We start from the raw sequence: 144,179 nt of genomic DNA on the forward strand, positions 1-144,179 counted from the left end.
CTGAGAAAGATTCTAAGAACAATTTGAAAACTAGTCAAATTATTGACCAAAAGATAACAAAAATGATCTCTCTCCTAGTTTCCAGTATTATTTCCCTCTGAAACCCCTTGAACCAGGCATCCAGAGTCAGTGTTGTTCTCAGCACTACTTTCTACTTTTTAAGCTCCAACCAGCATGGCTCACAAGCCTTACTTATAGCATTCAAGAGGTTTTCTATTCGAAAGTCACAGTTTTCAATATTTCTCCAAAAAACAGCAGATCTGTATCAGTCACAGCAATACTCCACTCCTGACACCAACTTCCGTCTTTGCTATTTTTCTGTTGTTGTGATAAGATTCCATTGCCAAAGGTACTTATAAAACACATAATTCATTTAAGACTAAGAATTTCACAGTGGGAATCCATGATCATCATTGCGGGACCTATTGTGGGAGGCAAACAGGCATGTCATGGGAGCAGTGCTGAAAACTTACATCTTAATAAATAAGGATGAGACTGAGAGACATAACAGGGAGCAGAATGGGCATCTGAAACGTCATAACCACCCCAAATGACACATCTCCAATGATAGTAGACATGCTAATCCTTTCCAAACAGTTCCACCAGTTGGGACCAGGTGAACTTGTTGACTTGGTGAGCCATCCTAGTTGGAGCCTGGAAAACAGTAAATAGTACCGAGAACAATACAGACTATGGAGGCCTAGTTCAAGAGGTTTCAGTTATGTGTACCTGTGTTGACTATTTCATTTAAACTACCATATTATATAAATATAATCAGTTAAGTCTGTTTTAGTTGTTTGTTGTATATGTTTTCAAGGGTGACTGCTCTTCATTGGACCATAAGTAAAGTGGCTAATAACTGGGAGAAGCTAATTTTACTTCTCCCAGAAGTCAATAGTTGCTGGTAGTTCTTTGATTAGGATCTGAAACAAACAAAAATTTCCCTTTCCATGTTATAGTGATATTGCCACAGTTTAAGTTTTGTTTATACAGTCATTTCTAGGAAAAACTACTTCATACAATTTTTTTTAATTGTCAGGAATGATTTCCCTTCTGTTGATAAAACCTTAAGTCCAATTAGACAGCTTCTGCTTGACATGAACTTGTCAAAGAAATCTTGAACAGAAAGAATACCGGAGGAATTGCTATGCCAGATGTCAAGATACATTATATAGAGCTAAACTAATAATAGTGTTAAAAACCATGTGCCTGTTCTGGTACAAAAACAGACATTTTGATCAATGAAATAAAATAAAGTACCCAAAATAGGTATTCATAAAAATATTCATCTGATTTGTGACAAAAAACACAAAATAACATATGATGTAGAAATTGCAACATCTTGAATAGGTGGTGCTAGGAAAATTGGACGTCCTCATGCAAAAGAATGAAATTAGACACACTGTCTATAACATGATATGAACTTAATGGTTGAAGGTTACCTATCTATGCACAGTATGATCTCTATGTATCTAAAGAACCTGGTTAGTCTAACTATAAGTATGAAAACATAGATGACTACTGATCTATAATTTTTAATACCTATATAATTTAAAAACTAAGACTTCATATTAGAATATTATACAATAAACAACTGTGCAAATGAGTACAATGGCCTTAAAATGTAAACAATGTATAAGTATCTTGATCAGAGGTAAAAATGTACATTGCAATATGATAAATATATATCAATATATAAAAATGTTTTAAACAGTGGTAAAAGCATGTATGCATACAATATTCAATAATTTAACTTTCTATCAATATAGAATATCTACCAATATAATTGCCTATAAAAATAACTCACATATGTTCATTCTATTACTCACTATTATTAGTGTAAGCTCATACTAATCTATTATCCCATCCAATTATTCTTTTTTTTTTCAAAAAGACTCCCGAGCCTATAAAATTTCCCCCCAATACCCAACCCTATACCAATTATAATCAATCCCTAAATGATGTCCCTAACCCCAAGGACAAATTTTGTTGGGAGAGGAAATTTTGTCTTTTAGAATTACTTCTAGCTATCCTGGGGGTGGTGTTCATTCTATGACATCCTATGAAAGTAAAATGATAATTAAGTTCCAAGATTAATGTCTGGCATAATTGCAAATAGTCTCTGAGTATTTGGTAGGACTTTTCTGAGCTTCTTATTTAGAGGACTTTCTAGAACATTGTAAAAAAGTACACCATTTTTGCTAACCAAGTTGGAACCATCTTGAACAGCTGGTACCCAAAACAAGTCTTGTAGTAGTACCATCAGCATCATGATGTCATATCAACCAGGTGGAGTTGTTGTAGGACCCCATAATCTTCCTGGAAACTTCAAAGATTACTGCAGAAAAATTAATTGTTCATTGTAGAAAACTTAAACATTATTTATATAGACATATACAGACATATGAAAGGTACAACAGAGACAAAAATAGATATGAAGAAAAGTAATTTTTTTCTAAATTCTTTTTCCTTTTGTCCCATATCATATGGTTCTTGCTTGACATGAGACAGAAACTCTGAATTTTTTTACCAACATACTTGGATTTAGAGAACAGAGTCATTGTTCAACTACAAAAACAGCTCTATACATACACACACACACACACACACACAATGTATGTTCAAAAGTATGTGTATTAGTTACCTGACATTAAAACTTGTGACCCCTTTTATTGATGATCCTTAGTGCATAGTTATTTTTTCCATCTGTCAGCATTCAGAACATCCAGAGTCTCTTTAATTTTTCAAACTGAGTATTTTCCTGAAATGACAAGAACAGAACCCTTCCAGAACCCTTATGAGGTTTCCTTACCATCTGTATTGTTGTCACCATTGTGGGTGAGCTGTCATTTCACTTTTTCAAAAGGTTTTTCTTTTTCAAACCAAATCTTTATTAATTTTGATGGTATCCATAATTTTTCTTCTCCTGTAGCAACAAGAGCAAAACCCCTTCCCCAATGCAGCACATTTCCTGGCTTCCATTGTGAGGTCAGCACATCCTTGAAATAAACTGGCTGATTTAATTCATAAGACTTTTCTATTGTCCAATATCTCTCTGCTGCTGTTGTCCCTTTCTCATTAGCATTAAGAAAATTCAAGATTAATAAAGCATTATGTAATCTATTTCTGGGGGCATTTTCCATGCCTTTCTATTTGTTTAACATATCTTTTTAGTTGGATTTTATCATTTTTTTGACTTACTGTGTTTACTTTTATTTTGTTCTTGAGGTCTTGGAGCAGTGATTCTCATGACCCTTTTATAGGGGTCACCTGAGACCATAAGAAAATACCGATATTTATAATACAATTCACAGCAGTAGCAAAATTAAAGTTATAAAGTAGCTACGAAAATAATATCATTGGGGGTCATCACAACATGAGGAACTGTATTAAACTGTCACAGCATTAGGAAGGTTGAGATCCACTGTTTTAGAGGAATAGCTATGTCTTAGAATTTCTTTTTTTTATCATTTTTTTTATTAAAGATTTCCATCTCCTCCCCCTCCCCTCCCCTCCCTTCCACCCATACCCCCACTCCACCCCTCAAACGGGAGACCACCAAGTCCAGTTGGAATGGGACTGATGGAACAGGGGACCAAACCGGACTCTCTGAATGTGGCTGATGGTGGAGGAGGACTGAGAAACCAAGGACAACAGCAATGAACATGAACTCTACAGCATGGACGGGCTCACTGTGAACCTTGTCAGTTTGGTTGCTCACATTCCTGGACTTAGGGGTATCTGGGAGGACCTTGGACTTAACATAGTGAAGGGAACCCTGATGGCTCTTTGTCTCGATTTTATCATTTTATAACTGCTTGACTTGTAGGATTGTATGGTATACCTGTAATTTGCTTACTCTTATAATAAACAAAAAACTATTTTACTAGAAATATATGCTGGACCATCATCTGTATTTGTGCAGGTATATCCATGATGGCCATAATTTCTAATAAGTGTGTGACTACTAAATCAATCTTTTTCTTAGCTTAAAGAAGTTGCCCATTTAAAACCTGAATAAGTGTCAGTGGTGTAGTGTATATATTTTATTTTTCAAATTTTTGCAAAAGTGGAACATATCCACTTTCCAGATTCAATTCCTTTGAGTAACCTTTGGGTTAGTCCCTGCAGGTATTTTGTTATCGAAAGAGCAAGTAGGACATCTCTTTAGCTTATTGCCATGTAATAGAAAACTCTTTCTTTAAGCCTTTGCTATTAACATAATGCTTTTTATGAAATTCTGAGGCCTGCAACATGCTTCCAATCAATAATTGATCAATTTCTGCATCAATTTGTGCTAGAGGACCTGGCAGACTTATATGGGAATTATTTCTTTTGTATAATATTGTGAATATTACATTTCATACTCTATTTTAAATGGGTCAAGAGAAATAAACAATTTAATAATTAAAATTTATCAATACATGATGATAAAAAGCACTAAATCAAGTGCTTTTGTCCTCTGTCTCCTATTAAGAAAGCATTATGCTTAGAGCAGTGCCATTGACATGCAAAGACCCGTTACTGGGACCCTCTGATGACTATGCTATTTCATTTAATTTATCTCATTTGATTATCAGTATAGTTACTACATAATTTATTAATTAATAAACTTAGAAATAACAAAAATAATAGATTTCAATGTCTACAATTTTAATTTATCCAATTATATATAAAAAGTGGGATAGAAAGCTGAGAACCAGCTTATTACACTACAGAGACGAGTAAGAGGTGAGTGACCAGCCAGCAACCCAGCGGGACACCCTACTCTCTAGTTCCTCTCTATTGTGACAAAACCCTGGGCCTCTCTTCTAACTGTCTCACCTTCTCTAACAAGCTAGCAGGAGAGGTTCCTGCAGGTAGGTTGCCACATTACCCCCCCCCCCAATCTACCATGATCTACAAGCTACTAATTCCATCCTGTGCCTAAACTCACCTATCCTCCTGCAACATCAGTGGAACCATGCAACACAGCTTGCTACTACACTGAGAGTACCAGAATGTGAGTGACCAGTCACATAGCAGGACACCAAACTCTTCAGACACTCCACAGTAGGGCAAAACCCTGAAACTTTCCCCCACCTGACTCAGTTTTTATAGCCAGTCAGCAGGAGAGTTTCCAGCTGAGAGAACCAAGAGAGAGGAACAAGAGAGGAACTCTAAAGTATAAGCTGTAACTGTACAGAATGGACCAAGAGAGAGAACCAGGAGAGAAAAACAAGAGAGCATGCTAAGAGAGACCTAAGTGGCTCCCTGAGACACAGACATTGACAGTACAGAACAGACCAAGAACAATTCCCATAGACTCAACCAGACACTGCAAGGATTGAACCAAGATGAAAAGACACTACCAACATCAAATAGACTGGATCAAAAAAATCTTCCCTTGCAATATAATAATCAAAACACAAAACACACAGGATAAAGAAAGAATATTAAGTGCTGCAAAACATAAAAAGACAGACCTATCAAAATTACACCTGATATATCAATGGAAACCATGAAAGCGAGAAGGTCCAGGTAGATGTGCTGAAACATTAAGAGACCAGGGATGCAAGCCCAGACTACTAAATGCAGCAAAGCATTAAGTCACCGTTGATGGAGAAAACAAGATATTTCATGACAAAAACAGATTTAAACACTTCGTACCCACAAATCCAGCCCTGAAGAAAGTACTATAAGGAAAACCCTAACCAAAGAATGCTAATTTCACCCACAAAAACACAGGCAACACACCAGAAAAACCCAAAGAAGGGAAACACAAACACTACCACCAAAAAATAACAGGAATTAACAACCACTGATCATTACTATCTCTTAATATCAATGGACTCAATTCACCTATATAAAGTCACAGGCTAAGAGAATGGATACAAAAAGAAGGATCCAGCCTTCTTCTGTATACAAAAAAAAAAAATACTTTTCAACCTCAGAAACAGGTATTACCTCAGAGAAAGAAATTGGGAAAAACTTTTCCACTCAAATGGACCTAAGAAAATAGCTATCCTAATACCTCGAAAAATAGATTTCAAATTAAAAGCAATTACATGAGATGGAAAAAGACAATTTATACCAACAACAGAAACAATCCATCATGATGAAGCCTCAATTATGAACATTTATGACCCGGATATGAGCATCCACCTATGTAAAAGAAACATTACTAAAGCTTAAATAACACATCAAATCCCACACACTCTACACTCATAGAATGTAGACACCTCAACACTCTACTCTCTCCAATGGGCAGGTCAACTAGATAGAAACTTAACAAAGGAATAAGAGAACTAACAGATTTTGTGACTCAAATGGACTTAACAGATTTTGTAGAACAATCCACCCAAACACAAAATAATATACATTCTTCTCAGCAACTCATGAAACCATCTCTAAATTGACCACACATTTAGAAACAAAGCAAGCCCCCAACAGATACATAAAAAAATTGAAATAGCCCCCTGTATCTTACCAGATCACCATGGTTGATAGTTAGAATTTTGTAACAACACTCTCTCAGAAAGCCTACATATTCATGGAAATTGTACAGTGAAATAGTGAACCACCCCTGTGTAAGGAAGAAATAAAGAAATATTATTAAAGACTTCCTAAAATTCAATGAAGAATAAGGCACAACTTATGTAAATCTATGGGATACTATGTGTTCAGTGCTAAAAGAAAAGTTTATAGCACTAAGTACCCACATAAAGAAAGCTCATACTAGTGACTTAACTGCACAGCTGAAAACTCTAGAACAAAAAGAAGCAGACATACCAAGGTAGAGTAAATGTCAGGAAATAATCAAATTGAGGATTAAAATTAATAAAATAGAAACAAAGAAAACAATACAAAGTATCAATAAGACAAAGATCTGGTTCTTTGAGAAAAACAACAAGCAAATAATCCCTTATCCAAACTAATCAAAAGAGAGAACATCCAAATTGACAAAGTTAGAAATGAGAAGAGGGACATAACATCAGAACCGGAGGAATTCTAGACAATTATCAGGTTATACTAAAAATTTGTACTCCACAAAATTGGAAAATGTAAGAGAAATGGACTATTTTATGAATAGATACCATATACTAAAATTAATCCCAGGGCTGGTTGGTTTTAGTACAGAATTCTACCAGAAATTCCAATAAGGGCTAATCTCTATACTCCTTAATTTTTCCACATGATAGAAACAGAAGGAGCATTGCCAAAGTCTTTTGATGAGGCTACAGTTACCCTGATACCAAAACAAAACAAATACTCAACCAAGAAAGAGTATTACAGAACAATCTTAATGTGGGTTTTCCCTCTGTATGCTGTGATTACCATTAATAAATAAAGAAACTGTCTTGGCCTGTAGATAGGGAAGAACTTATGTTTAAGGGCAAAACTAAATGGTATGCTGCCAGAAAGAAGAGCAGAGTCAAGAAGAAGCCATGTAGCTCAGCCAAAGACAGATGCCCAACCTTTAGCTTGTATGCCATAGACAAGTGGCAATCTACAGATTATAGAAGTGAGTTAAATTAATATGTAAGAATTAGTCAATAATAAGCTGGAGCTAATGGGCCAAGCAGTGATTTAATTAATACAGTTTCTGTGTGATTATTTCAGGGCTGAGTAGCTGGGAACCAACAAGTGGCCTTTCATAGAACACAATCTTACTCATGAACATGAACACAAAAATGCTCAACAAAATACAGGCAAACTGAATGCAAAAACAGAGCAAAAATATATCTACCATGATCAAGTCGGCTTCATCCTAGAGATGCAGGGATGGTTCAACATACAAAAATCTATCAATGATATCCACCATATAAAAAACTGAAATAAAAAAATACGATCATCTCATTGGATGCTGAAAAAAGCATTAGACAAATTTCAAGACTCCTTCATAATAAAGCTCTTGGAGCATTCAGGGATACAAGGAACATATCTAAACATAATAAAAGCAATATACAACAGTCTGACAGACTACATCAAATTAAATGGAGAGGAACTCAAAGAGATTTCACTAAATCAAGAAGAAGACATGGCTGTCCACTCTATATCTATTCAGCATAATTCTTGAAGTTCTGGCTTTAGCAATAAGGCAACAATAGGAAATTAATGGAAAGGAAGAAGTCAAACTTTTATTATTTGCATGTGATATGATAGTATATATAAGTAACCCCCAAAACACTACTAAGGAACTCCTACAGAAGATAAATACCTTCAGTAATATGGCGGGATATAAGATTAACTCACAAAAATCAGTAGCTGCCCGAAATACAAATGACAAAGAATCTGAGAAAGAAATCAAAGAAATATTGCCTTTCACAATAGCCAAAATTAACATAAAATATCTTGGGGTAACACTAACCAAAGAAGTGAAAGGTTTGTTCAACATGAACATTAAGTCTTTGATGAAAGTAATTGAAGAAGACATCAGAAAAAGATATTTGTTCAACTATGTTCATAGCAGCATTATTTGTAATAGCTAGAACCTAGAAACAACCTAGATGCCCCTCAACTGAAGAATGAATAAAAAAAAGTGTGACATATTTACACATTAGAGTACTACGTAGCTAGAAACAAATGACAAGTTATATTCTGGATGCAAATTGATAGAAATAGTATATACCATCTTGCGTGAGGTAACACAGACTCAAAAAGATGAATAGGGTATGTATTCACTCATAAGTGGATACTAGCTATAAACAAAGGATATTGAGCCTATTGTTCATGATCCTGAAGAAGGTAAGTAATAAGGTGAACCCTAAGAAAAATATATGTAGATCCATCTGGAAAGTCAAGATAGACAAGATCACCTCTCAAAATTGGGAACATGGGGTAGGGGAGAAGAGTGGTTAGAAGTGGTAGGGAAAGGGAGACAAAGAGGGGCAAGAAAAACTTGAGGGAATGGGATAGTCAAGATGAAGTAAAGAGATGAGAGCAAGAAAAAAGATATCTTGATTGTGGGAGCTATTATGAGATTAGCGAGAACATGGCTGTAGAGAAATTTCCAGGAATTCACAAGAATGACCCCAGCTAAGAACTTAAATAATAGAAGAGAGTTTGTCCAAACTGGCCTTGTCTTGTAGTCAGACTGATATCACCATATTACCTTCATCCAGCAACTGATGGAAACAGAGGCTTGGAACACTGGACTGAACTCCCAAAGTCCAATTAAAGAGTGGGAAAAATGAGAATATGAGCAAATAGGTCAAGACCATGATGGATACAACCACTGGAACAGTATACCTGAGCTAATGAGAGTTCACCAACACCAGCTGGACTGGGAAGAAACAAGCATAGGACCAAGCTAGTTCCTCTGAATGCGATTGACAGTTGCATGGCTGGGGCTACTGGCAGTGACACCAGGCTTTTTCCCTCCTGTTTGTACTGATGTTTTGGGAATCTATTTTCTTAGGATGAATACCTTGCTCAGCCTAGATAAAGTAGGGAGGGCCTTGGACATTCACCAAAGCAATGTGCCTTACCCTTTCTGAGGAGTAGATGGGCATGGGGTAGGTAAGTGGAAGGAATGGGAGGGAGAATGGGTAGGAGGGAGAACTTGGATTGGTTTGTATAATAAAAAAGATAGGTTGTTTTCTTTGTTTGAAATAATAAAATAAATAAATTTTTAAAAAGTTCATGTTGTTGAGTATATTTTGGGACATGTCATTTGTGTTAAGCCAGTCTGTTTTTGTGAGACATGGTCACAGGTATTTAGCTCAGATGAAAGTTTCTTTTACTCTAAAAAAAAAAAGTGTTTTTAGTAGTTTTTGTTCACTGATGACACAATGATATCGCCAACTCTGTCTTACTGTACACTGTGGAAGTCTTTTTTTTTTTTTTTTACCATTTCTGTACTTTTTGTCATCTATCACTCCCTATCACAAAACTTTGAAGAATTTATGGAATGTGTCTTGTAGAATATGCTCATAAATAAGATTCTAGGTAGATATTTTGGAAGCAATTCTATACTGGCACTGTCTGCAGTATTTTCTCTCCCATCAGTTTGTCTATCATCTGCAAGTCTCTATTACGAGACTTGAGAACACAGCATGTAGAAGCAGTAGATTAAATACATCGATTACTTCTGATGTATTTAAAAGGAAGAAAGCTTGTATGTTGTTAGGGACATATTACTATGTTTTCCATAAAAAAATCACTTAAGATTAAAACATCTATTTGTACAACTATAGGAAGTATGATAATTTTGGTGGTTGAAAAATAGTGATTTTTATGTTACCTTTTCCTTTAGATTTATTATGAAGTTTTTTTTGCAAATTACATGCAGTTTCTATTTGTTTTTATAAACTTCTTAGAAAACTGAATGTATGGTTATCACATAACTTGAGAGTGCTACTCCTAAATATTTCCTCAAGATCAAGGAAAACTTGTTCATCCAAAAAGTTATTTATAAATAGTTAGTACAGCTTTCTTTATTATGATTAACCATATCAGTAAGCTCAGTATAAAAACAAATTAGTAGTAAATTCTTATGTATATTTTCTATCAAGATAACTCATCATATAAACTGAATATTAATATTCAAAGCAGAAAAGATTAATCTCAAAAAATTATTTTCACTGAAACATGTCTCAGTATATAGCGACCTAGCAGACACTAACAGTAAATTCAAAGCACAGTAATAAGAATGTAAGGAAAATGATTTAGGAATACAAGAGCAGCCTATTCTACCTGTAATCCAATCAGCCTATTCAGAAAGAGAAAGTAAGCAGAGAGAGAGAAAGAGAGAGAGAGAGAGAGAGAGAGAGAGAGAGAGAGAGAGAGAGAGAGAGAGAGAGAGAGAGAGAGAGAAAGAATCAGAGATATCAGGCAATGGTGGCACAGTCTTTAAATCACAGCACTTGAGAGGCAGAGGCAGATGGATCTCTGTTAGTTTGAGGCTAGTCTGGTCTACAGAGCAAGATTTAGGACAAGCTCCAAAGCTGCAGAGAAACCCTGTTTTAAAATCTGCTCCCCCGACAATAAAAGCATCACAGAGATCACATAAAATAAGTGTAAGTGCATGCAGAATAGGTTCATTTTCATAATTTTCATGAGATTCCAGAACTTCAAAACATGGGAACAAATCAGTAGGTACCTTTGACAATTTTGATAACAGGAAGGTGATTCATATAAACTGTGGTGATGGTGTTATGATTTTAGGAGCAAAAGTGTATACTAAACTTACCTACTGTTATATTTTAATATTCACACTTTTGTTGCACTAAAATATACCTGCGAAGGAGAATAAAATCTTGTACTGGGGATGTTGTAATTTTACAGTAGGAAAACACCTTTCATTAACAGGATTAAGAAATATACTTTGTCATATAGAAGGCATCATTTGTCTCTGTTATAAAATAACATGTCATATAATTACCAGTAAAAAGATGATCAAATGGCTGAGAAACAAACAAAAAAAAAATGTTCAGCATCCATCAGAAAACCGCAAATCAAAAACTACTCTGAGATCTTAATCCTGTCAGAATGACCAAGATCAATAAAACAAATGACAGCTCATGCTTGTAAAGATTTGGAATTAGGGGAACACTCATTAAATTCTAGTAGGAGAGAAAACTTGTACAGCTACTATGAAAATCAGTATGGCAGTCCTCAGGAAGATGGGAATATATCTACCTCAAGAATTATTTGTACCACTCATGGATACATACCCAAAAGATGCTTCCTCCTACCTCAGAGGCACTTGCTCAATCATGTTTGCTGATGTTCTACTCACAATTGCCAGAAATTTGAAACTACCTAGATGTCCCTTAACCAAAAAAAAAAAAAAAAAAACTGAATAAAGAAAATGTGGTACATTTACACAATGGATTATTACTCTGCCATTTAAAAATAACATCATGAAATTTTTATGTACATGGAGGAAACTAGAAAAAATTCATTTTAGGGGAAGAAACAGACACAGAATAACAAATATGATATGTATTTATTTATATGTAGAAATTGGCTGTTAAATTAAGGATTACTAAGCAAAAATTCATAAAAATAGAGGTTAGGTACAGAATGAGGAACTAGGGGATACAGGTAGATTTCATTTTGAAAGGGGAATAGAATAGGTATAAGCTAATGGAAGGAACTAAAATAAAAGGATCAATTGGGGTAAAAGAGGAAATAGAAAAGAGTGAGTGAATACAATATGATAAGACAGCTAAAATTAAGGTCTATTTGAGAAGTAATATGGAAAACTAATAGAGTAGTAACTTCGTGTGTGTGTGTGTGTGTGTGTGTGTGTGTGTGTGTGTGTGTGTTGTGTACAGATATGAATGCTAAATTCACTGGCTAACTGGGGAGACAAAGCCAAAGCAGACTGCGTTTTATTACCAAATAAAGTTTCTAGTCCTGGGATTAGATGACATTAAGCAGAAAGTAAGAGACCTTGCAGCCTGAATGGGATGCCTACTTCAACTCCCTTTCCTCACTGTTTAGTGATCACATGACAGAGAATGCAGAAAGAGTGTAAGAGCCAGAAGGAATAAAGAAGACTGAGAAAACAGGGACCTCTAAATTAGTATGATCAAAGCTCACATGAACTCACAGTGACTGAAGCAGCATATACAGAGAATGAAGGGCAAGCATAGGTTGGCATCAAGATCTCTGTGTATATATTTGTGATTTTCAGTTTAATGTTTTATGAGATTTCTGACCCTATGGGTCTTCCACTATTCTCTTATGATCCCTGAGCCTGATGTATGGGAGTTGTTTATAGATTATTCATTGGTAATGGAAACCATAACTCTGTATTTTGATTGGTTGTGGTTTACTGAAATGATCTCCATATGTTGTAATGAAAAGTTTTCAGTGTGTGGGTAGAGGATTAGTTATTAAGGAATGTGAAAACAAGAGTGACCTGAACAAGGACTACAACAAGAAGCATGAAAAAATGCATGGGGGAAACCCCAAATGGCTTTAACACTACACAAGTCTGATTTCTTTTTTTTTTTTTTTTTTTTTTTTTTTTTTTTTTTTTTTTTTTTTTTTTTTTTTTTTTTTTTGGTTTTTCGAGACAGGGTTTCCCTGTAGTTTCTAGAGCCTGTCCTGGATCTAGCTCTTGTAGACCAGGCAGGTCTCGAACTCAGAGATCCGCCTGCCTCTGCCTCCCGAGTGCTGGGATTAAAGGCGTGCGCCACCTCCGCCCGGCACAAGTCTGATTTCTTAATGGACTTCTTTGTTAAATGTTTTTTTAAGTAATTTTAAGACTTTTATTAGAATTTAAAATGTAATAGCAAGTGTCTCTGGGGTTTGAGAACTATACTTTTCACTGTAAAGAAATGATATAAAGTAAATAACCTGTGTGTCTAATAAAATTATATCATGTTAAATTTGACCTGTGTCTATCAATGTGTTTCTCACTGAATGGTTACAGCATCATTAGTTAATCAATAATCTCAACTGAAAAAGTCAAATACAAGTACTAAGAAAAGAAAATGCAATAATCTTCCTCAGCAAAGAGCATAAAAGCACACCAATTGGTTATCCAATACCAATTGATCAGTACTGAAAAAAATTCAGACAAATAAGATTATACAAATTGAGCAGGTTGTACTTATGTGTTAGGAGTGTGTGCATGTTTGTGTGTGTGTGTGTGTGTGTGTGTGTGTGTGTGTGTGTGTGTATGGCCAGTGACAAGTAGTGACAAAAGAAGCCATAAATTTGATAAAAATAAGAGATATATAGGTGCATTTGAGAGAAGAAAAGGAGGAAATTGTTTAGTTTTACTACAATCTCAAAAAAAGGAAAAGAAAGGAAATTATTTTATTGAAGTGTTCAGAAATTTTCCTGCAGGTGTTTTTGGCCTTAGAGTAAACTAAGTAGGAAACCTAAGAGACATACTCATATGTACTAATTTACGCATTTTGAAAACATAAATGCCAGAGAAATATCTAAGTTTTACACATCTCACAAGGCATTATTTTTAGGTAATTATTTCATGTTTCAAGTTTAGTCCCTTTAATTTCTTTCTAAAAAAATAATCACATACCATTATGTAAATATTAAATTAAATATGTTTAAAGATATATGTATTTATTTTATGTATATGAGTGTTCTATCTACATGAATGCCTTTATGCCAGAATAGAGCATCAGATTGCACTATAAATGGTTGTGAGCTACCATATGATTGCTAGAAATTGAACTCAGGACCTATGGAAGAGCAAGCAGTGTTCTTGACCAGCGAGTCATCCCTTTGGCCTCTTAAAATAGCTTACCTAACTTTATATAATACAAATCCCTTCATCAGGTCTTAGAAGTCTTAACATTTACCTAACCTAGATCCTTATTTCCTGAAGATATATTAGGTTTATTATTTTCTTCATAGTTAACTTTAAACATGTTTTTATCAAAATCTAGGATTATGTGTTTAATGGAATTGTTTTATGCTGAATTAATTAGATGCAGTCAAATATTCTCATTAACTAAAGGATAATTACTGACAAATCATACATTTTATATGGGTTGTAAGAATATAAGAGGAAATACAATAAATTTGTACTTGTAAAGTTAGTAACAATAAAAAAATCAAACAACATACACATTTTAATAGAAAAATAATTACATAATTAACACATGTACAGTGTTGGTTTAAGAATGAAACCCATCAGTAAAATTTTCCTTATAACAATGACTCCCCCAAAGTTTAATTAAATATTAGTAGTGGACCAGAAACCTATTGATAGTAATTATCACATAACTACATATATTGACTATGTTCTATATGTAAGAACAGCAGTTGTTCACCTTTCACAATCAATAGGCAGGACAAACTTTTGAGTTGAAGGAATATCCTTGGCACATGGTGTTAAAGTAATGTTAGTAGAAAATGACCTCACAAAAGTAGCAAGACAAAGTTATTCAGGGTGTTCCCAGCTAATTTTATACAGGCATCATGTTATTCTTGCCATTTGTTAGCATTTATCTTGACACAAGCACCTCTTTCTTCATAATTTTATTTGTTCATGAGTGTATATTACTAGTAAGTGATAAAATAGACTACTTACATATATTGATTCTATATTTTTTATTATTTTCTTTATCTGTGGACTACATGGTACAATGCATTTCAAAATGCCATTAAATTTCAACATTTTTTTCATTTATTGATACACTTCTTCAACTAAATCTATATAATTCCTGGTTCGTTTGTTCTTTCAAAGTGCTTTTAACATGCATAGGTGTACACACAAAACATGTTTTGAGAAAGCATAGGACTCAATGGCCCTTTTTGTCATAAATGATAAATTTTTGTTTGCTTTAATATATTATGCCTTTTGGGAATTAAGTTTTAAAATTTATGACTTAGATAAAGTTTGATAAATAGCCTAAAGCTTTATCCATGTGCTTTATGAATATAAGCTAATAATGTACTTATTTCTTTCTCTCTTTATTTGCATATACTTAAAGTATCATTAAACTCTAATTCACAGTCCACTTCATAGGTAAATTATAATGGTAGGAGCTGGAGATGTGCATCAGGGGTTGATCACTAGCCTAGCATGTGCTAGGCACCACAGTCTGTATCCAAGGGTGTCACATTTGTAATAAAAAAATATATGTAAAGGTCTTTGACTGTGTAGCCACTTAGGCTTTGTTTGATGATTTCAATTGCTTTCTGTTATCTTAACAAAATGCTGCAGAGTGTACAAAGGGCAAAGAACAGAGATTTATTTCTTTAAATTCTAAAACAGTAGGGTATATAACTCAGGATACTTGTCTGGAAAAATCCTTCTAAATGCATCATAAAATGGTTTGAAACTATTATCTGGACAAAAGCATATATATATATATATATATATATATATATATATATATATATATCCATGTCAAAAAGTTCAAGGAACAAAAAGGTGGAGGAAGAGGGAGAATTGAGGAAAAAGATAATGAATGCACAAGGGGGGATTACGTTATGCTTAGACCTAATAACAATGAGCACAGTAGGATATGACATTAATCCACACATGACACGACATCATTATGATGTTATTACCTCTTTTAAACATGCTATGTCTGATGCAAACTTAAGTACAAAATTTTGCAAGATATTCTGTAGTTATAAATTACCAGACACTACTAATAATGTTTTCTGTTATTGCAGCATTTTATGGTTTACAGAGTAACTTTTCATGCATTCCTTCATTGATGCTTTTCAGAAAATCCTTTAAAGAAATAAAACTGCATTTTGGGAGTGTGGTATTCAGTTTATACTGCATTTAATTATATATAATAAGAATGTGTAGTGATTTCTTTTCTATTTTACTCTTTCAAATCTCAGATAATCTGATGAAATTTAAACAGTATCACTATAGTGGAACTAATCCTCTTGCAAACAAAGAGAGTCTGATGAAAGATCTTTGTCAGTGTGGTTCCTTTCTTGTTGTCATAGTTACTTAGGGATTTAGTGAAAGGCAAATTCAACAACATGGTTTGCCTTTGATGATATATTGAGATAATCCAAAATATAATCTCAAAAAATTTATGAGTAAGTAAATCCCAACTCTTATCTACTAAATGTGGCCCATTTTAAGTATCCAAGCATAAAAACAACTACCTTCAAGCTGTTAAGCTTTGAATAAGATAGTTGCTGATCTAACGAAGTTAAAATTGCTGTGCCTTAAATCTTGAGACGTGAATTAAATTGAACCTGTATTTGTTTCATCATTGGTAAAAAAAAAAATGAGAGTATCAGGGAAATTATATTCTTAATGATGACTATGCTATAAAACATTTTAGTGTTTATTTTTCTCATAAGTAACATATTAGAACATTATAATTTTAAAACATATGAACCTCATTTGTTAGTCCACAAAAACTCATTTTAAAGGCAGGCTCAGGACATAATTGATGTTTCCCATGAAAATTTCTGTATTTTTCATGTAAGTTTGAAAGTGAAAGAATAGACTCTATGAGCTATATTTACCAGACTGTTAAGGGTTATGCAATGGTACCATAATGGTATGGAGGTTTTTCAGATAACAAATGACTATCTGATTAGACTCCACGCTGTAGGGTGAGGCATATCATAATTCTTAACCTGAACCTATGGCCCGAGAAGCCATAGTTGAGGAGAGAACTTACTACTATCATTTTGATGAACTTACACAATATTCAACTACCTTCTAAATATTTATCCTATAGCCCAAGATCAGTGCTGCTTACAACCTTGCCAAGGGAAGCTGATTTTTCCACTGGATGGCAATTAATGCAAAGACAACCTGGATCCAGTGCTGTCTCTCTGCTCACCTAAGAGGCAAGAAACCTTGACTCTGATCCTGAAGAAGTTTAACCACTCTGTTTGATGGGTCCAGCAACACTTCTTACAAAGATGTTTAATTAGGGCCTGAAAGAGATCTCTCTTTTTTTGTTTTGTTTTGCTTTGTTTCAAGACAGGGTTTTTCTGAAGTTTGGAGCCTGTCTTAGAACTAGCTCTTGTAGACCAGACTGGCCTCAAATTCACAGAGATCCACCTGCCTCTGCCTCCCAATTGTTGGGATTAAAGGCATGCACAACCAGTGCTCAGGTAATAATCAATATTCTTATAAAACAAACTTCCAATTTTGAAATAGGTCATTCCTGTTTCCAAAATAAAAAAAAAAAGTGAGAGCTCCAACTGAATGTGCGGTTGCTGGTAGTGGTTACTTCCACCGCCACAACAGAAGAGTCTCCTTCCAAACAACATGATTAGCCGAATGTCAGTACCAATACCCTGAAGGCAAGGTATCCCACATTATAGTCAAGCCTTGCCTCTCTACCAACTCATCCAGAACATGGGTTATGCATTGGACTGATCTAGTTCTTTTATCATTAAAATCTATTTTTGAACCTGTGTTTGTCATGCATATCCTATAGAAAGAGAGACATTCTCTACTTTATCTGTCTTAGTATAAGTTGTCTATTTAACTTAAACAATATTGTCATCCATTGGAGAATACATGTTTAATCTCAATAGGTGAAAAAAAATGCCCAACTTAAATATGTGAAGTGGATATTTGAACAAATACAGGATATGATTACAGTGAGGGGTCATATCCTGCATTGGCTCAGAAACATTACTTTTTAATGTCCACAGTAGTAATATCACTGTGTCCTTGATGGTCTGGTGTGGGAGATTTTTCTATATTCTGTCAATCCTGTATTAAATAAATGCTGATTGGTCAGGCAGGAAGTATAGGCAGGAAAACCAGACAGGAAGTAGAAATGATGCAATGAGAACAGGAGAAATCTGGGAAGGAAGAAGTTGATTCCTTCCACTCCTGCCCAGACCACCTAAGCAGCAGGATGTGATCTACACCACTGAAAAAGATACTGAGCCACATGGCTAACATAGATAAGAACAATGGGTTAATATAAGCTATAAGAGCTAATATGTAGCCTGACCTAATGGGCCAATCAGCTTTATAATTTACATAGTCCTCTGTGTGATTTTCTTTGGGGCTTGCTGGCTGTGAGGTACCAGGTGGGACAGAAACCCCAACAAACAGGACCCTCCATGTTACTATGGTCACTTACCACAATTGTTCACATAGAACCACAAGGAGGTTAACAATACCTGTACTCTTAAATCCCTGTACAGAATATGATGCATGGAAGGAACCAAAGCAGAGATTAAACTGGGCAGAGAAGCCTTTACTACATGGTGCTTTCTGCACAGCAGAAAAAAGGAATACCACTGTCAAGTGTACCGCACAGCAGAAACAGGGAGCAAAGCTAGTTAGGGCATGAGGCTCACCCACATTAAGATAACCTGTGCTCCCTCTTTTGCTAATGTGAGTGACAATCATTTCTAGGTTATAGTCAGTTATATCTCCAAGTTATAGCCAGAAATATGTTTTTCAAATTTTCTAAGTAGTTCCAAATTAAGTCAACTTTACTACCATGATTAAGATTCATAATACAAATATTGAGTGAGAAACTTAAACTGAAACATTATTTAGTTAACTCCAGATTTAATTTGGTATCATATGAACATAATTAAAGATAAGCTTATTGCCACTGGGTATTCCTGCATTATTAGTTTGTTTTGTTGGAAGTGGGGTCTCATACGTTTCATAATGCCATCAAACATACTATATAACTAAGATTGATTTTTAACTCCTAATCCTCCTGATTTCACCTTCTAAGTACTAAAATTACAGGATTGTGCCACTTCTCTAATCTGTGTGCTTGCATTTTGTTTCTAGAATGCATCCTTCTCCTTCCCCCTCTGGTTCCCTTCCCTTTTGTGCCCTCCTTTATTTCCCTAAGGTTCTGTGCCTGCTAAACGAGTAGGCAAGTGTTTCAGTATTAAGTTACACCACGAACCATGTCTGTTTTCTGCAGTTTGTTCTTTAACTGGCCTTAATGGTGTTTATGATAAGCAGAATTATCCTTCTGTAACAGTTCTCCTACATTAGCACACAAGAACATCCATTCAACTCTGGCTCTGCAGAAAATCCTCTCCTCGCCCAATGGTAAATTTTGATTTCTGAGCTTGAGAACAAATGCTCACCTGGTCAACTTTGGATATCTGTGTAAAATATAGTTTTTTGAGCCAAGGGAATGTCTTTTCTTGCTTATGTTTTTTTTCCAATGGGTTCAATAATTTTCACAAGTTGGTGTAAAAACTATATCTTTCTGAAAATATGAAAATCACTTATGTGAAACAATATTCTATAATTTGGTTTTAATAAATAACTTTGAATATCTATTCTAATAGTTTTAAAGATTATACTATGTATGTATGAATGACAGTAAGATTTTTCTTTTGTCTCAAGACAATTATCTCATGTTAACTGAAAAAATTACCTAAAGTATCATGGTAGTATTCTTATAATAAATATTTTTTTACAATAACAAAGTATCACAAGTATATCTGTAGTTACCACACATTTTGCTCATAGAAATCTGAAATTACTCAGCTTTCTAAGAGCCTATAATCATTAAGAGCACTATTTAGATCTTGATTTTAATGTAGGCATTTATTGTTTCAAATGCAACATGGATACTGCTCCTTTACCTTCTTCATTGTTAACCCTGTAGATCAGGAGTGATTTGCACTATTGTCTCCGTGATAAACATATTTTACAGCTTAATTTAAGTAAGATGAAGGAAAAGAATTTCTCAATGGAAAACAATGAAGTTTGGCACTTGACATGCTCTCCTTCATTCTGATCATTGGTAGAGCATTCTGAGTGACATGGTTTTGTCTTCATGTTAATGATATAGAGATGTTTAAAGGCTGCTTTTCAGAACTTTTATCTTTAAATCCAGAAACCTGTTATGACTTGGTGCCTGAGGTTAGATTGCTTTGGGTTTATATCTAATAGGAGTATGCTATTCTATGACATCAAGCTAAAATATCAAAATCTCAGTTTGAATGGGTCAGAGCTACTACACAGTGATAAGATCATATGACAAGAATCATCATGGCCATTTGAAATCGTTAGAGAGTGAAAGATGAAGACAAGCCAGATATAAAGTTGAAATCTCGAATAATTGCTTGTTTGAGATGATACTGAAGCCATAAGGAAAGGAATTTGAAGAGTTGGATAATACTGAAACATGGTGAGTAGCAAGTTTGCTGTGTAAAGACTGCAAAAATCATTTGACTAGCCATCTGCACAGCACACATTGCTTTCTTACTTCACAGATACTTCTTTGTCCAACTCTACCTTTACACCATCTCTTACATTCTGCTTATTTTTAATTTTTCTGGATGTTCAATCAAACTAATAAAAATAGTCTGTAACATAAGTTTCCTGCTTACTTACATTCTATAAGCATTTTTTTACATTATCCAATTAAGCTTTTCCTCTGTATAAATTTTATCATAATGAAATAGGCTTTGGTTATATTATCAGTATTTTTTTCCCCAGTGGCTAAAGTTTTCTTGTTTGTTGTTCCTTTAAATCCTGGTATGAATTTAGCTCAATAGAATAAATTCACCATTCTGGAATTAAAAAAAGAATAGAATTCAGTGTGTGTGTGTGTGTGTGTGTGTGTGTGTGTCTGTGTGTGTGTGTGTGTTTGTCAGATAAACTTGTCTGGTATTGGATTTCATGGTCTAAGTTGATGAGGATGACTGGTCAGGTCTCTTCCCCAAAAGGGCATCAGATCCCATTACAGATGGTTGTGAGCCACCATATGGTTGCTAGGAATTGAACTCAGGGCCTTTGGAAGAGCAGGCACTGCTCTTTACCACTGAGCCATTTTTCCAGGCCATGTGTAGATTATTATTCAATAGAAAATGCTGTCTAGGTTGTGATTATATTTAGTCACCCTATGACCAAGATGTCCATTTTTAATTGTGGCCACCTCTATCACCCAATTCAGTAATCCTTCTCTCCCTCTGTCATTCCCAACCAATATGGTCTTTTGCTCAGGGGAAAGAAAGCTAATTTCTTTGTAATCTTTTTTTTTTTTTTTTACATAGACCATAAATGCTGTTTTGAATTTAATTGATTGCTCACAAAGCTTAATAACTCTTAGGGAAAAAAGCACTCTAAAAATAAATTTTCTTTCCATATCCTCCCCTCCCCCCCCCCCCAAAAAAAATAGTAGCTTTGTTTCTGGGATAACTCTTTTAATTTCTCTGCTAAGGTATGGTTATCCTTTGGCCTTTAATTATCCTAGGAAGTTTACCTCCATTGTAGCTACTGGGAATTTGAGATAGAATTGACCTGTTATGTTCTCAAATTTCCTTAGTTCCCAATTTATTGTTCTTTTTCTGGAAATTCTTTTTCTCATTATCTTAAGATTATTGCCCTATACTTGGAAAGAATGGTGTTCTAAAATCTCACTTGTAAACACCCAGACTTATTTAAGCAAATAATAATCAAAGAATAAATATTCTATCTGAGAGAAAAAAATCTTGTATTGTGTTTGTAGTAAAGAGAAAAAAAAGTGGTCAATTAATGTTATGTATACTTCTTATTCTCACAGGAAATAATGCAGACTGACAGCCTCTGAGGTATACACCTGAGGTTACCTCAGGATGAAGTGACCTTTATCTCTTAGAAACGTGACTGTAGTTACTGAATCCTACTGCTTTTCTTCTGTGCCTCACCTCTTTCATCCACATGGCACAGATCCTAAACCTCGTCAGCAATGCATCCGTGAATCAGGAGACTGGAAGCTACTCAAATGAAAGGGGAAAGTGAGAAACAGCTGAGGCAGCAGTGTCAGTTATTAGTGGTTTATGATAGACTTCATTGGGTGTTTCTGCTCCTTATGCAGAATGATTCATAATTCACAAGGAACCATTCTTGCTTACTAGTTGCACAAAATAAAATCTAAAAAATGCACTCAGGAACTTAGAACAAAGGTCCTGTAAAGTGGTTGTAAAATAGACAAGGGTCATAGCCTTCAGCAAATTATTTTAAACAAAATGGCTTAGCTAGACAGAATGTGCAGCAACTGATTTCAAGAATGTGTTGATTAAATTTCAATTAAAATTTTTATGCTAAAGGCAGAAAAAATAGAAAAGCTAGACAAAACCTGAAAATTAGCTAAAAATAGGGTTTTTCTAAAATATAAAATATCTATAGTGCTAAAAATATATTAGACCTTTTATTTCATTCTCAATTGTTTGAAAATAATTGTATAATACAGTAGTATAATTTAGAACTTTTCTGTGGCTATTATTTTTTTTTATCCAAGAAGTTCTGTTTAATGATTAAAAGCATCAGAAACTATTTCCAAAATGTACTAAGTGGTGCCTTAAAAACATGTAGCCTTAGAAAACATGGAAGTTCTGCTTAATTAATAACTTAAGTAGAATCTTGTACTTGGTCATGGACTCTCTCCGATACTCAAATTTAAGTAAACATTTTTGATATGGTCTACCAATTAAATTAAAATGAAATTCAATTAAATTACAATTAGGAACATAAAGATTCCAATTTACACAATGTGAGGTGCATTTTAATCTTCTTTTTGTGGCAGACATGCCTGTTCAGAATATTAAGCTCTAGTATCTTCCTAATGGAATTTTCACCCTCACTTGCTGTGCACATGCTGAGTCAGTCAATATTTCGAATAAATTGTATTTCTGTGAAGCAACCTGGAAGTGATAATTGATGTCATTATCAACAAAGGGAAGAAATCAATCTAAGTGAATCTCACCATTCTCTTTTTTCTTTACTTAATAGAGTTATGATATTCAGATGTGCTTCACAAAGCATTTAAGTATGTAAGCTGCTGTCTTTATGACAGAAAATGAAAATTAAAAACATGTTTGTAGTTATGAGGATTTTTGCATGCTTAAGGGTATATTTCACATTAAGAAGAATTTACAAAAAAGAAAAATACAGAGATCAAATTAAAAACAAAATAGCTGTAAGACTCAAAAGTGTTTCATGATGAGAAATTAAGCTCAAGCATAAGTACTCATTGAATCATACCCACATACCACTAATAGTGAATCATGTGAACTGATATATGATCTGACTACACACAAATAATTGAAATCATGCTTGTATCAAAATTCAATGTTTTAACTATTCTATGGTTTTATATAACATTATGCAGATTATATTACAGGGAAAAAAAAGATTGCATATTATTAGTGGGTTTCATTATTTGAGCCTCCAAATTCCCATCTTGAGAATAATGGTAGGCTGACTGTAGCTGTTATTATCTTAGTTGTTGAGATGTGCGTGAGCCAGGTTATCATTTCTGGAGAGTCTGATATCAGGAGCTATGAATGAGAACAGAAGTAGCTATCCACTCAGAGTGTCATCAAGCAGACAAGCATCCAAGACTTCAGAACCTGGGAATCATCCAGCATGATACTCACCAAAAACTAGGAACCACAAGAAGGAGTCTAGTAACATGTAGGAAAGGAACATAAATAATAGCACTAAGGCAAATTTTTGTCAAAAAAAGACATAAAAATCTTTATGTAGATGTAGAATAGTCCTTTGCTTCTTGATAAATTACTTTATTTTCAAAGAGTTTTGAAATCTCCCTGATGTGTTACCCATTGTTATTTCCTGGACATCCTCTAGTTGAGCAGGCCTGAAACAGTGAAGACCATGAATGTTATAACCACAACAACTTGAAATGACACCTTTGACCATTTCTAATTATGGGGCTGTGGTTAACTTCTCTGTGCCTCAATTCAGTCATTAGAAACAGCATATTATAAGGCATAAAGGCTTATGTGTAGAGACTTAATAAAATTATGCCAGAGTGAGCAAGCGTAGAATAAGCTCTGCAAGAATGAATTTATTCAGAGGAGTAAAATTTAAAAAAATATAATTACATACATGATTTTATCACTATAAATTAATGTCCCTAACACTGAAGAATTTATTGTTAATTTTATGTTACACAATATATTCTATGCATTCTTAGAATAAACAAAATACAATGTAAAGCGGTGAAAGAAGAAGGTAAAAATGATCAATAAACTTTCCCATAAAAAAGTTTGCAAGTGCATTTTCGGAGGTGACTAGAATGAGGAACTAGAAATGACTCCATTTATTTCTTAGCTCTATTTTGTGAAGCAGGGTTTGTAAATGATATTCTGGAATACTGAAAGTAAGTTTGTGAGTAAGGGAGGGCTTTATGCACATTTAGTCCTACTACTACACTAGAGTATGAGGGTGGCAGGGTAGCCCAGGAGGTGTGAGATGTCCTCGAGGCCAGAGAAACCAAGAACTGGGTTTTATTATGCCAGGATGTGAGGAACAACATTAGTAATGAGATTTCCATGCACTTACTATAGCTTATGTACTGCTGAATCGTCTATTCAAAGCACCACTACTTTATGGTGTTTTAATTATTACATGTGGGATAAGGTACTTTCTGTTCAGATTTACTGCCTGGCTTTACTCTGATAAGCCATTGGCCCAAACAGCATTATTCATTAAACAATAATAACAACACAAATACAGAAGGACATGCCATATCATCTCCCATTTTCTGTCTAAATAGAAAGAAAGGTTTTAACTTTAACATAGTAAAATTATGTAAACAAAACAGTTATTAAACAAAAATTAGTCAAAATATTTCGACACTTCAAAGACCCCAGAAGGATATAATATTACCTAAGTAAACCGAAAGTTCATTGTAAGCAACTTCTAAAACTCCGGAATTGATAGAAATATCTTGCTGTTGGGATAGTCAACCAAAGTTTTTCTGTAATGTTGGGGTATTCATCTTCAGCATACCGGTCCATAGTATCTGGCAGACTTTTTCATGCAACAGGGAATTTGAAGATATTTTTTGACTTGTAATGGCAAGGTTCATTAGTTGCTTTCTTCTATGTCCTAAAAATGTCTGGTAGTTTCTTCTGTGAAGCAGGAACCCTGAAGGACCATCCATGTTTTGGAAAGTTCAGCAGTCTCTTTTTTTGTGAGTCCTGACTATTCAGTTCATATAGCATGCCATAAAGCAGTTTAGGCAAGAGCAATTTCTTGCACAAATGGCTAACCTTGTCACATTGAGGGCAAATTTCATACCAAGTTTCTTCAATGCCCATAATCCTCTCTGGAGTAGTTGGTGCTGCCAGAAGCAACATGTCTCACTGTCGAGAAAAATCTAAGTTCTTAAAACATGTTATTGCTAAATTCTGTAAATATTTGAAAGATTTGAAGAATATTTATCCATATAAATATAACTCTGAGCATTTAAAGAACTTAACTAATATGAGTACAGTTTGACACTTGTAGATTACTATTTATTAATCTGTATTTCTTAATTATACATTACATTTTCAATGAACTGCACAAACACAATACCTTAGACAAGAGCAGAAATACATATACACAGTGTAACAAAATCAAGCTTAAATTTATATTAATAGAGCAAGATCCACACAAATACAAAGTAGTCATCTCTATATAATATTTCCATTTCTTTTAAAGAAATTGACTGTGACCATTAATCACTTGTAATCAACGCATTTTAAATGAAAACAAATAATTATAAACAAAATTTTTGGGAATTTGAATGCAGTTTGCTCCAAACTGTTTCCTGATGTCTTTTGCGCAAAGTATTTCTGGGGTTCACAGAGGACTTTTGGATTGTTCTTGGTCTATCAAACCACATTAGTGAGAAAGAAATCCACAAGTTCTCTGCCTCTATATAAACAAAAGCAGAACCACTTTTCCAAAGCAATGTATCCTTATGTCCAAATTTTGAAGTCAAGATATCTACCTTTAAAATGTATATGCTTTGCAGCCCCCAGAATCAAATATTTCTCTGTAGTCAAAACATTCAAAGAAAACACAATATTATACATAATTCAGATGTTCTATGTAATTTCCATCTTTATGTGGCTTATTTTTCTAACTCCTTTAATCTATGACTGTCTGTACTCTGTTTCTTTAAATTCTGTTTAATTTTTTAAAACTCATTACTTTCTTTTATAACTGTCTATTTCTTTTTCCTCTCTCTCAAGCCTACATACATTAATCCAACACTGTGACCAATTTAGAGATTTTTTACATCTGAATTTGTCATTATTGCATATCTGTAGTAATTTTCTGCTGAGGAGCACTTTTAAAATGGTAAGCAGCTTGGTCTCAGGGGCATTGGGTGTTGGCTCCTCCTCTCTCAGGCTTTCAATATGACATAAGTAGTTCACCACCAGCTCTGGGACTGCCAGGTGGGAGTCGTCCTCACCATCTCAATTCTGGGTAGCATCATGCATCATATAAAATCTTTTTTAACAGAGTAAAAGCTAAATCTGCCATACAGTACACTATGAAGCCTGGAAATATCTCTGTGTATGGAGATGGGAATTCACCATGCTTTTCTGCCTGTGCACTCCTAGCAGACCTGGTCCTGCTGTGTGCTCAGGCAGGGAATCCTGAGCCATAGGCATGGTCTCAGTTTCTTTTCTCCATACCCCAAGTGGGCACACAAGCATGCAGACCCAAAGTGGGTGGTGTGCATCAGCCCCAAACATACATTGGAGAACATTCTCTATGTGGGGACTATTTGTTTCCCAGCTGCCCAGACCCAAAATAAGCTATATTAATTATAATACTGTTTGGTCAATAGCTTAAGCTTATTTCTAGCTACCTCTAACATTAAATTAACCCATTTCTATTATGCTATATTTTACTAGAAGTCTCATGGTTTACTGAGAAGATTCCAGGAATGTCTCTGTCCTTGGGCAGCTACATGGAGCCCTTTTGACCCTGTCCACTCTTTCTCTATATCTCTGTTTGTATTTATTGCCTGGATTTACTCTGCTAAACCCAAACTACTTTATTCATTAACCAATAAAAGCAACATATATACAGAAGGACTTCTCACATCAGTGGAAATTTAAATTTAGTTATTTAACACCTTAAATAGTACTCAGATTATTCCTAGCATTAAATATAAGAATTGAGCCAAAACAAATGCCTAGCAATGAAGAACACTTGCTGCTGCTCTTTCACAGGTCACAGACAGCAGATGACAATTCCAGTTCTAGATGATTAGATGCTCCATTCTGGCCTTTGGGGTCAAAAACCACCCAAAGTGTGGATATAAAAATATGCAGACAGTCACACATATGCACAGAAGTGAACAATTTGAAATAAATAATCTTAAATTTCCTAGTGGAATTCTCAATCTGTATGTCATGATCCCTTTGGTAAACCTTTGTCTTCAAATATACTTGCTTACAACGTAAAACTAGCAAAATTATAATTATAAAGTAACAGTAAAAATAATTTTTATTGAGAATCACCACAGCATGAGCAATTTTATTAAAGGGTCACAACATTAGAAGTGCTGAGAACTACTGGCCTCATGCCAGACAAAGTACAAACATTTATATTCCTCACATTAAGGAGGTGAAGGCAGGTGAATCAGAAAATCAAGGTCCTCGTCAGTAAGTCTTCATCTACATATTAAGTCTGACCTCAGCTTAGCCTACTTTAGAACCTGTCTCAAAATAAATAAATAAATAAATAAATAAATAAATGAAATGTGTTTGTTTTAATGTCATTTTAATTTTTTAAAATTGTAATATAATTATGTAATTTCCCCTTTTCTTTCCTTCTTAGATGCCTTGCATGCAGCCTACATGTTCTCTCCTGAATCCACTTCCTATTTTAACGTTATGTATAAATATACACATGTATTTAGAAATATACATAAATATACACATGTATACATACATATAGAAATATATATATGTATATGTATATATATATATATATATATATAAACACATAAATAAATTTGCTTAGTCCGTATAATGTTGTATGATTGTACATTATCTCACGGCTGACTACTTGGTATTGGGCAACCAATTGGTGAATTCATCGCTGGAAACAACATTTCTCCCAACCTCTTCATTCTCCAGTCACCTCTAGTCCTGTTTACTAGGGTTGATGTTGTGCAGTGTTTTCCCCTTTGATTGTTTGTATACTCATTGGTGTCTTCACTCCTAGTGTCATCATGAGCCAGAGTGATGTCGTCTCTAGCACAATGATTCTCAACCTATAACAACCTTTAACAGATCACCGGAAAACACCGATATTTACATTACAATTTCATAACTGTAGCAAAATTTCAGTCATGAAAGTAATAATGATAATAATTTTATAGTTGGGGGTCAATACAACACGAGAAACTGTAGTAGTAAAAGGGTAACATCATTAGGATGGTAGAGAACCACTGATATAAACCATACTTGTCTAAAACTCACAGAAATGACTGAAACAACTTCATTATGAAAATATTCATCTTTTAAATTCCTATATTTGCATATTTTGTAAGTTATTACTTATTTGGTGCTAACTTTATTATTCTAATTAAAAAGCAAATACTCAAAAACAGTGTACTTTCTCATGATTGTCAAGCAAATAATGAAACCCACTACATATTCATTCCCTTCTTTTTTATCTTTTTGTTGCCTAGGGGCTATCCCCAAAATATCAGTCTCTGGCCTTATTCTAATCAACTTATTGGTAACTGCCATCCATCACTAAGACTGAGTAGAACTCTCCCTATAAATTTTCTAACATAAAATTGCTTATGGAAAATAATAACATGAAATCATTTCTCAGACACACAAATTTACATGGTTAATATAGACTAGATTTTTTACACTTAGGTATGAGGAGAGAAGTCAATTTTTACTGTATTAAGCAATAAACTCAAACATTTTAAGTAGAATACAATAGCTACTTTTTAGATGCTGTCATCATTTGGCCCAGGTATGCACTGTAGTTGTTTTGTAGGATAGCCAAAGGTCTACCTTCTTTTTTCTTCATTCTGGAACTCAGTGGTTGAACATAGGATATTACTATAGCTCTACAGAATAACTATTACTAAGGGAAGAAAATAAAATGCATTTTGTTCAGAGATGAATTTGTCATTTCTTCCATATTTAAGATTAAGTCTATTGCTTGTGAAAATGAACAATGGACTAGTTATTTAAAGGCTTCATTCTAATGTCTTTGTATCTTACTACAAGGAAAACAATATTTTCTATAAAGTGGAGGTTGCTACCTTTTTTTAGTCATTGGTAGATTCAGACAACTATAATTGTGAAATTCTAGCTTAATAAACCCATCATGACAGGGGTGACGGCCTGTTTCATCCTGTTCACAAGTCCTTTTCTGTGGAACTTGAAAGATGAGGCATCTAGCAGTTCTTTCACAATGGAGACACTATAGAACTTTGAAGGTGAGTGAAAGCCTCAGGAAAATTTCACTCAGGTCTCTTGTGACAAGAAGGTGGCCTGTTATTTTCTCTACACACTTGTCAGGAGCTATGCCATTTTCCTTACATGTTAATTTACCAATAGCACTGAGTCTCTTTCATGAAGATAGTTTCTATCGAAAAAATAAATTTTTATGAAAATGTCTAAATTAGAAGCAGACAGCAGACTGTTTTGATGTTCCTTGTAGGAACTTTAAAATTATTTCTAGTTATTTGTGTACAATGGATTCTTCAGTGTTTTTAAAAAAACTGACATGTTTCTAGGATGTTTTAGATTATTTATCATAGAAAATATGTTTTTGGTTGGCTTAAGGTTGTAAGCTAAATCTGATTTCAAATGAGGAAACAATGCACCTTGTTTCCAGCAAGATAATATTCCATGTTGGGTTTATTTTACTTTTTAATGGAAATAAATTTAATTTTCTAATTCAAAATTTGGAGAAAGAATACCTGTAAGAAAATAAATAGAAGAAAAGACCTGAATCTACGAATAAAATATAAAAATTCACTAGACTCCTGTCACATGATAATAATCATGAAACTTTTGTTACAGTGTGTTTTTTTTTTTATTTTATTAACAGATGAATGTTGTAGGAATTCCTACTGCCAATAGCACTTGGGCCTGTCCTCTTATACTATTTATGCCAATGTAAAGCACATGTACGCCCTCTATTATGGCTGCAGGATTCAGTTGCTGTTCCCTGTTGCAGCAGAAGATTATGATCTGTGAGTCTAACCTTAAATAAATAACCTTCTATTATACTCAATTCTGAGCTAGTGTGGATTTCTCTTAAGCATCCTTCTTCTTCAGATGAAAAAGTAGCTCCTATCAAATTTTTGCTATCCATCTTCCAGGACATGCACACACAATGAAAGTTTTGTAAAGCTCCCTGTCAAGTGGCTCCATCAACACAGACATCCTTGACTGGGTGCTCATTCCTCTTGTGAGTTGCTTTTCTCTATCTGTAATAGTTTGTTTCATTAATTGTTCTGACAAAACACCTGACAGATGGAACCTAAGGTAAGAAGGATAAATTTGGACTAATCATTTAAGATCAACCTCTCATGACAGGAAAGGCCTGCTGGCAAGAGTTGCTACATGGTAACAGTAGAATGAAACAAAAAATGCTTTATTAGAACCAGGAGCTCAGTGTACCTTCAATGGCAATCCCTAGTGACATACTTCTAACACTCAAGCCCCACTTCTTAAAAGCTCTCATGTTAAAATTAGGTCTTCCAGCTGGGACATAAGTATCAACACATGAGTCAATGGGAAACACTTGAAATGTACACAATGATGTCACCATACTCTAAATAAGCCATCCCTGTATCCTTAGTGGTTTGCACAGTCTCAGCATTTGCTTTTTAGTTCCATCAATCTCAACTCTACCAACCCTGCAGTTTCTGCTATTTTCCTTGACTTGAATTTGAAGAGCAGAGACATTAGTGTATTATAAATCACAACTTTGGCAGGAAATCTTGTGAGAATGTATTGATCAAAGTAAAAGAAATAATGATTTTATAATGCTTATCCCAACAGTTGAACAAATAAATACATTTGTTCACATTCTCAAGTTTTCACCAGTGGAGGTTTAATCTTTATTATCCCCAAATTATTTCCAACTGTTACTTCAATTCTGTTATTTGCAATGCTTTGGAAATTATCTTAGTTTGAAATTATTATTAAATTTGTTCTCAAGTAAATATTGAATGTGCATAGTACTATATATATGCATATGAGCCCATGTCCTTCTCTTTTATGAATATTCAAATGTCCTTAAAAGTTCGTTTATTCTAAAAACCATTTTAGTTTTTATTTTTTTAATTTTTATTTTTTGGCTTTTTGAAACAAGGACTTTATTTTTTAGATTATAATAGCATCATTTTCTTTGTTACTTTTCATTTCCAAGTCCTCCTATATGCCATTCCTTGTTCTCTTTCAAATTCATTTCTTCCTTTTTCATTAACAGTTGTTATATGCATATATGTATACAATATGTATGCATAACACCACACACACACAGACACACACACACACACACACACACATATCTCAAACTGCACCATCTGTATACCTATATGTATTCTGAGATGACCATTTAGTATTAGATAATCAACCGGTGTTCTCTTCCCTGGGAAGACTATTTCCCTTGTCATCTGAGACCACAGAACAAATGTGAAGTTGACTCAAAAGCTTTATGACATACATATGACATTCTGACTATAAAGTTAATTTTTCCTTAGAATCAGAGCCAAATCTAGTTTAATATTTAAAATCTATTTTTAAAACTTCTGGAACTTTGCACACTTAATTTATAATAAACATTTAAATTGTGTAATTGTCATATAATTTTATTGTGTCTAGTTTCTCATGCTGTAGTCATCATAGTATAATGATTCTGCACACCAGCTGCCCAAGGCTGAACTTGAACATAGGTGTTTTGTAAGATCTCCTATGTGCTCTGGCATCACAACCCTTCTTTTCTCCATGTTTCACTTGTAATTTCATAGAATGTGTTTTTTGACACTTTGTTTACTTCATCTGTGGTTTAAAACCAATTTATTTAGGTGAAATAAACATACAAATCATGTGCACTTTTAACTTCACCTGGGTCCACGTGTAAACATCTAAAGAGGTAATTGTGAGACACAAGGAATCAACAAGTATGGACTATTTCCTTGAAACCTGTACAAACAAAATAATTGAAACTTAACAAATGCTATTTTCCTCTCTGTTTTTTTCACGGTAGATTATTGTTTCAAGGTATAATAAAATGATAATAACTTTTGAGGAGTCCAAGTCTCTATGGAAAAGTTAGATGTGGAGGTCCAGTCCCATACTCCCACTGGTTGGTGGATGGACTTATGAACTCTTGCACTGAGAAAGATCTATGCTGGTCTCTAAGAATGGGGGAACCATAGAAAGGAATCCTGGGCCTCCAAAAATGGGAAAGGCTGGATAGTGGTTCTCAATGCCCTGCTGTAGTGACCCACAGAAGTGGGTCCACTCCACCTTGGCTGACTGTCTGACAGCTTAAGTCGACCATAGATATTTCAAAGTTATTGAAATGAAGTCTGACTTAATAAATGGCTACAAATAAGATTTTCTGTACTACTGTGGTTGCTTAGAATTTTTGGATGTTAAGATGTCCCATAGAAGTGGCTCTTGACCAAAGATGGGAGAATTCAAGACTATTCCTGTTCCATTTTTTAATATGGTTTATTTTTTTTATATTTAAAAATTTCCATCTCCTCCCCTCTTCCGCCCCCTTCCCTCCCCTCCCCTCCACCTATATCCCCCCCCCCCCAGGCCAAGGAGCCATCGGAGTTCCCTACTCTATGTTAAGACCAAGGTCCTCCCAACTCCCACCGGACTGAGCTCCCAAGGTCCTGATGAGGAGCAGAAGGAGGGAGATCATGAGAAAGAAAGTCAGGACCGTGAGGGGTGCGTTCACCCATGGAGACGGTGGGACAGAACTAACGGGAGATCACCAACTCCAGTTAGAATGGGACTGATGGAACATGTGACCAAACGGGACTCTCTGAATTTGGCTGACGGTGGAGGCTGACTGAGAAGCCAAGGACAATGGCGCTGGGCTTTGATTCTTCTGCATGGATGGGCTCTGTGGGAGCCTTCTCAGCTTGGTTGATCACCTTCCATTTTTAAGACAAAATGACTCATGGAGTGGCTGCCTAGAGGATACGTGGTCCAAGGTGTTGTCACTGAATGTCCTGCTTAAAATATCAGAATACTGTCAGCTGACGGTGGAGGAGGACTGAGAAACCAAGGACAACAGCAATGAACGTGAACTCTACAGCATGGACGGGCTCACTGTGAGCCTTGTCAGTTTGGTTGCTCACCTTCCTGGACTTAGGGCGAGCTGGGAGGACCTTGGACTTAACATAGTGAAAGGAACCCTGATGGCTCTTTGTCTTGGAGAGGGGTGGAGTGGGGGTATGGGTGGAAGGGAGGGGAGGGAACGGGGAGGAGGAGGGAAGGAGATGGAAATCTTTAATAAAAAAATGAGGAAAAAAATATCAGAATACTTAATTTAGCAAATAGTGGCTTGATGCCTCAAGTATTGAATCAATTAGTTGTTCTGTTTGTACTTTGTGTCATGTTAAAGCAGTCTTTTGCTTTCTTCCCCCTGCCCCTTTATGAATTGGGGTTTATAAGCATATGGAAAATAAATGAGGGTGCCTTCAGTATTCACTATTCACTGGATAGCCCTCCCAGTTCTATCCTATGTGTCCATATGTATTTCATATCTCTGCTCCTCTAAGCTCTACATTTCTAATTCACATGCCCCTAACCTCTATCGTGAGAAACTCATGGGTTCTGGACACAGACACCCTTCTTAAATGTAGACTTCCTAAAGGAGTATCAGCTTATTAACATTACATACCCAAAATATGTAAATATATATTTTTGCCTGTTTCAGTGGGTTATTTTGGTCATACAGACAGACTGATTTTTGAGGACAGGAATATCCCTTAGTTTCTTAATGTTTGGTTTCTGTGACACTGATATCTCATTAATATAAAGAAGGGGTGGCTTATCTAGAAACAAAGTGTATCTAGTTTAAGGAGAAAGCCAGGAACACTATTACCCAGAATTTACTAATGTTATTTAATTGTATGTTGCACCATATATGAATATATTTTATAATATTACATATATCTGAATTTATATGGGAATATATTACATTTATATATGCATTCGTATATATATATATATATATGTATATATATATATATGAAATATGCAATAAATTAACTAAACCTTTTGACATATTTATAATTATACAGACACATTTTAGTACTTTTGGACATTTAATATATTTTATGAATATTTCTAAGTTATACATTGATATTCTTCTGAATAATATGCAGAGCTACTTTCCAACATTGTTTCTCTCTAAGGCTTTGCCATGATCTCCACTTTCAAAACTAAGACTTTAATACATATTTCACACAGTATTCTGCTGACCTTATCAACTTCATTGACAGAGTGATATTGATTTTCATTTGGGCTTTTTTTTGAGTTTTTATTATTTGTAATGATGAGATATCATATTCATTATCTGGAGTTATTAAGGACATTAACTGAGGTTTACAGTTACTATCACAGAAAAATGAAATACACAGAAAATTAATATATTTTATTCTTAGTGCATAGTATGATTTGAGGAAAGCATTCGAGCAGCAGATTTTTTTTCATTTGCAGGGTATTGTTTTATATTTAAAGTAAAATTAAACTAAAGGAGACATAATGGATAAATCAGATCTACTTTTACTATTGTGATTTCCAGATATCTAAGATGAGGTGTTTTCATTCCTTCCTTTATCTACCCTGTCTACAAGGGAGACGAAATATAAAGAACCCTATCACCTGCATCAGAAATGTCTATACATGTGAAAAGATAATCTTTTGTATAAAAAAAAAGGCCATTTTAGGTGTCAGCTCCACTGTTGTTTAGGGTCTTAGGTGGGGTTATCCTTGTGGACTCCAGGGAATTTCCCTAGTGACATATTTCTTGCATTGTTTTATTTTTTCTGTTCTTTACTAAATAATTTACAAAGAATCTTACTAGGATTTTTAAAAATTGATATTACCTATTTTACTATACATTTGTTCATAATATTACATCAAATAACTTGACCTCAAATAGAGACATCCTCCTTTAATTATTCAACTTTTTAACTTGTATTATTTTTGTTACAGTTTTATTGATACTCTTCAAGACCAAATTTCAGTCTAATTACTTAGGTTGATTTTCAGTGATATAAATTCTGTCAACTAACTATTTATTATTAGTCTGTAGAGACTGTATGATTTCTAAAAGTGCCTCATTCTTGACTCTGTAAATCAAACCATTTTAAGGATATAAATAAGTCCCAATATTACACAAATAAATGTATCATAAAAAAAACACAAAAAAACTTGCAAAATAGCATCCATAGTAAAATAAAATTTTATTAAATTCCTGGGTGGTGATATTGTCTGCAATTATATAACTTTCAAATGTATTGATTTATTTATTAATCAAGTGAACTTATCTCTGTTATTAATATTCAGTAATTTACTGTAGATGTAATAATCTTTTTGGGGGCAGCAGGTGTCACCATTGTTGGTGCACGTAAGTGCCATTGGCAAGGCAGGTTCCAGTATCTGAATCATATGATACTTAATTGTTAAGAAATTTAGTTAACTAATTAAAAGCAGCATATTCATATATGGAGAAGGATTGAGTTGGCCAGAATATCAAGAAACCAAAAGCTTACAGGCAGTAGCAAGCCATGAATGCAAACCAGAAAAGTCTGTGCTTCCAGACAGTAGGCTGATATCTAAGTCAACATGTGGCTGGAAGAGTAGAGGGTGGGAAGCATATTCAGGCAGGTGGGCCAAGGCCATGGGAAGCATGCATGCGTGAACCTTCTGGGCTGGTCCTGGTAGGTGTGGACCCGGCATCGACATTAGGCATCAGATGTTGGCGATTACAATAAAGCAGCACTGCACTAATGCAGAATAGAGTAAAATAAAGGTTTCTTTATTTAGGGGTAGACACACAGATTAACAGTCTTTGTACGAGCAGGGAACAGAAACTGAATTCAGCAGCCAAGAAAGTGTGCATGCTTCTATATCTGTTTATTTGGTAACCAAGGCCACACCAAATGTGGCTCAGCATCTCAAAGGCCATTGGCTGAAGGAATTCCCCCAACACACATAATTGCAGCATGTTAAGTTTCCAGATTGGCGACAGCTTTTCTGTACTAGAAAGGAGAAAGACAGACAGGTTTAGGAAGTACAAATCTGCTTATCTGGGATGCTCCATCCTTTCATCCTTCTCAGGGACACTCACAATGCAGCTTGCTCCTGCATCTTGATGACAAGATTCAAGGGAAAAACTGTTCTTCAGCAGAAAGTATAAGGGAATGGGAGGAGACCATATGGAAGAAAAGGTGAAAGTTCTCTTTCAAAGGGACCAAAATGACAACAGATATCAGCTAGGATTATAAGGGGACCTTAGGATTTCTTTCACTTTCCAGAATTATTGATATACATTGGCTTACATTCATTGTTTTAAGAACGCTTGACCCATATGTTTTGGGCTTTTGCTGTGTCAGGAAGGCAATTCTCCCTGGTCATTAGTAACTCTTAGCCACATGCAGCATTCCTCTTCAAAGTGTGGATAATTCAGAATTACAAGACTTGATGAGATCTGTTACTGTCACATTCCTTCTTCCAGCAGTCAATAATTTAGGTTAAAACAACTTTAATTCAGCATTATGCACATATGAACATGTGAAAACATAAATGTTAGCCTTTGTTCAGGAGTTTTGCTAATTCATGTGTAAATTTCAATAAGACTTCTCCACTCCCAATTTTATTTAATAAATTATTTCCATTCAAGTTTCTATTTAAAAGACAGCTAACAGGTAATAGGGAGGCAGAAAAATTTATATTGAACACACAGAGATTATACTTCAATTGTAATTGCCATCATTTTGCTGCAATAGAAAGAAAACACTGTAGATAAAACCCAGTACATTAATTAGGGTTGTCTAGAGACACAGAAATTACGGATCTCTCTCTCTCTCTCTCTCTCTCTCTTTCTCTCTCTCTCTCTCTCTCTCTCTCTCTCTTCATAGATAGGAAGAAAAAAGAAAGGTAGATGATAGATAGATAGATAGATAGATAGATAGATAGATAGATAGATAGATAGATGATAGATAGATAGACGGATAGATGCATTTATTGGAATAAATTACAGGCCACAGTCCAGCTAATTCAACAATGGCTGGTTACAAAGAGTCCAAAAATCTAGTAGTTTCTCTGTCCCAAAAAACTTGATGTCTCAGCTGGTCTTCTGTGTATGTTGGAATCCTAAAGAAGCTGGCTCTCATGCCAATGAATAAATGGATGTGTTTGCAAGGTGAGAAGAAGAGGGCAAAGAAAGTGTCCTTCTTCCCTGTCCTCATATTGACTTTCAACAGAATGTATTGCCCAAATTAAAAGTGTGTTTTTCTGGTCAAGACCGTGAGCAAAGACCTGTACTTTTCAGACTTAACATCCCTATCAAAGGCATGTGTCTTCTCACCTCAAAGGGCTTGACTAGAAGCAGATTTATCCACTTCAAACCAAACAAAAAAATCTCTCACAGGTAAGCCCTATAATTCTGGGTGTAGTATGTTACAGATATTTTAAAGTTGATAACCAAAATTTTCTGTATTTTTCTTACATTTAGGCACATCATTGAGCTGCACTGTGAAAAGATTTTGACTGTAGTGAAGAAGGCAATAGCAATGATAAGATGGGATGCCACAATGACCTGACTTTATAAGGGGCTTTTCAATCTCTCTCTTTCACCTCTGATGTTGGAATGGAATGCATGAAAAAGTTAAACAATTTAGAGTAATAAGCAGAAAAGAAGGACCAGACATAGGTCAGGAGTGCTTACATCTCCAAAAGCAATATAAGGGAGATGAGAAATTTTTAAGAAGAAAAACCATTCTTTTTTCAAGATAGCTCTGAGAAGATGAAAGACACAGTCCTCAAATTACAGCCTTAGAAACTGGTAGGTCCAATGGTCTTTTGTTGGTGAAGGTGTAAAATGCTAGAAAAGTTACAGGCTAAGCAATGCCATCATTATCTAGAGTATGTGCTTATGGTGTCCACACACATTTAGTGGAGTATTTAAATTGAGTGTAAACTACTGGGATTTTAGGTAAGTTCTTATGACCATTCTACATGTTAAATCACACAGCAATTTATGTGTTTTGCTGTAATAAACTTAGAGAACAAAGATAAGGAAGAGGATATTGCACACACTCATGTCCGTTGTATAATGTTTTAGTCATCAAATATTCTGGCCTCTGAAAATGTAAAGAAAGAATAATTAGGGGCTCACAATTTAATCATTGAGAGGTATCTTCTGTTTAGAATCACATCCTACATGAGCCGGAAGTGAGAAATGATTTTGTAAAAGGAAAATAAACAAAGAGAGAAAGAATATGTAGTGTGTCTCAGTGTACATTTATGGTGGGAGGTATAGAAGAAAGTCCTGTTTCTTGATCCTCGTGCCTCAAGCACTCTAGGCAAGCATTTTGTCACCGAGACATTCCCCTACACTTATTATTTATTAAATTTTTATTTGTCTGTTATAAGGAGTCTTTCAGTGAGGTTATTGGGGATTGATTTAGTTCCTCAATATCTAACACAGTTTTTTATATATATATATATAATCAGGATGCCTTTACACTAACATTTCTGAATATAAGGAACTTCCTTTGTTTACTGTTTCTCTGTTTCACCAAAGTAATTCTAAAGCTTTTGGTTGTATTTTCTTTTAAAGCTTAAGGATTTCTGTAGATAATCATAACATCTGGCTTCCAGCTTCATACACAAGATCAGGAGAATTCCAGATGAAAGTGTTCTAGAAGCTTTATATTTAAATGAGCTCATTAAAGCCTTTTCATTCCTGAAACATTATCTACTTGAGGCTTCTAGGTTTTAGTTGACAAAATATAATATTGGAGCTTAGTATTTATGAATAATTTATCAGAAATAAATAAGCCATATATATACATATACATAAATGTGAATATATAAAAATACAGATATATGTAAATGTGAGTGTGTTCATATGTGCATGTGTGTGATACAAACTTTGGAACTCAGATCCAAGAGGTATCTGGAAGTGCCCTTCCCATGCACAGGGACAAAGAGTAAAAGCATGATGCTCAGTAGGTTATTCATTATGTTTACTTTTTGCTTCTGTAGATTTCTAGAAAAGGAAAAGACTCATTCTACTTTAGATCTCTCCTTATACTTTACAATTTTTTAATGATAAGCTTTGACGTATCAATGTTCAAAATGTAGAGTTTATTTGAGAAGACAGAGAGTCATGACTTGTCACTCTAGTTTAAGATTTTGGGGAACTATCAACGAAAATGATGGAGAGAAAACTTTATGAGTTTATATAAGAGACAAAGAATGTGTATAATTAATTAGAGCAAATTGAAACAACAAAGAAGTACACTTCCATATTTAAAGGGCTTATAGACAACCTAGAAGTATAGTACATTATTTTCCCCTTCTATTCTTCACAGTTTTTTAACTACCATATTATTAGATGTTTGCTTCAAGATAATAAGATAATTATTTGCTTAGCTTCAGGAAAGGTGGAAGGTGTATCTTTAAGAATCAATGGAAACAACAGGAAACTATGAACCTTTTAACTTTACATGAAAATGAGAAATAGCCTTGAAATAATTGGAACAGGAGACAACTTCCACCAATAGCACAGACACTAACATCAAGTATTAATTCAGGTTTAGTGTATCTGAATTTATATCCTAGTCTTTCATCCACTTGAATTTGAGCTTTGTGCAGGGTGATAGATGTGAATCTATTTGTGTTCTTCTACATGCAGATATCCAGTCATATCAGCATCGTTAATTGAAGATATTTTATCTTCTCTATTGTATAATTCTGGTTTCTTTTTGAAAATCAGGAATATGTAGGTGTGTAGATTTATGTGTGAATATTCAGTTCCTTTCCATTGATCCAAATGTCTGTTTTTTTTTTGTTGTTGTTTTTTTTTTTTCCTCATGGTTTATTTTTTTATATTTAAAAATTTCCATCTCCTTCCCTCCTCCTCCAACGTCCCTCCCCTCCTCCTCCCCCTTCCCTCCCCTCCTTCTCTCCCTTCCCTCCCCTCCCCTCCACCCATACTTCCCCTCCCTCCCTCTCAAGGCCAAGGAGCCATCAGGGTTCCCCACTCTATGCTAAGACCAAGATCCTCCCAACTCCCCCCAGGTCCCGGAAGGTGATCGACCAAGCTGAGAAGGCTCCCACAGAGCCCGTCCATGCAGAAGAATCAGAGCCCAGAGCCATTGTCCTTTGCTTCTCAGTCAGCCCCCGCTGTTGGCCACATTCAGAGAGAGACGGGTTTGGTCGCATGATCCATCAGTCCCATTCCAACTGGAGTTGGTGATCTCCCATTAGTTCTGTCCCACCGTCTCCATGAGTGAACGCACCCCTCACGTTCCTGACTTTCTCCCTCATGTTCTCGCTCCTTCTGCTCCTCATCAGGACCTTGGGAGCTCAGTCCAGTGCTCCAATGTGGGGCTCAGTCACCTTCCCCATCTGTCGCCAGCTGGAGGTTCCCTCACGGTCCTGACTTTCTTTCTCATGTTCTCTCTCCTTCTGCTCCTCATCAGGACCTTGGGAGCTCAGTCCGGTGCTCCAATGTGGGGCTCTGTCATTTTCTTCATCTATCGTCAGGTGGAGGTTCTATGGTGATATGCAAGAAATTCATCAGTATGGCTATAGGAACTGGCCTTTTCAGGCTCCCTCTCCTCAGCTGCCCAAGGAACTAACTGGGGGCGTCTCCCTGGAAACCTGGGAACCCCTCTAGGGTCAAGTCTCTTGACAACCCTCAGGTAGCTCCTTAAATTCAGATATATGCTTCCCTGCTCCCATATCCACCCTTCCTATATCCCAAGCACCCCATTCCTCCAAGCTCCCCCCGTTCTCCCCTTCACACTTTTCTCTCCCCATCTTCCCTTGGCCCAGTCTTGCCCACCCCTCAAGTTCCCAATTTTGCCTGGCGATCGTGTCTACTTCCAATATCCAGGAGGATTACTATATCTTTTTTTGGGAGTTCACCTTCTTATTATCTTCTCAAGGATCCCAAATTCATAGGCTCGATGTCCTTTAATTATGGCTAGAAACCGATTATGAGTGAGTACATCCCATGTTCATCTTTTTGGGTCTGGGTTACCTCACTCAGAATAGTGTTTTCTATTTCCATCCATTTGCCTGCAAAATTCAAGATGTCATTGTTTTTTACCGCTGAGTAATATTCTAGCATGTATATATTCCACAGTTTCTTCATCCATTCTTCCACTGAAGGGCATCTAGGTTGTTTCCAGGATCTGGCTATTACAAATAATGCTGCTATGAACATAGATGAGCATATGCTTTTGTTGTATGATTGGGCATCTCTTGGGTAGATTCCCAATAGTGGAATTGCTGGGTCCTGGGGTAGGTTGATCCCGAATTTCCTGAGAAACCGCCACACTGCTTTCCAAAGTGGTTGCACAAGTGTGCATTCCCACCAGCAATGGATGAGTGTACCCCTTACCCCACAACCTCTCCAGCAAAGATTATTATTGGTGTTTTGGATTTTAGCCAATCTGACAGGTGTAAGATGATATCTCAAAGTTGTTTTGATTTGCATTTCCCTGATAGCCAGGGAGGTTGAGCATGACCTTAAGTGTCTTTTGGCCATTCGAACTTCTTCTGTTGAGAATTCTCTGTTCAGTTCAGCGCCCCATTTTTTAATTGGGTTAATTGGCATTTTACCGTCTAGTCTCTTGAGTTCCTTATATATTTTAGAGATCAGACCTTTGTCAGTTGCAGGGTTGGTGAAGATCTTTTCCCAGTCAGTAGGCTGCCTTTGTGTCTTAGTGACAATGTCCTTTGCTTTACAGAAGCTGCTCAACTTCAGGAGGTCCCATTTATTCAATGTTGCCCTTAAAGTCTGTGCAGCTGTGGTTATGCGTGGTTATGCGTAGGAAACGGTTCCCTGTGCCCATTTGTTGTAGAGTACTTCTCACTTTCTCCTCTATCAAGCTCAATGTGTTCAAATTAATATTGAGGTCTTTAATCCATTTGGACTTGCGTTTTGTGCATGGTGATAGATATGGATCTACTTTCATTAAATGTCTGTTTTAAAGGCAATAGTTAATTATTTATTACTATAGTCCTGAAGTAGAGCTTGACATCTGGGGTGGTGATATCTCTGGAAGTTCTTTTATTTTACAGGATTGTTTTAGTTACCCTGAGTTTATTGTTTTTATGTATGTAGTTGAATATTGTTCCTTAAAGGTTTGTGAAGAATTGCATTTGGACTATAATGAGGATCGCATTGAATATGTAGATTACTTATGAATAAATGATCATTTTTACTATATTACTCCTCCTGACTCCCAAGCATGGGTAATCCCTCCATTATTTTATATCTTCTCCAATTTTTTTCAAAGACTTTAAGTTCTTTCAATTTCTCACTTAGAAGTACAAGATATTTTATATTATTTGTTGCTATTCTGAATGGTGTTAATTATTTCCCAGCCTATTTATCATATTCATAATGGAGAGCTAATGATTTTGTTGAGCTTGTCTTCTATCCAGCAGTTTCACTAAAGATGTTTACTAGCTGTAGGAATTTCCTGGTAAAATTTTTTTCCAGTTTATTTATTTTTTATTAAAAATTGCCTTCTCCTCCCCTCTTCCTCCCCCTTCCCTCCCCTCCCCTCCACCCATACTAATGGGAGACCACCAAGTCCACTTGGAATGGGACTGATGGAACATGCGACCAAATCGGACTCTCTGAAAGTGGCTGATGGTGGAGCCTGGTAAAATTTTTTAATTCACTTTTGTATACTGCCATATTACCTGTGAAAAATGATAATTTGACATATTCTTTTCAAATTTGAATCCCCTTGGCTTATATTTGCTGTCTTATTACTCGAGCTATAACTTCAAGTAGATATGAAAAGAATGGACAGCCTTGTTTTCTTTCTGATTTTAGAGGAATTGCTTTGAATTTCTCTATGTTTAATTTGATGTTGGCAATTGACTTGCCATATATTACTTTTATTATACTTATGATTGTTCCTTGTATCCCAGTTCTCTCCAAAGTTTTTATCATGAATGGTTGCTGAATTTTATTCAAAGGCTTTTCAACATCTAATAAGATCAAGAGTTTTCTTTTTCTTTTGATTTGTTTATGTAGTGGAATACATTGAAAGATTTTCATATGTTGAACCATCCCTTTATCTCTGGAATGAAGCCTACATGACCATGGTAGATGATCTCTTTGATGTGTTCTTAGATTTTGGTTAAATACCTTTTTGAGTACATTTTCATCTATGTTCTTGAGGGAGACTGGTCTGCAATTATGTTTTTTTTTGTTGTTGAGTTTTGGGTGGTTTGGGTATTAGAATGAGTGTGTCCCATTAAAATGAATTTGGAAATGTTCTTTCTGTTTCTGTTTTGTGAAACAATTTGAGCAGGATTAACATTGGTTCTTCTTTGAATGTCTGGCAGAATTCTCCAGTGAAACTGTATGACCTTGGGATTTTTATGGTTGGGAGACTTTTAATGACTTCTTAAATTTTCTTATAGCTCTGTTTAAATTGTTTATCTGATCTTGATTTTACTTTGGTAAATGGTGTCTATTGAGAAAATTGTCCATTCTTTTACTTTTCCCAATTTTTAGAGTACTGGTTTGTAAAATATAACCTAATCAGTCTTTGGATTTCCGTCCTGTCTGTTGTTATGTCCCATTTTCATTTCTGATTTTGTTAGTTTGGATATTCTCTCTGCCTTTTAGTTACTTTGGATAAGAACTTGTCTATCTTGTTTTCTCAAAGAACCAGCTCTCTGTTTTACGGATTCATTGTATTGTTTTCTTTGTTTATTACTGATTTCAGCACTGAGTTTGGTGTCTGTTTTGCTATTGCTGTTGTTCTAGTTCTAGGTACTTTAGGTATGCTGTTACATCCCTGGTAGAGGTATTCATTAATTTCTTTACTCAGTCGATTTTGCTATGAACCACAACTTTTATTGTGTCTTTTAAGTTTGAGTATGTTGGATACTCCTTTTAACTGAATTCTCTGAAGTCTTACACTTCTTTCTTTGTTGCTTCCTTGACCCAGTGTTAACTAATTAAATAGTTGTTCAGCTTCCAAAAGATTTTAGGCTTTCCATTGTTTCTGTTGTTGAAATCCAATTTTAATGAATGGTCGTCTGACAGAATACATTGGGTTATTTGAGTTTTCTTGTATCTGTTGAGACTTGCTTTTTGACAGATTATGTGGTAAGTTGTGAAGAAGGTCCCATGACTTTCTGAGAAAAGTATACTCATTTCTGTTTGGTTTAAATGTTCTATAGATATTTGTTAGTCAAAACCTCTCTTAGATACATTTTTTTGTTTAGTTTCTGTCTGTACAACCTGGTCCTTGCTGAGAATGGGGTGCTCAAGTCTTCCACTATTACGGGGTGAAGTTTATTGGGTAACTTAGGCTTTAGTGTTGTTTATTGTAGAATGTGGGTGCCCTTGCATTTGGGCATAGATGTTGAAAATTGATATATCATCCTGGTGGATTTTTCCGTGCTCATATAATGTCTTTGTCCATATCTTTTAATTTTGTTTGAAGTTTATTTTGCTATATATTAGGATAACTATATCTGCTTGCCTTATAGTTGCATTTGATTAAAATTATTTTTCTTTTTATTAAAAATTTTATTAAAAATTTCCACCTCCTTCCCTCCTCTCATTTCCCTCCTCCTCCCCAACCCTCCCTGCCCTTCATTTCCAGTACAAAGACCAGTCAGGATTCCCTGCCCTGTAGGAAGTTCAAGGTCCTCCCTCCTCCATCCAGGTCTAGGAAGGTGAGCATCTAAACAGACTAGGCTCCCACAAAGCCAGTAAATTGTAGTGATGAGCTGCGGGCAGGCCTGCTTTTCATCCTGCCTGGCTCGCGCAAGGTTAGTTTTACACCCGAAATATCAACACACAAATTGTATTCTTTTAAACACTGCCTGGCCCATTATTTTCAGTCTCTTACTCACATCTTGACTAACCCATATCGAATAATCTGTGTAACTCCACAAAGTGTTATCTTACCAGGAAAGATTCAGCATGTCTGACCTGGCGGCTGGCTTCATCGCATCTCTCTCCCTGAGGAGAGGCACGGCAGTCTGACTAACTTAGGAGAGGCGTGGCATCTGACTGAGCCATCTACCTCACTTCCTTCTTCCTGTTCTGTCTACTCCACCCACCTATGTTCTAACCTATTAGGCCAAGCAGTTTTCTTTATTAATTAACCAATGAAATCATCTGATACATAGAAGACACACCTACATCAGTAAATGCAGTAGGATCAAAACCTAGTGCCATTGTCCTTGGCTTCTCAGTCAGCCCTCATTGTCTGCCATGTTCAGAGAGTCTGGTTTGATCAAAGGCTCCATCAGTCCCAGTCCACCTGGCCTTGGTGACCTCCCATTAGATCAGCCCCACCGTCTCAGTGGGTGGGTGCAACCTTCGTGGTCCTGACATCCTTGCTCAAGTTCTCCCTCCTTCTTGTCCTCATTTGGGCCTTGGGAGCTCAGTCCAGTGCTCCAGTGTGGGTCTCTGTCTCTATCTCCATCTATCGCCAGATGAAGGTTCTATGGTGATATGCAAGATATTAATCAGTATGGCTATAGGAGAGGGCCATTTCAGGCTCCCTTTCCTCAGCTGTTCAAGGAACTAGCTGGGGACATCTCCTTGGACACATGGGAACCCCTCTAGAATCAAGTCTCTTGCCAACCCTAAAATGGCTCCCTTAATTAAGATGTATACTTCCCTGCTCCCATAACCACCCTTCCTCCAACCCAACCACCCATTCCCCCAAGCTCTCCCCATCCTCCCCTTCTCACTTTTCTCTCCACATCTCCCCTTACACCCACCCCACTCCCACCCCCGAGCTCCCAATTTTTCCCTGGCAATCTTGTCTACTTCCATTATCCAGGAGGATAACTATATGTTTTTCTTAGGGTTCACCTTCTTATTTAGCTTCTCTAGGATCACGAATTAAAGGCTCAATGCCCTTTACTTATGGCTAGAATCCACTTATGAGTGAGTACATAACAAATTCATCTTTTTGGGTCTGGGTTACCTCACTCACAATAGTATTTTCTATTTCCATCCATTTGAATGCAAAATTCAAGAAGTTATTGTTTTTTATTGCTGAGTAGTACTCTAGTGCATATATATTCTTCACTTTCTTTATCCATTCCTCCATTGAGGGGCATCAAGGTTGTTTCTAGATATAGTAGCCAGGTTCTGACTATTACAAATAACGCTGCTATGAACATAGTTGAACAAATGCTTTTGTAGTATGATAGGGTATCTCTTGGGTATATTCCCAGGAGTGGTATTGCTGGATCCTGGGGTAGGTTGATCCCGAATTTCCTGAGAAACTGCCACACTTATTTCCAAAGTGCTTTCACAAGTTTGCATTCCCACCAGCAATGGATGAGTTTTCCCCTTACACCACACCCTCTCCAGCAAAGGCTAAAATTGTTGTTTTTGATTTTAGCCAATCTGACTGGTGTAAGATGGTATCTCAAAGTTGTTTTGATTTGCATTTCACTGATCGCTAAGGAGGTTGAGCAGGACCATTAAGTAATATCTATCTTTGATGTTGGAGTTTGTTTTTTGCATGCTGCAGAAAGATTGATCCTCTTTTCATGTCCATTCTCTTAGCCCGCACCCTTTTATTGGTGAATTGAGTCCATTGATATTGAAAGATGTCTGTTCCTGTTACTGTGTTGCTGGTAGTAATAGTGGTAGTATGTATTTCTCTTCTTTAGATTTTTATGGTTTTATATTTTCTATTGTCTGTGTTTACCTGGGTGTAGTTATTTTTTTTGGATGGAAGATTTTCTTCTAATATATTCATAAGACTGGATTTGTCACAGATATTGTTTAAAAATTTACTTTGTCAAGAATTGTCTTTTATTCTCCTTCTATGGAGAATATTTATGTGAGATTCTCCTTTGTATGCTATGATTGTGTTTTATTGCCATTGGCTAATAAAGAAGCTGCTTTGGTGTATGGCAGGGCAGAATAAAGCTAGGTAGGAAATCCAAACAGAGATATATAGAGACAGTGGGTGGTGTCAGGGAGATACCATGTAGGTGCTGAAGGAGAAAGATGCTAAGAACCTTTACTGTTAAGCTAGGGCCAAGTGGCAATACACAGATTAATAAAAATGGTTTAATTTAGGATATTGGAACTATATAGAAATATGCCTGAGTCATCAGCAAAACAGTATATTATAATTAATATAGTTTCTGTATGAATATTTGGGTCTTGGCAGCTAAGAAATGAAATGCATTCTCCAGTTACAAAATCTCTCCAATGTATGGCAGCTACATTTTCATAAAACCTTAGAGAGCTTGGGAAGAAATTCTAAACACAAACAAACAGAGTTAAGCTTGGCTTCTTGGTAACAACATTTTCTCAGGAGTAAGCTTGGATTCTTGGTAACATTTTCTCAGGTGTTTGCTACAGGCAAGAAGTTGTATGGATTTTGTTCTACTGATAGAAGTTTAAGATCAACTATGTCACACTGTATATATGTATTTCTACTCTTGTTTCAAATATTATGATTATACATATATATGATTATATTATTACATTAAAATGTAATATATAATTAAAATGCAGTTTTAATAAATAGATTGCCATTTATAATAATCAAACTTCTTGTCATATTAGGTTTTATAGATATACAGAGATATATTTCAGTTAAATAGATAATCTCCAACACTTCAAAGACCTACAGAATGTGCATTTAAAATGTTTTCAAAACTTTTACTTTTTTCAGCAGTGAAACATGTCTGCTTATGGCAGTACCAATCTATTTCAAGATGATGGGCATTGATGAGGCTTCTTATGGAGTTTATTAGCCATTTAGACAAGAAACTTCTCTTGCCTGTACTGCTTAATAGTATACTCTATGACTGGACATTCAGGGTCCACAGATAATGACTGCTGAACTTGCCAAAAGGCTAGAGAGTCCTCTAGGCTTCATAGTTCATGATAGAGTCTGTCAGATATTCTGCAGAATATAGAAGAAAGTGACTGAGAAAGTACCATTATAGGTGAAAGGGTCTTCCAAATTTCCTGCTTCACAGAAAAGTCTACTGGATACTGTGTGCCGGTTAGCTGAAGATGGATGCACCAACACTGCAAAGAAACTTTGGGTGAGTGTTAGGGCAACAAGATGTTTCTGTCAATCATATAGTTTTAGAAGTTGCTTATAATGTACTTCCTATTTATATAGGTAATATAACCTTTGGGGGATGTTGGTAGAGTTAAAGAACATATAGTGTTATCCTTAGTTTTAATAAAATATAAATTAGATATGAAACTTTAGACTCACAAAAATAAAATAATTACAAATAGAATAAATGTTGTAATTGCAATTCTTGTCTGATACCTAATTTCTTATATATAATTTTACTATGTTAAAGTTAAAATGCTCATTTTTATTTAGACAGAAAGGGGGGATGAAGTGGGATTCCCTTCTATATGCTATGAATATGTTTTATTACCATTGGTTAGTAAAGAAGCCAATTTGGCCTATGCAGAGCAGAATAAAACCAGGCAGGAAATCTAAACAGATAAATAGAGATAGTAGACAGTGTAAAGGAGATGCAATGTAGGTGCCAAAGGAGAAAGACTCCCAGAACGTATACTGGTAAGCAACACTCTAGTGTCAATTTATAGATTACTAGAAATGGGTTAATTTAAAATGTAAGAGCTAGGTAGAAATATAACTGTTTCATCATCCAAAAGGTGTTGTAATTAGTATAGATTTGATGTGATTTTTCAGGCCTAGGTGGCCAGGAAATGAATGAGCAATCTCCTTTTACAGAAAATTTTGCTGAGTATATTAATCTGGGCTGGCATCCAAGGTCTTGTACAGTTTGCAAGGTATCAGTCCAGGCTTTTCTGGATGTAAAGTCTCCATTGAGAAGCTGAGTGTGATTCTAATAGGTCTGCCTTTTTATATTACTTGTTTTATTTTCCTTTGAAGTTTATAATATTATTTCTTTGTTCTCTATGTTTGATGTTTTTATTATTATATGATATAGTTACTTTCTTTTCTGATACCATCTGTTTGGTATTCTTTAAGTTACTTGTATGTTATAGTCATGTCCTTCTTTAGATTAGGTGTCTGAACTGAGATTCTGTTCCTTCTATTTCTATTATTCTTAATTTTGGTCTTTTTATGGTATCTCAGATTTCCTGGATGTTTCATGTTATACGTTTTATGGATCTACCATTTTCTTGGCTGATGAACCTGTTTCTCTTATTGTGCCTTCAAATTCTGAGAGTCTTTCTTCAATCTCTTAAAATCTGTTGGTGAAGCTTGATTCTATAGTTCATGTTTACTTACCCAGATTCTGCATTTCCTGAATTCACTCAGTTTCTGTTTTCTTTAGTGCTCTATTTCCATTTGCAGGTCTTGAATAGTTTCCCCCACCTGTTTAGCTTTCCTTTGCTTTTTTTGGCATTCTTTAATGAATTTGCTGATTTAGCCCAATTTTTTGGTTCTCCATTTCTCAATTTAGTTAAGGTACTTTTTTGTCTCCTTTTCTAGGACTTCTATCATAATCCTAAATTTGGTTTTACCATCATTTTCTTATGTTTCTGTTGTATTATAATATTCAATGTTTGCAGTAGTAGGATTGCTGGACTCCATTGGTGACATATTAGTCATAATGTTGTTGCTTTCATTCTTAAACATACATTTAAGCATCTGGATTTGGAGTGTTTATAGGAATAGGTGCCAATTTCTGTGTATGTCTTTGTTGGATGGGTATTTTCTTCCTTAATTTATATTTCATCTATGATTTTTCTGGGTTCCATACCCTGTAGTTGAGTGGAGGGCTTCTGTTTACTTTGGGTGCTGAACTTCTGATGGAATTGATGGAGGCTTGTCAAGAAGTAGGTTGCTTCCCAAATTTGGGGCTAATGTTCTGGCTATGGAGGTGTGGTCCCTGATTAGGACAGGGCTTCTCTTAGCTCATATACTAGCTTCTATTGGAGTAAGAGGTGTCTGCCTGGTTTTTAGAGAGTTGACATGATCTCTGAGGTTCAGGATTCTAGCCTGGCCTCTAATGAGGTAGAAGACTTCCACCAGTGGTATGGACAGGTATATCATTATGAGGAGAAGCAAATTTCTTTATTAGCCAATGAAATCAACTCAAACAGAAGACTCTCCCACATCATTTCCCCCTTTTCTGTTTAAACAATAAAAGAAAGGCTTTAACTTTAACATAGTAAAATTACATATAACAAAATAGTTATCAAGTAAGAATTAGTTACAATATTTATATCCATTTTATCTTTATCATAACAAAGGAAAACTTTAACTATCTATCCATTCTTCAACTCTATCAAAGACTCCAGAAGGATATAATATTACCTAAGTAAATAAGAAGTAAGCAACTTACAAAACTCTAGAAATGACAGAGACATCTCGCTGCCTGGACAGTCAACCAAAGTTCCTCTGTACCGTTGGGGCATCCATCTTCGGCCTTCAGGCCCATAGTTTCCAGCAGACATTTACATAAAGCAAGAAATTTCAAAGACAGTTCAGTCACTTTCTGCTGTGTCCTGCAGAATGTCTTGCAGACTCTTTCATGAATCAGGGATCCCGAAAGATCATCTCACTTTTAGACAAGTTCAGCAGTCCTCTCTCTGAGGGTTCTCTATGTCCAGTTTATGCAATAGTCCAGGCAAAAGCCAAAATTATCTTGGGCCTGTACCTCAAGGCCTATAGTACAGAAAAAGGCTGGTTCAAATTCAGGGCATCAACTTTGGGGCCTATAGGACAGAGAAGATCTTGGCTCAAGTTTGACTTAGGATGAGACAGCAAAACCTAGGTAGATGCCCTTCCCACCAAGGGGAGGGTTTGGCTGCCTCTCATTGGCTGAAGGTACCCTTATATCACATAATGTCACTAACATTTATAAGCAGATGCTCACAGTAATAAATTGAGTTTCTACTTTGACTCGACTTCCTATCACATCTGATTGTCCTGCATTATAGAGCTGCAGAAGGCACATCGTGTGTTGTGGGACTGTGGAATACGCAGATAGCACACTCACCTTTCCCGGGACAGTATTACCTGGAGTTCAGTCAGGGTGGTGGTTTAGCCTCTGGGAGAAGAAGAAGCTGAAGCCAGCAGTATAGGATGGGAAGTGGAAACTTTATACATATAGTGTGTGTGTATATAAATATATGTGTGTATACATATACGCTTGTATGTATATGTATATACGTGTGTGTGTGTGTGTGTGTGTGTGTGTGTGTATTGGTATACATATACAATCCAATGAGTCTGTTTTCATTGTTTCTGTGTATAATATGCTATTAGTACTGAAAACTCTGTATGGGATAACCATTAAAGAAGAATCTAAATAGACAAAGGATAATTCTTCCTCTCACAATAGTCATTATTTGCCTATGATTTTGTCAAGGGGTAGAATACCATGAGTATTCTGTCTTCTATATTAACATATATATATTGACATTGACATTGTTTTAGTCTTGGTCATGTGGCCATAAGAGTGCATGTTCCTCAGCATATTTCCTGATATCTTGGCTCTGATAAGCTTTCCATGGCCTCTGTAGTAATGACATGCAGCTGGCCGTGTCCCCGCCACCTGGCTAGTTTATATCCAATATAACCACATGGAAATTGTATTAATTGAAACACTACCTGGACCATTATCTCTAGCCTCTTATTGGCTAACTCTCAAATCTTGACTAACCCATTTCTAATAATCTGTATGCCACCACAAGGTCATGGCTTACCGGCATGAGTCTAGCCAGTGTCCATCTAGGGAAGGGGAATCCTGACATCTGCCACACTGCCTTCTTCCTCCCAGAATTCTGTTCTGTCTACTCCACCCACCTAAGGGCTGGCCTATCAAAAGGCCAAGACAGCTTTTTTATTTAACCAATGAAAGTAACACATAGACAGAAGACCCTCCTACATTATTTCCCCTTTTTCTGTTTAAACAGAAAAGAAAGGCATTAACATTAACATAGTAAATTTACATATAGCAAAACAGTTATAAAGCAAGAGTTAAAGTTACAATATTTATATTTATTTTATCTTTTATCATAACAAAAAAACTATAACTATAACTAACCATTCTTCAACTCCATCAAAGATTCCAGAAGGATATAATATTACATAAGTAAACAAGAAGTAAGCAACTTCCAAAACTCTAGAAATGACAGAGACATCTCACTGTCTGGACAGTCACCCAAAGTTCTTTTGTACCGTTGGGGCATTCATCTTCAGCCTTCAGGCCCATAGAATCCAGCAGACATTTCCATGAAGCAGGAAAATTCAAAGACAGTTCAGTCACTTTCTTCTGTATTCTGCACAATGTCTTGCAGACTTTCATGAATCAGGAACCCCGAAAGATCATCTCACCCTTAGACAAGTTCAGCAGTCCTCTCTCTGCAGGTTCTTTGTGTCTAGTTTATGCAACAATACAGGCAAGAGCAGTTTCTTGCCCAAATGGCTATCAGACTCCATAAGGAGCCTCTTTGATGCCCATCTTCCTCTTGAAGTAGATTGGTGCTGCCAGGAGCAGATATGTCTCACTGTCATGGAAAGTCCTAAGTTATTGAAACATTAAATGCCATATTCTGTAGTCTTTGAAAGATATGAAGATTACCTAGCTGAAATATATCTATGCACATCTAGAAAAATCTAACATGACTACAAACTTGACTATTAAAGATGATTATTCATTAACAACCTATATTTCCTGATTATACATTACATTTATAAATGAACTACACAATCACAATATGTAGTGAGAAGCTGCGGGCAGGCCTGCTTTTCATCCTGCCTGGCTCCTGCATAGCTAGCTTAAAACCTGAAATAACAACACACAAACTGTATTCATTTAAACATTGCCTGGCCCATTAGTTTCAGCCTCTTATTAGCTAATTCCCACATCTTGCTTTTACCCATATTTAGTAATGTGTGTAGCACCATGAGGTGGTGTCTTACCGGGAAAGATTCAGCATGTCTGACCTGGTGGGTGGCTCCATGGCATCTGTCTGTCTCAGAGAGGAGAGGTATGACGTCAGACTAACTTCCCTTCTTTCCAGCATTTTGTTCTGTCTACTCCACCTATCTAAATCCTGCCCTATCAAAAAGCCAAGGCAGTTTCCTTATTAACCAATGAGAGTCCTTGATCAACAATACCTTAATTAAGATCAGAAATACATATACATATAACACAATTGACCTTAAATTTCTATCAATAAGGCAGAATTTATACCAATGTAAAGTATTCATATCTATACCATATCCCCTTTAAATATAAAAGAACATTTATTAACAATACTTGGGAATATGAGCAGTTATTTCTTTCCAAACTGCTTCCTGCTGTATGCGGGCGCTGTTAATCAGGTTTTTCATGGTATAACCTATGTGCTAGGTTCATCTCATTCGGCAGTTGAGTGAAGTAACTTTTTGAGGGTGTTCACAGCAACCTTTCAGGAGGGCATGGTCTGTCATACTATATTGGTATAGAAGCAATCCACAGGGTCTCATCCTTTGTGAAAACAAAAGAAGAACCTCTTTTCCAAAGCATCCTATCCTTAGACCCAAATTGTGAAGTCATAATACCCTTATGATATCCATTCTGGTTTAGCTTGGCAGCCCATATAATGAGATGTCTCTCTGTACTTATCTTCTTTACAGTCAGAAAATTCAAAGAAAACACAATGATACAAAGAATCCAGACTCTCTGTGAATTTTCCATTTTTACATGGTTTATTTTTACTCTATCACTTTACTTTATTCTTTCCCTTTAAAGACTTTATCCTTTTTTCTTTAAAAAAGCATTAACTTTACTTTATGACTTTTTAATACTTTTTCTTCTCTCTCCCAAGCCTATGTATGTCTATTTAACACTATGACCCATTTAGAGGTCTTTTATGTCTGAATCTGTCCTATTTTGAATCTGTAATTCTTTACTGTCCAGGAACATTTTTGCTTTGCAGGTTTAAATCGATAAGCACTTAAGAATCTAAGCTGTGACATTCCTAGGTCAAAACAGGTACTGTGGACTTGCCATACCCAGTACAACATGGCGGAGCTGTTCATGCCTCCAAGCCATGCATATTGTGCCACTAGCATGGTGGAGCTGCTTGTTCCTCTGAGTTGCAGCATGCAATGTCTCTCTTTCAGGCAAATAGCAAGTCTAGTTGCCATCAAACAAATCATAGTACTTTACTCCAAATGCTCCTTTCAAAAGCTCTGTCTCCAGCAGGAGCCAGACAGAGATTGCTATGGTGGCAGAGCCCAGAAACTGACATTTCAAAACCGTCTGTGTCTAGTAGACCTGATCCTGCTGCCTACCTAGGCAGGAAGAGCTGAGCCAGGCCATGGTCTCAGATACTTTTTTTCTGACTCCTAGTGGGCCTATAAATGCTCCATAGCCAGAGTTCACACCAGCAGCAGGGCCCAGGAAGCCTTATTTTAAAATAGTGTGGCCTTTTTTAAAGCTGCTGAGTCAGGAAATTTTCTTTGTGGCAGGTCACCCACAAACAGCAAAAAGCTGTGTTAAACTCTCTTTCTCCTTTTTAAGCCCTCTCAGGTTTTATGTGGAGTTAGTGGACCCCATTGGGCAGCCACTCTGTAGTAAAAGGAACAGTGGGCTGCTTCCCGCTGCCCAGCTCCTGGCTGCCTGTCTAGCATATACCCCAAAATAACAACACACAAATTGTATTCATTTAAACACTGCCTGGTCCATTATCTCTAGCCACTTATTGGCTAACTCTCAAATCTTGACTAACCCATTTCTAATAATCTGTATACCACCACAAGGTCATGGCTTACTGGCATGAGTCTAGCCAGTGTCCATCTAGGGAAGGGGAATCATGGCATCTACCACACTGCCTTCATCCTCCCAGCATTCTGTTCTGTCTACTCCTCTCACCTAAGGGCTGGCCTATCAAAAGCCCAAGGCAGCTTTTTTATTTAACCAATGAAAGTAACACATAGACAGAAGACCCTCCTACATCAGGCCTCTTGAATGATGTAATCTGAGCTATAAGTTTGGGAGATTTGATACAGCTATTGGGGCAGGGTTCCAAGGAATCTATTGATTTATGCATACATCCAATTGTAGTTTTCTATGATGTTCTCCACTTGGATTTTTAAAGAAAATTTTTTTGGGAAAGATGTTAGCTATACTAATCTGTGAGTTTAAAGATGAAGTTTAAAATATAATTATAATTATTCTTGTCTAGCAAAGTGGCAGTCATAAATTATATTCTAAGTTTCATGACCTCACTAGCTCCTAGAAGTTGGATATGATCCTAATACCAGGCATGATGCTCCTTATATTTATTGGACCTGAAGTCCAATTAGACAGCTTTTTGTTACTACTAGCATATGAATGTCACCTATTGAACATTTACAGATGTGTTTCTATGACAGTAATTTTTGTGGTTTATAGATGATGCAGCTTGGTTGTACTATTTCTGCTCCTTTTTCTTGGAAGCCTGAGTAGTATTTTGTGACACTTTAAAAGTTAAATCACATGAAACAGGTTTTAATGTTAGATTAGCTTGAATCGCTTGAATTCTGTTCAAAATTTGTGGTGTCTTCATCTATAGGAACTTACCTTCAACCACTGAGAGTCAAATAAGGATTATGTCAATAGTCTACAGTGTGTTTGAAATCCTTTAGACTGTTGCAGGAATTCCTACTGCCAGTAGACTTTAAGGTACCTGCCCACTTGAGCGTGGCCTCTTATACTATATATATAAATGTTGATGTAAACTGCACATCTGGCCTCTCTTTAGGCTGCTCTTCCCTGTTCAAGCAGCTACCCAGAACTGAAAGAACCACATAGATACTGTATTAATTAAATAATTTCTTGGCTGATTAGCTCTGAACTTCTTATGGACTAACACATAACTTAATTTAACGCATCTTCATTAATATGTGCATCATCAAATGGCAGTGGCTTACCAGGTAAAATTCCTAGTGTCTGTCTCCAGCACCTCCACAGCTTCTCTCTAAATCTGCATCCTTTCTCCCTGCCTACCATTGAGTTATCCTTGCTTACCTAAGTTCTGCCCTATCAACAGGCAAGGCAGTTTTTTTTATTCATTTGCCAAAGAAAGCAACACATAGACAGAAGAGCCTCCCACACCATTTTCCCTTTTCTGTTTAAACAAAAAGGAAAACATTAACATAGTAAAATTGTAGGAAGAATTATAGTTACAATATTTATATCTACTTTATCTTTTAACATAACTAAGAAAAACTGTAACTATAAGTTCTTTAACTCCATTGAAGACTCCAGAAGGATATAATATTACCTAAGTAAACAGGATGTACATTGTAAGCAACTTCCAAAACTCTAGAATTGACAGAGACATCTTATTGCCAGAACAGTTACCCAAAGTTCCTCTGGATCATTGGAACATCCATCATCAGCCTATAGGCCCATTGTATCCAGGAGACTTTTCCATGAAGTAGAAAATTTCAAAGACAATTCAGTCACTTTTTTCTGTATGCTGTAAAATGTTCACAGACTCTTTTATGAAGAAGGAACCCCAAAGGATCATCTCACCTATAGGCAAGTTCAGCAGTTACTTCTCTGTGGTTCCTGCCTGTCTAGTGAAGCAGTCCAGGCAAGAGCATTTTTTTCACCCAAATGGCTAAGCAACTTCATAAGATCCTCTTCAATGCCCATCTTCCTCTTGAAGTAGATTGGTGATGCTAGGAGCAGATGTATCTCATTGTCATGAAAAGTCCTAAGTTATTAAAAAAATAAATTCCATATTCTGATATTTGATTTATGTGTTAATTCTAGTTTTAAATTTGAGAAATATTCAAACTGATTTTGACACTTGTTGTATTAAATATTACTACCACCAACAATGAATGAGGGTTGTCTCCCAGAAAAGGCAGAGATTATGCCTGCATAATAGCACAGAAAGCTGGCATTTTAAAATGGCCACAGTTTTTTTTAATATGGCCGAATCAGAAAAATCTCTCTCAAAGAAGCTGTGGCAAGCTGCCAGCAAACAGCAAGAAGCTGTGTTAAACTCTGTTTTTTGTGTCTAGAATTTCTGTTCAAGATTTCTCAGGTTTTATGTGGAAAAAGTTGAAGATGTGAGAGTGCCAATTTGTAGGAGGGGGTCCACTTGTTTGTCCTGGCTGCCCAGAACCAAAATAACCACACAGATACTGTATTAATTAAATCACTACTTGGCCCATTAGCTCTAGCTCCTTAATGATTAACTCTTACATCTTAATTTAACCCATCTGTATATTTCCATGTGGCTTACACTGTAAAATTCCCAGTGTCTGACTCTGGTGGCTCCACGTCTTCTTTCTAACTCTACATCTTTTCCCCTAGCATGCCATTAAGTCATCCCTGCTTTACCTAAGAAAACAAGGCAGTTTTCTTTATTCATTCATCAATGAAAGCAACGCATAGACAGCAGGACCTCCCACACCACCACACCACCGTATTCCCTAATTGCTGGTGAATTGCATGACTTCCAGTTTGTGCTCCTAGACAATGAGTCCTGGGATTCTTGCTTTTTGTACAGAATTGATTTAATTGCTTTTAACTTGTTGATCAAAGCATATTTCTCAATATTTAACCAGCACCAAAGTGAAAAAAACAAAGTGGCTCAGGGCTGTTTGTGGAACCAGGTTTTGCTGCTAGTTGTGACTCTGCAATAACAACACCTGCTAGACAGTAAAGATTATTAAACCTAAAGCAATTTACTGGACCTTGTGACAGGTAATTAATAAATCAATAAACTTGAAAGTTATATAATGTCACATAACATTACCATGAAAAATTTTAGTAACTGTTTTGCTAATACTATGAATTATATTCTGCAAAGGCTTATACGGATATTGTAATGCATCCATTTGTCAGATATTGAGACTCAGTTTTTTACTTCATATTATATAATTAAGAAAATGGTTTTATAACAGAGCCAAGAATGAGGTATTTTTAAAATTATGCAGTCTTTACAGACTAATAATGAACAGCTAAGATTGGGAGGATCAATATAGTAAAAATGGCAATTCTACTGAAAGTAATCTATAGATTCAATGCAATCCCCATAAAAATCCCATCAAAATTCTTCACAGATATTGAGAGGACAATAATCAACTTGGTATGGAAAAACAAAAAACCCAGGACAGCCCAAACAATCTTATACAATAAAGAAACAACTGGAGGCATTACCATCCCTGACTTCAAACTCTATTACAGAGCTACAGTATTGAAAAGGCTTGGTATTTGTATAAAAACAGAGAAGTCAACCTATGGAATTGAATAGAAGACCCAGATATTAAACCACAAACCTATAAATACCTGATACTTGACAAGGGAGCAAAAAGTACAAAATGGAAGAAAAGGGGCATCTTCAACAAATGGTGCTGGCATAACTGGATGTCAACCTGTAGAAGAATGAAAATAGATCCATATCTATCACCATGCACAAAACTCAAATCCAAATGGATTAAAAACTTCAATATCAATCTGAACACACTGAACCTGATAGAAGAGAAAGTGGGAAGTAGTCTACAACACCTGGCCACAGGAGTCTACTTCCTACGTATAACCCCGGCAGCACAGACATTAAGGGAAACATTGAATAAATGGGACATCCTGAAACTGAGAAGCTTCTGTAAAGCAAAGGACACTGTCACTAAGATAAAAAGGCAACCTATTGACTGGGAAAAGATCTTCACCAACCCCGCAACAGACAAAGGTCTGACCTCCAAAATACATAAAGAATTCAATAAACTAGACTTTAAAATGCTAATTAACCCAATTTAAAAATGGGGCACTGAACAGAACAGGGAATTCTCAACACAAGAAGTTCAAATGGCCAAAAGACACTTAAGGGCATGCTTAACCTCCTTAGTGATCAGGGAAATGCAAATCAAAACAACTTTGAGATACCATCTTACACCAGTCAGATTGGCTAAAATCAAAAACACTAATAAGAACCTTTGCTGGAGAGGATGTGGGGTAAGGGGTACACTCATGCTTTGCTGTTGGGAATGCATACTTGTGCAACCACTTTGGAAATCAGTGTGGTGGTTTCTCAGGAAATTCAGGATCAACCTACCCCAGGATCCAGCAATACCACTCTTGGGACTATAACCCAGAGATGCCCTATCCTATTACAAAAGCATTTGTTCAACTATGTTCATAGCAGCATTATTTGTAATAGCCAGAACCTGGAAAAAAGCTAAATACCCTTCAATGGAAGAATGGATTATAAAAAAGTGTGGAATATATACATATTAGAGTACTACTCAGCGGTAAAAAACAATGACATCTTGAATTTTGCATGCAAATGGATGGAAATAGAAAACACTATTCTGAGTGAGGTAACCTAGACCCAGAAAGATAAATTTGTTATGTACTCACTCATAAGTGGATTCTAGACATAAATAAAGGTCAGTGAGCCTATAATTTGTGATCCTAGAGAAGCTAAATAAGAAGGGGAACCCAAACAAAAAATATAGTTATCCTCCAGGATATTGCAAGGAGAAAAGATTGCCAGGCAAAAATATGGAAAGTGGGGGGTGGGGATGGAGTGGGTGTTAGGGCAGATGGGGAGATGGAGAGAGAAAAGTGAGAAGGGGAAGATGGAGTGACCCTGGTGGAATGGGATGGTTGGGATGGAGGAAGGGTGGATCGGGGAGCAGGGAAGAAGATATCTTAATTAAGGGAGCCATTTTAGGGTTGGCAAGAGACTTGACTCTAGAGGGGTTCCCATGTGCCCATGGAGATATCCCCAGCTAGATCCTTGGGCAGCTGAGGAGAGGGAGCCTGAAATGGCCCTTTCTATAGCCATACTGATGAATATCTCTTTTTTTTTTTTTTTTTTTGGTTTTTCGAGACAGGGTTTCTCTGTGGCTTTGGAGCCTGTCCTGGAACTAGCTCTTATAGACCAGGCTGGTCTCGAACTCACAGAGATCCGCCTGCCTCTGCCTCCCGAGTGCTGGGATTAAAGGCGTGCGCCACCACCGCCCGGCTAAAAATTATTTATTTATTATGTATATGACATTCTGTCTGTGTGTATGTTGTGTCTTTATTTTCATTAAATTCAAGGAAAACTTTAATTTCTTTCTTTATTTCTTCCTTGACCCACTTGTGGTTCAGTAGTTGACTGTTCAGTTTCCATGAGTTTGTAGGCTTTCTGGGGTAGGATTGTTGTTGAATTCTAATTTTAATCCATGGTGATTCGATAAGACACAAGTGTTTACTAATATTTTTTTGTAACTGTGGAAGTTTGCTTTGTTGCCGAGTATGTGGTCAATTTTCGAGAAGGTTCCATGAGCTACAGAGAAGAAGGTATATTCTTTCCTATTTGGGTGGAATGTCCTATAGATGTCTGTTACGTCCATTTGGTTCATTACCTCCATTAAGTCTTTTAATTCTCTGTTAGGTTTCTGTCTGATTGAACTGTCCTTTGGTGAGAGAGGAGTGTTGAAGTCTCCTACTATCAGTGTGTGTGGTTTGATGGCTGCCTTGAGTTCTAGTAATGATTCTTTTACATAAGTGGGAGCTTTTATTTATTATTTTTTTTTGGGGGGGTGGAGGTTTCGAGACAGGGTTTTTCTGCGGCTTTAGAGCCTGACCTGGAGCTAGCTCTTGTAGACCAGGCTGGTCTTGAACTCACAGAGATCCGCCTGCCTCTGCCTCCCAAGTGCTGGGATTAAAGGCGTGCACCACCACCGCCCGGCTAAAAATTATTTATTTATTATGTATATGACATTCTGTCTGTGTGTATGGCTGCAGGCCAGAAGAGGGCAGCAAACCTCATTACAGATGGTTGTGAGCCACCATGTGGTTGCTGGGAATTGAACTCAGGACCTTTGTAAGAGCAGGCAATGCTCTTAACCTCTGAGCCATCTCTCCAGCCCCTCTGATGAATATCTTGCATATCACCATAGAACCTTCATCTGGCGATGGATGGAGATAGAGACAGAGACCCACATTGGAGCACTGGACTGAGCTCCCAAGGCCCAAATAAGGAGCTGAAAGAGGGAGAACATGAGCAAGGAAGTTCTGACCACGAGGGGTGCGCCCACCCACTGAGATGGTGGGGCTGATCTAATGGGAGCTCATCAAGGCCAGCTTGACTGGGACTGAAAAAGCATGGGATCAAACCGGACTCTCTGAAACGTGGCAGACAAGGAGGGCTGACTGAGATGCCTGAAGCGGAAGCCAAGCCAATAACCTTGTTTGTAAGGCGTGTCCACCTTAGGCTAATATTTACTTATAAAATCTGTCGACCTGTGGCCCACCTACTTTTTGTTTTCCTGCGCTCCTCGCTGGAACCTTGGATTTGTAAGTTCCCTTTTCTTTCCTTTATTAAAGCTGAATATTATATATATATTAAAGCTAGTCTGGTTAATCATAACTGCAGATCAATTACGACCCTTCATTTTGTCACCCAACGTGGGGCTGTTAGGCATGAGACTCTTAATCCCAGGGTCATGGGTTCAAGCCCCACATTGGGCACCATTCTGTAGTGATGAGCTCTGGGCATGCCTGCTTTTTGTCCCACCCTGCTCCCGTACAGCTAGCTTTACACCCGAAATAATAACACACACACACACTGTATTCATTAAAACACTGCCTGGTCCATTAGTTTCAGCCTCTTATTCACATCTTGACTAACCCATATCTAATAATCTCTGTAACACTACAAGTGGTGTCTTACTGGGAAGGATTCAGCGTGTCTCACCTGGTGGCTGGCTCCATCATGTTTGGTCCAGAGAGGAGAGGCATACTAATTTCCCTTCTTCCCAGCATTCTGTTCTGTCTACTCCACCCACCTAAGGGCTGGCCTATCAAATGGGCCAAGATAGTTTCTTTATTAACCAATAAGAGTCCTCCATCAGAAGCCAAGGATAATGACACTGGGTTTTGATACTACTGCATGTACTGGCTGTGAGGGAGTCTAGTCTGTTTAGATGCGCACCTTCCTGGACCTTGATGGAGTGGGGAAGACCTTGGACTTCCCACAGGACAGGAAAACCTGACTGCTCTTTGGACTAAGAAGGGAGGGGGAGGGAAGTGAGGGGAGAGGGAGGGAAATGGGAGGTGGGGAGGAGGCAGAAAATTTTTAATAATAAAAAAAGAAATACTGAAAAAAATAAAATAAAAATTCAGACTTCTGTCTCATGTCAGGAGCCATGATATGGAACCAAAAAAAAAAAATAATTTAGAAACAATTTTACTTATCTTCATAACTATTTTTGTCTCTATTATACCTTTCATTGAATATATATATATATATATATATATATATATATATATATATATAATGTTTACATTTTTCTCAATGAACAATGAATTACTCTACAAGAATTTTTCAAGTTTCCAGGTAGAAGATGGGGCCCCACAACAATAACTCCACCTGGTTGATATGATGTCATGATGCCAATATCACTATTATAAGCTATTATAAGACCTGTTTTGGGATACCAGCTGCTCAAGGTGGTTCCAATTTCATTAGCTGAAATAATACACTTTTTAATAATGTTCCATCCAGAACTCCAAATAGGAACCTCAGAATAACGATACAGAATACTCCGAGACTATTTGCAATTATTCTAGACAGTAATCTTGAAACTTAAGCATCATTTACTTTCATAGGATCCCATAGAAAGAATATCGCCCCTATGACAGTTGGAAGTAATTGTAAAAGACAAAGTCCCCTCTCCCAAGAAAGTTTGTCATCAGGGTTAAGGACATCACTTAGGGGTTGATTATCATTAGTATAGGGTTGGGGCTAGGGGAAAATTAGGTAAACTCAGGGATCTCCTAAAAAAAGAAATTGGATGAGATAATAGACTAGTGTGAGTTACTTTTATAGGCAATTTACATTGGAATAGATTCTTGTATTTTAATAAAAGTTAAATTGTATTGAATATGTTCCTATTTTATATACAATATTTGTATACCTAGGCAAAGATATTTTGTCATATTGTAAACATGCATGCTTCTACTTCTGCTTAAAACATTTTGTATATTGATACAATTTTAGGATATATTTATCATATTGCAATATATATTTCTACCTCTGACCAAAATACTTATACATTGCTTATATTTTGAGGTCATTGTCCTCATTTTTTGCACAGTTGTTTAAAGAATATTTAGTATTCTAATATGACGTCTTTAAGTTATATCAGTATTAAGATTTTTAGGTCAATAGTCCCCCATGTTTGTTATACTTACAGTTAGACTGATCAGGGTTTTTACATACATAGAGATTATATTCTGCATAGATAGGTAATTTTCAACCACTTCAAAATATTGCAGAATGTAGCATTTAAATAACTTAGGATTCTGTTGATGTGAGACACAATTGCTCCTAGTAGCATGGATCTATTCCCAAGAGAATGTTGAGCACCAAAGATATGCCATTTGGAGTTTGTTTTCTTTTCTTTCTTTCTTTTTTTTTTTTTTTTTTTTTTGGTTTTTCGAGACAGGGTTTTCCTGTAGTTTCTAGAGCCTGTCCTGGAACTAGCTCTTGTAGACTAGGCTGGCCTCGAACTCAAAGATTCGCCTGCCTCTGCCTCCCGAGTGCTGGGATTAAAGGCGTGCGCCACCACCGCCCGGCTGTAGCTTGTTTTCTTCTTGGCAAAACTGGCCTTTGGGCAAAGAATTCCCATGTATCAACCACTGACGAAATGCATGATGCCTAAACAGGACAAACAGGATCCAAAAAAAAGAGGCTGTCAAATCTTGCCAAGAAAAGGTAAGATGGTTTTGAAAAATTTCCTGCCTCTGAAAATTGTCTGTCAATTACTCTAGGCCTTAGCCAAAGTTGGTTGATCCAACATTGCAAATGAGACTTTGGGTGACTGCCCAGGTAGCCAGTTGTCTCTGTTATTTGTTGCACATTTTGAAAGTTGCTTGATTGTACTTCCCGCTTACTCAAAAAATACTATTTCCCATTCATCCTCCCGTCTTTGGGGCCACAAAATCCCACAGCTCAGCCTGTTTGGGTGCTGGGACCTGGAATTGAGTGCACCCAGGCCGATGGGAGGTCCCCTGTTTCAATAGCCTGCCTGCAGCAAGGTAGGCCCTTTGTCAGTGAGCGGCTTGGCCAGCAAGGAGACCTGACTGTCTACCAGAAGATCCATCATTCACTGGGGTCAGTAAATTGAATTCATTGGGGTGAATTGAACTTCTAAAAGAAGACCCAAAGGGGATTATTCAGAGGAACAAATGAGCAGGAGACAATGCAAGAATCCCTCCAACAATTTGAAAAACAACATAAAAGAACCAGAACCTAGCGAACTTATAACAGGAGGACTTGAACACACTAATCAAGAAGAAGTAGAAAAAATTGACTTTATGAAAGTAATAGAGTCCCTTAAAAAGGAGGTGAAAAACTCCCTTAAGGCAATGGATGAGAAGAATAACAAAAAGTTTGAAGAATTGAGTAAATCTGTAAATAATATCCTAGGAAACCAAGAAAAAACAATCAAACAGATAATGGAAACAGTGCAAGACTTGAAAACTGAAATGGAGGCAAGGAAGAAATCACAAACCGAGGGACAGCTGGATATGGAAAATCTATGTAAATGAACAGAGACTACAGAAACAAGCATAACGAACAGAATGCAAGAGATAGAAGAAAGAATCTCAGATTCTGAAGATACCATAGAGAAAATAAAGGCACTGGTCAAAGAAAACAGCAAATCCAACAAATTCTCATCACAAAACATTCAGGAAATCTGGGACACAATAAAAAGACCAAACCTAAGAATAATAGGCGTAGAAGAAGGAGAAGAATTACAGCTCAATGGTCCAGAAAATATATTTAATAAAATTATAGAAGAAAACTTCCCAAACCTAAAGAAAGATATTCCTATTAAGGTTCAAGAAGCTTACAGAACACCAAATAGACTGGATCAAAAAAAATCATCCCCTCGCCATATTACAATCAAAACACAAAACATACAGAATAAAGAAAGAATATTAAGAGCTGCAAAGGAAAAAGGTCAAGTAACTTATAAAGGTAAACCTATCAGACTAACACCTGTCTTCTCTATGGAAACCATGAAAGCCAGAAGGTCCTGGATAGATGTTTTGCAGAAACTAAGAGACCATGGATGCAAGCCCAGATTACTATACCCAGCCAAGCTTTCATTCACTATAAATGGAGAAAACAAAATATTCCAAGATAAAAACAAATTTAAACAATACGTAGCCACAAATACAGCCTTACAGAAAGTAATAGAAGGAAATTCACAAACAAAGGAGTCCAGCATTGCCCAAAATAACTCAGACATCTAGCGACCCTTCACCAGCACATCTCAAAGAAAGGAAACAAACAATCTCTACTACCAAATAAAAAATGACAACCGGAGTTAACATCCACTGGTCATTAATATCACTTAATATCAATGGACTCAACTCACCTATAAAAAGGCACAGGCTAAGAGATTGGATATGAAAACAGGATCCAACATTCTGCTGTTTACAAGAAACACACCTCAACCACAAAGACAGACATCTACTCAGAATAAAGGGTTGGGAAAAGGTTTATCAAGCAAATGAACCTAAGAAACAAGCAGGTATGGCCATACTAATTTCTAACAAAGTTGACTTCAAACTAAAATCAATCAGAAGATATGGAAAGGGACACTTTATACTCATTACTTGAAAAATCCATCAGAATGAAGTCTCTATCCTGAATATCTATGCCCCAATACAAAAGCACCCACACATGTAAAAGAAACATTACAAGAACTCATGGCAGCAATCAAAGCAAACACACTGATAGTGGGAGACTTCAACACTCCTCTCTCACCAATGGACACTTCAGTCAGTCAGAAACCTAACAGAGAATTAAGAGACTTAATAGAGGTAATGAACCAAATGGAATTAACAGACATCTATAGAACATTCCACCCAAACAGGAAAGAATATACCTTTTTCTCTGCAGCGCATGGAACCTTTTCGAAAATTGATCATATACTCGGTAACAAAACAAACTTCCACAGTTACAAAAACATATTAGTAACCACCTGTGTCTTATCGGATCACCATGGATTAAAATTAGAATTCAACAACAATGCTACCCCCAGAAAGCCTACAAACTCATGGAAACTGAACAGTCAACTACTGAACCACACATGGGTCAAGAAAGAAATAAAGAAAGAAATTAAAGTCTTCCTTGAATTTAATGAAAACAAAGACACAACATACTCAAACCTATGGGACACAATGAAAGCAGTGCTGAGAGGAAAATTCATAGCACTAAGTGCCCACTTAAAAAAAACAGAGAAAGCACACATTGGAGACTTAAAAGCACACCTGAAAGCTCTAGAAAAGAAAGAAGCAGACTCACCTAGGAGGAGTAGAAGACTGGAAATTATCAAACTGAGGGCTGAAATCAACAAAATAGAAACACAGAAAACAATCCAAAGAATCAATGAAACAAAAAGCAGGTTCTTGGAGAAAATCAACAAGATTGACAAACCCTTAGCCAAACTAATCAAATGGCAGAGAGAGAACACGCAAATTAATAAGATCAGAAATGAAAAGGGGACATAACCACAGACACAGAGGAAATTCAGAGAATCATTAGATCTTACTACAAAAGCCTGTATGCCACAAAATTGTAAAATGTAAAAGAAATGGACACTTTTTTAGATAAGTACCATATATCAAAGTTAAACCAGGACCAGGTAAATGCTCTAAATAGTCCTGTTAGTCGCAAAGTATTAGAAACTGTTATCAAAAACCTCCCTATCAAAAAAAGCCCAGGACCAGATGGTTTCAATGCAGAATTCTACCAGAAATTCCAAGAAGACATAATACCTATACTCCTTAAGGTATTTCATAATATAGAAACATAACAGTCATTGCCAAATTCCTTTTATTAAACTACAATTACCCTGATACCTAAACCACACAAAGACTCAACCAAGAAAGAGAATTACAGGCCAATCTCACTCATGAACATCAATGCAAAAATTCTCAATAAAATACTGGCAAACAGAATCCAAGAACACATTAGAAAAATTATCCACTATGATCAAGTAGGCTTCATCCCAGAGATGCAGGGCTGGTTCAACATAAGAAAATCTATCAATGTAATCCATCATAAAAATAATCTGAAGGATAAAAATCATATGATCATCTCATTAGATGCTGAAAAAGCACTTGACAAAATTCAACACCCCTTTATGATAAAGGTCTTGGAGTGATTAGGGATACAAGGGTCATTCCTAAATATAATAAAGGCTATTTACAGCAAGCCGACAGCTAACATCAAATTAAATGGAGAGAAACTCAAGGCCATCCCACTAAATTCAGGAACACGACAAGGCTGTCCACTCTCTCCTTATCTCTTCAATATAGTGCTTGAATTTCTAGCAATAGCAATAAGACAACACAAGGGGATTAAGGGGATATGAATTGGAAAGGAAGAAGTTAAACTTTCATTATTTGCAGATGATATGATAGTGTACATAAGCGACCCGAAAAACTCCACCAAAGAACTCCTACAGCTGATAAACTCCTTTAGTATCATGGAGGGACACAAGATCAACTCTAAAAAATCAGTCGCCCTCCTATATACAAAGGATAAGGAAGCAGAGAAAGAAATCAGAGAAGCTTCACCTTTCACGATAGCCACAAATAACATAAAATATCTTGGGGTAACTCTAACCAAGGAAGTAAAGGATCTATTTGACAAGAACTTTAATTTTGTGAAGAAAGAAATTGAAGAGGATACCAGAAAATGGAAGGATCTCCCCTGCTCGTGGATTGGGAGGATCAACATCGTAAAAATGTCAATACTACCAAAGGCAATCTATAGATTTAATGCAATCCCCTTAAAGATCCCATCAAAATTCTTCACAGATCTTGAGAGGACAGTAATCAATATTATATGGAAGAAAAAGAAACCCAGGATAGCCAAAACAATCTTATACAATAAAGGATCTTCTGGAGGCATTACATCCCTGACTTCAAACTCTATTACAGAGCTACAGTATTGAAAACAGCTTGGTACTGGCATAAAAATAGAAAAGTTAACTAATGGAATCGAATAGAAAATCCAGATTTAAACCCACAGACCTATGAACACCTGATTTTCGATAAAGGAGCTAAAAGCACACAATGGAAGAAAGAAAGCATCTTGAACAAATGGTGCTCGCATAACTGGATGTCAACCTGTAGAAGAATGAAAGTAGATCCGTATCTATCACCATACACAAAACTCAAGTCCAAATGGATTAAAATCTTCAATATCAATCTGAACACATTGAACCTGTTAGGGGAGAAAGTGGGAAGTACTCTACAACATTTGGGCACAGGAGACCGCTTCCTATGTATAGCCCAAGCAGCACAGTCATTAAGGGCAACATTGAATAAATGGGACCTCCTGAAGCTGAGCAGCTTCTATAAAGCAAAGGACACTGTCACTAAGACCAATAGGCAGCCTACTGACTGGGAAAAGATCTTCACCAACCCCGCAACAGACAAAGGTCTGATCTCCAAAATATATAAGGAACTCAAGAGACTAGACTTTAAAATGCTAATTAACCCAATTAAAAAATGGGGCACTAAACTGAACAGAGACTTCTCAACAGAAGGAGTTCGAATGGCCAAAAGACACATAAGGGCATGCTCAACTTCCTTAGCAATCAGGGAAATGCAAATCAAAACAACATTGAGATACCATCTTACACCAGTCAGATTGGCTAAAATCAAAAACACCAATGATAGCCTTTGCTGGAGAGGTTGTGGAGTAAGGGGTACACTCATCCATTGCTGGTGGGAATGCAAACTTGTGCAACCACTTTGGAAAGCACTGTGGAGGTTTCTCAGGAAATTCGGGATCAACCTACCCCAGGTCCCAGCAATCCCACTGTTGGAAATTTACCCAAGAGATGCCCAATCATATTACAAAAGCATTTGTTCAACTATGTTTATAGCAGCATTATTTGTAATAGCCAGAACCTGGAAACAACCTAGATACCCTTCAGTGGAAGAATGGATGAAGAAAGTGTGGAATATATACATATTAGTGTACTACTTGGCGGTAAAAAACAATGACATCTTGAATTTTGCATGCAAATGGATGGAAATAGAAAACACCATCCTGAGTGAGGTAACCCATGCCCAAACAATGAACATGGGATGTGCTCACTCATAATTGGTTTCTAGCCATAAATAAAGGACATCGAGCCTATAATTCGTAAAAAAATCCTAGAGAAGCTAAATAAGAAGGTGAATCCAAAGAAAAACATGTAGTTATCCTCCTGGATATTGGAAGTAGACAAGATTGCCGGACAAAAAACGGGAACTTGGGGGTGGGGTGGGATGGGGATATGGGGGGATGGGGAGAGAAAAGTGTGAATTGGAGGATGGGAAGAGCTTGGGGGAATAGGATGGTTGGGATATAGGTAGGGTAGATATGGGAACAAGGAATTATATATGTTAATTAAGGGAGCCATTCTAGGGTTAGCAGAGACTTAAATCTAGAGGGGTTCCCAGGTGTCCAGGAAGATGCCCCCAGCTAGTTCCTTGGGCAGGTGAGGAGAGGGTGCCAGAAATGTCCAGATCCTACAGCCATACCCATGAATATCTTGCATATCACCATCGAACCTTCACCTGGCAATGGATGGAGATAGAGACAGAGCCCCACATAGGAGCACCAGACTGAGCTCCCAAGGTCCTGATGAGGAGCAAAAGGAGGGAGATCATGAGCAAGGAAGTCAGGACCGTGAGGGGTGCGTTCACCCATGGAGATGGTGGGACAGATCTAATGGGAGATCACCAAGTCCAGTTGGAATGGGACTGATGGAACAGGGGACCAAACCGGACTCTCTGAATATGGCTGACGGTGGAGGAGGACTGAGAAACCAAGGACAACAGCGATGAGCTTGAACTCTACAGCATGGACGGGCTCACTGTGAGCCTTGTCAGTTTGGTTGCTCACCTTCCTGGACTTAGGGGGAGTTGGGAGGACCTTGGACTTAACATAGTGAAGGGAACCCTGATGGCTCTTTGGCTTGGCGAGGGAGGGAGTGGGGGTATGGGTGGAAGGGAGGGGAGGGAAGGGGGAGGAGGAGGGGAGGAGATGGAAATTTTTAATAAAAAATGAAAAAAAAATATATTATTTCCCTTCTCTGGTCTTCGAGGGGATTGATGACTAGATAGCTGTAGTTACTAGATAGCATTAGCTACTCTAATGACTTGGCCAAGTTATTTTTTTATACAAGAATTAAATTCATTAGGATAGGATAATTACTGAAACATTTATCATGTTTCTTTCTTGATATTGTTAATGCTGTTTGTAATTCTAATTTTTATACCTGATATTCATTCTTACTGTTTAAAATTTTGTATTAGGCTTAGAACTTTCTTATTTAAACAAAAGGGGGTGGTGCTGTAGGAATTCATACCATCAGTAGCCTTTAAGTTACCTGCCCCCATTTGGGCATGGCATCTTATAGTATAAATGGTGATGTAAAACATGCATCTGGTCTTATTTCTGGCTGCAGAATTTAATTGCTGTTCCCCGTTCAAGCAGAGGACTGTAATCTGTGTGTCTACTCTTAAATAAATAACACTTTATTGTACTCAGACTACCTGCACAACCATATACAAGAAGACTTCTAGTGTCTGATACTGAATTTTTTGTTAGTCTTTGATTCTTTTTTTTCAGTTTATTTTTTTTATTAAAAATTGCCATATCATCCCCTCCTTCTCCCCCTTCCCTCCCCTCCCCTCCACCCATAACTCCACTCCCTCCCTTTCCAGGCCAAAGAGCCATCAGGGTTCTCTACATCCCAAGGTCTGGATGAGGAGCAGAAGGAGAGAGATCATGAGAAAGATAGTCTTTGATTCTTACAGGATATATTTTTAAAAATTAAAACACACATTGTTTCTTAATTATGTTAGTTTTATAATTCTATGTAGCAATCCTGATAATGTTTATTTCTTCATTACATCACCTGACTCTGCTACTGTAGTGATTAAAGAATACAATTTAGATTTAATTAATCAGCACAGCAGTAAGAATTAAGTCAATTAATCCACTAACAGATGTTTCTAAGACTGACCCTTCCTGGATTAAATACATCTTCCCTTTTTCTACAAGGGTATAAGGCAAGTCACTCCTGTTCATTTCATTCCGTTGATATAGTGGGCTGTCACTCTTTCAGCTGCACTCACAAGTTTTTTGTCTTTTCTACATGTATTTCTTACCTTGAAATATCTGGCTCTTGCTATTCAAAGCATATTGAAACATGGTCAGAAAAATGATGCAAGATGGAAAATGTCTTGGGGATCTTTGAAAGAGGCCCCGCTAAATAGCATTGGGTCTTTTACTTCAGGTGTATTTTGTTCCCTGGAATGTCCTTGGATGTGATTTCCTGCCTTCTGTGTTAAATAGGCACATTCAAATTATAAATCATGTTTATTCTTGCTGGATAACAGAACTTAACCATAGAACCCTGTCTGGTCTCTGTGCCCTGAATCTGGATATTGCTTCCACGGTCTTATTTCCATGCTTTCTCAGATGTACTCTATAGTATTTGTCAGAAAACTTTCTTTAAATTAGTCTTTCCTGAGAAAGGTGCAGGAAAGGGCAGTCTGTTAATATTTAGTATGCACTTACTGGCATTTATTTGCATTTTTTTCTGAACTCAAACCTTCCTTGTATCATTGCTTTATTCATTACATTTGTTTGTAAATAAGTATACTAAAACTGAAGCAAGATTTTCTACAGCATTTGGTTATAGTCTGACTCATTTCTTTAGGTCTTCAGATCCCAGGTCCAGCAGGCAAGATCTGCACAGGTCATCTGAAAATTTGACAGAGGCATGATTGATGTTTTGGTGAAAAGCCTTGAACAATAAATAGGTAAATTAAAATTTTATTTACAATATTGTTTCTATAGTAAATAGTGTTATTTGATCTCAGGTCAAATCCTCATAATTACAATTTGCCATTCATATGAATTTAGAATTCCAAAAATGAACTGTTATATATTATGATAACATATTTTTCTGGATTTTTTCTATTAGTTCATTAGGATATTATTATTACTGTGAGTACACTAATTAAAGAAAGGTTAATTCTATTAACTCTTAATATAAGAAAGTCCTTTCTAAAAATACATAGCAAAATAATGTTAGAGATAAGGAATATTAATATTTCTTTTAAATTAATAACTATTATAACATGGAATAGGAAATATTGGCAAAAATAATCTTTTTGCCTTTTTCCTGGGCTTGCAAGAATACACAAATTATTGAAACAACTCTATAAATAAACACATAGTACTAATCCATAAAAGTGTTTTGCATGCAATACAGTTGGGTGTTATAATACTCCATATATTTCTGATATGCTATATGCCCACTTAAATACCTGTAAAATTTGTTATATGTTAATTTTTTTAGATGTTTTCATTCATTTTATCATTCATTTTTATCACTAAAATTTTTATTAATAAACTCTTTGACAGTGTTGCAACTGTAATATAGAAGAAATTTTTCTGTTACAATAGTAGTAATGAATCCTTCCATTTTAAGCAGAATAATATAACTTTAAAAGCATTTGTATTTCAAATAAATTTTGTATTCTTATATTTTTAATATTAAAAACATTTTTATATAATTCTCATATAATGCATAAAATTATTAAAACTCAGCAGTCTCCACTGTTCATTTTATTCTGTTCATTTGTTCTATTACTCTTATTTTAAAGTGCAATTTTGTCTTATACATTATTATTCTATAATTTAAAAGAGCAGATATAGGTATCCAATATTATGAATTTGTCAGAAGGCATACTGTTTATAATTGTGTCTTTCTCCTTCCTTTCCTTTGAATTTTGTATTAGCAACTGGCTTTATACTTTAGTTCATGTAATCCTATTCACTGATTTTATATTCTTTTGTCTGAGCATCTTGCTGCCATTTCCTATCACAGACATTTTGCTATTTTTCCTTTATATGCATTCAAGCTTTCTGTCAAAAGCTCTGGATCTCTGATCTTAGATTTAGTCTTAGGCATTTGCTTTTAAATATATTTGAATTTAGTTTTGCTTCAAGGTATTTTCTTTAGTCTCTTGAAACCTCAGTGCCTTCCTGTTCCTGTCAGTCATTTCTAGTTCTTTAACTATGCTTGTTAATCAAACATAATTGAGAGGAAATAAGATGCTATAATTCCTGTTGTTCTAGGTAGTTAACTTTTGAATTACTATTGATATGTTTCTGATTTGTGTGGTTAATGAAATCAATTAAAGAAAACACTTTATTTAAGTGCTTATTTCTTTTTTATATAAACATAAGTTAATAAAAAATATTACTTTAAATATCTTTACATTGAATTGTTTGTTTACTTTTCAGTCTCTCTTACAATTCAAGTGTTTTTTTAATTCATAAAAACTAATAGGGACACTTGGTGCAAAAGGCAACAAATTTTCAGCACAGTTAGAAATGTTCAGTGGATCATGGGTTAATCAAATAAACATGAATTTTTTTCATTATTAGTTTTTATCATAAAATTTCTTTAGGTCACTTCTCTTCATATAATTTTCAAAGATATTTCTTATTTTATACCAAGGTCATTTTCATCTTCATTTAAAATTATGATAACATAATTAAATTCATTTCACTTTACTTTATCTAACTTTTAATGTATAAATATCCAATATCCTTGTCAACATTTCTATTACTTCTAATACTATTAATAAATCAGATTGATAAAAATTCCATATCACTGTTATATGATAAGCTTCATACTCTGTTTAAAATAGTTTGTATGTTTATTGAATATTTACAGTTACAAATTGCATATAATTATTCAACAATAATTTTATTCAGTTAATTCAAATTTAAATTCAAACTACCTTGATATATCTCCTAACATAATAAGAATGACAATAAATATTGGTGAAGATGGGAAATAAAACAACCCTCATTCATTGTTGGTGGTAGTAAAATTTAATACAACAAATGTCAAAATCAGTTTGAATATTTCTCAAATTTAAAACTAGAATTAATATATAAATCAAATATTTACCCCTGGCCACAATCCCAAAGATTCCCATACCTTATCAAAGAGCTATTTATACCTTCCTGTTAATTGCTGCTTTATTAATTATAGCTAGAAACTATAATCAATCTCACTGTTCATCAACAAAATAATAGATCATGAAAATTTTATATATGCATATATGTATATTTCATATGTATGGCATTCATTTCTATATATAAATGAATATATATTTAATACATATATAAATTTACAATCCCAAATCCAACCATGAGTGTTGTAATCTGTTTCTGCTCAAATAAATAAATTAATAAACAAATTCATCTGATTGAAATTTAATAGAGTTCAGATGGTCATTCAATGATCTCAAACCACAAAACATAAAATTTTAATTTTGTTAATTAAAGAATTGTAGAATGAACTCACAATTCGTTCAATAAAAAGTTTCTTAAATCTTGATCATGCAATCAAACAACTACAACAAAAACTTGGCAGGCACACTGTAAATCTCTGCAGGTGCCTAGAGGATGGTGATAGAAAAGAGGAAGTAAAAAAAACCTTGCTTTTTTAGACATGTAAGTTCAGGCAGCAAGCAACCACAAAGCAAGAGAGCAATTAACCTCTTGGCAAAGGAATGCATCTTCAGTAAAAGAATAAAAAAGCCCAAAGTACAAAGGAAAGAATACTGATGGTCTTACTGCATACAAAATAAGGAAACAGAAAATTAGGCACAGGAAACTTATTTTACAAAGAAAAGCAGGCATCCCTCACCAAATTCTCATAATGGTTCTGTAATGACTGTACAGAGATTAGAGATTATGCAAAGGAAAGTGCATGATTCCAATGATTTGATAACTACTCCCTCAACTCTTTAGCAAGGCGTTAAGTGAATTTGCCTTCCTGCTGGTGGTTTCCTCATCAACTGTTCTAATGGTCTAAAGGGATGTGGTGGTTTGAATGGAAATGACTCACATATACTCATGTGTTTGAATACTTGGCCCATTGAAAGTGTCTCTATTAGCAAATGTGGCCTTGTTGGAGTAGGTGTGACTTTGTCAGATGAAGCGAGTAACTGTGGAGGTGGGCTTTGAAACCATAAATGCTCATGCTAGGCCTAGTAGGGCAGTCTCCAACCTCTCCCAGCAGATCAAGATGTACAACCACCAGCTCCTTTTCCAGTACCATGTCTGCCTGCATGCTGCCATGTTTCCTGTTAATATGATAATGAACTGAATCCAGGAACTGTACATCAGTCCCAATTATATATTTTCCTTTATATAATGCTGTGGTCATGGTATTTCTTCACAGCAATTAAATCCAAATGAATACACTGGATAATACTGCATGTATTAGACATCTTAGAATTTTTATATAGTCTCCCAATCCCAGAAGTACTTTCCATTCTTTTAACTAAACAGGAGTATCTTTTTTTAAGGGGCCTGCAATACTATCCCCTAATTCATGTGAAGTGCTAATGCCATGGTAAGACTCTTACTACTTTAGAAATGATCTTTGGTTTTGGTTAATATGTTTTCCTCATGTTTATTTTTTTATTTGTTGTTGCTGTGTTTTTAATTGTCATATTATTTAGATCAAATTTGGGAGTACAACAAATGAAAGCTAAAGGTACAGAAACACATACATTCTTTCATTTTTGACAGTGTCAACCAAAATATGTGAATGTAGTGAAGCCTAAGTTAATAATTTTTGTAGCTTTTACTTATAATGAAAGTCATTGTCAAATTTGAGATTTTGTGTATTTTATTGTATTACCTTGTTTTATAGCAGTGTATATTAAGTTATATGTAAGGTTATTTGAACTTAAGTATGAAAGGTAAAATGTATGATATTTTCCTTTTTTTATTTTTCAAGACAGGACTTCTATGTAGCTTCAGAGCCTGTCCTGAAACTCACTCTGTATACAAGGCTGGCTTTTAATTCATGGAGTACCACTTGCGTTCATAGCCTGAGTGTTGGGATTAAAGGCATGAACTGTAGATGGAACGGCGGGCTGTGTCCCACCACCCGGCTAGCTTTACCCAAAATAATTACACAGAAACTGTATTCTTTTAAATACTGCCTGGCCCCGGGCCCATTATCTATAGCTTCTTATTGGTTGATTCTCATATCTTGCTTTAACCCATATTTAGTAATTTATATAGCACCACGAGGGGTGGCTTACCAGGAGAGGTCTTAACCTGCATCTCAGAGAAGAGAAGCATGGCTACTGCATATGGTGACTGCCTGAAGCATCTGCCCCTTGCCTTCTACCCAGCATTCTGTTCTGTCTACTCCGCCTACCTAATTTTCTGTCTCTTAAAGGGCCAAGGCAGTTTCTTTATTAGCCAATGAGAATCCTCCATCATTTCCCCTTTTTCTGTTTAAACAAAAAAGAAAGGCTTTAACTTTAACATAGTAAAGTTACCTATAACAAAACAGTTATCAAGCAAGAATTACAGTTACAATATTTATATCTACTTTATCTTTTATCATAACTAAGGAAAACTATAACTATTGAACCATTCTTCAACTCCATCAAAGACTCTAGAAGGATATAATACTACCTAAGTAAACAAGATATATGCAACTTTCAAACTCTAGAAATGACAGAGACAACTCGCTGACTGGACAGTCACCCAAAGTTCCTCTGTACCGTTGGGGCATCCATCTTCGGCCTTCAGGCCCATAGTGTCCAGCAGACATTTCCATGAAGCAGCAAATTCCAAAGACAGTTCAGTCACTTTCTGCTGTGTCCTGCAGAACGTCTCACAGACTCTTTCACAAATCAGGAACCCCAAAAGACCATCTCACCTTTAAGCAAGTTCAGCAGTCCTCTCACTGTGGGTTCTTTGTGTCCAGTCTATGCAACAGTCCAGGCAAGAGCAGTTTCTTGCCCAAATGGCTATCAAACTCCATAAGTAGCCTCTTCGATGCCCATCCTCCTCTTGAAGTAGATTGGTGCTGCCAGGAGCAGACGTGTCTCATTGTCATGAAAAACCCTAAGTTATTAAAACACTAAATGCCATATTCTGCAGTCTTTGAAAGATATGAAGAATGTCAACCTAACTGAAATATATCTCCATATATCTAGAAATTCTAACTAATATGACTACAAGCTTGACTATTATCGATGATTATCCATTAACTTATATTTCCTAATTATACATTACATTTTTAAATGAACTATACAATCACAATAGCTTAATCAAGATCAGAAATATATATACATATAACAAAATTGACCTTAAAATCTATACCAATGCAAATTATTCACATCTATATCATATCCCCCTTTAAATGTAAAAGAACATTTATAAACAATATTTGGGAAAATGGGAGCAGTTATTTCTCTCCAAACTGCTTCCTGCTGAATGGGGGCACTGTAATTTAGGTTTTTCATGGTATAACCTGTATGCCAGGGTCATCTCAGTCAGCAGTTGAGTGAAGGAATTTTCTGAAGGTGTTCACAGCAACTTTTCAGGAGGGCATGTTCTATCATACCATATTGGAATAGAAGCAATCCACAGGGTGTCATCCTCTGTGAAAACAAAAGAAGACCCTCTTTTCCAAAGCATTATGTTCTTAGATCCAAATTCTGAAGTCATATCGTTAAGATGTCCATTCTGGTCTAGCCTGGCAGCCCATATAATGAAATGTCTCTCTGTATTTAGCTTCTTTACAGTCAAAAATGTCAAAGAAAACACAGTAAAATACATAATCCAGACTCTGTGAATTTTCCATTTTTACGTGGCTTATTTTTATTCTATCACTTTACTTTATTCTGTCTCTTTAAAGACTTTACCCTTTTTTAAAGGCATTAACTTTATCTTCTATATTTTTCTTCTTTCTCTCAAGCCTACGTACATTCATCCAACACTTTGACCCATTTAAACGTCTTTTATGTCTGAATCTGTCCTATTGTGAATCTGTAATTTTTTTTACTATCCAGGAGCACTTCTTAAAATGCTAAGCACTTCTTAAAAACTTAAGTCGCACCACATAGAGGTAATACGGTACTGCCAGTGTCCTGCCCAGTCTAAACCTTAACTGCGCTGTTACTATGGTAATTACAATAGATCCTGCCTGAGGTCAGCACAGTTCAGCATGGCAGAGCAGAGCCAGAGCCGCACCTGCCTCAGTCATTTGGTGCCCTTCAGCCGCACACAGTTCCAGGCACATAGCAGTCCACATTGGAACCGCACTCAGCAGTTTAATTTTGAGACTGAGCGTGCAGCACAGAAACTCTTTTCATCCAAGTTACAGCCAAATCTGATGCGCTGAGCACCACACAGTCTGAAAACATCTCTCTGTATGGCGGGCAGAAATCCTCCATGCTTTCCTGCTTGCCTATGCCTGATTCTGCCATTTGGCCAAGTGCAGGCAGGGAGCAGTGAGCCATTGGCATGGTCTCAGAGTACTTTCTTTCCGATCCCGAGTGGGCACACAAGCATCCAGTCCCATAAAAGCCATTGAAATGCTTTAAAGGCAGAGTTTGCACTGGCAGCACAGCACCAGGAAACTGCGTTTTAAAATGACTCAGCTTTTTCTCTGCCACTATTGCCAAAACAGGAAATCTTTCTACTGTACGTCCTAGCAAACAGCAAAAAGCTGTGTTAAACTCTCTCTCCTGTAGAAGGAAGCAGCAGGGCTGTGTCCTGCCACCCAGCTAGCTTTACCCAAAATAATTACACAGAAACTGTATTCTTTTAAATACTGCCTGTCCCCAGGCTCGTTATCTATAGCTTCTTATTGGTTGATTCTCATATCTTGCTTTAACCCATGTTTAGTAATTTATATAGCACCACGAGGGGTGGCTTACCAGGAGAGGTCTTAACCTGCATCCATCTCAGAGAGGAGAAGCATGGCTACTGCATATGGCAACTACCTGAAGTGTCTGCCCCTTGCCTTCTACCCAGCATTCTGTTCTGTCTACTCCGCCTACCTAATTTTCTGTCTCTTAAAGGGCCAAGGCAGTTTCTTTATTAGCCAACGAGAATCCTCCATCAAAGAGCCATCACTGCTAAGCCTATTTTCCTTTTTTCAAACTCTTAGTGTTAATATTGTTATTGCGATTGCTGTTTTATTATTATTAATGATTATTATGCCTGTAGATGACCAATTTTTCAAAACTGCACTTAAATGGGTTTCTCTTTTGCAAGACAATAAATAAAGCTAAGACATTCTTTAGACTGCCAGCTCCCTAATAATAACACAGAGACTTCTTATTAAGTATAAAAGCATGGGCTTAGCTTATAATTTTTCCCAACTAGCTTTTATAACTTAAATTAACCTGTTTACTGTTATCTATATTCTGCAATGTGGCTCATTACATGTCCTCCATATTGAACATCTAACTGCCTCTGCATCTTGCTTCACAGAGTTCTTATCTCTGCCTGGAATTACTGCCTATCCTCTCCTGTCTAGCTATCAAGTATTCAGTTATTTATTAAATCAATAAGAAGGTGCTTGGCAGAGTCACATCTTCACAATGTATAAAAAGATTATCTTACAGCACACTATAATCAATGCTCATATTTTTATGGACTCTGAACATTTTATATAAAATTTATGGGCTTTTTTGGTCCTCGTCCACCAGCTTTGCTACCGTAGTGATAACAGAATAACAGGAGTGGAAGGGGAAATATCCCTTCTATACAGGGAATACTAAGTTATTTGAGATAACTTCTTCTTCTTCTTCTTCTTCTTCTTCTTCTTCTTCTTCTTCTTCTTCTTCTTCTTCTTCTTCTTCTTCTTCTTCTTCTTGGCTGTGAGCAAACCCAAACAAGTTAAGTTCAGGGCCAAACTAACTATTACAATTACAGGCCTTTAAAATAGTTGATTTGGTCAAAATGAAGATATTTTAGCTACTACATCCCCCACTTGCTCTGACGTCTGATGTGGGATTCCCCTCTATATGCTGTGAATCTGTTTTCTTCTTAGCAATTAATAAAAAGTTGTTTTGGCCTATGGCTAGCCAGAATACAGGTATGTGGGAAAACTAAAGTGAATGTATGGGGAAAGAAGGCAGAGCCAGATAAATGCCAAAGGAAAAGACACCAGAACTTTAGCAGCAAGCCACAGCCTCATGGCAATATACAAATTAAATGAAATGCATAAATTTAAGATATATGGGCTAACTAGAAATACACCTGAGACACAGGTTAAACAATGTTGTGATTAATATTGTTTGTGTGTGATTATTTGGGTATGGGTGGCTCAGGGAATTCAAGTACAGTATCCATTTACAGGGTCCTATAAATTAAATTTTTGATTCATATTCATGTTGACTTAATGTTTGATTGACATAAGTTTCTACCATGCCCAGTCCCATAGTCATTCATGCCAAAGAAACACACAGATGTCTACATTAATTATAAACTGGTCGGCCTATTAGCTCAGGCTTCTTATTAATTAATTCTTACATTTTAACCCATAATTCTTGACTTATTAGCCATGTTGCTTGGTACATTTCATCAGCAAGGCATTCCCTTCTGCATCTTCTACATCTCAGTGATGATTGCAGACTGGATCTTTCCTCTTCCCAGAATTTTCCTGTTCTCATCACACTGCCTATACTTCCTGCTTGGCTACTAGCCAATCAGCATTTTATTAAAAATAACAAAAGTAACAGGAAAAGAAACCACTGTCCCACAGTACTCCCCACCCTTTTTTTAAAACAAGTACTCTAATCTAATATCATTTATTTATCTTTTTGTCCAGACCATTGTCTATAACATCTTGTAACCAACATTGTAATCAAAGATAAATATCAATAATCCATTTTTTGGGAATGTGGGCATAGTGTTGAGGCTACTGCTTCTTGATTGAGGCACTGATAATCTTATGGGGTCCTAAAACTATTATGATCAAGTCCTGTCTGGAGTATTCTGTGATGCTTGATCATCTCAGCCAGCAATCTTGGATTTGTTCTGGATGTAGAACTCAGACATCTGGACCATTTGCTCCTATAGGAGATTTCTCAGGGGCTCTTCCTTGATCACACCTGATTTTTCTCAGCCCAGATTGAACCCACAACCTCTCATTTCCTATGGAAACAAAAGCAAAACCTCTTTTCCAACAGAACATATATTTTATCTTATATTTTAAAGTCAGGTATTTTTAAAATATATATGTTGGATTAATACAGCATCATTTATTATCAAATGTCTTTTAGCAGCTGTTGCTTCTTCCTCAGCATTCAAACAAGTCATGACAACACAATAATTTACAGCATCCAGACTCTCTGTGTGTTTTTCATCTTTATGTGGCTTTATTATCTACTCTATTCCTTTAATTTTTCTTTTTAATTTTTGCATTTTTTGAGAGTAGGTTTCTCTGTGTATCTTTGGCTGTCCTGCCATTCACTCTGTAGACCAGGTTGTCCTTAAACTCAGAGAGATATACCTGCCATTGTCTCCCAAGTATTGAGATTAAAGGTGTGTGCTACTATACCAAACTACTATCTTTCTTTCTTTTTTATTTTAAGGACTTTATCCTTTTCTTTTCTCTCCTATACCTACATACATATTTAAACACACTGCAAACCATTTAGAGGTTTTCTTTATCTGAATCTATCTTTATTGTATATCTCTCTTTTTCTGACCACATGAGTCTTTATTTTCCTAAGCAATATGGCTAGGATTAAAACCGTGGCTGTGATGGTTGGATCCAGCCTTTCCTTAGTTTTCTGAGATTCTAGCCTTAATTGCAGAGGTATTGGCTGGAGCCATGTTTAATGTCAAAATGCTATAGAGCTTCATAGTCCATGCCACCACCAAGAAACATGCTATTGGCTACTAATAAAAGCAATTTACGTGTTTGGTGGTGGGACCCCTTAGAAGAGCTGCAAACTTTTTGCTTCTAATGGTGAGTCAAGAAGCTTCTCTTTAATGAGGTGTACTTGCCTCTAGTAAACAATGCCCACCTGAGAAAATACTACCAAGAAGTCTTGCTTAACTCTGTTCTTTTCTGTCTAGAATTATTTCCAAAATCTCTCAGGTTTTAGTGGTGTTATGATATAGATATGAATAATTTGCATTGGTATAGATTTTAAGGACAATTTTGTTATATGTATATGTATTTCTGATACTGATTAAGGTATTGTGATTGTGTAGCTCATTTAAAAATGTAATGTATAATTAGGAAATATAGGTTGTTAATGGATAATCATCGATAGTAGTCAAGCTTGTAGTCATGTTAGTTAGATTTTCTAGATATAGATATATTTCAGTTAAATAGCCTTTCTTCATATCTTTCAAAGACTACAGAATATCACATTTTAAATGTTTTAATAACTTAAGGCTTTTCAAGACAATGAGACACATCTGCTCCTGGCAGCACCAGCTACTTCAAGAGGAAGATGGGCATCGAAGAGGCTACTTATGGAGTTTGATAGCCATTTGGGCAAGGAACTGCTCTTGCCTGGACTGTTGTATAAACTGGACACAGAGAACCCTCAGAGAGAGGACTGCTGAACTTGCCTAAAGGTGAGATGACCTTTCGGGGTTCCTGATTCATGAAAGAGTCTGTGAGACATTCTGCAGGACACAGCAGATACTGACTGAACTGCCTTTGAAATTTCCTGCTTCATGGAAAAGCTTGCTGGATACTATGGGCCTGAAGGCCGAAGATGGATGCCCCAACAGTACAAAAGAACTTTGGGTGACTCTCCAGGCAGCCAGATGTCTCTGTCATTTCTAGAGTTTTGGAAGTAGCTTACTTCTTGTTCACCTAGGTAATATTGTGTCCTTCTGGAGTCTTTGATGGAGTTGAAGAATCGATAGATAGTTATAGTTTTCCTTAGTTATGATAAAAGATAAAGTAGATATAAATACTGTAACTGTAATTCTTGCTTGATAACTGTTTTGTTATATGTAATTTTACTATGTTAAAGTTAAAGCCTTTCTTTTTTGTTTAAACAGAAAAAGGGGAAATGATGGAGGATTTTCATTGGCTAATAAACAAACTGCCTGGGCCAGCCCTTGGGTGGGTGGAGTAGACAGAACAGGAAGAAGGAAGTGAGGTAGATGGCTCATTCAGATGCCACGCCTCTCCTAAGTTAGTCAGACTGCTGTGCCTCTCCTCTGGGAGAGAGATACAATGAAGCCAGCCGCCAGGTCAAATGTGCTGAATCTTTCCCAGTAAGACACCATTCATGGTGTTACACAGATTATTAGATATGGGTTAGTCAAGATGTGAGTAAGAGGCTGAAACTAATGGGCCAGGCAGTGTTTAAAAGAATACAATTTGTGTGTTGCTACTTTGGGGCATAAACTAGCCAGGCGGCTAGGAGCTGGACAGAATGAAAAACAGGCCTGCCAGCACCTCATCACTACAGTGTTAACTGTCTACATTGGTATCATCTGTTCACAGAAATTTCTGTCCCACCTGGTCTGGCAGCCATTCAGTTCCAAAGAAAAACACAAAGGTTTATTTAAACCTTTGTTTAAGTGGTGGTTGGCCTATTAGCTCATGCTTCTTATTAATTAATTCTTACATCTTAACCCATAATTCTTGTCTATGTTAGCCGTGTGGCTGTGTACCTTTTATCAGCGAGGTATTCTCTTCTGCATCCCCTATGTCTGGAAGATGACTGTAGACTGAATCTTTCCTCTTCCCAGAATTCTCCTGTTCTCAACGCCCTGTCTCTACTTACTACCTGGTCACCCTGCCTATACTTTCTGCCTGGCTACTGACCAATCAATGTTTTATTAAAAATAATACAAGTGACAGAATAAAAGACTATTGTTCCACAGCAGTTTACATTGAGCCTATTTGGTATATAAAGTTAATTTATTTTATTTTTTTTACATTTTTGAAAATTCATTTGTTTATTTATTGAGTTAGTTTTTATTTTTCTCTTCTCCTCTCCCTTCTTCTACTCTCCCCCATGGTACACATACTCCTAATTCACTCAGGAGATCTTGACTTTTTCTACTTCCCATGTAGATTAGATCCATGTATGTCTCTCTTAGAGTGCTCATTATTGTCTAGGTTCTCTGGGATTGTGAATTGTAGGCCAGTGTTCTTCGCTTTATGTCTAAAAGTGACTTATGAGTGAGAACATACAATAATTGTCATTCTGGGTCTGAGTTACATCACTCAGTATGATGTTTTCTAGATTCATCCTTTAGTCTGCAAATCTCCAGATGTCATTATTTTTTCTGCTGTTTAGTACTGCATTTTATAAATGTACCCTATTTTCCTTATGCATTCTACAGTAAAGGGGTAATTTGGTTGAGGACCAATTCACTTTCATTGGTCTTCATGTCTGTTTTAATGTCGATACGAGGCTGCTTTCAGTACTGGAACTCTGTAGTAAAGTTTGCAGTTATGGATTCTGATGCCTCCATAAGGTCCTTTACTGTATTGGATTGTTTTGGCTATACTAGGATTTGTCCTTTCTTATGAAACTGAGTACTGTTGAGTACTGTACTTTCAAGATCTGTGAAGAATTTTGCTGGGATTTTGATAGGGATTGCATTTAATTTATGGATTGCTTTTGATAAAATTCCAATTTTTTACTATCTTAATCTTACCACCTAAGATTATGGGAGATCTTTCCATTTTCTGTTATCCTCTTCAATTTCTTTCTTCAAAGTTTTAAAGTTCTTTTCATACAGATCTTTTACTTGTTTGGTTAGAGTTACTCTGAGATATTTTATGCTATTTGTAGCTATTGTGATAAATGATGTTTCTCTGATTTTTCTGAGCCCATTTATCTTCTGTGTAAAGAAGGGCTACTCATTTTGTTTAAGTGAATCTTGTATCTTGCTATATTTTTGAAAGTGTTTATGAGTTGTAAATATTCCTTGGAAGAATTTTTGGGGTTGCTTATATAAACTATCATCATCAGCAAATAGTGAGAGCTTTACTTCTTTTTGGATTTGTATTGCCTTGATCTCCATTTGTAGTCTTATGGCTCTAGCTAGAAAATCAAGAACTATATTGAATAGATATAAAGAGAATGGTAAACCTCATGTTGTTTCTGATTTTAGTGGGATCACTGCCAGTTTTTCTTTAGTTTGATGTTGGCTGTTGGCTTTCTGTATATTGGCTTTATTATGTTTAGGCATGTTCCTTGCAACCTTTCTATCTCTAAGACCTTTATTAAAAGCATGTTGCATTCTGTTAAAGGCTTTTTATCATCTAATGAGAAGATCATGTGGTTATTATTTTTTCAGTCTGTTTATAAGGTGGATTACATCAACAAATTTGCATATATTGAACCATCCCCAAATCTCTGGGATTAAGCTGACTTGATCATGGTGGGTAATTTTTCTGATGTGTTCTTAGATCCAATGTGGTCTTGGATTCGATAATTGAGTGTTTTTGCCTCAGTGTTCATGAGTGAGATTGGTTTGTGATTCTCTTTCTTAGTAATGTCTTTATGTAGTTTGGGTATGAGGGTAATTGTAGTTTCATAAAAAAGTTTGGCAATGTTTCTTCTGTTTCTATGGTATGGACAATTTGAGTAGTATTGGTATTAGTTGTTCTTTGGAAATCTTTTAGAATTCTGAGCTGAACCATCTGGTTCTGGGATTTTTTGGTTGGGAGACTTTTGATGACTGTTTCTATTTTTTAGCTTTTATTGATTTATTTAATTTGCTTATTTAGTCTTAATTTAACTTTGGTAAATTATATTTATCCAGAAAGTTGTTCATTTTCTTTAAATTTCCAATTTTGTGGAGTACAGGTTTTTGAAATATGTCCTAGTGATTCTCTGTATTTCCTCTGTGTCATTTGTTATGTCCGCCTTTTCATTTCTGATTTTGTTAATTTGGATATTCTCTTTGCGGTTTGGTTAGTTTGGATAAAGGTTTGTCTATCTTGTTGATTTTCTTGAAGAATCAACTCTTTGTCTCACTGATTCTTTGTATTGTATTTTCTGTTTTGATTCTGTTGACTATATCTCTCAATTTGATTATTTCCTGCCATCTAGTTCTCTTTTACTCTAGAGTTTTCAAATGTTCTATTAACTCACTGGTGTGGGATTTCTCCAGTTGTTTTTTGTAGGTAGTTAGGGCTATGAAATTTCCTCTTAACATTGCTTTCATTGTGTTCCATAAATTTGAGTATATTGTGTGGTCACTTTCTTTGAATTTTAAGACACCTTTACCTTCTTCCTTTACGTATTCCTTGATCCATTGAGAATTCACATGAGCTTTGTTAATTTATACATGATTGTGGGCTTTCTGGAATTAGTGTTGCAGTTATTCTAATTTAGACCATGGTGATCCGATAATATATATGGTATTATTTCAAATTTTTGTACCTGTTGAGGTTGTCTTTCTTAACTATTATTAAATTTTAAAGAAAGTTGCATGAGGTGCTGAAAAAAGGTATATTCTTTTTTTTCATTTTTATTGATATTTATTGAGCTCTACATTTGTGCACCCCTCTCTGCCTCTCCCCTCCCCCAATCAGTCCTCCTCCAAGGTCCCCGTGCTCCCAATTGACTCAGGAGATCTTGTCTTTTTCTACTTTCTACCTCCCATGTAGATTAGATCTATGTAAGTCTCTCTTAGTGTTCTCATTGTTGTCTAAATTCTCTGGGATTGTGGTTTGTAGGCTGGTTTTCTTCGCTTTATGTTTAAAAAACACATATGAGTGAGTACATGTGATAATTGTCTTTCTTAGTCTGGGTTACCTTATTCAAAATAATGTATTCTAGCTCCATCCATTTTGCTGAAAAATTCAAGATGTCATTATTTTTTTCTGCAGTGTAGTATCCCATTGTGTAAATGTACCACATTTTCCATATCAGTTCTTTGGTCGAGGGACATTTAGGTTGTTTCTAGTTTCTGGCTATGACAAAAAAGCAGCTATGAATATAGTTGAGCACATGGCCTTCTCACACAATTGAGCATCCTTTGGATATATACCCCAAAGTGATATTACTGGGTCTTGAGGAAGGTTGTTTCCCAATTTTCTGAAAAATCACCACACTGACATCCAAAGGGTCTGTGCTAGTTTGCATTTCTACCAGCATTGTAGGAGTGTTTCCTTTTCCCCACAATCTCTCCAGCATAAGTTGTCATCAGTGTTTTTTATCTTGGCCATTCTTCCAGGTGTAGGATGGAATCTCAGAGTTGTTTTGATTTGCATTTCTCTGATGGCTAAAAGACACTTAAGGAAAAGTTCAATATATTCAAAATTTCCTTAAGTGTCTTTCAGTCATTTCAGATTCCTCTGTTGAGAGTTCTCTATTTAGGTCTGTACTCTATTTTTTTTATTTGATTATGTGTTCTTTTGGTGACCAATTTTTTGAGTTCTTTGTATATTTCGGAGATCAGACTTCTGTCTGAAGTAGGGTTAGTGATGATCTTTTCCCATTCTGTAGGCTGTTGTTTTGTCTTGTTGACAGTGTCCTTTGATTTAAGGAAGCTTTTCCATTTCAGGACATCTCATTCATTAATTGTTTCAGTGTCTTCACTGTTGGGATTATATTTAGGAAGTGATTCCCTGTTCCAATGTATTCAAGTGTACTTCCCAATTTCTCTTCTATAAGGTTCAGTGTAGCCAACTTTATGTTGAGGTCTTTGGTCCATTTGGACTTGAGTTTTGTGCATGGTGATAGATATGGGTCTATTTTGATGCTTCGACATGTTGATATCCTGTAATGTGAGCACTACATGGTTAAATATGCTTTCTTTTTTTCATTTGATATTTCTTGCTTCTTTGTCAAAAATCAGGTGTTTAAAGATGTGTGGATTGATATCTGGTTCTTCTACTCAGTTCCTTTTGTCCTCACATCTGTTCTTATGCCAATTCCAGGCTGGTTTCAGGGCTGTAGCTCTATAGTAGAGTTTGAAGTCAAGGATTGTGATGCCTCCAGAAGCCCTCTAATTGTACAGAATTGTTTTGGCTATCCTTTTTATTTCTTTTTGCTTTTCCATATGAAGTTGAGTATAGTTATTTCAAGGTTTTTGAAGAATTTTGCTGGGATTTTAATGGGCATTGCATTGAATCTGTAGATTGCTTTTGGTAAGATTTCCATTTTACTAGGTTAATTCTGCCTAACCAAGAGCATGGGAGATCTTTCCACTTTCTGGTGTCTTTTTCAATTTCTTTTTTCAAAGATTAAAGTTCTTGTCATACAAGTTTACCAATTGTTTGGTTAGAGTTACTCCGAGATATTTTATGCTATTTGTGGCTATTGTGAAGGTTGTTGTTTCTCTGATTTCTTCCAAGGCCCTTTATCATCTGTGTACAGGAGGGCTACTAATGTTTTTCAGTTAATTTTGTATCCTGCTACATTGCTGAAAGTGTTTATGAGTTGTAGATATTCCTTGGTAGAAGTTTGGGGATCACTTATGTAATCACATCAACAGCAAACAGTGAGAGTTTGACGTCTTCTTTTACAATTTGTATCTCCTTGATCTCCTTTTTGTGTCTTATTGCTCTAGCTAGGACCTTAAGAACTATATTGAATAGAAATGGAGAAAGTGGACAACCTTGTCTTGTTCCTGATTTCAGTGTAATTGTTGGAAGTTTCTCTCCTTTTATCTTGATGGTGGCTATATTCTTTCCATATATTTTCTTAATTATGTTATGTATGTTCCTTGTATCCCTGCTCTCTCCAAGACCTTTATCATGAAGGGATTTTGTATTTTATCAAAAGCTTTTTTGGCATCTAATGAGATTATCATGTGGTTTTTATTTTTCAGCATGATAATATGGTGGTTTACATTGTCATATTTTCACATATCGAATGATCCCTGCATCTGTGGGATGAAGCCAACTTTATCATGGTGGATAATGGCTCTGATGTGTTCTTGGATTCTATTAACCAGTATTTTATTTAGTGTTTTTACATCAATGTTAATGAGTGAGATTGGTCTGTAATTCTCTTTCTTAGTAATGTCTTTCTGTGATTTTGTTATCAGGGTAATTGTAGCCTCATAAAAAGAGTTTGGCAATGTTTCTTCTGTTTCTATAGTGTAGAATAATTTGAAGAAGATGGATAGAGCAAAAAAAAAACACAGACAAGTGATGATCTCATAACAGCAAATTTCAAAGTAGAAAAAATGCACAAATTAACATAACCAACAATGAAAACTAAATTAACAGAAGATACTAATCACTGGTCATTACTATACCTTATGTACTCAACTCACCTATAAAAAGACACAGGCTAACAGATTGGATATGAAAACAGAATCCATCCTTCTTCTGCATACAAGAAACACATCTCAACCTCAAAAACAGATATCGCCTAAGAGTAAAGGGTTGGGAAAAATATACCAATCAAATGGAACTAAGTAACCAGTGGGTATAGCTACCCTATTATCTAACAAAATAGACTTCAAGCTAAAACCAGTCAAAATAGACAAAGAAGGTCATTTCATATTAGTTACAGGAAAAATCCATCAAGAGGAAATTTCAATACTGAACATCTAATCCCCAAATACAAGGTCACCCTCATATGTGAAAGAAACACTTCTAAAGCCTAAATAATACATTAAACACCACACACTAATAGGAGAAGACTTCAAGACTCTCACCACTGAGCATATCAATCAGACAAAAACTGAACAGAGAAATAAGAGAACTAACAGATGTTATGACACAAATGGACTTAACAGACATCTATAAAATATTCCATCCAAACAGAAAAGAATATACCATCTTCTAAGTACCTTGTGGAACCTTCTCAAAAATTGACCACATACTAGGTTACAAAACAAGCCTCAAAAAATTGGAATAACCCAATGTAAATTGTCAGATCACTATGGTATAAAACAAGAAGTCAACAGCAATACTAATTTCAGAAAACCCACAAACACATGGAAAGTAAACAATGCTCACCTGATTCATCAATGGGTCAAGGAAGAAATAAAGGGAGAAATTAAAGACTTCCTAAAATTCAATGAAAATGACCACCAACATACCACCAACATTTATGGGACACAATGAAAGTGGTGTTAAAAGGAAAGTTCATAGCACTAAATGCCTACATAAAGAAGATGGAAAAATCCCACACTAGTAAATTAACAGAACATTTGAAAACTTTAGAACAAAAAGATGCAAACTCACTTAAGAAAACTAGATAGCAGGCAATAATCAAAGTGAGAGCTGAAATCAACAAAATAGACAAACTTTATCCAAACTAACCAAACGGCAAAGAGAGAATATCCAAATTAATGAAATTAGAAATAAAAAGGGGGACATAACAACAGACATGGAGGAAATACAGAGACTCATCAGGTCATATTTTAAAATCCTCTACCAAAATTAAATCAAGACCAGATTAGCAAATTAAACAACCTATAACTGCTGAAGAAATAGAAACAGTCATTAAAAGTCTACCAACCAAAAGAAGCCCAGGACCAGATGGTTTCAGATTAGAATTCTACAAGATTTTCATAGAAGAAAAGGTATATTCTTTTATGTTTGGATGAAATGTTCTGTAGACATCTGTTAAGTCCATTAAGAAACATTTGAATTGAACATATATTTTTGCGTATTGAGTAAAAATATAGTTGTTATCCTCAATTTTTATAGCCATCTTACACATTCATAAGTTTTAACAAATGTCTCATCATCTCCTATCACAATCTAAGCCTGCAAAATAACACACATGAATACCAAATTTGAAGATAATCATTTCATACAAACTATAGTGATTCTCAATTTCTTGACAGAGTTTTTGAGTTAATTCATCTCATTTACTTAAAACCTTTTCATAAACTTTTCTTTCTCAATAGTAATTCTGTTTGTTTTATTATTTCTTCTGTTGTCAGGTTTCACTTCTACTATTCCTGACTCAACCCCTTTGGAAGTCTGCCATCAACAGTTCCTCCGCTGGAACTTGTAAGGATCACCTACAGGCTGTTAAGACCTGTTCACCAGACCTGATACATACTCTGTCTCCTGCCTTCCCATGAGTCACATGGGAATTGCTTTGCTCTGCTCTCTTTATTAAATCTGTATGTATTAATTTGGTCTGATTTGGCATATTGTATTGTGGAGGAAAAATAACTGGGGATTCAATATTGATCAACTGTAATATAATGCCATTATTCTTCTCTTCATTCTTCAACTGAATAGTTTTTTTTTTTTTTGTCAGCTTTCCCATACTGTAGTCATCTAAGAGGAAGGAACCTCAAATTTTAAAAATAATTCCTTTAAAAGATAGGCTGTTGGCAAGTCCATGGGCATTTTCTTAATTAATAATTGATAAAGGATAGCTCAGTCCATATTGGGTCATTCTATTCCGAGGCAGGTTGTTGTGTGTTCTATAAGAAAGCAGGTTGAACAAATCATGGAGTAAGCCAGTAAGCAACAGTTTACAAAGGTCACTGCAGTAACTCTTGCCTCCAGGTTCCTGCCCTGCTGAAGTTACTGTCCTAACGTCTGTTGACATGGAAATATAATCGAATAAATGCTTTACTCTCCAAGTTGCTTTGGACATGATGGGTGGTTTTTGTTTGTTTGGTTTGGTTTGGGGCGGAGGGTTGAGACAGTGTTTTGCTCTAACTAGGTCTTGTAGAACAAGCTGACCTCGAACTCACAGAGATCCATCTGCCTCTGCCTTCTGAGTGCTGGGATTAAAGGCATGTACTACCACAACCTGGAGATTTTATCACAGCAACAACTACCCTAACTAAGACATGCTTTCTCCCTTCAAACCCTCTCACATACTTCTTGCTCTTTTTCAAATTCATAGTATCTTCTTTTAATTAGTTGCTTTTACATGAATATGTACATTGTTTATACATACACATATACACACATACATGTACACACATAAAGACATAAAATACATATATATTAACTTGTTCAATTTGTATAATGCTACTTGCATGTATGCTTTCCGGGTTGATCATTTACTACTGAAAATAATTGTTTTTTTTTTTATTTGTGAAGCTTATTGCTGTGATTACCACAGTAGTGATGTTTAATAAATAAATAAGCACAGGAGTAATTTAATAAAAGCCTTTGACTTGTTAATTTCATCTATTTTTTCTGATATGGTCTGCTTGTATGCTAGAGCCTGTCTAAAAAGTCCCGGTCCTTCTACCTTTGCTCAGTAGATGGTGGGATTAAAAGTGAGCCCTTGCACCAATTTGCATAGTCTTCATCTAGAATAAAAATAGTAATATTTTGTATTACATCTAAGAGATTAAATGCCTGACTATATGCTTTATTTAGAATGATTTGTTTCTTTCTTTTACTCTTGACAATAGATCCATTGAAAGCTCATAAATTTCTGCCAAGCCTTGATTCTCATAGTTTTATTTAAAAATAATGCTGATTTATGTTAACAATAATATAATACAGTCAGTATGGATATTTATTTATAAAATATATGTCTCTCTTTTAATACTAAAGATCTTTGTTGATAAGCTATGCAAGTCACAGTGGCAAAAGTTTGTTCTTCAATACCATTGTTATAATGTTTAAACTCTATAAAGAGTGGAAGTAGTTTAGTAATCTGGGTTTTTTCTAATATAGTTAGAATGTTAATTAAGATAGAAAATTAAAAAATTTGGCACAAATAATCAAAATTCCACAAATAATTACTTCAGTTTCAATTAAAGTTAGCATTCTTTTTATGAACAAGTCTTTACAAAATAAGCTTTCACTATTACAGCAGAATTTTTTTATATGTTCTATGATTGTGTTCAATCATAGGCATTATACATTCCAAAATCATTACTTGTCAGAATAATTGTCCTCTCTTTAATTACAATAATTTATTTTTGGGGGGGGTTGTACTCATGTATTTAGGAATAGATGCATACATACATACATACATACATATATACATACATACATGTGTAACAACAATTAATGAAAACAGAAGCCCTGGAATTGAAAAAAAGCAAGAGGTATATGGAAGAGATTAATGGTGGAATATATTATAATAGTAAAAAAAAAACAAAGAAAATAATTTTTAGAAGTTAGTTGAGATGGTCAATTTTTTTGTGACAAGGTTTCTCTGTAGCTTTGGTGCCTGTCCTGGAACTAGATGTTGTAGACCAGGCTCATCTTGAACTCTACAGAGATCTGCCCTTGCCTCTGCCTCTTGAGTGCTGGGATTAAAGGCATGCTCCACCACCACTGGGTGCAATGACCATTGTTAATTGCTATTGTGACACAAGGTACACCTGCATGAGAAGGGAGATCCAATGAGGAATTGTCTAGATTGAGTTGGCCCATGGGAATGCCTCTGAGGGATTTTCTTAACTGTGTCATTAGATGCGGGAAGAGCCAGCCTGAAAGTGGGTGGCACCATCTCCTAGGTCCTGGACTGTTTAGCTAAGAGAGGAAACTGAGCTGAGCACTAGTGTGTATGCAGCTATTGCTCTTTTTTGTCTGTGGATGTAACATGACCAGTTTTTTTTTTCAGAGAAAAAAATTAATCCCTTCATCAAAATTAATCCACACAAAAAGAGGAAAGCTAGCTACACAGAAGTCAGAATTGAATTTCAGTTTTATCTTTCTTCTAAAGTTGAAGCCCAATATTTATGGGAAAGAAAAGCTCAGAGTACTTCAGTTTTGATGTTTCTAAACAGTGTTCTTAAATATGCACATTATTGCATTGGCTTTTTTTCCTTTTTTTGATATTTTTTACTTCTTTGTCAAAAATCAGTTGTTAGAAGATATATGGACTGATATCCAGGTCTTCTATTCAATTCTATTGGTCCTCCTGTTTGCTCTTATGCTAATACAAGACTGTTTACGGTACTGTAGCTCTGTAGTAGTTTGAAAGTTTGAAGTCAGGGATTGTGATGCCTACAGAAGTTTTTTTTTTTTTTTTTTGCTATTTGTGGCTATTGTGAAGGGTGTTATTTCTCTCATTTCTTCCCTAGCCATTTTATCATCTGTGTACAGAAAGGATACTGACTTTATTCAGTTAATCTTGTATCCTGCCACATTACTGAAAGTATTTATTAGATGTAGAAGTTTCTTGGTATAATTTTCGAGATCACTTATATAAACTATCATATCATCAGTAGACAGTGAGACTTTGACTTCTTCTTTTCGAATTTGAATACCCTTGAACTCCTTTTGATGTCTTATTGCACTAACTAGGACCTCAAGAACTAAGTTGAATAGATATGGAGAGAGTGGACAACCTTGTCTTGTTCCTAATTTCAGTGAAATTGATGTGCATTTCTCTCCATTTAGTTTGATGTTGATCCTTGGCTTGATGTATATTGGTCTTATTACGTTTAGGTAGGATCCTTGTATCCCTGCTTTCTCCAAGACCTTTATCATAAAGGGATGCAGTATTTTGTCAAAAGCTTTATGATATCTAATGAGATTATAATGTGACTTTCATCTTTCAGATTGTTTATATGGTGGATTACATTGTCAGATTTTTTTTAAAATTGAACCATCCCTGCATCTCTGGGATGAAGCCAACTTGATCAGGCTAGATGATGGTGATGGTTCTGATGTATTTTTGGATTCAATTTTTCAGTATTTTATTTAGTATTTTTGCATCAATGTTCATGAGTGAGATTGGTCTGTAATTCTCTTTCTTAGTAATGCTTTTTGTGGTTTAGGTATCAGGGTAATTGTAGCCTTTTAAAAAGAATTTGGCAATCTTTCTTATGTTTCTATTGTTTGGAATAATTTGAGGAGTATTTGCATTTGTTCTACTCTGAAAGTATTGTAGAATTCTGAGCTGAAACCATTCTTGTTCTGGGCTTTTTTTTTTTTTTTTTTTTTTGGTTGGGAGACTTGAGGACTGTTTTTATTTCATCAGCAGTTATAGGTCTGTTTAATTTGCTTCTCTGGTCTTTATTCTATTTTGGTATGTGATATTTATCCAGAAAGTTGTCCATTTCCTTTAAGTTTTCCAATTTTGTGGAATACTAACTTTTGGTTAGTTTGGAAAAAAAGGTTTGTCTATTTTTTTGATTTTCTCAAAGAACCAACTCTTTGTCTCATTGATTCTTTGTACTGTTTTCTTTGTCTCTATTTTGTTGATTTCAGCTTTCACTATGATTATTTCCTCCTGTCTAGTTCTTTTAGGTAAGTTTGCTTTTTTTTTGTTTTAAAGTTTTCAAATGTTCTGTTAATTCACTAGTGTGGGATTTTTTCATCTTCTTAATGTAGGCATTTAGTGCTATGAACTTTCCTTTTAACACCACTTTCATTGTGTCCCATAAATGTTGGTGGTATGTTGGTGGTCATTTTCATTGAATTTTAGGAAGTCTTTAATTGCTCCCTTTATTTCTTCCTTGACCCATTGATGAATCAGGTAAGCACCGTTTACTTTCCATGTGTTTGTGGGTTTTCTGAAATTAGTATTGCTGTAGACTTCTAGTTTTATACCATAGTGATCTGATAAGTTACATTGGGTTATTCCTTTTTTTGTATTTGCTAAGGTTTTTTTTTTTTTTTTTTGAATTTTTTATTCTTTTATGAATGTCACATAACTCCCCATGCTGACACTTTGGAGAAGTATTTTTTTTTTCCTCATGGTTTATTTTTTTTATATTTAAAAATTTCCATCTCCTTCCCTCCTCCTACCCCTCCCTCCGCTCCTCCTCCCCCTTCCCTCCCCTCCTTCTCCCCCTTCCCTCCCCTTCCCTCCACCCATACCTCCCCTCCCTCCCTCTCAAGGCCAAGGAGCCATCAGGGTTCCCCACTCTATGCTAAGTCCTAGGTCCTCCCAACTAACCCCAGGTCCAGGAAGGTGATCGACCAAGCTGAGAAGGCTCCCACAGAGCCCGTCCATGCAGAAGAATCAGAGCCCAGCGCCAATGTCCTTTGCTTCTCAGTCAGCCCCTGCTGTTGGCCACATTCAGAGAGACAGATTTGGTCGCATGATCCATCAGTCCCATTCCAACTGGAGTTGGTGATCTCCCTTTAGTTCTGTCCCACCGTCTCCAAGAGTGAACGCACCCCTCACGTTCCTGACTTTCTTTCTCATGTTCTCCCTCCTTCTGCTCCTCATCAGGACCTTGGGAGCTCAGTCCGGTGCTTCAATGTGGGGCTCTGTCATTTTCTTCATCTATCGTCAGGTGGAGGTTCTATGGTGATATGCAAGAAATTCATCAATATGGCTATAGGAACTGGCCTTTTCAGGCTCCCTCTCCTCAGCTGCCCAAGGAACTAACTGTGGGCGTCTCCCTGGAAACCTGGGAACCCCTCTAGAGTCAAGTCTCTTGACAACCCTCAGGTAGCTCCTTAAATTAAGATATATGCTTCCCTGCCCCCATATCCACCCTTCCTATATCCCAAGCACCCCATTCCTCCGAGCTCCCCCCGTTCTCCCCTTCACATTTTTCTCTCCCCGTCTTCCCTTGGCCCAGTCTTGCCCAACCCTCAAGTTCCCAATTTTGCCTGGCGATCGTGTCTACTTCCAATATCCAGGAGGATTACTATATCTTTTTTGGGAGTTCACCTTCTTATTATCTTCTCAAGGATCCCAAATTCATAGGCTCGATGTCCTTTAATTATGGCTAGAAACCGATTATGAGTGAGTACATCCCATGTTCATCTTTTTGGGTCTGGGTTACCTCACTCAGAATAGTGTTTTCTATTTCCATCCATTTGCCTGCAAAATTCAAGATGTCATTGTTTTTTACCGCTGAGTAGTATTCTAGCATGTATATATTCCACAGTTTCTTCATCCATTCTTCCACTGAAGGGAATCTAGGTTGTTTCCAGGATCTGGCTATTACAAATAATGCTGCTATGAACATAGATGAGCATATGCTTTTGTTGTATGATTGGGCATCTCTTGGGTAGATTCCCAATAGTGGAATTGCTGGGTCCTGGGGTAGGTTGATCCCGAATTTCCTGAGAAACTGCCACACTGCTTTCCAAAGTGGTTGCACAAGTGTGCATTCCCACCAGCAATGGATGAGTGTACCCCTTACCTCACAACCTCTCCAGCAAAGGTTATTATTGGTGTTTTGGATTTTAGCCATTCTGACAGGTGTAAGATGATATCTCAAAGTTGTTTTGATTTGCATTTCCCTGATAGCCAGGGAGGTTGAGCATGACCTTAAGTGTCTTTTGGCCATTCGAACTTCTTCTGTTGAGAATTCTCTGTTCAGTTCAGCGCCCCATTTTTTAATTGGGTTAATTGGCATTTTACCGTCTAGTCTCTTGAGTTCCTTATATATTTTAGAGATCAGACCTTTGTCAGTTGCAGGGTTGGTGAAGATCTTTTCCCAGTCAGTAGGCTGCCTTTGTGTCTTAGTGACAATGTCCTTTGCTTTACAGAAGCTGCTCAACTTCAGGAGGTCCCATTTATTCAATGTTGCCCTTAATGTCTGTGCAGCTGGGGTTATGCGCAGGAAACAATTCCCTGTGCCCATTTGTTGTAGAGTACTTTCCACTTTCTCCTCTATCAAGCTCAATGTGTTCAGATTAATATTGAGGTCTTTAATCCATTTGGACTTGAGTTTTGTGCATGGTGATAGATATGGATCTACTTTCATTCTTCTACAGGTTGACATCCAGTTATGCCAGGACCATTTGTTGAAGATGCCCTCTTTCTTCCATTGTGTACTTTTGGCTCCTTTATCAAAAATCAGGTCTTTGTAGGTTTGTGGTTTAAGATGCGGGTCTTCTATACGATTCCATTGGTCAACTTCTCTGCATTTATGCCAATACCAAGCTGTTTTCAATACTGTAGCTTTGTAATAGAGTTTGAAGTCAGGGATGGTAATGCCTCCAGAAGTACCTTTATTGTATAAGATTTTTTTGGCTATCCTGGGTTTCTTGTTTTTCCATATAAAGTTGATTATTGTCCTCTCAATATCTGTGAAGAATTTTAATGGGACCTTGATTGGGATTGCATTGAATCTATAGATTGCTTTTGGTAGAATTGCCATTTTTACTATGTTGATCCTCCCAATCCACGAGCAGGGGAGATCCTTCCATTTTCTGGTATCCTCTTCAATTTCTTTCTTCAAAGACTTAAAGTTCTTGTCAAATAAATCCTTCACTTCCTTGGTTAGGGATACTCCCAGATATCTTATACTATTTGTGGCTATTGTGAAAGGTGATACTTCTCTGATTTCCCTCTCTGCTTCCTTATCCTTTGTGTATAGGAGGGCCATTGATTTTTTGGAGTTGATCTTGTAACCTGCCACGTTACTGAAGGAGTTTATCAGCTGTAGGAGTTCTTTGGTGGAGTTTTTGGGGTCGCTTATGTATACTATCATATCATCTGCAAATAATGAAAGTTTAACTTCTTCCTTTCCAAATTGAATCCCCTTGATTCCCTTATGTTGTCTTATTGCTATTGCTAGAACTTCAAGCACTATATTGAAGAGATAAGGAGAGAGTGGACAGCCTTGTCGTGTTCCTGAATTTAGTGGGATAGCCTTGAGTTTCTCTCCGTTTAATTTGATGTTAGCTGTCGGCTTGATGTAAATAGCTTTTATTATATTTAGGAATGACCCTTGTATCCCTAATCTCTCCAAAACTTTTATCATAAAAGGGTGCTGAATTTTGTCAAATGCTTTTTCAGCATCTAATGAGATGAACATATGGTTTTTTTCCTTCAGTTTATTTTTATGATGGATTACATTGATAGATTTTCGTATGTTGAACCAGCCCTGCATCTCTGGGATGAAGCCTACTTGATCGTAATGGATAATTTTTCTAATGTGTTCTTGGATTCGGTTTGCCAGTATTTTATTGAGAATTTATGCGTCAATGTTCATGAGTGAGATTGGCCTGTAATTCTCTTTCTTGGTTGAGTCTTTGTGTGGTTTAGGTATCAGGGTTACTGTAGCTTCATAGAAGGAATTTGGCAGTGACTCTTGTGTTTCTATATTATGAAATACCTTAAGGAGTATAGGTATTAGGTCTTCTTGGAAGTTCTGGTAGAATTCTGCATTGAAACCATCTGGTCCTGGGCTCTTTTTGGTAGGGAGGTTTCTGATAACAGTTTCTAATTCTTCGCGACTAAGAGGACGATTTAGAGCATTTACCTGGTCCTGGTTTAACTTTGGTATATGGTATTTATCTAAAAAACTGTCCATTTCTTTTACATTTTCCAATTTTGTGGCATACAGGCTTTTGTAGTAAGATCTAATGATTCTCTGAATTTCCTCTGTGTCTGTGGTTATGTCCCCCTTTTCATTTCTGATCTTAATAATTTGCGTGTTCTCCCTCTGCCGTTTGATTAGTTTGGCTAAGGGTTGGTCAATCTTGTTGATTTTCTCCAAGAACCAGCTTCTTGTTTCATTGATTCTTTGGATTGTTTTCTGTGTTTCTATTTTGTTGATTTCTGCCCTCAGTTTGATTATTTCCAGTCTTCTACTTCTCCTAGGTGAGTCTGCTTCTTTTTTTTCCAGAGCTTTCAGGTGTGCTGTTAAGTCACCAATGAGTGCTTTCTCCGTTTTCTTTAAGTGGGCACTTAGTGCTATGAACTTTCCTCTTAGCACTGCTTTCATTGTGTCCCATAGGTTTGAGTATGTTGTGTCTTTGTTTTCATTAAATTCAAGAAAGACTTGAATTTCTTTCTTTATTTCTTCCTTGACCCAGGTGTGGGTCAGTAGTTGACTGTTCAGTTTCCATGAGTTTGTGGGCTTTCTGGGGGTAGCATTGTTGTTGAATTCTAATTTTAATCTATGGTGATCCAATAAGACACAGGTGGTTACTATTTTTTTGTAACTGTGGAAGTTTGCTTTGTTACCAATTATATGGTCAATTTTCGAAAAGGTTCCATGAGCCGCAGAGAAGAAGGTATATTCTTTCCTATTTGGGTGGAATGTTCTATAGATGTCTGTTAAGTCCATTTGGTTCATTACCTCCATTAAGTCTTTCAGTTCTCTGTTAGGTTTCTGTCTTATTGACCTGTCCATTGGTGAGAGAGGAGTGTTGAAGTCTCCAACTATTAGTGTGTGTGGTTTGATGGCTGCCTTGAGTTCTAGAAGTGTTTCTTTTACATAAGTGGGAGCTTTTATATTAGGGGCATAGATATTCAGGATTGAGACTTCATTCTGATGGATTTTTCCTGTTATGAGTATAAAGTGTCCCTTTCCATCTCTTCTGATTGATTTTAGTTTGAAGTCAACTTTGTTGGAAATTAGTATGGCCACACCCGCTTGTTTCTTAGGGCCATTTGCTTGATAAACCTTTTCCCAACCCTTTACTCTGAGTAGGTGTCTGTCTTTGTGGTTGAGGTGTGTTTCTTGTAAACAGCAAAATGTTGGATTCTGTTTTCGTATCCAGTCTCTTAGCCTGTGCCTTTTTATAGGTGAATTGAGTCCATTGATATTAAGTGATATTAATGACCAGTGGTTGTTAACTTCAGTCATTTTTAGTAGTAGAGTTTGTGTGTTTCCCTTCTTCTAGTTGTGCTGGTGAAGGGTCGCTAGATGCCTGAGTTATTGTGGGCGTTGTTGGACTCCTTGGTTTGTGATTTTCCTTCTATTACTTTCTGCAAGACTGGGTTTGTGGCTGCGTATTGTTTAAATCTGTTTTTGTCCTGGAATATCTTGTTTTCTCCATCAATGGTGAATGCAAGCTTTGCTGGGTATAGTAGTCTAGGCTTGCATCCATGTTCCCTTAGTGTCTGTAGCACATCTATCCAAGCTCTTCTGGATTTCATGGTTTCCATTGAGAAATCAGGTGTAATTCTGATAGGTTTCCCTTTATATGTTATTTGACCTTTTTCCTTTGCAGCTCTTAATATCTGTTCTTTATTTTGTATGTTTTGTGTTTTGATTATTATATGGCGTGGGGATGCTTTCTTTTGATCCAGTCTATTTGGTGTTCTGTAGGCTTCTTGTACCTTCATAGGAACCTCCTTCTTTAGGTTGGGGAAGTTTTCTTCTATAATTTTGTTGAATATGTTTTCTGGGCCTTTGAGTTGTAATTCTTCTCCTTCTTCTACCCCAATTATTCTTAGGTTTGGTCTTTTCATGGTGTCCCAGATTTCCTGAATGTTTTGTGTTAAGAATTTGTTAGATTTGTTTAGTTCTTTAATCTGTGAGTTTATTTCCTCTATAGTATCTTCAGAGTCCGAGATTCCATCTTCCATCTCTTGTATTCGGTTGGAAATACTTGTCTCTGAAGTTTCTGTTCGTTTACTCAGAGTTTCCATTTCCAGTCGTCCCTCAGATTGTGTTTTCTTCAATACCTCCATTTCATTTATCAGGTCTTGTACTGTTTCCCTTACCTGTTTGATTGCTTTTTCTTGTTTTTCTTGTTTTTCTTGGGTATCTTTGAGAGATTTATTTATTTCGTCTACCTTTTTGTTTGTCAACTCCATTTCTTTATGGCAGTTTTTTACCTCCTGTTTAAGGTCCTCTATTATTTTCATAAAGTACTGTTTAAGGTCGGATTCTTCTATATCTTCTGGGGTAGGGTGTTCAATTCTTGTTGTTTCGGGATGTCTGGATTGTGGTGATGTCATGTTGCCTTTCATGTTGTTGGAGGAGCTCCTGCATTGGCGCCTGCCCATCTCTTCCTTCCAAAGGAGCCCGGAGGCGTTTGGTGTCCTAGACCAATCTTTGCTGTGACTGAAACTGGTTGGATCTCCCCTGTGTCAGAGGAGGACCTATTCCTTGCGTCACAATCTGAAGAAGCCCTCACTCCCTTGCAGGAATCCCCAGACCTGCCTGGAGGCCAGAGTCTGATTCCTCTGGGTAGATGGCCTTAGAACAGGAGCAGGACACCAGTTCAGGTGGAACTGAACTGGTGGAATACCACACAGCGAACCTGGTAGCACAATCTGAAGGAGCCCGCACCCCTCCGCAGGAATCCTCAAACCTGCCTGGAGGCCAGAGTCTGACCCCTTTGGGTGGATGGCCTTAGAACTGGAGCAGGACACCTGAGAACACTAGGGAAAGCTTGGGAGACACAGGGACGGGAGAAACAGACACAAGCCTGCAGAGGGACGTGGGGGTAGGGGGTCTGTGCTCTCTTCCAGGGCAGGTTGCCCCAGGGTCCGCATTCACTCACCAGTTCAGATGGAATGTCAGTGCGCAGGATCAGGGATTCCAGGCAGCCCAGGGTCGCAGCCCAGACAAAAGGGCCAAGGTGGGGGCAGGGCGGGATGGAATACCACACAGCTAACCTGGCAGCACAATCTGAAGGAGCCTGCACCCCTCCGCAGGAGTCCTCAGACCTGCCTGGAGGCCAGAGTCTGACCCCCCAAAGAATGATGGATCCTCTGGCAGACTGTCAGGTCCCCTTGCAGGCCAAGCAGCTCTCAGACAAAGGCCTACCTTGCCCCGGGCAGTCAAATGAACGAGGGGACCTCCCACCGGCCTGGGTGCCCTCAATTCCAGGTCCCCAGAGCCCAAACAGGCTGAGCTGTGGGATTTTGTGGCCCCAAAGACGGGAGGATGAGGCAGGGGGAGTGGGGGAGGATTATGGGTGCAAGCTGGGAAGGGACAGGGAGAGAGAGGCGGTATCCGGGGAGAATAACCCCTGCAGGAAGAGCAGGAAGTGTGCTGGTGGCAGGGGGAGTTGTGGAGTGTCTGTGGTCCCTCTCCGGGCAGCTGCCGCGGTTCGGGCACTCACTCCTCACTCACCCCAAAGAATGATGGATCCTCTGGCAGACTGTCAGGTCCCCTTGCAGGCCAAGCAGCTCTCAGAGCTTGCTAAGGTTTTTTTTAGCTTCTGAGTATGTGGTTTTTTATATATATATATATATATATATATATATATATATATATATATATATATATATATTTATTTATTTATTAAAAATTTCCACTTCCTACCCTCCTCCTATTTCCCTCCAAATCCCCTCAATCCTCCTCCCCCTCATTCTTTAGTCTTAAGAGAAGGCAGGGTCCCTGACCTGTGGGAAGTCCAAGGCCCTCTTCCTTCCATCCAGGTCTAGGAATGTGTGCATCCAAACAGACTAGGATCCCAAAAAGCGAGTACATGCAGTAGAATCAAATCCCAGTGCCATTATCATTGTCTTCTCAGTCAACCCCCATTGTTATTCACATTCAAAGAGTCCAGTTATATCACATGCTCCTTCAGTCCCAGTCCAACTGAACCTGGTGAGCTCCCATTAGACCAGTCACATCGTCTCAGTGGGTGTACCCACCACTCATGATCCTGACTTCCTTTCTCATCTTCTCCCTCCTTCTGCTCTTCATCTGGACCTTGGAAGCTCATTCCAGTGCTCCAATATGGGTCTCTGTATTTATCTCCATCCATCGCCAGATGAAGGTTCTATGGTGATATTCAAGATATTCATCAGTGTGGCTATTGGACAAGGCAAGTCCAGGTACCCTCTCCTCTGATGCCTAAGGACATAGCTGGGGATATCCCCTTGGACACATTGGAACCCCTCTAGAGCCAAGTCTCTTGCCAACCCTAAAATGGCTTCCTTAATTAAGATATCTTCTTTCCTACTCCCATATCTACCCTTTCTCCATCTTAACCATCCCAATCTCCAATCCTCCTTTTCTCTCTCCTCTCCCTCTACCATTTCCTCAACACCCCCTACATGCTCCCAACTTTTGCCAGGTGATCTTGTCTACTTCCATGAAAAATATACGATTTTCTTTGGGTTCACCTTATACTTTAGCTTCTCTAGGATCATGAACTATAGCTCAATGCCCTTTGTTTATGGCTAGAAACCACTAATGAGTAAGTATGTACAATATTCATCTTTTGGGGTCTGGGTTATGTCACCCAGTAAAGTGTTTTCTATTTCCACCAATTTGCATGCAAAATTCAAGATGTCATTTTTTTCCACAGAGTAGAACTCTAATGTCTATATTGCCAAACCTTCTTTAGCCAATCATCCATTTAAGAGAACCAAGGTTGTTCCAGGTTCTGGATAATACAAATAATGCTGCTATGAACATAGCTGAACAAATTCTTTTGTAGTATGATTGGGCATTTCTTGGGTATATTCCATAGAGTGGAATTGGTGGATCCTGAGGTAGATTAATTCCCAATTTCCTAAGAAACCACCACACTGATTTCCAAAGTGGTTGCACAAGTTTGCATTCCCACCAGCAATGGGTGAGTGTTCCCCTTACTCCACATCCTCTCCAGCATAGATGATCATTGGTGTTTTTGATTTTAACCATTCTGACAGATATAAGATGGTTTCTCAAAGTTATTTTGATTTGCATTTCCCTGATTTCTACGGAAGTTGAACAAGACCACAAGACCTTAATTATATTTTGGCCATTTGAACTTCTTCAGTTGAGAATTCTCTGTTCAGCTCAGTACCCCCTTTTTAATTGGGATATTCAGAATATTAATGTCTATTTTCTATATACATATAGAAAATATACATATGGAGATCAGGGCTTTGTCTGATGCGGGGTTAGTGAAGATCTTCTCCCCTTCAGTAGGTTACCTTTTTGTCTTAAAGACAGTGTCCTTTGCTTTTCAGAAGCTTCTCAGTTTCAAGAGGGCCCATTTATTCATTGTTGCTCTTTTTGTCTCTGCTATTGTGGTTATATGTAAGAAGTGGTCTCCTGTACCCATGTGTTGCAGACTACTTCCCACTTTCTCTTCCATCAGGTTCAGTGTGGTCATATTGATATCGAGGTCTTTAATCCATTTGGACTTGACTTTTGTGCATGGTGATAGATATGGATCTATTTTCATTCTTCTACAGGTTGACATCCAGTTAGGCCAGCACCATTTGTTAAAGAAGCTTTCTTTCTTCCATTGTATAATTTTAGTTGCTTTGTCGAAAATCACATGTTCATGGGTTTGTGGATTGATTTGCGGGTCTTCAATTCAACACCATTGGTCAACATCTCTGATTTTATGCCAATACAAAGCTGTTTTCATTACTGTAGAGTTTAAAGTCAGGGATGGTAATGCCTTCGTAAGTACTTTTATTGTATAGGATTGTTTTGGCTATCCTGGGTTTTTTGTTTTCCATATAAAGTTGATTATTGTCCTCTCAAGGTCTGTGAAGAGTTATATTGGGATTTTGAAGGGGATTGCATGTTGGTAGATTGCATGTTGCTGTTGGTAGAATTGCCATTTTTACTATGTTTATCCTCCCAATCCAAGAGCAAGGGAGATCCTTCTATTTTCTGCTTTCCTCTTCAATTTCTTTCTTCAAAGCCTTAAAGATCTTGTCAAATACATCTTTCAATTCCTTCGTTAGTGTTTGCCCAAAATACTTTATGCTATTTGTGGCTATTGTGAAAGGTGATGCTCCTCTGATTTCCCTGTCTGCTTCTTTATTCTTTGTGTATAGGAGGGCTACTGATTTTCTTGAGTTGATCCTGTATCTTGAAGGTGTTTATCAGCTACATGAGTTCTTTGCTAGAGTTTTTGGGGTTACTTTTGTACACTATCATATCATCTGCAAATAATAAATGTTTGACTTTTTCCTTTCCAATTCAAATCCCCTTGATCTCCATATGTTGTCTTCTTGCTATTGCTAGAACTTCAAGCACTATATTGAAGAGGTATGGAGAGAGTGGACAGCCTTGTCTTGTTCCTAATTTTAGTGAAATGGCTTTGTTTCTCTCCATTTAATTTGATATTCGCTGTTGGCTTGCTGTATATTGCTTTTATTATATTTAGGTATGAACCTTCTATCCCTAATCTCTCCAAGATTTATCATAAAGGGGTATTGAATTTTGTCAAATGCTTTATCAGTATCTAATGCAATGATCATATGTTTTTTTTTCTTTCAGTTTATTTATATGATGGATTACATTGATAAATTTTCATATGTTGAACCAGCCCTGCATCTCTGGGATGAAGCCTACTTATCATAACGTATAATTTTTTGGATGTGTTCTTGGATTCAGTTTGCCAGTATTTTATTGAGAATTTTTGCATCAATGTTCATTGTGAGATTGGTCTTTAATTCTCCTTCTTGGTTGAGTCTTTCTTTGGTTTTGGTATGAGGTAGCTTCATAAAAGCAGTTTGGCAATGACTCTTTTGTTTCTAATTTGTGAAACACATTAAGGAATATAGGTATTAGCTCTTCTTGGAAGTTCTGGTAGAATTCTGCATTAAAACCATCTGGTCCTGGGCTTTTCTTTGGTAGGGAGGCTTTTGATGACAGCTTCTAATTCCTCATGACTTATAGGTCTATTTAAATTGTTCACCTGGTCTTGATTTAATATTGGTATATGGTACTTATCTCAAAATTGTCCATTTCTTTTACTTTTTCCAATTTTGTGCCATACAGGCTTTTGTAGTAAAATCTCTGAATTTTATCTGTGTCTGTGGTTATGTCCCCCCTTTTATTTTGATTTTGTTAATTAGAGTATTCTCTGTCTGCTGTTTGATTAATTTGGATCGGTGTTTGTCAATCTTGTTGATTTTCTCCAAGAACCATCTTTTTTTTTCATTGATTCTTTGGATTGTTTTCTGTGTTTCTATTTTGTTGATTTCAGCCCTCAGTTTGATAATTTCCAGTCTTCTACTCCTCCTGGGTAAGTCTGCTCCTTTTTTTTTCTAGAGCTTTCAGGTGTGCTGTTGAGTCTCTAAAGTGAGTTTTCTCCGTTTTCTTTATGTGGACACTTAGTGCTATGAACTTTCCCCTTAGCACTGCTTTCATAATGTCCCATAGATTAAGTTATGTTGTGTCTTCATTTTTGTTGAATTCAAGGAAAACTTTAATTTCTCTCTTTATTTCTTCCTTTACCCAGGGGTGTTTCAGTAGTTGACTGTTCAGCTTCTTTGTGTTTGTAGGTTTTCTGGGGGTAGAATTGTTTAATTCTAACTTTATCCCATGGTGATCCAATATACACAGGTGATAACTACAATTTTTTTGTATCTGTGGATGTTTGCTTTGTTACTGATTATATGGTCAATTTTGGAGAAGGTTCCATGAGATGCTGAGAAGGGTGTATATTCTTTTCTGTTTGAGTGGAATGTTCTATATATGTCTGTTAAGACCATTTGATTCATTATATCTGTTAGTTCTCTTATTTCTCTCTTAAGTTTCTGTCTGGCTGACCTGTCCATGGATGAGAGAGGAATTTTGAAATCTCCTACTCTTAGAGTGTGAGATTTGATGTGTGTTTTGAGCTCTAGTAATATTTCTTTCACATATGTGGGTGCTTTTATATTAGGGGCATAGATATTCAGGATTGAGACTTCTTCCTGATTAATTGTTCCTGTTATGAGTATAAAGTGTCCATCTTCATCTTTTCTGATTGATTTTAGTTTGAAGTCAATTTTGTTAGATATTAATATAGCCACACCCACTTGTTTCTTACGTCCATTTGATTGGAAAACCTTTTCCCAAACCTTTACTCTGAGGTAGTGTCTGTCTTTGAGGTTGAGGTATGTTTCTTGTAAACAACATAATGTTGGATTCTGTTTTCATATCCATTCTTTTAACCTGTGCCTTTTTATAGATGAATTGAGTCAATTGATATTAAGTGATATTAATGACCAGTGGTTGTTAGCTCTGGTTATTATTTTTTTTGTGGTAGTGTTTATGTGTTTCCCTTTTTTTGTGTTGTGCTGATGGAGGGCTTTCAGATGTCTGTGTTATTATGTTTGTTTTTGGCTTCCTTGGGTTTTGGCTTTCCTTCTAGTACATTCTGTAAGACTGGGTTTGTAGATATGTATTGTTTAAATATGTTTTTGTCCTGGAATATCTTGTTTTCTCCATCGATGGTGAAAGAAAGCTTTACTGGGTATAGTAGTCTGGGCTTGCATCTATGGTCCCTTAGTGTCTGCAACATATCTATTCAAGACCTTCTGGCTTTCATGGTTTCCATTGAGAAGTCAGGTGTTATTCTGATAGGTTTCCCTTTATATGTTACTTGATCTTTTTCCTTTTCAGCTCTTATTATTCTTTCTTTATTCTGTATGTTTTGTGTTTTGATTATTATATGGCACGGGGATGCTTTCTTTTGATTCTGTCTATTTGGTGTTCTGTAGGCTTCTTGTACCTTCATAGGAATATCCTTCTTTAGGTTGGGAAAGTTTTCTTCTATAATTTTGTTAAATATATTTTCTGGGCCTTTGAGCTGTAATATTTCTCCTTATTCTACCCCATATCATTCTTAGGTTTGGTCTTTTCATGGTGTCCAAGATTTCCTGGATGTTTTGTGTTAAGAATTTGTTGGATTTTTTGTTTTCTTTAAAAATGAGTTTATTTCCTCTATAGTATCGTCAGCATCTGAAATTCTTTCTTCTATTTCTTGTATTCTGTTGGTTATACTTGTCTCTGTAGTTCCTGTTCATTTATTCAGATTTTCCATATCTAGCCATCCCTTGGTTTGTGTTTTCTTCATTACCTCCATTTCATTTTTCAAGTCTTGATCTGTTTCCATTACCTGTTTGATTGCTTTTTCTTGGTTTTGTTGGGTATCTTTGAGAGATTTATTCATTTCTTCTAACTTTTGTTTGTCTTCTCCTTTTCTTTAAAGGAGTTTTTCACATCCTATTTAAGGGCCTCTATTATTTTCATAATTTTACATTTAAAGTCGATTTATTTTACTTCTTCTGGAATAGGGTGTTCAAGTCTTCTTGTTGTGTGTTCACTGGATTCTGGTGTTGTCATGTTACTTTTTAGGTGGTTGGAGGAATTCTTGCACTGGTGCCTGCCCATCTCTCCCTTCAAATGCAGCCAAGAGAGTCTTGGCATCTTGTTCCAATCTTTGCTGTGACTGACTGTGTACTTGGGGAATTTTCTTGGTCTGCCCTCTTTGAGGACCCCTTGGCACTGGAGCCAGCCATGCTGGTATATCTACTGACCCCATAGATGGAAAGAACTGGCCTCTGGCTGCATATCCTCAGTGCAGAAGCAGGAACTGTTCCTGGGCCAAGGAACTTGCAGACATTAGGGCAGGCTTGGTGGAGGCAATGTCTTGTGGAACAAAGAAGCCCCTGCAACAGGAGCTGGAGGGGACCTTGTACTCCCTTCTGGGAACCTGGCCAGGCGGGCACACACTTACCCCTCTGGGTGGATCTCCTCAGTGCAGGAGCAGGAACTGTTCCTGTGCCAAAGACCTTACATACAATAGGGCAGGCTTGGGGGAGGCAGGGTCATGTGTAACAAAGAAGCCCCTACAGCAGGAGTGGAGGGACACTTCTCTCCCTTCTGGGGATCTTCTGGCCAGGCAAGCACACCCTTACCCATCTGGAGAGATCTTCTCAGTGCAGGAGCCAGAACTGTTCCTGGGTCAAGGACCTCTCAGATAATAGGGCAGACTTGGGGGATGCAGGGTCCTGTGGAATAAAGAAGCCTCTGCAGCAGGAGCTGGAGGGGCCCTGTGCTCCATTCCCAAACTGTCCAACCTGTTTATGCACACACTCACCCCTCTGGATCAATCTTGTTTGCACAGAAGCAGAAACTCCTGGTGGGCCAAGGACCCCTGCATAGAAAAGCGTGAACTTGGGGGGAAACGGACGGGTTTCATAAAGAAGCCCCTGCAGCAGGAGCTGGAGAGGCCCTGCACTCCCTTCTGGATGGGCAGGTACACAGTTACCCATCTGAATTGATCTCCTCAGTGCAGGAGCAGAAACTGTTCTTGGGCCAAGCTGTGGTCAATTTTTGAAAAGGTTTCATGAGTTGCTGAAAAGAAGGTATATTTGTTTTTGTTTGGATGGAATATTCTGTAGATCCATTTGAGTTAGGTCCATTTGAGTCATAACATCTGTTAGTTCTTTTATTTCTCTGTTCAGTTCCTGTCTGATTGTCTTGTCCAGTGGTGAGAGGGAAGTGTTGAAGTCTCTTCCTATTAGTGTGTGGGGTTTAATGTATGATTTAGTTTTAGAAGTGTTTCTTTCACATATGAGGGTGACCTTGTATTTGGGGCATTATTGTTCAGTATTGAAATTTCCTCTTGATGGATTTTTCCTGTGACTAATATGAAATGACCTTCCTTGTCTCTTTTGACTGATTTTAGCTTGAAGTCTATTATGTTAGATATTAAGATAGCTACAACCACTTGTTTATTAGTTCCATTTGATTGGTATATTTTTCCCAATCTTTACTCTGAAATGATGTCTGTCTTTGAAGTTGAGATGCATTTCTTGTATGCAGAAGAAGGATGGATTCTGTTTTCATATCCACTCTGATAGCCTGTGCCTTTTTATAGATGAGTTGAGTACATTTACATTGAGGGATATTAATGACCAGTGATTAGTATCTCCTGTTAATTTAGTTTTCACTATTGTTATGTTAATTTGTTCATATTTCCCTTCTTTGGAAATGCTGCTATGAGACCATCAATTGTCTGTTTTTGTTATGTAGCCAACTTCCTTGGGTTGGAGTTTTCCTTCTAGTATTTTGTGTATGCTGCGTTTGTGGCTAGGTATTGGTGAAATCTAGATTTGTCATAGAATATCTTATTTCTTCCTTCTATGGTGATTGACAGTTTTGCTGGGTATAGTAGTCCTGGATGGCATCCTTTGTCACTTAATGTCTGCATAATGCTTGACCACACCCTTCTGGCTTTCATTGTTTCCCATAATTTTTATTTAAATGTCTAAGGTTAATTTAAATATGTCAAATAATTCTTATATTGCAAAAGTTGTGTTCAATTTGAAAAAACCCTTGCTATCATGCTTACCTTTTTCTGTGGTGCTCATCTTTCTCATTGGCTGTATAGAAGCCTTTGTTGAGATTTGTAATTATCTTCCAAGTCATTTCCCCCCTTTGATTATCATAATGGTCAAATCATAACAGGGCTTTCTAAACTAAATCATACATTAAACCCCACACACTAATAGGAAGAGACTTCAACACTTCCCTCTCACCACTGGACAAGACAATCAGACAGGAACTGAACAGAGAAATAAAAGAACTAACAGATGTTATGACTCAAATGGACCTAACTCAAATGGATCTACAGAATATTCCATCCAAACAAAAACAAATATACCTTCTTTTCAGCAACTCATGAAACCTTTTCAAAAATTGACCACAGCTTGGCCCAAGAACAGTTTCTGCTCCTGCACTGAGGAGATCCATTCAGATGGGTAACTGTGTTACCCAAATTTTACAAATTTTGAAGTTAATTCTAATCATCATGAAATACCCAGAATAAAAACATGGTTCTATTTCCTATAATATCAGATTAAGGCCATGGACTCTTTTTATATCAAATCCTATGGGAAAGAAACATCAATAATATAAATTGGTCTGTTTCAGTGTCTTATGTAATAACATTCTCATATACTCCACACTTTGTCTTCTAATGCTACCTGCACCTGTGAAAGAAAAGTTGCTTACCACCAATGAATTTTCCCTTTAGCTCTTCCTAGCAACCTCACAGTCTTGCATGGGTATGGAAATATTCTGACTAGTGGCCTGTGATCACAGTGAACAGAAGCATTTTGAAGCTAATTTATATAAAAACAAGAACATGCACCTCCAACTTTCCTTTCTTATTGTCTGAAGATGAAGATGTCATGTATATGTTGGTACACCCACAAAATTATAAATAAGCCACCTTCTTATGGGACTCCCTGAATAACAATATTTCATGATCCATTACCCATACACACTGATACACAGGTAATGTGAATTTTTTCATTGAGTTGTGGTAAAACACGTAAAGCTTTCACCTTTGTAGAATAATCAAATCTATCCTGTTTTATTTGCCTAGAGCCTTTAGTGAAGTAAGTTTAATAATTATTTCCATATGTAACCAATTCAAAAAACTGGAGAGGTTCCCTAAATGCCTTGTTTACCAAGTACATAGCCTTAAGACAGTAGTCAAATTTGACTACTTATGTAGTCAAACTTTGACTATGATATGTTGCCATAATAAATATATGCTCCCAAAATTTGCTTTCTATACCCCCAAGGATTTTGGTGTTATCAACTCTGATGCATGGATGCTCTTCACTGAGTAAATGAATTCTTTAGGAAAAGTATGGCTAAGGAAAAGCAAACTGGGGAAATCAGACAATTAATTTTAAATTTACTGCTGTCGAGTATCACTTGTAATTTGCACAGGTCTTCTTCAAAACTAAAAAGCTAATTATGAAATAAATTATATGAAGAATATAAGCCTTTCAGAAACTAGTACAAAAATAATTGGGAATAATAACAAAATATGTGACACTTCATTCCTTTAATTATTTCTTTCTTTGGTACATTGCCTAGCATTATCTTTGGAATACTGTGGTAAATACTTTGAGTTAATAACTTTTATCTTTAAGATTCTGCTTACTCAAATGTTATTCCTTAATGTTTTGCCTCTTTTAAAAACTAATGTAATTTAGGAGCCATTGTACTTTAGAATGAATGTCCTTTCTACGGGACAATATCATAAGTTTAAAAAATTACCTTCTTCACTCAGGATGGTGTTTTCTATTTCCCTCCATTTGCATGCAAAATTCAACATGTCATTGTTTTTTACCGCCAAGTAGTACTCTAATATGTATATATTCCACACTTTCTTCATCCATTCTTCCACTAAAGGGCATCTAGGTTGTTTCCAGGTTCTGGCTATTACAAATAATGCTGCTATAAACATAGTTGAACAAATGCTTTTGTAATATGATTGGGCATCTCTTGGGTAAATTCCCAAGAGTGGGATTGTTGGGTCCTGGGGTAGGTGGATCCCAAATTTCCTGAGAAACCTCCACAGTGCTTTCCAAAGTGGTTGCACAAGTTTGCATTCCCACCAGCAATGGATGAGTGTACCCCTTACTCCACATCCTCTCCAGCAATGGCTATCATTGGTGTTTTTGATTTTAGCCATTCTGACAGGTGTAAGATGGTATCTTAACGTTGTTTTGATTTGCATTTCCCTGATTGCTAAGGAGGTTGAGCATGCCCTTAAGTGTCTCTTGGCCATTCGAACTTCTTCTGTTGAGAATTCTCTGTTCAGTTCAGTGCCCCAATTTTTAATTGGGTTAATTAGCATTTTAAAGTCTAGTCTCTTGAGTTCCTTATATATTTTGGAAATCAGACCTTTGTCTGTTGTGGGTTTGGTGAAGATCTTTTCCCAATCAGTAGGCTGCCTTTTTGTCTTAGTGACAGTGTCCTTTGCTTTCCAGAAGCTGCTCAGCTTCAGGAGGTCCCATTTATTCAATGTTGCCCTTAATGTCTGTGCTGCTGGGGCTATACGTAGGAAGCGGTCTCCTGTGCCCAAATGTTGTAGAGTACTTCCCACTTTCTCCTCTAACAGGTTCAGTGTGTTCAGATTGATATTGAGGGGATGTACTCACTCATAATTGGTTTCTAGCCATAAATAAAGGACATCGAGCCTATAACTCGTAAAAAATCCTATAGAAGCTATATAAGAAGGTGAAACCAAAGAAAAACATATAGTTATCCTCCTGGATACTGGAAGTAGACAAGATTGCCGGACAAAAAATGGGAACATGGGGGTGGGGTGGGATGGGGGGATAGGGGGATGGGGAGAGAAAAGTGTGAAGTGGAGGATGGGAAGAGCTTGGGGGAATAGGATGGTTGGGATATAGGAAGGGTGGATATGGGAACAAGGAATTATATATCTTAGTTAAGGGAGCCATTCTAGGGTTGGCAGAGACTTGACTCTAGAGGGGTTCCCAGGTGTCCAGGAAGACGCCCCCAGCTAGGTCCTTGGGCAGGTGAGGAGAGGGTGCCAGAAATGTCCAGATCCTATTGCCATACTCATGAATATCTTGCATATCACCATAGAACCTTCACCTGGTATTGGATGGAGAAAATGGCAGAGCCCCACATAGGAGCACCGGACTGAGCTCCCAATGTCCCGATGAGGAGCAAAAGGAGGGAGATCATGAGCAAGGAAGTCAGGACCGTGAGGAGTGCGTTTACCCATTGAGACGGTGGGACAGATCTAACGGGAGACCACCAAGTCCACTTGGAATGGGACTGATGGAACAGGGGACCAAACCGGGCTCTCTGAATGTGGCTGACGGTGGAGGACTGAGAAACCAAGGACAACGGCAATGAATGTGAACTCTACAGCATGGACGGGCTCACTGTGAGCCTTAACCTTCCCCTGGCGATGGATGGAGATAGAGACAGAGCCCCACATTGGAGCACCGGACTGAGCTCCCAAAGTTCTGATGAGGAGCAGAAGGAGAGAGATCATGAGAAAGAAAGTCAGAACCATGAGGGATGCGTTCACCCACTGAGACGGCAGGACAGAACTAATGGGAGACCACCAAGTCCACTTGGAATGGGACTGATGGAACATGCGACCAAATCGGACTCTCTGAAAGTGGCTGATGGTGGAGGCTGACCAAGGAGCCAAGGACAATGGTGATGGGCTTGGTCTCTACGACATGTACGGGCTCTGTGTGAGCCTTGTCAGTTTGGTTGCTCACCTTCCTGGACCTGGAGGGAGTTGGGAGGACCTAGGACTCAACATAGTGTAGAGAACCCTGATGGGTCTTTGGCCTGCAGAGGGAGGGAGTGGGGGTATGGGTGGAGGTGAGGGGAGGGAAGGGGGAGGTGGAGGGGAGGAGATGGCAATTTTTAATAAAAAATAAATAAACTGGAAAAAATAAAAGAAAAAAATTACCTTCTTGATGTACACTTTTTTCTAAATGCAATTTCAGATTGTGTTAACATTTTGTATTGCTCTATCAATTTATTAATATAAAATAAGTTAAATTTAATATACAATAATTTTGCATGTAGATTTTCCACAGAGAAAATATTAGGTTTTATGGGCAGAATGTAGCGTTTGTTCATTTTAAATCAAATTCATTCAGGTTGAGTTGATTTAGCCATATGGTGTCAGTTTTTTGACATTGATCTTGTGAGTCTGGATTAACTTACTCAGGATGGTTAGTTTCTAGTTTCATCCATTTGCATGCAAATTTTGAAATATCATTATTTATTACCACTGAGTAATATTCCATTATATAAATATATCATATTTTTCAATCCATTCTTTGAATAAGGGCCATTTAGGCTGTTTCCAGATTCTGGATATTATGAATAGTGCTGCTATGAACATAATTGAGCAAATGTCTTTGTGTTATCAGTGTGAATCTTTTTGGGTATATGCTCAAGAGTGGAATTGATTCCCAATTTTCTGAGAAACTGTCATACTGATTTCAAAACCAGCTATACAGGTTTGCATTCACACCAGCAATGGAGGAGTGTTTCTCTTACTCTATAGACTCTCCAGCATAAGTTGTCATCAGTGTTTTTGACCTTAGCCATTCTGATTGGTGCACAATGGTATCTTAGAATTGTTTGATTTGCATTTCATGGATGGCTAAGGATGTTGAATTTTTCCTTAAGTATCTTTTAGCCATTTGAGATTCCTCTGTTGAGAATTCTTTTTAGATCTGCACCCTATTTTTAAATTGTATTGTTTTGTATTTTATTGTCTAGCCTTGAGTATTTAATATATTTTGGAGATCAGCCCTCTGTCAGATGTGGGGTTGCTGAAGATCTTTACCCATTCTGTAGGCTGTCGTTTTGCTAGGTTGACCATGTCCTTTGCCTTACAGAAACTTCTCAGTTTCAAGACATTCCATTTATTAATTGTTCTCAGTGTCTGTGCTACCGTTGTATTATTGAGGAAGTATTCTTCTGTGTCAATGCATTCTTCTACATGTCAATTCAGTTATGCAAGTACCATTTGTTGAAAAGTTTTCTTTCTTCCATTGTGTAATTTCAGTTTCTTTGTCAAAAATCAGGTGTTCACAGGTGTGTGGATTAATATCAGGATCTTCAATTCAATTCCATTGGTCCACCAGTTTTTATGTCAATACCAAGTTGTTTTATGTTCTATAGCTCTGGATGTCAGGGATGATAATGGTGAAACAAACTTTGAAACTGCTTGTCCAATAGGCTTTTGTGAGAGCTCATCTTCCCTTTGCACTTTTTATTTTTCTCTAATCCTTGTTGATAACATCAGACTTTTTCCTTGCCATGTTGTACAAATCCAAATGAATGATACTTCAAGAGAAATTATGCCTTCTTGATTCTAAAACTCAAGAATATGAAACAATTTTATTTTGTTAAAATCTTGCTCTTTTGAAAGATTTGCCTTAATGGTAATTTCATTTTTCACAAAAGAAGGAAATCATAAAGCAGAGAAACTGCCATATATAATTGTGCTGTATGCATAAATCTGACTGAATCACATAGCAGAATAAATGGTGCTATAGGAGAATTCTATATTTGAAAAAATGTTTTTAATCACTATTTATTGTTATTTAATATTTTAAGTGAACATCAAATTTTCTCATATTATTTCCCCAAAATGTCATTTATAGATAGTGCCAAATTATACAATGTATTAAATATTCATAATACTCTTAGCCACATGAAGGATATTATATTGGAATATATAAAATTGAGGAGAGAAGCAAAACTTGAAGAAAGTCTGGTTGATTAAACAAGCACCAAGTCCTTCTATACTATAAAGCAATTAATTTTACTTTATGAATAAATAAAAAAAGTATAGTACACATCATAAACAAATGAAGTTTATGCATGAAGAATATAAAGATCACATCTCATATGATTATTAGTATCATATATAACAATTTTATTAGCAATACTATCGGTAGAAATTTAAATACAGATATTTCATGGATTATCTAAGATAAAATTTTATATACAAAGTGACTTCTTACTTAGAAGATATGTTTCTGATTATTTATAAATTAACTGACAAAAATAATGGAACTGTCACTTATTCATCTCTCTTTTTATTTTTGTAGAAACACCATAATACATGCTGTATATTGATTATTTTATGTCATTCCTAAAGCAGCTAGGCAATTAGGAGATCTGTTTCTCTGTCATACAGGAAGCAAATATAAAACATAAAGGAAAGAAAGTATACTTCAATGTGTTAAGTCAGTCGTGAGATTTTTGCCTGTGATCATGTAAGTTAGATCTCAAAAACCTGTGTTTCATTGAAATTTCCCTCTAAACATTACAGTCAAGTATTTGAAAACTGGTCTTTTGATGGTATATATCAAGAGTTTTGGTCATGAAAATTATATGTACTAATACTGTTTTCCTTTTAGCTGAAAATATGTGACATGACATAGTTTTGTTTATCCACTGTTTTTCTCATTTTTTTATTAAAGATTTCCATCTCCTCCCCTCCTCCTCCCCCTTCCCTCCCCTCCCTTCCACCCATACCCCCACTCCACCCCTCTCCAAAGACAAAGAGCCATCAGGGTTCCCATCACTATGTTAAGTCCAAGGTCCTCCCAGGTCCCCCTAAGTCCAGGAAGGTGAGCAACCAAACTGACAAGGCTCAGAGTGAGCCCGTCCATGCTGTAGAGTTCATGTTCATTGCCGTTGTCCTTGGTTTCTCAGTCCTCCTCCAACGTCAGCCACATTCAGAGAGCCCGGTTTGGTCCCCTGTTCCATCAGTCCCATTCCAAGTGGACTTGGTGGTCTCCCGTTAGATCTGTCCCACCGTCTCAATGGGTAAACGCACTCCTCACGGTCCTGACTTCCTTGCCCATGATCTCCCTCCTTTTGCTCCTCATCGGGACGTTGGGAGCTCAGTCCGGTGCTCCTATGTGGGGCTCTGCCATTTTCTCCATCCAATACCAGGTGAAGGTTCTATGGTGATATGCAAGATATTCATGAGTATGGCAATAGGATCTGGACATTTCTGGCACCCTCTCCTCACCTGCCCAAGGACCTAGCTGGGGGCGTCTTCCTGGACACCTGGGAACCCCTCTAGAGTCAAGTCTCTGCCAACCCTAGAATGGCTCCCTTAACTAAGATATATAATTCCTTATTCTCATATCCACCCTTCCTATATCCCAACCATCTTATTCCCCCAAGCTCTTCCCATCCTCCACTTCACACTTTTCTCTCCCCATCCCCCTATCCCCCCATCCCACCCCACCCCCATGTTCCCATTTTTTGTCCGGCAATGTTGTCTACTTCCAGTATCCAGGAGGATAACTATATGTTTTTCTTTGGTTTCACCTTCTTATATAGCTTCTATAGGATTTTTTACGGGTTATAGGCTCGATGTCCTTTATTTATGGCTAGAAACCAATTATGAGTGAGTACATCCCCTCAATATCAATCTGAACACACTGAACCTGTTAGAGGAGAAAGTGGGAAGTACTCTACATCATTTGGGCACAGGAGACCGCTTCCTACGTATAGCCCCAGCAGCACAGACATTAAGGGCAACATTGAATAAATGGGACCTCCTGAAGCTGAGCAGCTTCTGGAAAGCAAAGGACACTGTCACTAAGACAAAAAGGCAGCCTACTGATTGGGAAAAGATCTTCACCAACCCCGCAACAGACAAAGGCCTGATCTCCAAAATATATAAGGAACCCAAAAGAGTAGACTTTAAAATGCTAATTAACCCAATTAAAAATTGGGGCACTGAACTGAACAGAGAATTCTCAACAGAAGAAGTTCGAATGGCCAAGAGACACTTAAGGGCATGCTCAACCAACCTCTTTAGCAATCAGGGAAATGCAAATCAAAACAATGCTGAGATACCGTCTTATACCTGTCAGAATGGCTAAAATCAAAAACACCAATGATAACCTTTGCTGGAGAGGATGTGGAGTAAGGGGTACACTCATCCATTGCTGGTGGGAATGCAAACTTGTGCAACCACTTTGGAAAGCAGTGTGGAGGTTTCTCAGGAAATTTGGGATCAACCTACCCCAGAACCCAGCAATTCCACTATTGGGAATCTACCCAAGAGATGCCCAATCATATTACAAAAGCATTTGTTCAACTATGTTTATAGCAGCATTATTTGTAATAGCCAGAACCTGGAAACAACCTATATGCCCTTCAGTGGAAAATGGATGAAGAAAGTGTGGAATATATACATATTAGAGTACTAATTGGGGGAAAAAACAATGACATCTTGAATTTTGCATGCAAATGGATGGAAATATAAAATACCATCCTGAGTGAGGTAATCCAGGCCCAAAAAGATGAACATGGGATATACTCACTTATCCATTGATTTTTGACTTGAGTTATGGGTTAGTAAATAGAAATCTACTTTATTTATTAATGAAATAGAAAAGAAAATATTTTATAAATAATTATGTTATTTTTGCTAATTTTTAAAAAGAATTTGTGCCTTTTAGAACTAAATGTTTAATAAAATTTATAATTCCAGCAAAAGAGTATAAAACAAACCTCAGATTTATGAACTTAATTTATTATGGACTCTAAATAGCAACTCATTGCCTAGACAGAGGCAATGATAGAAAATCCATACATACTAATAGCTTCTCTGCATTTAAATTTTTGTGATTAGCCATTAAACTGAACTTGAAAAATATCAATTACTGTTGCTAGTTAGGTTATTGTTTAAATTATTTTCTATGTGTTTTATGTGCTACTCATTCCACTTCCCTATTCTAATTTCTAAATATACAATTATTTTGTCTCTCTGATTATAAAAAATAAGTACATATAGACAAATTTATAAACAAACATTTAGACTATTTTCTAAATAATTAAATAGTATTTTTATGTCATCTATCCAAATAATTAATATTTTACTGTGTTATCGAGCCATACAAAAGGTACTAGAAAGTAATTTCCAACCTTAAGGTGTTAACTAAATCCAATAAACACAGGGAGTAATTAATCCCAGACCAGTAAAGTCAAAAGAGAAGAAGCACACTATGCATGAGTGCATGTACATGCACACACAAACACACACACACACACACACACACACACACACACACATCATACACACAAACAGGTATCAGCAATCATTGTTCAGTGCAATCTATTAACATTAGTGTTCCCAATTCTTCAATAAAAAGACACAGACTAACAAATTATACAAAAAGAGGATCCATCCTTCTTCCACAATCATGAAAATACCACCAACGACAGATGTCACCTCAGGGAAAAGGGCTAGGAAAATATATGCCAAACAAATGGACCTGAGAAACAGGCAGTGTACCCACTTTAATATCTGACAAAATAGAATTCAAACACAAACATATCAGAAGAGATAGGGCAGTCTAACTTGTAGAAAAACACTCATACAGCTTAAGTCTTGTATTGACACTCACACATTGATATTGTGAGACTTCAATACACCACTCTCAGCAGGAGACAGGTCATTAAGATAAAAACCAAGCAATGAAATGCTGAAACTAGCTAAAGAAATTATAAACCAAATGGATTTAACAGATACTTACAGACTATTTCATCTAAACACAAAAGAATATGCTTTCTTCTCAGTAACTGAGGGAACTTTCACTAAAATTGATGGCTTATTTGGAAACAAAACAAGCATCAACAGATATAATAAAATGGAAATAACACCATGCATCTAATCTGACTGCCAGGTGTTAAGGCTTAATATCAACAAATAAAAGTTTTCAAATTAATGGAAATTGAATAAACCTCTACTAAATGAAATATTGGTCTTGAAACTGGTTCCTCTAAAAGTCTAAATCAAAATTAACTTAGACAACATAAACTATTTGGTATCTTAATTAAGATTTTAAAATGGAGAGGGAAATATTTTTACTTACCAGATTATATATATTATAGAATCATTCAGTAAGAGTACATGAAGCATGTATACAACATAAGTCATTAATTGCAGAATAGAAAGCAGGTCACATTAAAAAATAGTTGACATGCTGAGGATTTTTAAATAATGATAATTCTACTTCTAAAATTTTACTGTTTAGTACATTATTAAAATTATCATGGGTATTCATAGTTATAGTCCATTTCTACTGCATGCATCTATTGAGAAAACATATGAAATCTGTTCTCAGTAATGCCTCCATTGTCTATTAATCATCTGAACTTATCACATGTACAATTAATCTTTAGTCCTGTAGCTGTAAAATCCACAGTGATATACACTTGCAGCCTCACTTCATATGTGATAATGTAAAGTCTGTTTTTAGCCTTTTGTAACTATATTCTAAGCCTTAAGAGGCCACTTGAAATTTATACTTGTATGTGCTAGTTTCCCAACTATTTAGTCATTATTTGTTAGGGGTGGACAAGATTTCTTTTTCATATGGCAAATAACATTTCACTATCAGTACATAAACTTTTAAATCTCTTGTTTTCTCCTTGATTTCACCATGCTATATATCTCTCACTCTGCATAATTATTAACATAAACATATGTCAGACATCATGCTTATGAACACAAAATATTTTTATCTATTAAACCTAGAGGATGAATTTAAAATACATGATAATTTAACAGAAAAGGTCAAAGTATTTTGAACTGTAATCCTCTCAAGGTATTCTATTTAGATTTTTAAACAAGCATCTGTAAAATGGATATAAACTCACTTTTTTGATAAACTGGAAGGGAACATGTATTTATGTTTTGAAATTGTGCTGCAATAAAAAGTACAACGAAGGGTCTTAATAGTTTTCTTCAAAATGTTTTATGGGCATGTCTCCGAAATACTTAAGCAAATAGTTTTGTATCTTTTTCTATTGAGTCAATATTAGTAATTTTCATAAAAGAATCTTACACAGTAAAGAGAGTCATAAAAGCATTTCAGCAAGAATAGAAGGAGCTTATATAGAATATTGATTCTTCAGGTGAAACACAGCTTCAGTGTTCACCAAATATTCCAGATACAGAAGGCAAAATCTCCACATTGTTCCCCTTACTTATTCCAAGAGAATAGGGCTATTTACAAAATTCCATATAAAGATGTTACCTGTTCATCTTTTTGGGTCTGGGTTACCTCACTCAGAATAGTGTTTTCTATTTCTATCCATTTGCATGCAAAATTCAAGATGTCATTGTTTTTTACCACTGAGTAGTTCTCTAACATGTTTCCATTCCACAGTTTCTTCATCCATTCTTCCACTGAAGGGCAACTAGGTTGTTTCCAGGTTCTGGCTATTACAAATAATGCTGCTATGAACATAGTTGAAAAATGCTTTTGTAGTATGATTGGGCATCTTTTGGGTAAATTCCCAAGAGTGGAATTGCTGGGTCCTGGGGTAGGTTGATCCCGAATTTCCTGAGAAACCGCCACACAGCTTTCCAAAGTGGTTGTACAAATGTGCATTCCTACCAGCAATGGATGAGTGTACCCCTTAGCCCACAACCTTTCCAGCAAAGGTTATCATTGGTGTTCTGGATTTTAGCCAATCTGACAGGTGTAAGATGGTATCTCAAAGTTGTTTTGATTTGCATTTCCCTGATAGCTAAGGAGGTTGAATATGACCTTAAGTGTCTTTTGGCAATTTGGACTTCTTCTGTTGAGAATTCTCTGTTCAGTTCAGAGCCCCATTTTTTAAATGGGTTAATTAGCATTTTAAAGTCTACTCTTTTGAGTTCCTTATATATTTTAGAGATCAGACCTTTGTCAGTTGCAGGGTTGGTGAAGATCTTTTCCCAATCAGTATGCTGCCTTTTTGTCTTAGTGACAGTGTCCTTTGCTTTCCAGAAGCTGCTCAGCTTCAGGAGGTCCCATTTATTCAATGTTGCCTTTAATGTCTGTGCTGCTGAGGTTATACGTAGGAAATGGTCTCCTGTGCCCATATGTTGTAGAGTACTTTCCACTTTCTTCTCTATCAGGCTCAGTGTGTTCCGATTAATATTGAGGTCTTTAATCCATTTGGACTTGAGTTTTGTGCATGATGATAGATATGGATCTACTTTCATTCTTCTATAGGTTGACATCCAGTTATGCCAGCACCATTTGTTGAAGACTCACTCATAATCGGTTTTTGGCCATAAATAAAGGACATCGAGCCTATAATTAGTAATCCTTGAGAAGACAATAAGAAGGTGAAACCAAAGAAAAACATATAGTTTTCCTCCTGGATAGTGGAAGTAGACAAGTTTGCCAGGGAAAAATTGGGAACTTGGGGATGGGGTGGGTAGGGGGAAAGAGGAGATGGGAAGAGAAAAGTGTGAAGGGGAGGATGGGGCGAGCTTGGGGGAATGGGATTCTTGGGATATAGGAAGGGTGGATATGGGAGCAGGGAAGCATATATCCTAATCAAGGGAGCCATCTTAGGATTATTAAGAGACTTGACTCTAGAGGGGTTCCCAGCAATCCAGGGAGATGCCCCCAGCTAGTTCCATGGGCAGCTGAAGAGAGGGAGCCGGAAAAGGCGAGATCCTATAGCCATACTAATGAATATCTTCCATATCACCATAGAACCTTCACCTGGCGATTGATGGAGATAGAGACAGAGCCCCACATTGGTGCACTGGACTGAGCTCCCAAGGTCCAAATGAGGAGCAGAAGGAGGGAAAACATGAGCAAAGAAGTCTGGACTGCGAGGGGTCCCCCCCATCCACTGAGATGGTGAGGCTGATCTATTCGGAGCTTAACAAGCCCAGCTGGACTGGGACTGAAAAAGCATGGGATAAAACCGGACTCCCTGAACATGGCAGACAATGAGGACTGCTGAGAAGCCAAGGGCAATGGCACTGGGTTTGGATCCTATTACACATACTGGCTTTTGGGGGGGCCTGGCCTGTTCGGATGCTCACCTTCCTGGACCTGGATGGAGAGGGGAGGAACTTGGACTTCCCACGGGGCAGGGAACCCTTACTGCTCTCTGGATAGGAGAGGGAGAGGGAGTGGAGGGGGAGAGGGGTTAATGGGAGGCGGGGAGGAGGAGGAAATTTTTAATTAAAAAAAAGAAAGAAACAAAGGGGACTAATGGGAGTAGGGTGGGAGGAAAACTCTTGCAGATATGATCAAAATGCATTACATAACTGAATGATACTCCCTATGAAACAGTATTATATATAATAAATATTCATAAGAAAAAAATAAAAAAAAATAAAAAGATGTTACCTGAATCTTAACCCATAACAGACCAAGGCAGATGGATATATGGTATTAGACAAGATCTAAAATATCTTTCGGAGGACAAATTTAGACTTCTTTCTTTTTCTGACCCTTTGGTAAGACAATAATCCAGTATGTGCAGCCAGGCCAATGTTTGTTCTGCTTGTCCCATTGTAGATGACTTGAGCACACACCGTTCATTGTGGTGACATTTGGCATCTGTTTCAAACAGATAGATGAGCCTAATAACTAATAATTTATAGCAGGTAACAGAAATAAGGATGGATATTCTCTAACTCTCATAGTTGATTTTGTCAGAAACTACTATAATTACGCTTCTTAATTTTGTAGGAGCTTACTGTTTTTCAGAGAATTATCAGAGTTATGAAGGTCCTAGTGTTCCATAATATTTTTGAAAGTCATCATATTGATTTGAATCTTAGCATTTGTTCTTCATTTTTTCCTTCTGTGTTTACCAATATCATATTTACTAAATCCATGCCTTACACTTCAGGGTCATAAGCCATGTACCCCTTTCATCATATTTTTCCATTGAATAGAAAAAAATTATTTTTAAAATTTCTCTCCCTCCATTCTCTGTCCTTGTCTATCTGACTCTTTGACTCTTTTCCTCCCTGCCTCGCTCTCATGTATGTTGTCAAGCATTTGAACGTGTGTTTTCATGTGTCAAAATATATGTAACCTTGAGAGTTGGCTTAACTTTCCACTTTGAAACAATATTGTTCCTTGCTATATGGGCCAGCCTGGCTAACCAGTGAGCTTCTGAAGTTTCTCCTTTTCCTCTCATTTCACTGTGAAAGTGCTGGGGTTACAGGTGTAGACACCTGTTCTAACTTTTGTTTAATTCTAGAAATCTGAACTCAGGTCCTAAAAACTGTGTAGTAAGCACTTTACCCAAGAAGCAATCTAGCAAATGTCACTGAAGAAATGTCTTCTGTGTCAGATTCTCTCACTCATTCAAGCCCTCACTTGAACATTTATGGAGCTGGATGGCTTTAACATTAAAATTCTTCAAAGATTTAAAGTTCTTGTCATGCAAGGCCTTCCAACTGTTTGGTTAGAGTTACTTCAAGATATTTTATGCTATCTGTGGCTATTGTGAAGGATGATGTTTCTCTCATTTCTTTCCCAGACCTTTTATCATCTGTGTACAGGAGGGCTTGTATCCAGCTACATTACTGAAAGTGTTTATGAGTTGTAGAAGTTCTTTGGTAGAATTTTTGGGATTGATTATGTAAACTATCATATCTTCAGCAAACAGTGAGTGTTTGATTTCTTCTTTTCAATTTGTAACACCCTTGATCTCCATTTGGTGTCTCATTGCTCTAACTAGGACCTCAAGAACTATTGAACAAGACACCAGAAAGTGGAAATATCTCCCATGCTCTTGGGAAGGCAGATTACATAGTAAAAATGGCAATCTTACCAAAATCAGTCTACAGAATTATTGCAATACCCATCCAGATCCCAGCAAAATTCTTCAAAGACTTTGAAGAATGGTACTCAACTCCTTATGGAAAAGCAAAAAAAAAGAAAAAAAAAAGAAAAAAAACAGGGTAGCCAAAACAGTCTTGTACAATAAAAGAACTTCTGGAGGCTTCACAATCCCTGACTTCAAACTCTACTACAGAGATACAGCACTGAAAAGAGCCTGGTATTGGCATAAGAACAGACAGGAGGGGCAATAGAACTGAGTAGAAGACCTGAATATTAATCCACACATCTGAAACACCTGAGTTTTGACAAAGAAACAAAAATATCAAATGGAAAAAGAAAGCATATTCAACAAGTTGTGCTGGCATAACTGGATATCAACATGTAGAAGAATAAAAATAGACCCATATCTATCACAATGCACAGAACTCAAGTCCAAATGGATAAAAGACTTCAATATACGGCCAGCCACACTGAACCTTATAGAAGAGAAATTGGGAAGTACACTTGAATTCATTGGCACAGGAGACAACTTCCTAAATATAAACCCAGCGGCACAGACACTGAGAGAAACAATTAATAAATGACATGTCCTAAAACTGAAAAGCTTCTGTAAAGCAAAGGACATGGTCAGCAAGAAAAACAACAGCCTACAGAATGGGAAAAGTTCTTCACTAACCCGACTTCATACAGAGTTCTGATCTCCAACATATACAAAAAACTCAAGAAATTTGTCATCAAAAGAACAAATGATACAATAAAAACTGGAGTACAGACCTGGGCAGGGAACTCTTAGTAGAGAAATCTGAAATGGCTGAAAGACACTTAAGGAAATATTCAACATCCTTAGTTATCAGAGAAATGCAAATCAAAACAACTCTGAGATTCCATCTTAAACCTCTAAGAATGGCTCAGATCAAAAACACTGATGACAACTTATGCTAGAGAGGTTGGGGTTGCGGGGGAAAAAAACACTTCTTCATTTCTGGTGGGTATGCAAGCTGGTACAGCCCCTTTGGATATCAGTGTGGTGATTTCTCAGAAAATTAGGAAGAAACCTTCCTGAAGACCCAGTAATACCTCTTTTAGGTATATATGCAAAGGATGCTCAATCATGCCACAAGGACATGTGCTCAACTATGTTCATAGCAGCTTTGTTTGTCATAGCCAGTACCTGGAAACAACCTAAATGCCCCTCGACTGAAGAATGGATAAGGAAAATGTGGTACATTTACCCAATGGAGTACTACACAGCAAAAAAAAAGACATCTTGAATTTTTCAGCAAAATGGTTGGAGCTAGAAAACATTATTTTGAATGAGGTATTCCAGACATAAAAACACAATTATCATATATATATTTACTCATAGTGGTTTTTAAATATAAACAAAGAAAAGCAGCATACAAGTCACAATTCCAGAGAACTTAGACAACAATGAGGAAATTAAGAGAGACTTACATAGATCTAATCTACATGGGAAGTAGAAAGTAGAAAAACAAAGGATATCCTGAGTAAACTGAAAGCACGGGGACCTTGGTGTGAGTGTTAAAAGTAGGGGAGATTTGGGAGTGTTGGGCCAATAAAAATGTAGACCTCAATAGAAATAAATAAAAAAAATATTAAATTAAAATGAAACTACACATACAACACTTTTCTTCTTGTAGAATAGGTTGGCAAATTGTACATAAATGGGTCTATTAAAATAATCTAGAATTTAATTATTGGTCTGTCAAATGACCTTGTAATTTTTAAGGTTGGGTGTTTATTTTTTCCCTATTCTTTAATAAAATGAAAAACTAAGTTTGGTATAAAAACAGTTTATTATCTCTTTTTTGCTATTTAGAAAATAATTACCCACTGATTTTAAAGTATATCAACTTAGGAATAAAAATATATTCACATTCTTCTGACATTTGGAGTTGGAATCATCTATCACCACTGATAATTTTAACACTGTACTAGCAGTAGATGCTTTGATTCTGTCCATGTTATTATGCTTTATATCCCCAAATATTTACCACCACTCATGTACAATTAAAACTTCATTGTAGCAAGATAAAAAGCATAGATGTTAGGCAATACTTTTTTTGTCTGCCAAATACTAAATTCTCAGTAGCAACTCTCACTTCAAGACAGAAGTGGCGCCAGGTGGTGGTGGCACAGGCCTCTAATCCCAGCATTTGGGAGGCAGAGGTAGGCAGATCTCTGAGTTTGAGGCCAGCCTGGTCTACAAGAGCTAGATCCAGGACAGGCTCTAGAAGCTACAGGGAAACCCTGTCTCGAAAAACAAAACAAAACAAAACAAAACAAAACAAAACAAAAAAGACAGAAGTGGCAATGCTGTCAGAATTGTGCTGGCATGACAACCTGTCACTTACTAAGAAATATAAGGTGTTATTTTAAATTCATTATTCCACAGATATTTCATGCATTGGCCTCAGAAAAACACGCAATGTATATCATTTTCTTGACACTGCAAAACAAATATACGTCCAATTAAATATTTTTAGACTGAATTTTGTTTCATAAAGATCAGAAGATACTTGTGACACATGTAGCCTCAGTAAATGTTCCTTTCTTATGAACTTTGAATATGTGACATTTGGAATTTTTTGATAATAATGCAGGACCTCATGGTAACAAGACTATTTATTTAACAAGGAGGTCATGTAGGAAAGGTTTGTAAATCAGTATTGGAGGCTAAACACATTCATATGGCCCTGGCTTCAGTTTCAGTCACTGAAAAAACTTTTAGGAATTTTTTTTTACTTTAAATAAATTAATGAATAAGTTTGGGGTATATTAATTAATACACTATATGTGAATTTTCTTAAGCAAATGATTTTCATTTGATGTTTATACTGCATATTTCTTTATAAATTTATTTCACTCTGTCCCTAAAATAAGCAAGAATCTTTCAGTTCTCCTCCCTCATTATTTTCGATGCTGGAATTACACTTATGGTTCTGTATGCCTAGTTTATGTGTTACTTTAACATTTGTGTACTGTTATTCTGCAAACTGATTGGTTCCATTATGATATTATCTATCAGGTACTGTGCCCATATTCACTCCCAATGATATCTTGTTCCTCCTGTCTTGTTCCTCTTCCTCTCCCCACTCATCTCTTTCCAAACCTTCTCCTCTTGTTCCATAAGACGTGGCTGATGATACTGCTATCAACTTTTCCAAATGTAGAGATCTACAAATGACAGATGAAAAGTGTGTTACTCCAGGCAGCCCACCATAAATGACAAGACTAATGTACGCATCGAGGATTGGCTTCCAGGCCAGCTCCGTGCTGCTTGGTTGTTTGTTCTTCAAAATCTTTATGAAGTCATGACATCTTTTACTTCTGAGTATCTTCTTTATTCTAAATTATCTCTTTTTGTTGGAGATTATAACACAATTACATCATCTCTCCTTTTTTTCTCCCTCCAAGCTCCCATATAGAACTCTTCACTTTTTTCAAATACTTATAATTTTAAGTACTTGTCATTGCATGTACATATGTATATATCCCGTATAGTTTTCCTAAATATGTAAATACAACCTACTCAGTCTATATAGTATAATGTATATGCTTATTTTTCAGAACTGACCATTTTGCCTTAGATAACCAGTTGGCATACTCCTTTCTGATAAAGACTTTTTCTCCATCTTTAGCACTTTTTGATTATATGTAAATGTTTTTATTTGTGCATGTGTGTGTGTGAGTATATGTGAGCTTACAGGCTGGGATTTCTCCTGTCCGCATTTTAAGGAGACACTTTTCATACAAAAGAAACATAACAATCTCAATATTGTAGTGTTATGGAGTGGACCTTGACACAATGTGGTTAGCATATTCAATAATAAGAAGAAAGAAGCAGACATAGAAGCACCAAGGAAAAAACCATCGGAAATAGATGCAGACAAAGAAGGCCATCAGGATGCCATGTACTTGCATCAAGCACCAGAAACCTGAAGTGTAAAAGAAGAGATCTTCCCTAAATCTATAGTATTGGAGGCACACAGACTGAGCGTCTACATCCACATCACTGCAGGCACACAATGTGCATCTATATCCATTTTACTGAAGGCAGCACACACCATGCATCTACATCCAAAGCACTCCTAGCACACAGACTGTGCATCTACCTTCATAGCACTGCAACAACACACCATGTACATCTAATACACAACACTGCAGGCACACAGACTCTGTATCTACATCTACAACACTCTGGCAAACAAATCATGTATCTACATTCATAGCACTGCGGGCATGCGCCATACATCTACATTCATAACACTGCAGGTACACAGACCATGCATCTATATCCATGGCACTGTAGACACACTGACCCTGTATCTACATCCACAGCACTGCAGGCACACACAATGTCCATCTAAAACCACAAAACTGCAGGTACTATTGGTTGGTTCCCAGTTGTCCTGCCATTCTTTGGTTGTGCATTTCCATTAATGTTACCAAGTATTAGAGGATAAGTCCCAGTGCCCAATGGGTGTTAGAAGTAGAATGGTCACAATAAATGTCCTGCTAGTCTTTTGGAAGGGCTGTCTTCTGGATGTGGCCTTTGTAATATCCACTAGCATCATCCTGAAGAGGAGTTGGACAGAGAAGAGGACAGATGAGGGAAGAGCTCTTAGCTAGGGCTACCATATCTAGAAGACAATTTCAGCTGTACCCAGGGATCCATATAAGCATTGCTAGGAAAATACTTGTGTTTATTGTGCACAACGTTCACTCCACAATATCTGAACTGGACCTAAAGGAGAGAATATGGTTAAAGGTATAGCTTGACAAATTGACAAAAAAGGTTCCTCTTGAACATGGAATTGTTGAGCTATGTGTGGACAGTGTGAGTTAATTCATATTGCTAGGTCGACTGTGGAGGGAGAGAGGGAGGCTCAGAGGGCAAGATCTTCAGCACTGCACTGTGTTGGGATTGACATCCTGAGAACCTCTGCCATAGGTGCATCTTCAGTATTCCATAGGAAAACATTTAGTGAGCAGGAACATGCCTTCATATTTTAGTATATAGATCTGATGACAAACTTAGAGATGCTGTATTTAGTGTAGTCTGTTGCTTTGTGCTTCCCTATAATCTGAGTATTGAGGGAATGCAGAATTTTAATTGTAACTTCACCAGTACTTGTATCAAGAAGCCTGCTGCTATTTTTGTCTTCTAGGAAATTTTTGTTGCCAAGGAAGACAGAATTCCAGCTTTGTCTGACAAATTGAGATGGCGTGGTATATTCTTGGTTATCAACATACTCATGTAGCATGGAATTTAAGATGGTGAATGTTCACAATGTTGGGGCAAGCACGGTACATATTGTATAACCTCAATTGCCAAAATGTATGCACATTTGCAGCATCCGGAGGGACACATCAAGCTGAGCTACATGTGACCAGGTAACTGTTCTTAGCCTTTTGTGATGTGTTACCTGTAATGCACATACTACAAAATAAATAAAAGTTTCTATTCAAAATTTTAAAAAAGTACTGTAGTCACACAAATTGTGCACATACATCCACAGCAATGCAAGCACACAAACTGTGCATCTACATCCACAGCACTGCAGGAACACAAACTGTGCATCTACATCCATGCATCCACAATATTGCAAGCACACAAACTGTGAATCTACATCCACAGCACTGTAGGCACACAAACTGTGCCTCTACATCCATACATCCACAGCACTGCATTCACATACAATGTGCATCTACTTTCAGAGCATTACAGGTACACACAGTGTGCATGTTCTCCGGGAGTTGTGAGAAAGTATGTTCCTGTTATTTCAAATTGGGTTCTTCTGGTCATTTTTTTCAGTCTTGTGAATCAGTACACATACAAAATACTATAGAAAATAAATTTGAGAAAGTAATAAATAAGGGCAATTTTCAAAAGATGACCCCCAAAAGAAGACCAAATGCTTTTTGGGGGGTCCCTGCAAATGCTACCATTAACCAAGATATTATCTGTGAAAGGCAGGAAGGAAATCTGATTCAGCACTACTTAATCAGCTGGGCAAACACTGACTATGCTACGTTTTAGGTCTTTAAGTAAAGTGCAAATTTTGAAAAAGGTTTATGGATAACAATTTTCTCAATACCATATTCATAGTAAACCTTAACTTCATGCAAAGGTCTAGGGAAGGATCTAGTATGTTCTCCATAATGCAGATAGTTTAGAGGTCACCGAGCTTTAATGTACATGTCCCATCTCCTCTATGGGAGAAAGAATGCTCAAGATAAAGGCCTGAGGAATGAAAGACTGAGATAAAGATAGTGTGGAGATTCAAAACAGGTGTAGCCTGGCCCTACAGACTGCAAATGTCCCCAGGCTATTGAATGCATCCACTCCTAGTCTTTTGGGTGTAAAACAGGTATACACACCTCTTTTGCTGGTGAGACAATCTTGAGACCTCAACTTTCCTGGTTTTTCTAGTACTTCTCTGTGAGTGCAAAGATTTATGACCTCTAGTGTCTAGGCAGAGAATGGTTTTGAGACTTTTATGGGACATTTTAACCCCTTCAGGTACTTGAAACACCTAAAATACACATTTTCAAATTAGAAACACTGAAATGAATACATCAACCCTTCTTTTTGGGTAGTCTCTAGAGTCAGTTCCTATTCCACGATTCTTTCCAGGAATTACCTCATTGTAAATAGCACCTTTATTGATGCTGCCATTGTTAGAATCATCTTCAATATATAAATTATTGCTAAGACTTATGCAACAAAAATAGCCACATTCTTCATTTTTATAGTTTCATTTTCAAAATGGGCCATGAACAAATCTATATGGACCTCAACTTGGAGGGGCCTTTATGTGACAGGGTTTGTTATGGATAATGAAGTAGTCCCAACCAACCAATATTTAATCCAAATAGATACTGCCAGGCTTGATAGTACTTCTTGTCTGTGATATTACATTGATCATTTTTTTAATATTGAAGATAAGACATGTCTGTGCTCAAATAAGAAAGTGCAATATGGCCAGAAAATGCTAAACACAAATTAATGAAACGCTACAATCAATAGAATAATAACAGATTGTACAATTCAATGCTGTCTGCTTTTCACAAAATTATTCAGCACAACCACATTCTAAATTTAGAATGCTTTGTGAAAATTGCAATATTGATTTTTAAAATTGTTGGAAAATGTGGATGACCTGAGAGCACCAAGATAGACTCAAAGTAAATTTGATAGACTCAACCTGATTTCTAGGCTTCTTAAAAAGCTGAAGTAGTATACTGTGTTTCAGCAAAAATAAAGAAAACATGATTAGAGTAGAAAAGAAAATGTAAAAATAATAATTGAATATATACTTTAAATTTTTTAAACAATTTTGTATAATATATTTTGATTACAGTCCTTTTTTTTCCCCAAATTTGTTAAGCTACAATATAAAAAGAATGTATTTTAGAAATAAGTATGCAATGTCTTTGAATCTGTATTTATAGAAGTCTGAAACAAAAATAAAAATTTCAACCTATGCAATTTAAAGATTAAAAATTAATTTATTGTGATATTTAAGAGAATCATCAGTCTGACCACAGGTCAAGTCAAGATTGAGCCTCCTTTCCTCTGTTGCTTAGGGTCTTAGGTGGGGTCATCCTTGTGGATTCCTGGAAATTTCTCTAGAGCCAAGTTTCTTCTAACCCTATAATGGCTCCCTCAATCAAGATATCTCTTTCCTTGCTCTCATCACTGTCCTTTCTCCATCTTTTTTTTTTTTTTTTTTTTTTTTTTTTTTTTTTTTTTTTTTGGTTTTTCGAGACAGGGTTTCTCTGTAGCTTTTTTAGAGCCTGTCCTGGAACTAGCTCTTGTAGACCAGGCTGGCCTCGAACTCACAGAGATCTGCCTGCCTCTGCCTCCTGAGTGCTGGGATTAAAGGCGTGCGCCACCACCGCCCGGCTCTCCATCTTGACTATTAAATTTTCTCAAGTTCTTCTCAACTCTCCCCTTCTCCTCTTCTCTTCCTGTTTTACCCTTTTTTTCTAACCCTGACTTAGTCCAACAACAGATGTAAACAGAAGCAGAGACCCACACAGGAACATTGGACTGAGCTCCCAAGGTCCAGCTGAAGAGTGGAAGGAATGAGAATAGGAGGTCAAGACCATGAATGGTTCATCCACTGAAACAGTTTACCTAAGCTAATGAGAGCTCCCCAACTTCAACTGGACTGAGAAGGTCCAAGCATAGCACTAAACTAGTCCCTCTGAATGTGGTTGACAGTTGCATGACTGGGGCAGACTGAGGGGCTACTGGCAGTGGCACCAAAATTTATCTCTACTGCATGTATTGTTTTTTAGGATTCTATTCTCTTTGGATGTATATCTTGCTCAGTCTAGATATACTAGGGATGGCCTTGGACCTTCCACAAAGCAATGTGCCTTACCCTGTTTTAGGATTAGATGGGGGTGAGGTGGGAGGGTGGGTGGAGGGAGTGGGAGGAGGGGATGGAGTGGAAATTTGGATTGGTATATTTTAAAAACTATAATAAATTAAATAAATAAAAGAAAAAATAATCTATTTTAAATCATAAAATTTAATATCAAACTCTATAGCAACCAAATCTGTGCATGACCATCAACTAGGCACAGTCTCACAGTTAAAAAAGAAAACTTGGCAAATGAAAGCATAAGTTATATATAGGCTTCTAGAAACTCAATGGAAAACCATTTCCATATCAAAACCCCCACCAGAAAACAGAAAAAAATAAGCTCAATGTAAATCTTCTAACAATACTCTGGACCTGCCCCTTTGCTTCTGACCTCGGAGGTCAGGTTAGTGTGATATGACCTTTTGGTACAGCATTTGTAAGCAAAGCTTCATGGACAGTGGCTTTATCAAAACAGGGTTGACAGCTGAAAGCTGACTATTAGACACTGTGTGATGGCCTGAATAGGACTTCAGGATGACTCACCCCATAACACTAAATTTGTCTGAGAGAAAAGAGTACACAACCAGGAACACTGAGATTTCAGGACTTCAATATGGCTGTCTATAGATCCGTACATGTAAAGACCCAGGAAAGAGAGCAGAGTGGAACATGCACTAATTTCCTATGGCATTTCTGAAGTTTCTTACTGCTATTTATGGACCAATGTCCTGCATCACTTTTCTTTCCCAATAACATTGTATTAATCTTGGCATTCTTTCAACCATGAAAGTTCCATCATGAGCTACTACACCACTTTTATGAAACTGAGCTCTCTTTGTAGAACAAACATACTGGACCCATCTTCCAAGGAGACTTTTCATACATATTCAGGTTTTTTAACCAAATAAACTCTGCATATGGTTATCACTATTCATCTTCTGGTATATTTGGATAACCACAAGCTGTAAAACTTCCTACAGCATTTTCTTTTTTACTTAAAAAAAAAAAAAAAGAGTTTCTTGTAACAACCCTGCTGACTGTCCTGGAACTTGCACTGTAGACCTGACTGGCCTCAGAATCACAGAAGTCCTCCTACCTCTACCTCCTGAGTCCTTGGATCAAAGGTATGAGCAACCATGGCCCCATCTAGCTACTACTTCCTTAAATTCTGTAGCTATGAGGCAGTGGGGGAGGCCAGTGTTTATATTCTCTTTCCCTTAGACATAATGAAAAAGAAGATAAAAGATTCATAGCCTGTAATTTTCGTTCTGGATGAAGGAATATGCAGTTTTTAAATGAGAAGCAATTGATTGCTTCTCATAGACAGCAAATATTCAAAGAGAGTTTGTAACTTAAAGATATATTGACAGCCAGCTTACTGAAATAGGTCCACATTTTCAAGTTATAAAACTATTTTTTAAGTAATTGAATTCTAGAAAAGAATTCATCTTTACTATAATAATTACATTATTTTCTATTCTTCCAAACTAGAAAACCAACCCAGACATCTTAGTCCATATATCAAGCAGAACAGGCAGTGAAAATATTTAAAGTTGCTAAATTATACATAAATGTGTCTTTGCAGCTGTGTTTACATGAAGAAGACGGGAAAGTGAGCACTGCTCTCTGATACTCTTAGAAATGAAAAACATTATCTTTCTGTGATCTTAATTCTCTGTCTCTCTCTCTTTCTCTCTCTTTTTATTTATTTCTCTTTTTATTTATTCTTCTCTCATACAATACATACTAATTGCAGTTTCTCCTCCCTTCACTCTTCTCTGTCCCACAGATCCACTCCTTTGATTTCCTTCAGATAAAAGCAGGTCTCCCAGGGATATCAATTTAAGAAAGGATAACAAAATGCAGTAAGACTCAAAACAGAAAAAAAAAGAAGGAAAGAAAACTCCTCATATCAAGGTTGGAGAAGGAACCCAGTAAGGGAAAGAGATCCAAGAGCAGGCAAAAAGTGAAAGACAAATCCCACTCCCATGTTAAGAGTTCCACAAGAACACCAAGCTACACAACCATAACTTAGTTGCAGAAGACCCATAAAGGCTCTGTGATTCCCACTTCTGTCTCTGTGAGCCCCTATGAGCCCTGTTTATTTGAGAATATGGGTCATGTTCTCATGGTGTCCTCGAACTCATTTACTACTACAATACTTCCCTCTCTTCTGTACGTTCTCAGAGATCTCCCTAGGATTTGACTCTGGGTCTTGTCATCTGCTCCCCTCAGATGCTAGATGAAGCCTCTCTGATGAAAATTAGGCTATGCACTGATCTACAAGTATAGCAAAATATCATTAAGAATCATTTTAGTGACTTTTTCTTTTTTTTTCTTTTTAGTAATCATATTTGTCTCTACTCTAGATTTCGGGGGCTATTCAGTTTCTGGTTCTTTGTTATACAGGCAGTGTCAGGAATGGGTTTCTTTTTTTAAGCACATCTCCCAGCAAGCATTTATTAAGGTTTCAAAACACTGCTATCAGCCGGGCGGTGGTGGCGCACGCCTTTAATCCCAGCACTCGGGAGGCAGAGGCAGGCGAATCTCTGTGAGTTCGAGACCAGCCTGGTCTACAAGAGCTAGTTCCAGGACAGGCTCCAAAGCCACAGAGAAACCCTGTCTCGAAAAAACAAACAAACAAACAAACAAAAAAACAAAACAAAACACTGCTATCTTATGAGGATATTGCCACATATTTTATTATTAATGTTAAGCAATATTAAACATGTGATGTGCCTGATGTGCCAAATACAGGAGTCAATAAAAACAACACATAAAAGCAGCTTGTGGTTGAAGCAGAAATAGCAGCTAGCCCTCAAACTTCCTTATACTCATGGTAAATCGATGCAAAGCTCACATTGCAGTTCATTTAATAACTCCCATCTTCAGCAGGCATTTCCCCTTACAGGTCCACTTCATTGCACTATCTTCATTGACTTTGGAGTATGCCTATCAAGAGCATAAGTTGGACTTTAAAACTTAAAGTAGTTTAACTTTATGGTTATCTTTTATTTGTATTCAGTATCTTGTTACATCTCTGGCTAAACTCATAAATTTCATTAAGTTGGAACCCATGCCTGATTGTCTAATATTGTCCCAAGATAACCTCTGAGTCATTATCCCTGCTCAGTAAAATGAAGTTCAACTGGCTCAATTTGTGTTCATTATTTATATTGCTTTGATAGATAATGCTTTATTCTTCAAGTTTATCCATATAATTTAAGAATGTTCAAACAGAACTTTTGACACATAAGCAACAAAACTATGTGAACAAAAATATTTTAAACTAATAAGTTTTAGCTTCCCATTAAATCAAATTTATTATTATTCATTAGAACTAAAAAATAGTTTAATATTTCCTTTTACATTGTAGGTCTATGCTTTAAAAATAATCATTAGTGACTGCAAATTTGTAAATCCTCTGGGAATATATTTATTAGTAAAAAAAATTATTGAAATTTTGCTATATGGAGCAGGATTATTATTAAATCTATTTTCCAAATGTTGGAAGGTTTTTACATAATTGTTATAGTCTAATGAACTCTTAAGCTTGTGAGAAATACAGTATTCATTAGTGAAATATAAAGTTGAAGATGTGACACTTCCATGCACTCTAGAGAATTCTACAAAAGCTGCCATTATCAAGTGTTAACTGAGATTTGAAACAGCTTGAAAGCAAGGTATTATTTGTAGAAAAACAAAGTAATCAAATATATTGAGAACTTTATGGAGTTTTGTTTAAAATGTTAACCATATATAAGTCAATGATTCATCTATTCTATTTTACATATTTTCTTTGAGAAATGGAATATTCCAAAAAGACTATAGCTTTATTCACATTAATTCATACAAAAAAACTAATAGTAAAAGGAGATTTAGATAAATATGAATGCTAGTGTACTTAAGAAATACCAACATAAAAGAATGAATTACTCATATAGGACAATAACGTGAATTAAACTCCACATTATTATACTGGGTAGACAAAATGATGGACAAGATAATTTATCTTGTCAATTTCCATTTTGACTCCTAAAAACATCCAGAACTACTTTGAAGGGTCAGGATCATAAAGCAGTGTTGTCTTGGGTCAATCTGTGTAAGAAATGACTGAAAGAAAACATACGAGGCTTTTCTAGGTGGTGAAAATAATATATACACTTTATTAGCTTATAGTTTTGTGGTCTTAGAGAATCAGAAAAGAATATTAAGTGGAAAACTTTAAAACCGCATTTTATTACATAAAAATATAACTCAAAGTAAAAAGTAAAAGAGTAGAATCAATGTTTATTATAATAAAATATTGAAGTCCAGCACATGATTCAATGAATAAATGTAGAGATCAAGAAAAATAGTTATATTCCTTTATGCTTACCTGAAAAGCCTATTTTTATTAAAGTAAGTGATATGCAATGGGATTGGGTTCTATGCACTTTTCCAAATGATGATTCAATAATCTGAAATACAATACTATTATTCTCAAGACAAGATTGGGTTTGTATCTTTTTTTTAACTTGTTTGAAATTTATATTTCATCACTGTCTTGTCAATTTTTACCCTTTCACTTCTCTTCTCCAGTTATTTTAGTATTTATTTTTTCATTCACTTTCAAAAACATGGCCTCTTCCTTAAATATTATTGCAACACACAAACACACATAAAGTTCCTAAGTTTATTTAAACTTTCTGTTATGTTTGGCATTGGATAACTATTTCAGAGAGGTCATAACCAGAGAACACTGATCTGATTTCTCCCTCCCTTAGCAGATGCTGATTGTCTGAAGCTTTTACCTAGGGAATAGACCTTATGGGATTTTTTCTATCCATGTCAGCTTACTGACTGATATGATCATTATACAGATGCTGACTACACCAAAGATAAAAGTGTTACTACCATGCCATAGTGGATTTCTTACCAGGCAGACCATACTTCAAGTTATAGGCCTCAGCTGGGTTAGACTTGTTTATCCTTGTATTTTTCATTCACATGACAAATCCAGAGCTCCAGAACTGATCTATTCAATTCGTCTATTCCTATGGTTTTTCTGATTTTGCTTTTCAGATTGCTATTAAGTTGTTTTAGAAATGTTTAAAATATAAATTTCAAAAGGATTATCAAAAAGCACATGCATATATTTAAATATGGATATATGTGTATGTAAACATGTATGTATGTATGGCAATACAGTGGCTTAATTCTGCAAGTGTCAAAATGTATATCAGAGGATTCATGCTACTATTTTTGCACTGTCTTATTATTTTTCCATTATTCAAGAGCTTCAGTGCAACGAGAAGCAGCTCCCTAATGTGAACAGTGAGGCACATTAGGGCTTAAAAAACAATTGTTCTCTGATGTGGGAAAGTCTTCCAAATGTGACCAGTGTGGAACATTAGGTCTGAAACAAAAACTTCTCCATTTAGAAAATAAATTAAGATTTAAAAGAAACCTGTTTATGCAGGCACACTGTAATTAAAATTAAGTAAAATGAAGTATAATTCTGATAGATGTATGTGAATGTGAATGTGCATGTGTGCGTGTGTGTGTGTGTTGAAGATGATTAAAATAAAATAGCCAAACAATAGCTCAGAATGGAGTATAATTAAGGTTACTTTATTTAGGAGTAGACTCAGATCAACAGTTCTCTGCATGAAAAGGGAACAGGAATTGAATCCAGCAGCCAAGGGGCCAAGAAAGTTTTTACATCTGTAAATATAGCACATTTGACCATGTCCAAAGTGGGACAGTATCTTAAGGGATAGTGGCTGAAGGAGTTCCCACAGAAACTCCCCCTTTTGTCTAAAATAAAATAATTCTAAGCCTAACACAAATCTATATACAATAAGAACAAATATTAAGTATAAAAATGAGAATTACAATCAGCATAAACAATATCAAGCAAGAAACATATGCTAAATATTTTAATAGTTAACTTATCTTAAGGTATCTAAATCTTGTATTAGAAATAGCTTGACTAAGTCGTGGGAGGAAAGTGACTATTACTATCTAGTCTTTAACCTCACTGGAGACATGAGAAGGGAAACAGTATTACTTGAGTAAACAGGTCGCCCAATCAAGCAACTTCTAAAAGGTGCAATAAATGACAGCTAAACTGGCTACCTGAGCAATCACCCAAAGTCTCATTTGTAACGAAGAAATCAACTTTGGCTAAGGTCTAGAGTAACTGACAGATTATTTTTAGAGGCAGGGAAATTTCAAAACAATATTGGAAAAGTTTGGCAGTCTTTTTTCTTGTATGCTGTTTGCCCAGTCTTGACACCATGCATTTCTCACTGTTCGAGGCATGGGTTGTTCTTTGCCCAATGGCCAGTTTTGCCTAGAAGAAAACAAGCTCCAAGTGGAGGGTCTTTGGTGCTCAACATTCTCTCAGGACTAGATTAATGCTGCTAGAGGCAATCATGTCTCACATCAACAGAACCTAAGTATTTTAATGCCATATTTTACAGTTTTTTAAAGTGGTACAAGATTACCTAACTATACAGAATATAACCTCTGTGCATCAAAAGAACCTGATTAGTCTAACTATAGGTATGACAAACATTGATAACTATTAATCTATAATTCTTAATGTTTATGTAATTTATAAACTAAAGCTTTAAAATTGAATATTAAATAATCTTTGTGCATTGTAAATGGACAGAAAAAGCAGTTATATTGATATAACCAGGATAAGTATATTTTCTTCTGACATGCATATAAGAAATGTTCTGGTCACTTTCTACTTTAATAGTTTGTAATTCTAGAGTACTTGCTGATTTGTTATGAAAACGTTGTACTAAATAAAAGGTTAGTTATATTGAATTAAAGGCTCATTTACACAAAATTATCAATTGTTTGCTGTTCAATTTAAGCCAAACAGATTTTCCAGGCCTAAGCTGTTTAAATATATACATATGTATATATATATATATATATATATAAATATATACATATATATTATACATAAAATGTTGATAAATATATCTTCAGTTTATATGGACTATTTGTTACTTTTTCAAATTTGAACATGACCATTACGTTTCAAAGGGAGAGCAATCTATAATGAATATGCATGAGCCACATGAAATAATTGTAATATAAACAAAGGTAAAATAACATATATCTGAATGATGTATTTTCCACATATTGGGCATTGAATAAGAAGTCCATTGAAGCTCATAAAAGTAAAATTGCATCTTCAAGCATAAGCAATTCTGACCTCAGCAGTAGTTATGCTGAAGATTCTTCTGTAGCTAAGAATAGATGTATTCCTAAGAGTGATAAACTCTGCTTTTTTGAAATATTACAGATTAATTTAAAAAATCAGTAGTCCTGTACACAGAGGATAAAAGGGCTGGGAAAGAAATCAGAGAAACAACATCCTTCACAATAGCCACAAAAAAAAAAAAAATCTCGGAGTAACTCTGACCAAACAAGTGGAAGACTTGAATTGACAAGAACTTTAAATTTTTGAAAAAGGAAATTGAAGAAGACACAAGAAATTGGAATGATCTCCCATGCTCTTGGGTAGGCAGAATTAACATAGTAAAAATGGCAATCTTACCAAAAACAATCTACAGATTCAGTGCAAAACCCATCAAAATCCCAGAAAAATTTTTTACAGAACTCAAAAGAATGGTTATCAACTTCATATGGAAAAGCAAAAATAAATAAATAAATAAATATAAAAAAGACAGCATAACCAAAACAATCCTGTACAATAAAAGAACTTCTGGAGGCATCACAATCCCTGACTTCAAACTCTACTACAGAGCTACAGTACTGAAAACAGCCAGGTATTTACATAAGAACAGACAGGAAGACCAATGGAACCGAATTGAAGACCCAGATATTAATTCACACACCTTCTAACACCTGATTTTTGACAAAGAAACAAAACATATCAAATGGAAATAAGAAAGCATATTTAACAAATGGTGATGGCATGACTGGGTATCAACATGTAGAAGAATAAATATAGATCCATATTTATCACCTTACACAAAACTCAAGTCCAAATGGATGAAAGACCTCAACATAAAGCCAGTCACCTTGAACATTATAGAAGAGAAAGTGGGAAATATACTTGAACGCATAAGCACAGGAGACTATTTCCTAAATATAACCCCAGCAGCACAGACACTGAGAGAAACAATTAATAAATGGGACCTCTTGAAACTGAAAAGCTCTATAAAGCAAAGAACAAATAATCCACCCCCCCCAAAAAAAATGGAGTACAGACCTAAACAGAGAACTCTCAACAGAGGAATCTAAAATGGCTGAAAGACACTTAAGGAGATTTTTAACATCCTTAGTCATCAGAGAAATGCAAATCAAAACAACTCTGAGATTCCATCTTATACCTGTAAGAATGGCCTAGATCACAAACACTGATGACAACTTATGCTGGAGAGGTTGTGAGGGAAAAGGGAACATTTCTGCATTGCTGGTGGGAATGCAGGCTGGTACAGCCATTTTGAATGTCAGTGTGGTGATTTCTCAGAAAATTAGGAAACCACCTTCCTCAAGATCCAGTAATACCACTTTTGGGTATGCATCCAAAGGATGCTCAATCGTGTCACAAGGACATGTGTTGAACTATGTTCATAGCAGCATTGTTTGTCATAGCCAAAACTTGGAAACGACCTTAATGCCCCTTGACTGAAGAATGTATGAGGAAAATGTGGTACATTTACACAATGGAGTACTACAAAGAAAGAAAACAAAAACAAAAAAACAAAACAAAAACAAAAAACTGACATCTTGAATTTTGCAGGAAAATGGATGGAGCTAGGAAACATCAGTTTGAATAAGGTAACCCAGACACAGAAAGAAAATTATCACATGTACTCACTCATAAGTTGTTTTTAAGCATAAATTAAAAAAAAAAAAACAGTCTACAAATCACAATCCCAGAGAACTTAGACAACAGTTGAGGACAGTAAGAGAGACTTACATAGATCTAATCTACATGGGATGTAGAAAAATACAAGATCTCCTGAGTAAATTGGAACCATGGGGACCTTGGTGGATGGTTGAAGGGAAGGTGAGAGGCAGGGAGGGGAGCAGAGAAAAATGTAGAGCTCAATAAAAATCAATTAAGAAAAAGAAATATTGCAGAGGTGAACTTAGTTCTAGAAATAACACCCAGCACAAATTAAGGGCTATTGAAGCCTCCATGTTTGTCTTTATTTGGTACAGGTGATTTCTACACAACATTCAGTCACAAAGGCTCCCTTGGAACTTTCCAAATACAAAATCAATTCCTTTAGAATAACTGACTACAGTATGTACAGTAAATAGAAGTCCAACACAGATTATTTTGATGTGAAACAATGTCATGTAAACTCAAATGTAGGCAGAATACCCTGGATAGCTTTTCACTATGTCCTAAAAATTGTAATTTTAATTTGCTTCAACTTTATATTCCAATAGTACTGCTGTGTCTGCAACAGCTTAACTCTAATCATGTAAAAAAATTCATTGCACCAGTGGTTCTAGATTAGCATGTAGCAATCTGTTCACCAGACAGTAACAATTAGACTAACTAGAACTCAGAAATCAAGATCCCAAGACACCATGTGCCTACTTTTTGATGTCATTGTTCATTTGCTTGCTTGTTTTCAAGACAGGGTCTCTCTATGTAGCTTTGGCAGTCCTGAAACTACCTTTTTAGACCAGGCTGACCTTGAACTCTTTCTGACTATAAGTTTATCAGAATTATGACATTATCACTTTTATAACAAGCTTCGACTTTTCTTAAAATTTTTTATTATTAAAAATTTCCGCCTCCTCCCCACCTACCATTTCCTTCCCTCTCCCTCCACTCCCCTCCCCATCCCTTTCCAGTCCAAAGAGCAGTCAGGGTTCCCTGCCCTGTGGGAAGTCCAAGGTCCTCCCCGCTCCATCCAGGTCCAGGAAGGTATGCATCAAATAGAATAAAAAGGCCTATCTCTATCTTACATTGGATTGGCATTTTGGTTTGATAAATTTCTTTATACTTGTATAATAAAAATTGAAGTTTAATCTAGTCATATATTAATAGTACATAAAGTATTATCTTGGGAATTTTATAGAAGAACAATTAAATATTATTTTATATATATATATATATATATATATATATATATATATCAGCAATATATCAGTTTTTTCCCATGAGGGAGAGGAAGAGATGTTTACTAAATGAGTAGATAAAATAGAATCAATAGCCATGAATGGTCCTGTCTTTACTGCTTTGAAGAGATATGCTCCTCACATGTACCTGGGCAAGTCTACTCTCATGTACTTTGTTTGTTTAGACAGGGAGACTAATTTTTATTTAGAAATCTAAGGATAATATTAAACCCAGTTATTCAAAGAGAAGTGTAAAAA

Source organism: Arvicola amphibius, chromosome 11 (genome assembly GCF_903992535.2).
Source record: "Arvicola amphibius chromosome 11, mArvAmp1.2, whole genome shotgun sequence".
In the NCBI taxonomy this organism is placed as follows: Eukaryota; Metazoa; Chordata; class Mammalia; order Rodentia; family Cricetidae; genus Arvicola; species Arvicola amphibius.